The 120,138-nt window shown below is 38.3% G+C and overlaps 7 protein-coding genes across 8 annotated transcripts; 4 read left to right on the top strand and 3 right to left on the bottom strand.

Annotated features, from left to right (window-relative positions):
• The first annotated feature begins 4,910 nt into the window (after positions 1 to 4,910).
• LOC124646334 (ubiquitin-like-conjugating enzyme ATG3) lies at positions 4,911 to 12,663 on the top strand. 2 transcript variants are annotated; one of them, XR_006986323.1, is made up of 8 exons: positions 4,911 to 5,163; positions 6,001 to 6,189; positions 6,519 to 6,632; positions 7,074 to 7,235; positions 7,939 to 8,097; positions 9,977 to 10,104; positions 10,384 to 10,733; positions 10,775 to 12,663. XR_006986323.1 is itself a non-coding variant. In XM_047186458.1 (7 exons), exons 1-7 carry the CDS (start codon positions 5,092 to 5,094, stop codon positions 10,535 to 10,537), a joined length of 978 nt encoding a protein of 325 aa, XP_047042414.1. In that variant the 5' UTR covers positions 4,911 to 5,091; the 3' UTR covers positions 10,538 to 12,663. The 2 variants fall into 2 exon arrangements, 1 of the variants encoding a protein (XP_047042414.1); XM_047186458.1 differs by having other exon boundaries at positions 10,384 to 12,663.
• Positions 12,664 to 12,855: 192 nt separating this feature from the next.
• Positions 12,856 to 59,838, bottom strand: LOC124646333 (transmembrane protein KIAA1109). Its single transcript, XM_047186457.1, has 55 exons — positions 59,693 to 59,838; positions 59,345 to 59,574; positions 57,363 to 57,506; positions 51,965 to 57,082; positions 51,737 to 51,882; positions 51,141 to 51,652; positions 50,696 to 50,876; positions 50,403 to 50,564; positions 49,972 to 50,097; positions 49,522 to 49,621; positions 48,810 to 48,866; positions 47,003 to 47,095; positions 45,697 to 45,845; positions 44,955 to 45,135; positions 44,485 to 44,652; positions 43,996 to 44,207; positions 43,452 to 43,581; positions 42,975 to 43,205; positions 42,314 to 42,596; positions 41,948 to 42,082; positions 41,400 to 41,567; positions 40,718 to 40,895; positions 40,183 to 40,377; positions 39,559 to 39,705; positions 37,445 to 37,663; positions 37,009 to 37,131; positions 36,498 to 36,641; positions 36,126 to 36,225; positions 35,666 to 35,883; positions 35,242 to 35,346; positions 33,798 to 34,083; positions 33,444 to 33,560; positions 33,257 to 33,336; positions 32,650 to 32,873; positions 32,242 to 32,376; positions 31,773 to 31,912; positions 31,214 to 31,376; positions 30,652 to 30,816; positions 30,112 to 30,268; positions 29,327 to 29,564; positions 28,890 to 29,097; positions 28,267 to 28,526; positions 27,897 to 28,044; positions 27,740 to 27,819; positions 25,360 to 25,477; positions 24,673 to 24,830; positions 24,052 to 24,247; positions 23,394 to 23,590; positions 22,840 to 22,980; positions 22,289 to 22,447; positions 21,570 to 21,752; positions 21,055 to 21,246; positions 18,198 to 18,328; positions 16,107 to 16,255; positions 12,856 to 15,747 (listed from the first exon to the last, which is right to left on the bottom strand). Coding segments are annotated over exons 1-55 (14,166 nt in total). The 5' UTR covers positions 59,695 to 59,838; the 3' UTR covers positions 12,856 to 15,563.
• A 397-nt stretch (positions 59,839 to 60,235) lies between these two features.
• On the top strand, positions 60,236 to 86,750 carry LOC124645755 (cilia- and flagella-associated protein 43). Its single transcript, XM_047185630.1, has 31 exons — positions 60,236 to 60,300; positions 65,455 to 65,618; positions 65,709 to 65,807; positions 65,950 to 66,112; positions 66,615 to 66,825; positions 66,944 to 67,072; positions 67,261 to 67,454; positions 67,660 to 67,762; positions 67,837 to 68,088; positions 68,302 to 68,437; positions 68,660 to 68,823; positions 68,999 to 69,152; positions 73,421 to 73,636; positions 74,036 to 74,247; positions 74,423 to 74,569; positions 74,875 to 75,059; positions 75,590 to 75,806; positions 76,293 to 76,413; positions 76,564 to 76,682; positions 76,991 to 77,158; positions 77,400 to 77,573; positions 77,938 to 78,065; positions 78,671 to 78,865; positions 79,276 to 79,401; positions 79,786 to 79,891; positions 80,311 to 80,469; positions 80,851 to 80,964; positions 84,356 to 84,499; positions 85,193 to 85,345; positions 85,659 to 85,795; positions 86,065 to 86,750. The coding sequence occupies exons 1-31, from the start codon at positions 60,236 to 60,238 to the stop codon at positions 86,201 to 86,203; spliced, it is 4,794 nt and encodes a 1,597-aa protein (XP_047041586.1). The 3' UTR covers positions 86,204 to 86,750.
• A 139-nt stretch (positions 86,751 to 86,889) lies between these two features.
• Positions 86,890 to 96,123, bottom strand: LOC124646332. The gene is made up of 6 exons (XM_047186456.1): positions 95,566 to 96,123; positions 95,368 to 95,482; positions 95,206 to 95,291; positions 89,566 to 89,701; positions 89,077 to 89,201; positions 86,890 to 88,582 (listed from the first exon to the last, which is right to left on the bottom strand). Exons 1-6 carry the CDS (start codon positions 95,575 to 95,577, stop codon positions 88,451 to 88,453), a joined length of 606 nt encoding a protein of 201 aa, XP_047042412.1. The 5' UTR covers positions 95,578 to 96,123; the 3' UTR covers positions 86,890 to 88,450.
• A 158-nt stretch (positions 96,124 to 96,281) lies between these two features.
• LOC124645758 (phospholipase A2 group XV-like) lies at positions 96,282 to 104,727 on the top strand. The gene is made up of 6 exons (XM_047185633.1): positions 96,282 to 96,728; positions 97,464 to 97,838; positions 98,876 to 99,103; positions 100,928 to 101,099; positions 101,545 to 101,667; positions 102,099 to 104,727. Exons 1-6 carry the CDS (start codon positions 96,641 to 96,643, stop codon positions 102,325 to 102,327), a joined length of 1,215 nt encoding a protein of 404 aa, XP_047041589.1. The 5' UTR covers positions 96,282 to 96,640; the 3' UTR covers positions 102,328 to 104,727.
• On the bottom strand, positions 104,640 to 118,680 carry LOC124645757 (TBC1 domain family member 20). The gene is made up of 9 exons (XM_047185632.1): positions 118,462 to 118,680; positions 118,160 to 118,288; positions 117,534 to 117,640; positions 117,049 to 117,186; positions 112,840 to 113,042; positions 112,213 to 112,429; positions 111,719 to 111,828; positions 111,156 to 111,356; positions 104,640 to 104,802 (listed from the first exon to the last, which is right to left on the bottom strand). The coding sequence occupies exons 1-9, from the start codon at positions 118,610 to 118,612 to the stop codon at positions 104,775 to 104,777; spliced, it is 1,284 nt and encodes a 427-aa protein (XP_047041588.1). The 5' UTR covers positions 118,613 to 118,680; the 3' UTR covers positions 104,640 to 104,774.
• Positions 118,681 to 119,237: 557 nt separating this feature from the next.
• LOC124645754 lies at positions 119,238 to 120,035 on the top strand. The gene has a single exon (XM_047185629.1). It carries the CDS (start codon positions 119,238 to 119,240, stop codon positions 120,018 to 120,020), a length of 783 nt encoding a protein of 260 aa, XP_047041585.1. The 3' UTR covers positions 120,021 to 120,035.
• Positions 120,036 to 120,138: the final 103 nt, after the last annotated feature.

Here is a 120,138-nt window from a genome sequence, read left to right as displayed (position 1 = left end):
GTAGTTTTCGGTGTGAACCCCATAGTTTAGCTCGCCAATATTTCGCGTAGTTTGTATAGTTTCCTTCGTTCGCCTAGCCCGCCCGCCCGCTAGCTGGCGGTGTGGCCTGCGCTTCCCTCTTAAATGCTTTTTTAAAATCTATTTCTTCTAATACATAGTATTATACATAGTATAGATGGTAGGTTTGACCTTCTCGACTTTATGCCGGTTTTAATAGGTATCCCGTTCCGCAGCCCGCGGAAAAAAAGATACCCATGTCCCCCCTAGTCTTTTTATTTAGATTTTATATAAGTATTTTGTATGTATTATTTATTATATAATGTGTATGTATTATGTAGTTGATGTGTTTGTTTGCGTTGTTCTTATCCTTCTTCTTCCTCTTCTAGGCTGTGATGATGACGAATGTTCGGTGTTAGATGGTGGCTGTGTGTTCTGTTCCTGGATGGCTGGTCCCGCTTGCGTGCTTGGTGATGGATGCGTGTTTTGTGTGTCTGGTGTTTGTGTGTCAGTGTGTGAGTGTTGTTCTTCTGCTGTTCGTACGAATACTGTGTCTCCTAATACTTTGCTGAGTATGATAGATGAATGTATGGCTGCTTGTTTTTGGAGTATGTGAATGTTAATTGATGCGTCTAATTGGTCTATGTATTTTTTTATGCTTTTTGCAACGATGCCCGTTACGCCTACTACTATCGGAATGACAGCCGTTTATACATAGTATTAAATTGTAACAGTATTTATATATTTCATAAAGATATGATATGTAAATTTATTACTTGTGTTATAAGTTGGTAAATTCATTAATACTATGTATTTTGTTGCAGGCTCAATATCTTCCACCAGACAAGCTGAACTTATTCTTTGCTTTAATTTATATGTTTTTTTTGTTTGTTTCATATATTTTCCCCATGTGTCGTCACTCTCTCACGCGAGTATCTGGCAGAAATTGGCGAAATCCATTGACATATAACCATAGACATAATATTAGTAAACAGGACTGCGCATATAAACCCAAAAAACGAGCCGAGTGAAACAGTTAGTACGGAGGCTGTCTGTCCCTTTCTAATAGGGTGACTATGAGATTAAGCTATGTGAGACAAATCCGAATTTGCTAAGATTATTAAACACAGGTTAGTATTGAAGTTTTAACTTACGCAGTTTGTGACCTTAAGATACTAATAAAGGCTTTTAATAATTAGCGGAAATTAGCAGTATAAAAGCAGGAAGATTCGAAGTGAAGACTGTTTTTTTTGTATTTCTACTTCATATATAGACTGCTGAGCCATTTATGTCGCCTTTCTTCATTTTTTGGGAAGCTATAACAATAGTACAACAGTTTTAAAATCCATCACCCATATTTTGACTCGTTACAAGAATTCATGGGCACCCTAGTTGTTTGGTTTACGAAAATGTTATTATTAGCTAACCTGTGGAACGATATATTGCAACCACCATAGGATTCACTTTTGCAAGTAGAAACGCAACACTTTTTCACCATTTTAATAGTTTAAATTGATTTAATACAAAAAAATATAAACAAAATTTTAAATGCTGATTACGCGCCAAGAATGTTCAGGGTTACCGCTAGAAAATAAAAAAAAGCAAAATAAAAATTTATGTTGTTTATGTTTTAATAATAAATACGAATAAATTAATGCGATTGTTATTTATTTGTTGACTTACAATTGTTAAAATAAGATAAAAATATAAGTGATTCAATTGTTTTTGGGAAGACAAAACTTTTGATCACAACATTTTTTTATGCTGGCAAGGTGTTAGAAAGAGACAAACAGCCTCCGTTCGAACTATCCCTCTCGGCTCGGATTTGCCTCTGTGTATTATGCAACCAATTTAGTACCTTATTGCGTTAGAATAGAGTTCATTTTCGTAAATATATATTTTGAGCGTGCGCAATCTTGTTTAGTAATATTATATCTATGCATATAACTATAGGGACAGGAAATGTCACGAAAAAAACGTGCACACCTACTGTCAGTCTGCAGTAGTAACTAAAATGGCTGCCATTACTAGGGTTGTACCACTACCGGATTCAATAAATATCGATATTGTATTCTAGTTAGAAGTACGTACGAGTCTTACTGGGTGCATAAAAATAACCGAGTATAAATAATTTCTTCGTCATAGAACTAACTATCACATTAACTTCACTGATACTAATAACCTCAACAACATCAACCAAATGGGAGGAGTCATTTCAGTAGGGTGATGGTGACTTTTGAAAAAAAAAAACACAGGCAAAGTAATTATTAATTATTTATTATTTCAAATAGCCCTATGAAAGTTCTTTCACGTCAGACTAGTTGCAGGGTGCCAAAGATTCGGTCTTATGAAGAAGAATCCGCAAGAAACGCCATAAGTAGATACTCTCTTAAAAAAAATACAATAATTTACAATCGTTTTCAAGCTATTCATGAGAAAGTTATATAATGCAAATGGAGCTAATTATGTATTAATCGATTGTACAAAACAATTTTGTGCCGGCGGCCATATTGGATTTACAATGTTATTGATATTACTATATTGTATTGTCATCGGAATTAAAGGTGTATACAAAAGTTCAGATTAATCGGTTGACAGGAAGAGGGTGAATTTTGAATTACTAAATTTGACCCAAGAATAAATAATAAACCAAACGGGGTGAGCAAAGTTATTCATTTCTAAACAATATAAGCTTATTAAAAAACTGTCTATGAGACAGTTTTTCAATTCTTCTACAACCGTAGTATCTAAATCTTATATCTAAAAATGTTTTAATTATTGACTTGATTAAAAGGAACTTGTGGTTAGTACTGTGATTGGGATCACAGTCAAAAAAAGTATTAATTTCATAAAATTCACACATAAATTTAAAAATGTATAAATAATAGACTTCAGGTTTAATTTTACAATCTAAATGAGTTTTCACGAGTTTCTCTGTTTTTTTAATTATATTTATGACGCTACAAGAGGCATATTTCAGCCCTCCTCTTGTTTTTACATAAATGAGGCTATTGATGTCTTCCTCCCCAATTAATAATGAAACACAAACGTCACATTTAATGCTACGCATTAACTTTTTAACGACGTATCCAGATATATATTCGATGACTTTATCAGAGTACGTCTCAGCTGTGGTATTTAAAATGTATTGCATATACGTATCGTACAAATCGCTATGATCCTCTGGGATATCTATGAAATTCTTTCTATCACTCAATTCATTTATAGCTAAAACCGGATTTTTACTAGAGCAATTTAGTACAGTAATTTGCTCTCTATTTCGTCTGAAATAAACTGGTTTTATATTTTCATAGGATAATGGTAATGGGAACACATCAGTTGATGTGGCAGTATCATTATGCTTTCTGATGTTAGTAATATCATGTAAAACCAACGACTCCTGGGGGCCTTCTTTGGGTGTCTGAAAAAAAGAATATTCCTTTAATAACGATGGAACGGAGAGATATACTGTACTAATAATGTAATTACATAGGATTTGTCTAACAAAAAAAAAAAAAAACTATCTTAAGACTTACCAAAAATAATGTGGGAACAGAGTTGTCACGTAATCTTAAGATATCCAGTGTTCTATTAAAACAACTATCTTCAAAGTGAAGCGAACAGACATACCAATATTTATGTCTGGGATTAATATTTTCCTCACCAATAGCTTCTAACCATTTTGTCCTTAAATCATTTCGTATAGGAAACCTGCAAAAAATGTTTTTTAATTAAAGAACATCAAAACTTGAACTTATCTATACTTTGATTATTTGTTTGGATTGAATAGGCTCCGAAACAAGTTGACCGATTTGAAAGCTACACTTTACCCGGTGGGCATAGGCTATTACTGTTCGGGTACGGGAATTAGATCTGTCGGAACGCGAGTAATACCGCGATGAAAAGATAGTACTTAAGTAAATAACAAAATAGAGATGTTCTATTCAACATAATACACAACTCTGAGGGCTCAGTGTCTTAGGAACAGTAACTTCTGTTGTTAAAATTAGTAAAAGCTGAATTATAAAAGTGGATATTATATCGATACAGTTATGACAACTACAGCACTATGCCAATATGACATGTTATTGTAAACAACATTTATTTCTAAATATAGCTTTTTATACAGAAATAAACTTAAATATAAGTACTTTCACCATCAATTCATGTTTCCGTAACATATTTTTTATCCAATGTGAATTAGTTTATGTAGAATCTAGCAAAAACTGGTTACTAACCTGTGTAAAGACAATCCTGCTTGATTTTTGTGCTTACTTGCACCACACTTCACGATACAACACGTAGGCATACTCGTTGATAAATTCACTCTTGAAATAGTAAAGTCTTAATAGTAAACACGTAAAATACACACATAAAATAGCAAAAATAAGTCACGAAGAGCACCTATTTGACAGCACAACTACCATGACATATGTACCAGATATGGCACGCACCTTTTTTTTTTTTTTTTTTTTTTTTTTTTTTTTTTTTTTTTTTTTTATCGACGTAAAATCATCAAATGACCCCTCCCGCTGTGGGTTAGCAGCGGTGAGGGAGTGTCAGACTTTTACTGACTAAAATCGTCGTGTTCCGTCATAGGCCTTGTATGTACCAGGGCCGCGGTATCTCTTTCGAACAACCCGCAGCCCCGGCAGGCCTTGGCCCTGCTGGGCCCCGCTGGGGTTATGGCACGCACCTACAAACAGGAGGATATCAAAAGTAAATGTCACCATTTTACGCAACCACAAAAATATTGTTGTCCCTGTTTTCAAATATAATTATCTGCTTAGAAAGAGTGAGACAGAACTATGTTGCATAGTTTGTTTCATATTTCGCCCATATTTATATAACTATAGATACGTCAATAACAACACGGCGTCTCCTTATAATTCTAAGCTCGATGGCGAAATCAGATTGCCATGTAAAAAAAAGTTACATGTCAAATTGGAATGTCATTGTCAATGTCAAACGAAATTGAATTCAGCTGTACTGCGAAGGGTTGTTCTTTTGTGTGAATTGTGATAACTTTTGTTGATAAAGTACTGCAGATTCCCAATTTTCCACATTGCTGGTGCTCTGCTTGAGTGTGGTAAAATGCAGAGTGTTATTAACTCGGTGAAGGGCACCGCACTTGGAGTCGCAGGCTACTTGACGCCGGTGTTGAAGGTAGGTGCACCACTTCACAGTAATTAGTTATCGTATCACTGTTTACAGTCAGCCGACACCGTGTTCGACATAATTTATGTGATTGATATACTTATATATCCATTGTTCATCATGTTTCCTTAATAACTCTTGCTGCTTTGTTTTTGAAGCTTAAATTGAAAAGGTAGAAGTTATTTAATAAAATTATTGATTCAGTCCAATTGCTCAAAGTATATTCACAAAAAAATATATATATAAGTGATAAGAGAGATCAGGTACTTATTCTGGTAATTCACATCAAAATTTAAGAGCAGACGTATGCATTATTAAATTAATCAAATATTGTTTAAAATTGATTTTTATTCAATATATATTTAGTTCAAGCCAAATGAAAATAGCAGTAGAACTTAAGATGACCCTAGCAGTAAGGTGATTCTGAAATGCCCTTATTCATATTAGATTAACTAAATTTTAGATGAGATAAGATATTAAAATTCTAACAATTAAACATGATTCATTTAATGGAGTTAATTAAAATTCTACCAATATAAAAATAATTCACTGTTGTAGCAAAAAGATACTCTCTGTAAATTCCAAAATGACCTTCCTTTGTTAATTAACGTAGCAGAATAATAATGAACTATTGAATAAATTATTTTGAATGTATCATCTGTTAAGTAAACACAGTCATATCTCTGTTGAATTAACATAAACAGCTTTACATACACAATAAAGTTATATTGCAATAGGGAATATTAAATAATATACCAACAAGTTATAAGTAACTCATCATTTTATATTTACACAATTGATAAAAGAAACAACTCTCAATCTTTGCTAAATCAATTCCTTTCCTAGGAGTCAAAATTCCAAGAGACAGGAGTGCTAACTCCCGAGGAGTTTGTGGCTGCGGGAGACCACTTGGTGCACCACTGTCCAACCTGGCAGTGGGCTAAGGGTGAAGACGCTAAGATCCGGCCGTACCTGCCTGGTGATAAGCAGTTCCTTATCACTAGGAATGTGCCCTGCTATAGGAGGTGTAAACAGGTATCAAGTTACAGATTTTCTGGAGGAACCAATTTCTTTTGTTTATTTATCTATGTGCATGATATGCATAGCGTATGTAAGAAGAAAAAAAAAGTCTTAAATGATCTTTTAATGTTGTTTGTATGACTATTGTCTAAAGTTGTAGTCAACAAACTTGTTACATATAAGTGTTACTTGGAATTATATGCTTGAAAAGATATGCTGTAATCTAAAATTATTATCAATCTGAAGAACATGTAACCACAACTTATTAATAAACAAGTAAATAATAACTATTTATCTATACGGATATGATGTACTGTAGCTTTAACCTATCAATTTGATTGCAGATAGAATACTGTGAGGACAAAGAGAAAGTGATAGAGAATGAAAATGATGAAGACGGCGGCTGGGTGGACACACACCACTATGACAATGCTGGATCACCCACTGTTGAAGAGAAGGTATGACAAACAATCACTGATACATTCTTTATAGATAAGTTAGGTAGGGTATATGGTCGTATGTTAAGCAAAAAAAGCATATATAAATATTTGAGTCAAGGTCAGATTAGTTTACAATTAGTAAAAGAATTTTTGGAACTGGTCCAGTAGTTTAAGAAAAACATCACCTAGTTTATTAGTTTGAAGAAGTTACTGCCTATCTGTATTTACCTGTTGACTGTTGTTCTCAACTTCAGCCAATATTTTAATTTATTTGTAAAATGACTTGCAGTGCTTAAAAACTATGTACTTAAGGAGGTAAACTGTTACCAAAAGATCTTGGCATAGATTGTAACAGGACTTGCATTTGACTTTCTGTCATCTACTTCTTTCTTTTATTAAGTTTTTATTTAGCTGTGCAGTAAATAAAAAGAAATATTGTCTTTACCAAACCTTACCCAGGTATGCGAGATGACACTGGACGCGGCTGACACGGGCGACAGCGATGGCGAGGGCGCGGCGGGTGATCGCGATGATGATGATGACGATGAAGATGATGAGGACGGAGAGGCCGAAGACATGGAGCAGTTCCAGGAGTCGGGGCTGCTGGATGAGGTGGATCCGGTAAGTAATAACGTCTATCTTTGGGAAATAGTAAAATAATTTCTGTTTCGACTACCATCTGTTACAAAAGTGAGATGTTGGGTCCTTGTATGAAGTGACTCCTCGCTGGACGATACAATGCGCAAATCGCAAACACATTCTTCCGCCGAGAGCTCAAGACAAAAAGTTCAGCTTATTTGTCTAGATTTAACTGCTGAACAGCAACTTTTAATAATATACTTGACATGGCTATTTACTCCACGCAATAGCTTGTCAGTTAACATTAAACCGCTCATAAATATCGAACAGGTTGAGTATCAACAAACACAATATATGAGTGACCCTGTTATCTGGTCGCCATGGCCACTATCAGTCACGTTCACATTACATTTCGTATGTCGCGATATGTAATCAAAGCTCATACAATGTAGACTTACCTTGATCCACGTTATTTATAGTTTATCAATACTTTCTACCTACAGTAACGCTTTTGGTTTAAGATTTTCTCTCGCTGTTTTGTTTGACACACACATACACATATTATACTTAAAAACAAACCATTCACTTGACACTTTGTTATAATTTCTTACTTGTTTGGTACGCATTTCAAGGGATGTTTCGCACGAAGACAAAAATTAGCCTATAAGCCATGAAATTGTTATCAAATGATAGCTTTACCAAATACGACTTAGATTTTAACATTATATAACATAACCCCCTCCAGTCCACAGACCTAGCGCCGCGCAAAGAACCCAAAGCGAAGTCGGACAAGAAGTCGAAGTCGGACGGCGACGAGATCATCCGCACGCGGACTTACGACCTACACATCACGTACGACAAATACTACCAGACGCCGCGACTCTGGCTTATCGGATACGACGAGGTGAGGACCTAGCAGACATAGTTCATAGGGAATTCAGAATGTTTTTAATATTTTTTGTCAAAGAAAATTACGGAACAGTCACCATTTCATAAAATCTATCCCAAAGTGTGTAATAAGTGTTTTGCTTGTAAGTTTACAAACAATTTGTTCACCAGCTCAATGGATTTACTGAAAAACTCCGCATCACGTATCCACGTATCCGCATTTGGTAAACAACCACGCATTCCTAAATTTTGGTTTAATTTACACATTTACGACCTTAGCAAAAATAAAACCTATGAATGAATAATCCTCTAGGAAAATTACGGAATCCTTCATTAATCCTGTAAACAAAAACTCGTAATTAGTTGCTAATTACACTAGTTTACAAATTTTTATTTTTTCCATATACCCCTCACAAAATCTATACCAGTACTCTTCGCCACCTTTGTACATTATAAAAGTAACAACATAAAAATTCTATCACGTCACATTTTTTTTCTGCCCTCAAATATTTGTTTTTAGGAATCATTCTTAACTACCGATCTTTGGTGTTGCATTACTTGTTTAGTTTAAGAGATATTTTTTGTTTAATTCAAATAAAATGTCTCCTAGACACTGTAAATAAAGTTGTGATCGCTTTTGTAATGTTTGTGGACAATATATTTATAAAAAAGAAAACACATATGACAGAATCGTTGAAAATTGCATATCTTCTTTATTTCGGATTTCCTGTGGCCATTCAAGAAAAAACTGGGCTCACTATGTGTTTTGTGAGAGCTGTAGAATCACTTTACTGTGATGGTCATAAGGAGAAAACGTACACCTGCCATTTGGTACACAAATGTTGTGCAGGGAACCAACTAATCACGAAAATTACTGTTACTTTTGTGTTACTAAGACTTCGGGTTTTAAAAGGAAAACTAAGTCGGGTATTGTACATGCATATGTCACTTAAAGAGGGGGTGTTTAGCGTCCCACAAGTACGCAAAATCATAAGTGATTTTAAGTTTGATACTCTTTTATCTACGACTGAAAGAGTTGCTTGGAATTCATTCAAAACTGTTGTTAGAGACTTTTTCAGCATTAATAAAAGTGAGTTAGTGATTCATTACAAAATTATCATAAGATGGGTGTTAACATGTCAATAGATTCCTTTTCTACATTCCCACTTGGATTTTTTTCCGGAAAACTTAGGAAGCATGAGCGACGCACAAAGAGAGCATTTTTACCAGAATTTAAAGGCTTTTGAAGATCGTTATCAAGGCTATTGGGACGAAAATATGATGGGAGACTACTCCTGGTCTATATTAAGAGAAACCGATTCCGAAACCTACAAAAAGAAGTCCAAAATTAATAATTTTTAGTTGTTTATGGTCCGTTTTTTCGTGTTGTTTAAATTAAATATAATTCCAAATGTGGACGTGATAGATTTTTTAAAATATTTTTTCCTAGACTACCTATAGATAGATAAATAAAATTCAACAACTTTCAGCTGGGGTATAAAAACCGTGTAAACTAGTGTTAATGGTTCAGTTACGTGTATTGCGTAGCAAATATCAGTATTTACCGCTTACTAATGAGATAATTTCATTGTTATTTATTGCGACCTTCACTGAATATTACTTTGAATACCATGAATTAATAACAAAATATTATTATTTTCAATATCCAGGTACAACTTTTTCCATTTATACATTCCCATTAATGATGCCCGTAAAATTATTTTTTATTTAAGATTAAGTTAACTTATTTGATTAAAACATTAGATCGGCCGTGATAATAAATAATTGAACCTTCTCTGTGTGAGAATAAACCTCTGGTTCAACGTAATGACCTGAATGTATACCTAGTTATCGAATTAATATTAAATGGTTTGTTTGTTATATGGTATCCCTAGGATCGCACCCTACTGAGCGTGGAGCAGATGTACGAAGACGTGTCTCAGGACCACGCCAAGAAGACCGTCACCATGGAGTCGCACCCGCACCTGTCTGGGCCCAGCATGGCGTCTGTACACCCTTGTCGGTAAGTCTTGTGAACAACCAAGAATTACAGGAGTCCACTATATGTAAACAAGAAAAAGTTATACATAAACAGCAGAATTGCGAACCTACTCTTTGGAAATTAGCTTAAAACGCTTTTTGAATTTATATTTTCCATAGTTCCAGCGTCCGAAACTATAAGAAGTAGTTTCATAGTCCAGAAATCAGATTAGTAACTCCATTCCCTAATCTTGTAAACATCTATCTTGACAAATCGGACGAGCCTAATACCTTCAACTAAATTCATTTGTTACAATTCCAGTCATGCAGAAGTAATGAAGAAGATAATAGAGACGGTGACAGAGAGCGGCGGCGAGATGGGCGTGCACTCCTACCTCATCGTGTTCCTGAAGTTCGTGCAGACCGTCATCCCCACCATCGAGTACGACTTCACGCAGAACTTTGCCATCAACTAGTCGGAGAAGCGCCACACACGCGCCGGCACGCAGTGCTCTACCCGCGACCTGCCCGCACACATCGCACCTGACACATCCTGGCGACGTCACATGCTTGGCGACCTTTCATATTTTACTCACATATTCTAGCGACCGTGTGTCGGCGTCCGGCTGTATCCTAGCAACGTTGTGTCGATGACGTATTTACTTTCTTTCTGTAGAAAGAAAGAAAGAAAGAAAATCCATTTATAATCCCATGTAGGACTCATAAGGATTGGATAAGGATTTGCGAATTACGCAATAAGGCGCTTGGCGTGTCAATGGATTGAACAAAAAGTTGGACAAAACAATGATGGTTTCAGTTTAAATTTTAATAGTCTGCCACATGAGTTGCCATGCTTTATATGAGAGTCGGTGGTTTGGTTTCGTATGTAGAGTGCCTTAGCAATATTTTTGGATACAATAGAATTTGCTTATAGCAGACAAAAGTTAGAAATGAACGTTCCAGTTGTCTTTTAAGGAATAGAGACGTCTTCATTAATGGAATTATGTAAACCTCATCCAATCAAAACTACAGCGCTAAATGCGAATTCTATTGTTATAAAAATAACTGGTCTGAAAACATGAGACAATTTAGCAACAAAAATAATTAGCAGACTACTTTGCGTGTACAATAATTAAAACTAAAAAAAAAACTCCTTTTACATCGATATTAAGCTATGAATAGGAAACAAAATACTGCCGCGTCTTTATAATATTATATTATCGTACGATATCGTAGTGTAGGCCCGTACGATTTAGTCGATACTTTGCTATTCGATATATCGATGTCGTAAATTATTGTGATTATAAAATTTACAAATTGGAGATGTTTTTAATCATAGCTATATTTGTACAATATAATTGAATGGAGTTTATTTTTAACCGAAAATTAATATTTTATCTGAGCCAGTGCAATAACAGTGAATGATTGTATCAATAGCTTTAATTGCCGCATTTGTTTGTTTACAAATATTTTTAAGTAACTTGCCTGTGGCCTTGCCTGTACTTTATCATGCATTCATGTTCTCTTCATTGGCTTTATGATCATGTCACTTCAACATCTATGATAAAATATGTGTGTGCTATATTTTAAGGAAATGACATGGCCATGTATGAAGTATCAAAACTTTCACCACATTCGTCTTCTTAAAGCAATACTTTGTAGTAATACACCATATCATAAAAATATAGTGTAAATCTTCCAATAGTTTCACCTTTCACGACAAATACCCATAGTTAGAAGTTTAACACACCTGATAATGAATTTTATAAATAAATGCCTTATGAAGCGAAGTCGACAAATTCCCAATACATTTAAAAACTGGCACAAATCAAATAGTTTGTACAAACAGTTGATTGTTGGGAACATTCCTATGTTAGCGCCATAGTTTAGAGATAATTAATACTAATCATATATGAATTAGTTAGCGAGTATTGCCAGAATCAATTACCTCTGGATAAGTGCCCGTTAAGCTTATATTGCAAATAATCTAGTTGTAGTAAGACAGGCGCTTCCTGTTTGTTATCATTCGTAGCTTTTATACCGACTGACAAATGTATTGTTTATGATAATGCACCTTCTGATAATAATTTGGAACGATGTAATTAGTTTGAAATTGTTTCGTATAAGCTTATTGGAAATGCTTTCATATCACAAATGCACATCAGAATGTATTGAAATTTTTTAAATTATACTTTCTTCATCAAGTTTCTATGAATGACAGGAGAAACTTAGGGCCGAGACACACCGGAAAGGCAGCTGACAAGACACGCGTTGCTCGCGACCATATCAAGTTTTTAAAACGATATACTGGACTGCTAGCCGCTGCCATTCCGGAGTGACGCGGCCCTTAGAATAAAAATGCGCCCGTCGATCATACACGCTGTCATTCTTGGAGGCTAATGTATACACCCAAACGTTATTAATTTATTTAGAACAACCATTTTCAGACATTATTTTAAGTTATGTTATTCAAATTTTCGTATAACTTTTGTGTAATATTATTTTATAGTTACATACTTGTATGGTTAGGTAAATAATTGTTATTTTACATGTAAATGCACTATTCGGTTTATTTTTTATATAATATAACATATTTTGCCTATTAAACTGGTTTTATTCCTGAACGCTTCATAATTTTGCTACAGGGCATGCATATGAAAGAGGCCGTCACGGTACCAAGTTATTACATACGCTCCATGAATAAATTTTTTCACTGACGATTTTTTAAGTCTATTTCACCAACTGTATCTCCAAGGGAAATTTCGTACAGCAAAAAGGAAATCAAATCACATAATTAAATTCTATATAATAATAATTTATTGATATCTATCACATACATTATGTACAAATCACCATGCTTTAATAAAATATAATCAGTACTATGCAACGAAGCCCTTCGAACCTAACCGCTACCGCTATTATACAAAATAATACAACTTCTTCCGCAAATTAACTTACTTTGTATTACAATCCCAGTAAATCATAGCATTTAGAACCCCTTATATAATGTGAAATATTCAATTTGTAGCTTATTTGTGAACCATTTCTTTATTTTAATAGTAATAAAATATTGGATGATAATAAAATTCAAACTTAAATTGTATAAACAGCATAATTAATATTATACATCTTCATAATTTAATTAAAATCCTGCAAAATGGGATAACAATATTTTACAGCTTCAGTCCGATTGTCTAATGATTCTCAAAATCCCATTTTACAGTTTTCAAATAAAACTGGTTATAGGAGTAGGAATAATAACATCTCAGAAGAATATAAATATAAACTTAATAAAAAAGTTCACATAATAATAAAAGTGACAGTTAACGTCAATAATTGAATAAAATATCCTGAGAGTTGGTCCAGATAGACGATCATCGCGAGAGATACATTGAAAACTACATAAAGGAAAATTGTTACAGGGACGGAGTATAGCATTCATTTTGGTCAGATTCCGCTGGATGACATACCCTTGATTTTTATAAACAGAAACAAATAATTTATAGTGACAGCTTAGAAGAGGTAAGTCGATAGCATTGACTCGGTGAGCTCGGAGTATCATTATTGTAAGAGAAAATAAGAAAACAATATTGAGCCAAAATAAGTTGTATCACGGATCACTAGCAAGCCTACACGTCTTCTGGACAAGCTCTCAGCTGCAAACATCCCCACCCAACAAAACAAAGGCAATATACACGATCCACATAACTTACAAACTAACTGCATTCACAATAATCACAGAATAATCCCACCTTACACGACATAATAACTAAAACTGTGATGGAACATTTTGGTCGCTGAATAAAATACTAAATTATAACAGTAGGTACTAAAAGTTCGAACTACAAGATTCGCTGGTAGGCAATTTCCTACCTTATAGCGTAAGGCGTAAAGTTGAAAACTGCTTAGCGAATTCTATTGGAACAGCTAAAAGGTGCGAGGATTCACTCCAGAAATAAATATGTTTAAGTTGGATGAACACTATTTCTGCATAAGCATCGTATTGTAAGAAAAAACAATCTTGCTATCTTAGCAGACTTATTTTTTATTGATTTCCCTGTATATAAAAATGACATAATTATAAATATCGAAAACAAAATTTCGTGTTGATTTCTTAGATCTCCGCATGTAAGGGGATTTTTTTTATTACCTACTTAATCCTTATTGGGGTTCATTTTTAAAGGGAGAGTTGAAGAAATAACTTTATACAAGCAAAAAAACTGGCCAAGTAAGTAAAGTGATAAGAACCAAAACATATTTGTTTTTCTTATAAAATAATTTGCTAATATTTACAAGTATGAAGTGTGTAAGCCAATGAAATGCGCTGTTTTGGTGTATGTTAATAAATTCACATTAAATTGTACTTTCTCATAAAATTGGAATATAATTTGTATTTCCAAAGTTATTAGTGAAGGGAATGCTAGAGACGTTACTGGTTAATATCATACTTTATATGGAGTATATATTTTAATAATGAATTTCAATTTCCTAGCTAAAATCTGTGGGTCTAAGTTTTGAAGTCAAACATTTACTAGGCAGCACAAAATCTCAAAATACAATAATATCATTTATATTTTGATTATGTACACATATACACAATTTCACATATAAAACTGTATATGCACATACATGTTTCAACGTTAATATTAAAAAATAATCTCATACTCATCCATTCTCGTTGAAAATTGAGTTTTTAAACTCCTTTTCGCAATTATCTACTATACATCGAAGAATAATATACTCTTTGTTTAGAATTCAACTAGATTTACATGTATACGTGTAGTAAAAACTTGTAATTGTCTACATAATCTACAGATACACACCAAAGGCCATCTTTGTTTCAATATAACTATTACATTTCATTTTCGATCCCTCAACCACAGCATTTTTCATTAATCAATTTTCAACCTTATCGTCTGATTATACAGTCCATTGTAAGTTTAGGAATGTTTAGATTGTCGAATTATAAAAAGGATTCCTTGGACAGAATTATAACAATTTTAATGTCACAATATTTTCGATAGCGCTAGGCAATTCAACCTAAAGCACTTTATAATAACAAATTCAATTCGTTCAATATGTCGCTCGATCGTCGCTAGATATCAGTGTTCTAAACCACGTGTTACAATTCCGGATTATGTCGTTTCCATTCATTTACATATTCTTAAAATATTGATGTCGAAAGTAAGTCACCTGTTGTTGTGAAGTGCACCGTATTTTTATAGACTCTAGGACCAATATCGCCTGAGCGGCACGGGGGCAACTAGCTGTAGTACATAGCACTGCAGTCATTTGTTTCGATCAATAATGTAGTTAACACCTCATCTGTTGTTGTATGTAGAAAAATGTGCCGTATTTCTACAGCTGTAAGGTTCAATATCGCTTGTGCGGCACGATAGAAAGTAGACGTAGAACATAATCATCTGTTGCAGTCATTTGTTTGTAATAACCTTACCTGTTGTTGTAAAGTGCGCCGTATTGCTACAGCGGTAAGGTCTAATATCACTTGTGCGGCACGATGGCCACAAGTCTAAGGAGCACTAGAGACAGGAGCTTGTCGAGGGGATCCAGGGTTCCTCGCTGCAGCCACTTGGGGATGGTGGTGCGAGCGTGGCTGAAGCCGAGCTTCTGGAGGATGTAGTCCACGCCGTATGGCTCGATGGACTTGCCTGCCCAGGATAGCAGTCTGTGGAGGAAAGGTTTGTGTTATAAAATTGATTCGATTGGGGACATTCATTTGTTACTTTTTTTTCTCTTTGATGATCTCAATAAATAATAGAAATTGGGTTTCTTGTACCAAGTACCTTGCTTCATTGTAGATTAGTTGTTACTTTGATTGAAGAAATATGTTTGACGTTTTGACAATTTTTGTAAAGAAAATCTAACATATTTATTCCTCAGATAGCAGTTAATGATTGAATAATCGGCCCTAATCCGAATAAATACTCGAGGAGTATAATTTTTTATAATGTCAGTACCGTGGCGTTGGTGGTTTCAAGCTAAAAGTTGTCATAGAAATTATAAAGGACTAGTATCAACATTTACCTGACAGTAGGCTCGAGATGCCATGTAACACATCGATAGTCGCGGTAGTCCTGCGCGACGCCCTCGGGCCGCGGCGCGGTGCTGGCGCGAGTGGCCGACGTGCTCGCGCCGCCCGTGTCCGCCCAGCCTGCCCGGGAAGCGCCCGGCATCTGTAACGAACACACATGTTTCAAATTAAAAAAAAACACATCGTCACAAAGTCAACAAGTCAGCAAGTTCGTCTTGAAAAATAACGGAGACTAGAAGACTTTTTTGATTTATGTGTTATTTCTTTATGACGTACACAGTAAGGTGAGAGCCGTTAAAATTAACGACACATAAAAAGAACAAACTCGGTAAAATAATATACAGCACCAAATAAAAACTGGTCAGTAATCTAAAAAACCGGCCAAATGCAAGTCGGACTCGCGCACGAAGGGTTCCATACCATCATTTATAAAACGGACAAAATAATCACGTTTGTTGTATGGAATTCCCCCAAAATATTTATTTAATTCTAGTTTTAAGTTTTAGTTAACAAAAATACATCATCTGTGAAAATTTCAGCTCTCTAACTATCACGGTTCATGAGATACAGCCTGATGAAAGACGGACGGACGGACAAAGGAGCGAAAACAATAGAGTCCCGTTGTACCCTTTGGGTACGGAACCCTAAAAATATGCAAAAGCATTAAAATGAAACAGCCTAATCAAAATTTGGAGTAAGATAATAAAAAAAATAGGAAGACACAAGACAATGAGACAGCCAAATTTTAAACCTCTAATTTTGCAACTATTTATCAACAATAAAAAGAAAAAAAAGGCTTATTATTTTCCGGGTGACTAATAACTTAAAAGTCGACAAATGTTTGCAACAAATAAAATAAATTGCCAGCGATTAAATATTTTCGCGACTATTATAATATGTAAGGTTCAAAATTAAGGATGTTATAAAAACTAAAAACTAGCAGCTGCGTTTGGGTAGCAAATAAACTATACCAGTCAATTGAAATATTAGGTGAGGAGCTATTTATAATGACTTGGCGACTAATAATGTTAGTTGGGTGGCAAAGATAATATGTTACCAACTATTTCGTGCCGACTAAAAACCCAGTTTCAGGCTTCCCTTTGTGGATAGCTCTAAATATTAAAAGGAGTACAATAAAAAGGAATAAGAGTTAATTATTAATATTGTGTATCATAATTTCATGAAAACGGCGGAAGGTGCGGTGGTATTATTTCACTTGGCGCACTATGAAGATGTGATTATTGTATTATTTAGAATTTAATTTGGATTCATTTTATTTAGCATATTGCCATTTATAACCTTCAATTAAAAAAACATTGTATTAAAAATTGAAGTTAGTGACGAAAACGAATCGCTGCAAAACCGACTCCACATAGGTCTTGTCTGCCCTAGAGCCCGGTAGGTACGGTGCCTAAGGGTACCTAGAGTGCAATTCAAAACCGCGTAGGCGCGGAGGAGCGAGGCGGCCTGCGAGCTGAGGCGCAGGTAGTTTTAACGCTCGCCGCCGCGGCTGAGGCCGAAGCTGCGGTGGTGAGCGTGAAAACCATCTGCGACGATAAGCTCGCATGGGACCGCCGGAGCCACGCAGCGCCGGAGCCGTGACAGAAGTCATGCTTGCTGCATGTTGCTTGCTTACTTCCATGCTATTCACCTATAATTTTGAAAATCACAGCCGCAAAATATTTTTTCTTCATGCCATTTTAGACTTTATTTAAAGCTATTAAAAAGTCGCACAATATATTTATAATATGAACTAGTTTATATTTATTCTTCATCCAAACAATTTTAAATAGAACCTGATTTGTATTATTTATGAATGCCCATTTTCTATTTTATTGTCATCATTAAGTTTTCGCTTAGATATTAATTCAGTTACCAAAAGAAAAACTTGATGCTAGTTTAAATTAAAACGGACCTCATAACTGATATATTAATAACCTTTGACTTATTATGATACTCCTTATTAGCTGCCAACCCATTATAAACGGTACACACTCTATTATTTTTTTAAACCTATATTCGTTTTACTTAGTCGCCGCGTTAAATACATGCCAAAAAAAATGCTGAAGTGAAAAGGAACTTACCACTCTATCCTTCTCCTTGATATACGAAGAAATAAGATCATGTAGGAACAAGAAGGCTTCAGCGTCCACTGAGACGAATATATGATCTTCAAACTCCGTTATGAAACTGCATTCAACCACCGGCTTTTCATCTGTGTAACAATTTTATTAATATATACTAAATATATAATATAATCACTCAAAGTTTGCGCAAAATTGCGCTTGATTATTTGCGCAAAATTAATTTCGGCACCAACATTCACCGGAATGTTAGTTTAGTAATGCATGAAAATGCTCCTAGATTTACAAAAGCCATTAGATCAAAGGACATTGTTCAATTTTGGCCTAAGAACCGATGTGAATATAAATTATACTATAATTTTTATTTATTTTTATATTGTTTGAAACATATTTTAGTATTCCACGGACACTTCAAATAAATAAATTCCAAATAAAAAGTAGGGTCACAATTATTGATGCCTTATAAAATGTTTCCGTCAGCCAGTGCTACCAGTTTCGGAAGTTTTCGGGATTTCGGTAAATACGGATCGAATTGAGAACCTACTTTCCGAAGTCGGTTATTAAAATTAGTTGGTAACACTTTATTCATTTAAATACCTAAACTGACTAGCTAGAAAAAAGCTAGTATTCTGTATAATGTTTTAAGATGGTTTTGAGCGAATCGCGAATTTCTAGCTTGGCATTCGAGTAGGATTATAGTTTTCGTAATTGGCAACACTGGTGTACTTCAGTCAGTTTGCTAGAAGTCAGTTTGATTGGTTTGATTGCTTTGCGACTATCGTTTCTTTTGTGATTTTCTATGCGTTTCATGGTTTTATTCTAACAACTTTGGCTTGATTACGGACTCCGATTAGATTGCGTACTTGGTAGACTCGGCTTTGTGTAAAGAACTGGATTTTACTAGCATTTTCGGATATTGCTCTGTCTGTGATCGAATTTAGTTATATTATAATTACAACAATGGATGCAGAATATAGTATATTGTATAAATTGTGGATCTGCTGGAGGTTCTTTGGTATTAGAAAACGAAGATATACTTCGTTGCATACAACAATGGACTGTTCCCCGTATGGTAAGTGGTCTACGAAAGTGTTTTTCTAATTTTGATAAGACTGTTACTACCTACTTATGTTTTCATAAGCACACGATTTCTCGGTTTTCAAATCAATTGCCACAATTGCAAGTTACTTGATATTTACTAATGATTTTTTGTATTTATTATTACAGGTTGAAGCTCATGACCTTATATGTACGACGTGTTGGTCTGAAGCAGTCGAGCATAATAAGATGCAATGCACTGTTGGACGCAATTGTGTACTTTGTAAGAAGCTCCTACCATCAGGCATACTGTTGCAATTGTATCGTTGGGCGTAGAACAGTGGGCTGTTGTGCCCACATAATGACTATTATCTGGTATTTAAGCTGGGCGAGATACCAAAGCTCAGTTCTTAGATATATTATTGAGAAATATTGATGATTAAAAACCTTTAATTGAATATAAATATTGTTTTTATTGCACATCCTCGAAAACCTCTTTCATTGTTATTGGTAAACCTTACTTTAACTGTTAAATTATTTTGTGTGGTAATGACATTTTTAGTATGGTCTGTGCCTTCTTGGTAATAGACCGCGGGTTCGATTCCCGCCTTATGGCATGTAGATAGCTAGGTAACTGTCTAATATAAAAGTAGTAACAATCATTTAAATAAATAATTCTCCATCGTAATAATATCGATATTTTATGAATTGTGGTGAATGGAACTCTTCCATTTTGGAAACTTATGCGTTTTATCACAAATCCAAAGTGGATTCACTATATATTAAGAAACGTAACGTTGAAAGCAAAAGCGTTTAGGTAGTTGTTTTTCATAAAAATTCTAAGCATTTATGAAAACTAGTCACACGCCCCGTCTTCGCACGGTGGCAATGTAAAACCTTGGTGTAAACCTTCCTCTTGACCTACTCTATCTATTAAAAAAAATCGCACCCAAATCCATTGCGTAGTTTTAAAGATCTAAAGCATTCAAAGGGACAGACAGAAAATGCAACTTTATAAAATGATCATTGTCAAAGAATTATCTTAAACTTGACTATTTACTATCTCTTTTCCTAGTATCTAGTAGAGTAGTCTTTTCCTAGATCTAGAAGAGAACATATAGAGCTGTACATAGTATTGTTGATTTTTTGTATAGTGTAGTTTGATAATACTACTCTGATATTTCACGCAAGCTTGGTTATTTTTTATTTATAACCTCAAAATATTAACTTTTTTCGTAATTATTTTAGTTTCCTGAAGTGTCCGTTCGTGAAAACTTATTTCATAGGATTCCATATAATTTTAAGAGTTTATAGAAGTCACTTTCCATTCGAACGGTTCTTAGGCAGAACATGTATGGAGCCGGAACAATGTCCTTTAATGGCTAGCTTATAGTCGTCGACGTCCACCAACACGGTGGACAGACAACCTTATGAAGGATGCAGGTCGCTTCCAACGCTTCTAACCTGGGGAGATCTAAGGGGGAGGCCTATGTTCAGCAGTGGACGTCTTAGATGGTCGAGATAGACAGACGCCTTTCAAACTCTTTTAAGTTTTTTTGTTAACTTTGCCGAATTCAGCATTCTTTATTTTTCGATCCGATGGCAATTAAGCTTAATCTTTTCCTTCTCGTCTCAATCCATCCTAAGGTTGTCTGGAAGAGATCGCTCTTAGCGATAAGACCGCCCATTATGTCACCTACCTTAACTAGATTAAGATCAAAAATTTAAAATTGGTGTACCTAATAAAGTATATCTATCTATCTATCTATCTATCTTATTATATTAGAATATTTAATTGTAGCTTTTGTCTAGCACAGACCAGTATCAGTGGGTGGCGCATGTGCTTGCAGGTGATGCGTGCGCAGATGCAGCTGCAGCGAGGGCAGCGCGAAGATCACCTCGCGCACGTGCTTGTCTGCCGCACCGGCCTTGCGCTCCGTGCTGTTCGTACTGCCCGCTCCTGAGCTGTTGGTGTTTGTCTCGCGCTCCAGGGATGGGAACAGTTCGATTGCTGTGGGAGAGAATAGGGTCATTGACGGTGATGTCATTGTATTGTATATAGGTGAACAGTTACATAATAACGGTACAGTTATAGTGTATGATGTATCGTCGTCGTCGTTACAGCTTTATAATGTTTACAGCTGGATTTTCTCCCGGCTGTGCGATGTGCCCATTCTACGCTAGGCATGCGTGTTGGTCAGGTATATATTGTGTCATTATTTAATTGATAAATATGTTATGTAAATAAGTTGTAATGGAAAGATCAAACACTAATAATATTCAAAAATATTTTTGATGTTGTAATACAAAATATTTTTACAACAAACTGCATACCATCAATCTCGCTATTAGCGAAGGCGTATTGGAACCACTCCCTCAACGTCTTGAACTGCGGCGGGAAGAGCAGCGCCCGCGTCATGCGGCAGACCGTCGCCTGCGACACGTGCGCGCGGGCGCCGCTGCCCGTCGAGCCCAGGCTCGCCGTCAGGCTCTGCACCACGTGCACCTCCATGCTGCCTGCAGGATCGAAAACGAGGGGCTTAGAGCCAATAATATGAAGGCAAAACCATAAACCAAGCCAGGAACTAAAGGCCTTGGTGTCTATGTAATGGGGACAGCACCATAAGCTTCTCCAAGAAAACGTCCTTAGTGTCAATGTTCTAGAGGTTAAGGTTGTCCGACAACGAAAAAATAACATCGAAACAACGCGAGGTCTTATGGTCAATATAATGCAATCATATTCTCACGCAAATGTACGCTTTCTTGTCCATCTCGTACAGTGACACACTAACATCAATAAGCATATACAAAGATATTTACTGACGTAACTATACGACGTAATATAATAGAATAATAAATTACTAATACGACATTATGTTCGTCCCGACTTAATAATAATAATTGTTGTTCTTGATAATAAAGATTAGCACATTAAATTCGTATCGATATATCGAATTCGGTAACCTAACTTGAGTATCGTCCCGATTTTTATTACTTATGTAATATTCTTGTAATTTTTATATGTCCTCTTACAAAAATATAATACAACATACCCTCTTCACTAGCGACCTGTTGAGCTTCAGTCGCGAAGCTAATACAAGGGTCCTTCAGACTGAACAGTGCCCAAGACTTGGACTTGAAGCTGTTGCCATGGAAACACGCCAGCGAGATGTTACTGCCATGTAGCTCCATTGTACCGCCGAGAACTGTACCTGTATAGAAATAAGGGTGGTTGTAGCTTGACAAAGTATGCATTGTATTTTGTAACGAATAGTAGGACTATTTTGCATGACTCACTGTCACTGAACGATGAGTGATGTCACTTCAGATCTTTGCAATTTTTATCAATTCAGAAAAACATATCTTACCGGAAAGTTACATGTCGCCTGCATGGTGATGGTAATTTTTTAAATGTTAAAATTTTTACAAAATATTGCTAGCGTGTCAAAATATTTTCAGCTTGATGTAATGTTGCCGTCGCTTCTGTGTTACTCGAAAAGCATCATGCGATAGTGTTGCTGATGTGATGTGACAGAATTTTACCATTATTCCTTTGCTCCGAAATTACTTATAGAGTCGTCATTAATTTTATCGAGAAGTATACCATTAGCTGGCAGCGGCGTGGGCAGCGTGGACAGCTGCATGCCGGACACGAGGTACAGCACCTCCTGCCAGTGCCGGTGGTGGCGCAGCTCCGGAGCCGGTGCTGAGCCAGCTTCACCTGCCGCCGCTGCTGCTGGTGGCGCTGATGAGGATACAGCATAACATAGAGAGGTGAATTCGGCACAAGTGACATAAAAGTCAAAGTTATTTACTGCAAACATTTCGCCAGTCGGCATGCTATTTAGAAATTAATATCAATCAACCTAGGTGTTCAAAAATAGGTAATAAAATATTTTTTATTGGAATCAATCTTTTCGCTATAAAATACTGGCAATTTTGGATGCTGCACATTTAATCAGACAATTTCTAGAGAATAGTTTTGGTATGAATGTGAAACAAAGTTACACGTAGACCTTGTAAGACTCGGGTGGAAAGCGATTTCTACAGGACTTTTAACAATGTCATTTTGTATAATTTTGTTTTTGGCGTTGGAACCTATACAGTCATTCATTATTGGAAATTACATAAATTGTGCACTATATTTCTAATACTTACGTTCCCGTCGATCACGTCTCGAATTGGTATAATTGGGATGCAGCGAGCTGAACACTCGCTTGCTAGACTTGAACTGCTGCGTGAAGAACTCTTCGAGCTTCAACTGCATCTTCAGCAGGTCTGGAGTCGTACTCCTGGACATCAGGATCTGGAGCTGATGCCAGCTTAGTGTCCCATGCGTCAGGATTATCGCGGGCCTGGTAAGGGAATACAAGGTTAACAAATGTGGGTGTGTTTAGCGCAGTTTTTGCGCAATCAGTGTATCTGATCTTACCCGTCCTCCTCTTCTTGACAGCTAGTGAGAGATCGTGCATATTAGTTACGCAGTGATTAGTAAGTAAGCGCACGATGCGCATAGTTGCGCATCGCGTTTGTCATAGCAGTTTGGGAGCAAGATTTTGAATTTTTTCGTCAGTACTGCGTAGCCAATTTTTGTAGAGTGCTTATAGAATATACAAAAGTAAATAGTTTTGTTATCACAACTTTCAGATACCAACCGGCGCCACCACTCCGCGTCCTTTTCAACTGCTCGCTGCATGTTTATTTTCTCATATCTTCAAGCATGCTTACCTAGGACTGGGGCCATGATTACAGGGGTTTCTGTGTACCAGGCGTTTACGTGTAGTGCAGGCTCTGTGGGTGGGGTACTATCACATACCGTGAGGTGGGTCGATGCGGGTGATGCGGCGGCTGGCGACACCGGGCCAGCCACTCGTCGCGCAGAGCAGCCTGTAGGCGGGACACTCGCGCCATCAGGACTGGAGTACCCATGTACTCTAGTCTTAGCTCCAGTGCAGCTAGTCGGACGCCGCACACGTGCCCGGGGTTGCAGCCTGCTTCTTCTTCGATGTGCACTGTATTACGAAGGTACATATCCGCATTAAAGGAGCGTGAGAGACAAGAACCTATCGCGCAACGAACCCAAGAGGTACGCGGCCCAAGAGGTAAGATGTGCGGAGATGCCATAATACAGGTAGGTCAGGCGCCTTCTTCTAGGTCAAATACGTACGGTGGGCATGACCAAAACGACCAGTTACTAGTAAACTAAAGTGGCGTTTGGGTTCTATGAGACATCTGTCAACGATTTTTGGTATTACAAAAAATGGTCGGGTCCAAAATGGTGTAGGTATAAGAGTCATAACAGTGACATTCTTCGTACCCCGCACACCCGCATTTTGGCGAGCATATGATAAGAAAGTATTCTTAGGTGATCTTCCGTTATGGCACCTCCGCTAGTCATTTTGTTCTCCATGGATAGACCTGATTCAACACTACGTACCGTAAGTGTCGATGGAGGAGAGCGCGATGGCGCCGCCGACGATGCCGCCGCGCGCGTCCAGCTCCGAGCCCGCCAGCGCCACGCCCAGCAGCATGTTGCGGTGCCCCGTGCTGCCGATCGACAGCCGCCCCGAGCAGTTGAAGTCGCGGCTCTGCCAACTGTGACAAACCAATGATTGATGAAGCTACGCGTGCTACGCCGTAGCGCGTAGTAGTTGATACTGTTGCTACGATTCCCTAATTTCTGTGACGATTCTCGTCAAACCTTTAGTCTGTACGGAATTTTAGAGGGTTAGATTTTGCGTCACGCCTCATATAGGCCACCTATATTTTAGATCTAGGTATTTTTTTTTTATATGTACGTCTAGAGCCTGAAGTGCGGCTACAGCCATGGCCTAGCAAGCTCATTAAGGTCACTACCATGGTTCACGCGGGTGTCCCCACGAATGTTTTTTTTTGTCATATATTATTTATTTCGATATGTTTTTTTTTTTTCAGAGACGCCTATTTACCAGTTTTCTGTTTTCAAAAGGCTGGTTTTCGTTATCAGATTTCCGCCGCTGAGCTACTATAGACATCTCTGCCGTAAGTGTACTCTACATTCAAAGAAAAATATCGAAGTTAACCCTGTATGTAATTATTTCGAGTAGTTAAATTATACATAATTTACATTACACAAACTAATTACCTGACATTGCCCATAACGTTGCCCATGTTCATGTGCACGTTGAGCTTGGTGAAGTTGACGGCGAACAGCACTAGCGTCTCCCATGCAGCACCCATCGCCGGCGCAGCTGCTTTACTCTCTATGTAAACGAAATTAGATAATAATCATTATTTATGTAATGATAAAGACAAATATTAATCATGCGCATTATGTGAATATAAATGGTTTTTATATTTATATTTAAAAATGGGAAATTATAAGTCTAGCCACAAAATTATTTATTGGACACATGATTAAACTTCTAATTTTATAACCAAGCAACGGGGAAATGACATAGCCTCTAATAAACTAATTCGTCTTTTTTACAACGCCAACTACAAGAGAGCTTCAATAAAAGATCATCAATTATTGTAACTTGTCCTTCTTATTTATACATTGTCATCTAATTTACTAACTCGGCCTCATTTTTCCAAAAACGAGCCAAGAAAAACGAGATCAACGTTTTTCTTGGCTCGTTTTTTTTTTGATGGTAGAATTTAATTTGGATTCATTTTATTTAGCATATCGCCATTTATAACCTTCAATTAAAAAACATTGTATTAAAAATTTAAGTTATAGTTCGGCCATTCAGAGAATGCGTTCCTGACACGTCGCGATTGAACTGACGACGTAACTTTGCAATGGCGTTGCAGTTACGATAAAAATATTTTTGCTGGTTGTTTACCGTTTTAACAATTGAGGAGCATTAAAACAACATTATTATATCAATAATCAATGAATGTTATAATTTTGTGCCAAACTGAGTGTCAAATAACTTGGTAAACAATATTTTTCTAAATCTATACTGCGCTATTACAAGGTTATGTCAGCGGTTTATATTTTGTAGTGCTGTGCTAAAAATAACAGGCAAGTATCGTAATCTGTTCTTATACAGTTATAATATAAAATAATACGTTTTGATTTTCTTTTTAAGAATTGGAAAATAATGGACTATAAGACTTAATTATAACGTTTATGAAATATAAAAATAAAACTATGACCAAACCGCATTTTTATACTTAGATTAAAAATGGTAACCCCAAATGGCGTTATGGGCCGCCATTTTGTGACGCTAAAACAGTCGTCCGTTGTCGTTTCGTGCGCATAGACCACGTTTTTCAAGTGTTTTCGATCTTTTTTTATTTGATTACCCGGCTTTTGTTAGACCGAGATATCAGGATTGATTCTGTTATTGATAATAATATAATTATACATGTAGGCGAAGATGATGATGAAGACACCACCTCCTCAAGCAAATCGGAGTCTGATTAATATTCTGTTCGCACATTCAATTCAATGTACTTGTAACAAAGAATAAATAAAACAATTTTATTATATGAATATTACCTTTTTTTGGTTTCCACTTAAATAACTAAAATATAAAACAAATGATTCCGCCAATTTAAAACGAAAATAATCTTAAAATAATGCGGCGGTTCATTTTGAAGGAACGGTAACGAACTCAGTGTTATGTTGTGCCCATCACTAGTCGTGACTAACTGATAGGTGTCAGGAACGCATTCTCTGAACGGCCGAAGTATAGTGACGAAAACGAATCGCTGCAAAACCGACTCCACGTAGTCTTGTCTGCCCTACCCCTAGAGTGCAATTCAAAACCGCGTAGGCGCGGAGGGGCGAGGCCGGCGGTCCCATGCGAGCTTATCTTCGCAGAAACCATCTGCGAAGATAAGCTCGCATGGGACCGCCGGAGCCCCGCAGCGCCGGAGCCGTGATAGAAGCCATGCTTGCTGCATGTTGCATGCTTACTTCCTTGCTGGGTCAATTATATGGGATATGTTATATTTTAAACAAAAAACTCAGTAGGTACGAGTTAAAAAATTAGAAGGTAAAAAAAAAATTTTATGATGTCATTTAATAGTATTTAAGAAGTTTACTCTTAAAATGCATGCTACAAATTTAGATGCAAAAAAATAACCATCATGCTGAGTTGTATTTAGAGTGGAAGATAACTCGTGACTAAGATAGTATTATTTAGATGCTCGACGCTTTATTAATTGTGGCTGACTTAGTAATTTAGAAGGCAACTTACATTTTTGGGGGCGAATAATGATATTAAAAAGAAGCCTGTTTAATTAGCACCCTTTAAAAAATATTATTTTATTTTATAATATAAATTCTAAAAATGAGCATTAACAAAATTTGCGCAAACTTAGCGCACTTATGCGCAAAAAAGTATTTTGCGCAAATTATGAGCAAAAGATTATAGTTTCAGCAAATTTTTGCGCAATCATTTGTATTAGTTAATATTGCATTTACCGCAATCGTTCGTATTAGTTAATGCATTTTTCATTTGCTGCATTTGGCGCAGTCGTTTGTGTAAGTTAATATTGAAGTACTGTACCTTTAGGTTTTTGATGATCAACAGTCTTAGTTTTCTCTCTCTGAGGCAATACGGGTGACACTGGAGCGTTGCTTGATGTTCTGAACAGAAATTATCTATATAAGAAAGAATATCACCAAACCACATAATTATTCTAATCTTTAACATTTGTACTTACCCATGATCGCGGGTGTCGTGCAGACTAAGGTCTCCGAGGAACATGCGTCTTACAATAGTTCTTCTGTACCATGCCTTAGGGAAGGCTAGGATCTCGCCCAATCGGCGCATGTCATATTTGAACCACGCTGAGCCTACGTCCACGATTGCTGTTGAAAGATAAACGTAAACCGTTTGATAAAACAAATATGTGTTGGTATGAAGTTTATTCTACAACTTTTTTTCATTTGTTTTAAAAGAAGTGCAGAAATGACTGTTAAGTTATGGCATTTTTTTTGTATCATTAACTGTGTCATCGCTTAAAAACGTTTCTAATTAAGATAGATTAGTTTCTCTATGAATCAAGTGTGAACAAAATATTGAAAACTCACTCGAAAACCTGACAGTAGCCTTCGACTGGTCCTGGTCGGTCTGAAAGTCCAACTTCCTGGACCTAGACAGGTGGAACTTGACGAACTCGACGTTAATGCTCAAGGAGTCTTTCCTCTCGGTGTCGGAGAGGGGTGACCACTGCGCTTCCTTGAGGCTTGACTTCTTGCCGCCGTATGGATGGAACATGTTCACTGAGAAGTCGGCCAGACAGCCGGTGACGCTTAACCCGCCCATGGCTACTGCTGGTTCTGCCATTTCCCTGTGAAGTTGTTTCAAATGTTAAAGAGGGTAAGAAGGTTTAGAGGGAGCACTGGATTTGTACAGAATATTTCCAAATATATTGGGGTCAACCTCCAGTATAACAAGATGTAATTTAATATCACAGTTTGGATAGTGTGATCGTCTATTTGTCTTTTAGCAAGTAAGTTACCGTAGTAACTGATAACTCCTAGTTTATCGACCTCGCAGGACCTCGCAGTCGCAGGTGACCTAAGAAGGTCTATACTCACTCGTCACTGGCCCGCTTGGAGCTGAAGACGATCTGCAGGCTGGGCAGCTGCAGCAGGCACTCGACGCGCGAGGCGGGCAGGCAGCTGAAGCGGAAGGTGCTGGCTATACTCACTCGTCACTGGCCCGCTTGGAGCTGAAGACGATCTGCAGGCTGGGCAGCTGCAGCAGGCACTCGACGCGCGAGGCGGGCAGGCAGCTGAAGCGGAAGGTGCTGGGCTGCATGTGGAAGTGCACGATGACGTCCACGGGGAACGACGCGTACACGTACTGCCCGTACGACGCCCCCTCCACCGAGCGGGAACGGGAACCGCTCTCCGCCTCTGTACCACAATATCGAACCAGTTAAAACCAGTTACGTCTCCCTCAAACATTCAAATTGCAGGATAGACTGTCTTTTATTTGCAAAGCCGATCTCAAGAACGCAAGAATTTCAAAAGCACAAAAACAAATGACGAACAATATGTTCTAGTCCTCATAAAGTTAGAAATAATCTGGATATGGTAAAATTAATTCTGATCATGGAGAAAAGCGAGTTAAACACAAACTTACCAGGCGTAGGTGTTGAGAAAGAAGCCTTAGTCGGAATAGGTTCCAACGTCTGCTCTAAGAACTCCAGTATATGCGGGCTGATGATAGTCTCCTCAGGAATGCTCTGCAGCGTGATCCAGGCGAAGAGTGCGGCTTTTTTCACCCCCACTTTACGTGCCCCCACGTTGAGGGAGGGAAGTGGGGGGACCGTTTGTGGGGAAGTTGCCTCTTCGGGTAGTGTTTTTGATTCGTAATGCACCTGTTTAAAATGAAGTAACGTTCAAGTGTCTATAGAAATAGGATTTTGTAAATAACATAAACTTGATCAAGCTTTAAATTTCTTATGTATCATTTATTTTAAACTGATAGTTAATTTTCAAATATTTTGTTCATAAGCTTAAATGTTTTTCACTTTAATATTTCACCAGTTTTAATTATAAATATATTTTAGGTTTTGGTATTATTTTGTAATGCAGTTGGAGTACCAATAAATAAATGATTATATCTGAACTCAAAAACATAAGACAGCTCCCAAAACGTCCCACCTTGCATTACTTCCTATGTATTTTTGTTGGAAAGAAGAAGTTGCGTTACAAACTTCCCAGCAACATGCCCAAATAATGAAAGAACATAATAAGGGCTCAATCCGTCAGTTACATAAGGCTCCATTAAAGATAAAGCTTCATTAAATCTATTGCTGACACCTTTTATCTTGTTGACAAAGAAAGAGCCCGCAATAAATTTAAAGAAGCTTTAACTTTAACGGACGGAATGTTCGTATAATTCTAGCACTACAATCTACGTACCTTAAGATCCAACCCGGGCACGCGGAACACAGTAAGGTCCAGCGTGGGCTGGTGGCGGGGATGCGGCTGCTTGCGGCGGGCCGCGGTGGGCGAGCCGCCCGCGCCCGAGCCCTCCGCCAGCCCGCCCGACGCCGACCGGCCCACGCGCATGCGCCCACTGCACACACGAAAACATGTTATAGGCTCCGTTCAGACAGACCGGCTCGGGGACGAGAGCAAATTCTTAAGAACTTAGTATTTGTAGTAAGGTTTATTTTTACATGTGCACTGCTTTTGTCATTATCAATGCTCGAAGACGCTTGGTATGAAATAATAAGAAGAGCTGACCGGCTCCGATCGCGTACTTTTTCTCGGTCTTGCAGACGTTTAGCTCCGATTACAAACATTCTCTTTCAGCCAATCGGAGCCATCGGAACTATAGCTACTTATCAGTGAAAGAATTTTGAAAATCCGACAAGCGGTTCCAAAGATTACCCCCTACATACAAACTTAAAAATTTTATACCTTTTTATAATATTAATATATAGACAAATAACTCACATCTTAATGCTATCATCCTCCTTGCTAGGCTCCTTAGTGTGCAGCACACACTTGCCACTGTTGATGTACACTTTGACGTCCAGCTCGAAGTCGATGTTCGGTTCCGCTGTCTTAGCTTTACTTGTCTTGTTCTCGGAGCTTGGGCCTTCCGATTGTGGTACGCTGCTGTTAAACAAAGAAAGCAATAAATGATCAGTCAACGGCGCACTTGTGATATAAAAGTAGTGGTTTCAATTTTACGGAATTAGTTGTGTTTCTAAAATATTTATAGTAGAAAAAGGCAAATCTATCGATGGAAACATTTCTAACAATTTGGGCAAGAGAGTCGACAATGTATATTTTGTTAACATTAATGTCGATTTATATATATTCTGTATTAAAAGTTTCAAGCAATACAAACAGGTTGCACTCAGTAAATTATCATATTAAAGGTTTGGCAAGTTATTATGTCGAATTAGGTTAAGTTATATCTGTAATGGCAAAGTAAACATAATAAATATTTTATTTCTAGTTTTTTGCCCCGTCCCAATGGCGTGATGTCTTGCTCCACCGATCCTCTCACCTGTGTTCATGTTTCCTCCTGAGCTCGACCCCCTCGAGTTCATCGGGCCAGTGGTCGGGGTGCGCGGGCAGCGAGCTCTGGCGCTGCACGCTGGGGGTGGCCAGCGGCCGGGACCCGCCTGTACCGGGGCGGGGGCCGCGGAGAGACGCCGAGCGGGATGGTCCTGGGAGAAGGTACAATCCTTACTAATGTTATAACTTTATTATAAGCAGCTTTGACATATAAAATACTGAGCAAATAAAAAAGCTATATAAGGCTAGGCAACCACTCTACACATAATGTTATATTATAAACTTGAGGTTGTTCAAAAGTTTGCAATGAAACTTTGACAACAATGACAGATTTTAAGAAATTGATTTCACAAAATTTCAGAGAGACAATCCACTAAACGATCATTACATCATCATTACACGATCACACCTTTAATTCATATAACAAACTCAAAAAAACTCGTTTATTTCTTTGACAACATGCAGAATAAACTCTCATACGCGTTTAAAAATCTAGAATTTCACCTATCTTACTTCACTTTATGAATCTATTCAATATCAAATCATACCAGTAAGCGGTTCACTCTCCATGGAGCTCCAGCTGCCGCCCTCGATGATGTCGGCGAGGCGGTTGTCCTCGTCGCCCAGCAGTAGCGTCTCGCCGGAGTCGCCTACACCTGGAGACATGGCCAGGTTCGGCTCCCCGGCACTGGAATAATAGATAATGTCATTAAAATTGTAAAGACAAGTACATATAATTATAAGGTGTGTTTGTATCTTGGGTTGGGGTTTATTTAAGAAATAATATGTTTTTAAAATATATTATTTTTGACTCAAATAAGTTTGTGCCATAATAGTGCTAAATTACTGGACCGTCTTATGTTAATGCAGCATAACTTCAAGTTCTACTTAAAAGTGTTAGTGTTGCAGACATTTAGACAGGCACGCAAGTGTGACAAAGATATAATGATTATTGATGTTTAGCATTTCAGTATTTGGACGTTAGACTACATAATGCTTGTCAACGATTATATTTACCCTTCAAAGTCTTTCCTCTCTTGCGGTGGTGAAGGCACTACGAATGATTTGCTTCTGTTAGATCCCAGTCCTAACTTGCCCTTCGTGATAGAGCTGGCTCGTACACTTTGACGACGCAACTTCTGAATCATATCCCTGGGAACAAACACAAACATGTTTTAATTGCTATACATTTTATACATATGAAGATCAAATTAACCTCTGCAAAATTATCCCAATCAACATTGAACCTTATACTTAAGAGATAAAGTTGAAAATCTATTACACACATTTGACAAATCATAGTGGCTTGACGTCTGTAATTTGGGGAAAAAACATGACAGTTAACTTCAATTCATATCGCCACAACAAAGTCTAGGTTTTTTTTTTAATTACACAGTCTGCATACTAATATTTCAATTTCCTTACCTCCTAAAATCCTTAAAGACCAGAGCCTCTAAATCATGCAGCCTCTTCATCTCGTACTCTATGGTAGTATGACTGGCTCCCAGAGTGCGGAGGTCGTTGATGATCTTGGCCTGCTCGTTCATCTCCTTCTCGATGAGCTTGGAGCGCTTCTTGGCGTCGATGCTGGTGTCGAACACGAAGGCGGGCAGGTGGTCCGTGTACTTGCGACGGAGGATTATGCTCTCCTGGTAGTCAATAAAAAATAATTATTGAAGTTAATAGGAAAATTGACTTTATGTTAATGGGTATAAATAAGGTTGATGTTACTGAAAATGTTAGTTTTTGAACCATACGTATATCGCACCAAGAATTTTGAAAATTGTGAGATTGTGTGTGTATATTTGTTACTTCGGCACGCAAAAACGGCTGAACGGATTTTGATGAAACTTGGCAGTATGCAGCTCATATACCAGATCTACATTAAACTTTTGTATATGGGTGTAGAAGCAGTTCCCTCAGGAAATGAGGGAAACCACTGGAAAACCTATTATAAAAGATGTAGGTAAGGTGACAAATCTAGAGAGCAGAGAGAGCATTTTTTCCTTTATAGCTTGTTGAAGATTCGTACCTGTGAGTCTTTGCTGTTGTCAGCCTCATCATCTAAGTCACTTTCGTAGTCCATTTTCAGTGGATCTTCTTCCTCATATCCTGGGATCAAAATAAGAGTAATTATAGCAACATAGGTTATTATGCATATATGTATTATACACATTAGTTTATCATCGTGTTTCTACGTTAGAATATATCTTATTTACCTGTTAACATGGTGAGCGTGTGTCCGAGTGCGGACAGTTGTTTCCCCACGTTTACGTCCAAGTGTATGTCAACGCCCTCCATTTGCCATGATACGTTTAGGAACCATTTAGCGTTTTCTGAAATGTAATGCAATGCTTTACTAACATTTGTATTAAATTGTATAGCTTTAAAATATATATATTTTTTACTTTAATGACACTCAACTTTATCTCATATAGTTCTATATGTTTCAAAAAAGAAATTTCTTATTCGCTCGTGTAGAGTCTTGGATGAATTTTGTCACATTTATATACGTATACTTGCGTATATTTGTTACTAATTATTTCCCATTGAAATGGTTACAAAATACTTACCATTATGCTTAGCGGCGGTAGTCCGACTGCAGACCTCATAGGTCCCCTCGGACACACAGCAGACATTGAGGCTGGGCTCATCAGGCCTCGGCTTCCAGTCGTCGAGCGAGGCCTCGAAGTCGTCGGCGAAGCGCAGGCACAGCCCCACGAAGCGGCCCTTGGAGACCAGCGCCCCGGAGGAGCAGGCGCCGATGTTGGTGGCGTCCAGCGTCACCACCACCGCGCCGCGCGCCTCGCCCTCGCCGCACCACGCGCCCCACGCGCCGCGCCCCAGCCCCCAGCGCGCCTGTGGGGACAACGGATTTAACCTTACATTTAACACTCTATGTAATTTATCCTTTCGAAATTTACATAAAAATATCATTATATTATTATTATTACATTACAACTGTTTACAAATCTGTATATAAATATTTTTGTAATAATTTTTTTTACTGCATTATCATGCATTAACTGCAATGAGGCACCGATTTGCGGGTAAAAAGGAACGATGACGACTGATAAAATCGTCTCGGTATTTTGTACGTTGAGATTATCTCTTAAGATTGGCTTCCACCACTATAAAGATGAACTTCCAAGCCAATCTCATATTAAAACGAAACTCATTAGAAAAGCACACAATACGCTATCGTTCTTCTGCCCACTATCTGTGTTCACGAACCAGTTGCAATCGACCCCTACGATTGTGCATTGCTATAAGTGGTACCCGCAGCGGTCTTCAGGAACGACGGTTCCCACGCAAGCGGTTTCTGACAATCTGGTCGCTAATCCTTATTAGGATCCCTGAACAGCAATGAAGCCACCTCAACAGCAGTCACGGGTAACATCAAGGCGGTTATGGAGTTCTTCGAACTGTGATTCAAGAATGCATCGGTGTTAAATGTATGTATTATCTCCACGGCGCTTAGCCACGCTACCAGTGCCTCGGGAAAACGTGTTCAAACTAAGAACACTCCGAGTTATATTCAGAGATACGGCCACAGTACGTTGTCAGGAACCAGCTTATATCATTTCCACAGCTCAAATGACATCGCCGCTCCAAAATGATGATTTGAATTAGCGCAACTCTCTCCTTGCTTCTGACTGTATCAGTTAGACGCAAGAAGAGAGTAGCACTTATAATATCTTCAAATATTGGCATCTATTGCCTACTCGAATTTGATTAACTGTTCCTGTTTTAAATTATAACATTAACCACAACGCATCTATATAAATAAGATTTATGACAAAGCCGCATCATAATCTCTAGAAATCTGCAAATAAGTGCTTAATCGGATGTGTGTATACTAACTTTTTACAGTTCTTTGGTATGGGATCTCTTAGTCATAGAAACATTTTTGGTATTTTAATGTTAACCCTATAGCAAGCGTCAATGTAATCAAAATGCTAAAGTAACTAAAACATCAAATTTTAATAAATATAATTGGGTACAGAAGCAACTCACCATAGGCGGTTGGTTTAGCGGCAAACATATTCCAATATCATCCACATTCAATTGTAAGAACAACGTGCTTAGATGTGGCGTTGTGATTTGTGACGTCAGTTGTACCTGTCAAACATTATATTACAATTACAAATACACATCAGGGTACATATTAAGTCATAGCAAAGTCGACCATATCACAATGAAAATAAAGTTCAATTTCATATGTTCTACACCGCTATACCAACTCAAAGACCAGCGTAGCCGTCAAAACCGTCAAGTCATACCAAAATCAACCATATACCAATAACATTAAAGTTCAATATTCTACACCACTATGGGTTCTTAAAGACCTACTGCCAAGCTGTCAAAAGCAGCAAGCTCAACGTTAAGTCAGACCAAAATCAACCATATACCAATGAAACTAAAGTTCAATTTCAAATACCTTCTCAAAGACTTGCTGCGTAGCCGTCAAGACTTCCTTGTTCAAATTAAGTCTCTTTTCATTCCAATACTCGTATGCGTTCTTGTAGTTAAGCCATACGAGTATAGCTTTATCGACTGCGACAGGTTGTATGTATATGAGAGGCCGCTTCAGGGTAATTAGTACCACCTCCTTGTCGTCCCCACATACCATCTCGTCTTGGAATGCGTTGCGCATAGCTATAGATGAAATAGACCAGTAATTTATATATAAGAAAGGTGTTTGCGCAAAAATTGCGCTAATTATGCGCAAAAAAATACAAAACTCATGTGTTTGCATGTCATTTAAAATTATTGTGTATAATTTATGTACCAAAATGGTACATTGGCGGACTATTTGAAAAAGGCATTCACTACCAGTCAACCATCGGGTTAAAAGGAGATAACAATTATTATGTATTAATAAGATGTGATGAACTTACATATTCTAGTGTTGAAGAAAGCGTACTGCTGGAATTCAGGCTCTGCTTCTTCAAACATAGCGTTTCTGATCAGCTGGCCTAAGCTGAGGTTTACATCCACCTGCACAATTTCGAGTCAGTGAAAAAAATGTTTTATCATATGGTACCTATATTGATAATAGAGCAATGTGAAAACTTTTTCAGGTATCAAGGTATAACATTGTGTAATTCAAACTTTACATATATGAATAGGTGTGTAAAAAAGAACGAATTAGTCTATTTTCTCCACCACCCAACTACAGATTTAATCGATTATGTAACTTATTCATGTATGTAAATTGTCCGAAATAAAGGTTATTTTACTTCTATATTAATTTAAAATTGATTTGTTACCTGTGCCCTAGCGAAGAGTCTGACTTCATGCGGCTCGGTGGGCTGCTGTACGTTCTGCACGCGGTTGGATATCTCGAACTCCACGGCGCCCGTCTCTAGTCGGACCGCTGAATTGCTAGGTGTTGTCGCTGTCAGTTGGATACGCTGGAAGAAGTTCATGAGTATAACATTATTATAGCCTATATGATATCTATATGGGATAATTCCAAAAATTCTCCGTTTAAAGCGGATAATAAAATATTATCGATCTAGTTTGGAGTTCCAAAACCGTGTTAATGTTCGTGGTGCAGATATTTTATGTAGATGTACAGGCACATAGCCTTTGAGTGACTCGGACTCGGATAAGTCACTACTCAGCATTCCCGAGCTTACGCAAGCAACAAAGTCAATGCATTAGAAACAACTATAACAGTTTCATACGTAAATAGAATTATGATTTCATTTTTTATATTATTGAAATGTCCACCTATTATTATAAGTAACTAAACATTAGGAAGTGTTATCAGTCTACCTTGATTCTAATAGTAAGTGAGAAGAGTATCCTGCTGAGCGCGGAGGTGGAGGCCTCCTCCTCGTTCCACAGCGGCACTGGCTTCTCACCGCCGTACACTTTCTGTACTACCTCGTTCACTTCCTAAAATGTCAACGTTCGTGTAATTCTTTACGACAAAAAAATAATGATAATGGCTGAATATATTGTTGAAAATCACTGTTTTATCAAATCTATCAAACATTCATTTGTTCTGTGTAATTTGTGAAACAACTTCACAATATCCATATTAGAAACATTTGGATTGAGACCTCCTTATTGAGCAGTTGGTTAAAAACTCACAGGATCTCAAAACCCAGCCTGTAATAACGCTTCCTGTTATGTAATAGCTCCGTGTCATTTTACCACTCAACCTGCTTAGATAATATAAATATACAACTTCTATTCTACCACATACCTTCATAAACACCTTCTGCACAAACACGAGATGGTTCAGCAGATCAGTAGATAACGTATGTTCGAAGAGTCCTATATCAGCACTAGCGGCAACATATCGTCCGGCGCGGAGTAACGCTCCCTCGCGTCTGGCAGCACCACGCTGTTCTAGTACCCTGCCTGCTACATGCACTCCTGGTAACCAGACTGCTGCTGATGCTGGGATGTTGGCTTCGGAGACCTGGGGGAGAAGGTGGTTGTGTAGTAATGCAGGGAGAGTGGAGATGGCATTGTTGTCTTGGCCTCTTTGGTGTGTTAGTGACTTGAGCAAGGCTTTTGATTGTGTGCATCATAACGCATAAGATCAGTCTGGTACATAGTACGATAACTATATCAAAAATGGATGTCGACTTTTCAGTCTCGTTAAATGCCTAGTACAATATAAGAAGTATTTTTGTGAATGGCATAAAAAATAACAAGATTCAAGTTTATCATGGGAGTTCCACAGGGTTGAATCCTAAGACCATTCTTGTTAACACAACACGCCTATAGTTCGGCCGCTCAGAGAATGCGTTTCTGACACATCGCGATTGAACTGACGACGTAACTTTGTAATGGCGTTGCAGTACGATAAAAATATTTTTGCTGGTTGTTTATCGTTTTAACAATTGTTGAGCATTAAAACAACATTATTATATCAATAATAATCAATGAATGTTGTAATTTTGTGCCAAATTGAGTGTCAAATAACTTGGTAAACAATATTTTTCTAAATCTATACTGCGCTATTACAAGGTTATGTCAGCGCTTTATATTTGTAGTGCTGTGCTAAAAATAACAGGCAAGTATCGTAATCTGTTCTGGTTGATGGTTCTTATACAGTTATACTTATAATATAAAATAATACTTTTTGTTTTTCTTTTTAAGAATTTGAAAATAATGGACTATAGGATAACTTTTATGAAATATAAAAATAAAAGTATGATCAAACTGAACGCGCGAAAGAAAGTAGCATTTTTATATTTAGGTTGAAATTGGTAACCCCAAATGGCATCATGGGCCGTCATTTTGTGACGCTAAATAGTCGTTTGTTGTCGTTTCGTGCGCTAAGACTAAGTGCCCTGCCTCATTAGGACGCCAATGACGACGTCGCCGGCTACGTATCCAAGCAGTTAGTATTGAAATGTATGGAACGTCGCAACGTCGCCAAATTGGAGGCGTGGCCACGAGCTACAGTTCCCTATGTGGCTTCTGGCTACCGTGGCAACTTGGCGACGCGACGTGGCCACAGTAGCCACTATAATGTACACGGTAAAGCGCACCTCCCTCACACAGTCGCCAATGTGGTCGCCAATTAGCTTGCAATTTCTTGAGCGACGACGTAAACAATTGACTGTCGAGACGCCATGGCCACTCGACTTGGCGACATTTGGATGCCAGAAGTAGCCAGACCTGTGCCGCTTGCGACGTCGCCATGGCGTCCCAGTGAGGTAGAGCTCTAAAAACCTGATTTTGGAAGGTTTTGACCGAGATATCAGGATTGATTCTGTTATTGATAATACCTAATATAATTATACACGTAGGCGAAGATGATGATGAAGACACCACCTCCTCAAGCGAATCGGAGTCTGATTAATATTCTGTACGCACATTCAATTCAATGTACTTACTTTATTGCATAGAAATACAGATTGTAACTTTGTAACAAAGAATAAATAAAACGATTTTATTATATGAATATTACCTTTTTTTGGTTTCCACTTAAATAACTAAAATATAAATTTTAAATGATTCCGCCAATTTAAAACGAAAATAATCTTAAAATAATGCGGCGGTTTATTTTGGGGGAACGGTAACGAACTCAGTGTTATGTTGTGCCCATCACTAGTCCTGACTAACTGATAGGTGTCAGGAACGCATTCTCTGAACGGCCGAACTATAATGAGTGAACATTCGAAGTGATGAATAAATAGGTTTCTAGTGATCTTTCCAAAGCAAGATGTAAATTTAGCATGAGAATTCCACAGGGTTGAATCCTAGGGCCTTTCTTTCTAACGCAACGCATACATTACCACATCTTCAAAGTGATGTATTTTTGACGTAAAATAATATTTTAATTGTGACGTTTATATGTACCTGCAACTTGGTAACGAAGCTGAGCGAGTGTTGCTGTAATTCCACAGTGAATTGCGCCTTGTTGCCCGTCACGCCGGAACTCTGAACTTGTTCCATCTTGTACTGCGCTTGTAGTGACGGCAGGAGAGCTGCTGTTATGCTCAGGCTCTGAAAAAATATTAATTTTAATCTGAGGTCTTCTTTACCCAGTGATGTTACAAGTAACTTTCTAGCCAGCAATTTTCACACAATCCACCTATCATTATCATCATATATAAACCTTATCTATATTCTATCTACATATATAAAAATAGATGTGACTTTTCGTTGTAATTTTATAACCCATGAACGGTCTCAACTATAGAAACTTATGGCCTTACTACAAAAACTTTAAACACTGTTTTACACTTGTCTAATAAAATTTTGGTTGCAAAATGAACCATATGTCAACGTCATAATTTGTCATTTTTTTAGACAAGGCATAAACTGACGTTCAAAAGTTTTTGTGGTAAGATGGCAAATGTTTAGGCTTTGTTTGGACTATTTAGTAGATGATTTAGTTTGGACAGAATCTGTCGTAGGACGTACCAGACCGCCAGTTTAAATACTTAAAGGTATGATACAATTGTGTAATGTTTTTATTACCTGCAGCAATATAGAGAAGTGTAGATGCAGCGGGTTGAGCAGCGCGTGTGCGGGGGGCGGGCGCGGCGGACGCGGAGGTCGAGGCGCGGGGGCGGGGGATCCCTCTGACGACGACCCGGACCCCCCCGCCCCGCCAGCCGGCCCGCCTGGACCCGCACGGGATAGACGGGATGATGTGCGGGTCACACCTAATTCCTAGATACAAAGAGAGAGTAGTTTGAAATGAATGATGAAGGATCGGCCTAGTCCTTTCCAAATTTTGCTAACAATGCTTTACCTATATGAAATTTCTGACTAGAAATTGAAACTTGCTAGTCATCACTAACATCACACCTATATTTCCCGAATAGGTAAAAAATCACAAATACAGATTTACTATTTAAAGAAACACAAATATTCAATTCAATACATTCACAGTACAAAAATTGCCATAGTGTTTGTAAATTTATTTTATCTGCAAATCGATGATTTCTTTTCTATTTCTACCATGTTCTATTCTATTCTATGTAGTTGTACATTTATGAGTAAAACTTACCTGCAATGTACTGGACAGCTGTCGACTGGACCGTGTCATGACACCGTGTAACGCCACGGGATGTTGAGGCAGGTCCACTCTAACTCCGCCCACACTGAGGAGGGCGGTGGCACCCTGTCGCCCCGCCTCCCAGCCGTAGAGGGCTTGGGATTTGCCTACGCTTACGCGGACTACCGTCCTGAAAGTTGTAAACGAGCATTTTAAACATACGTATAAGAACCATTTTCAATCCGAGTCGGTAAAACTATGATACAAATCCGTCTCAGAATTACAAGCTAGATATCTAAATGGATAAGTAGCATCTGTTATAGACATCCACCCTCCGAGCCCTTTTCCTAACTATGTTGGGGTCGGCTTCCAGTCTAACCAGATGTAGCTGAGTACTAGTGATTTTACAAGGAACGACGTACTGCTCTATTTGACCCCCTTAACCCAGTTACTCTGAAAGAGGCATGTCAAGTAATTTATACCAATAAGTATAAACACTTCAGAAGACAGTCTTTAGACCAAACCGTGAAGGCCTGCGAGATTGTTAGAAAAAGTTACCGCGGCCCTGGTACATGATGGGTTCCAGAAGGAACTGGATGGGTCCCACGGCGAGATCATTTGATGACATCCCACGGACGCTGACAGGAACCTGGTCGGGGAACACCATACAACTAAATAATAACATTTAACGTACTGATGGTTAGGCGCCAGCCCCTCGAGCAGCACGATCATGGTGCGGCCGAGGTTGCCGCTCAGCGACCACTGCCGCGACCGCGACGCCGACAGCGACGCCTGCAGCGACGTGATCTCCGCCTCCAGCTTCAGCCCCGACAGCGACGCCAGGAGACGGGTGCGGTGGATCCTGGGGACAGGTGGTGTATGTGTCAAAAATGCAAGCTTATACGATCAGCTCCAAAAGTCCCTATACACATCCACAGTTCCAAAACTGTTGTGCACTACTTTTAGAGACTGCACACAGAACGGTAAAGTTACGGTCGAGTCAACAGCTACATGTGGTTCAATTTAAAATCTTTTTTTTTTTAAGAATCGGGGGGCGCGATCCCGTCGCCGTGTATCCCTACAAGCTAGTACGTTAGGCACTAGTCGTGGTACTAGCTTGTAGTGTACGTGAGCAACATACGATTAATTTACTAAAAAAATTACGGCAGTAAAACGTGTGTGAACAAGAGGCGTAATACCTAGAGGCGTAATGCTTAAAGGAAGCCAAATAAAAACAGTTACCTGGCAACACCAACGACCACCATGCCCATGTTAGCAGCGCTAGACGACGAGTTACTGGTGTTCTGCTCGCGAGAGCTCGGCCGCGCGGGCCGGCTGTGACGGTAGTGTTCCGGAATGTCTGTCGTTACGGAAAACCTGTGGGGATGATACATTTTTAAGACAAAGCTTTAAACAAAATAGTTTTTGCAATCTAATTTATTGGTAATATTTTTATTATTAAAATCTCCATTCAATAGTAAAACTGTTCGTTCAACAATTAAATTTCTTATACAGTCTGTGATTGGAGTTATTCTGTAAAATAAATAGTCTAGTTGTCCAACTAAATAAGTTTCAGTTCACATTATTTTTATGTATAGAATGTATTACCTGTGCGTGATAGTCTCAGCATCAGGCATGTTGGCATACAAATCGAGCAGCAAATACACTGTCCGCCAACATCTCGGGGCCAGCTTGCCATCCGCCGCGTCAGCTGACGGCGAGCTCAGCGACGCGTGCGGCCCGGGCCCCACCGGGGAGCCCAGCGACGCGTGCGGCCCCGGGCCCGGCGGGGTGCCGGCTGTGACGTGGGGCCCGGCACCGCGGCCCGCGCCTGCTCCAACCCCCGCTGCGTACATAGGTGTGTGTGCGCCCTCGTTTAGAGAGCTGTAGCCTAGAGTAAAGGATGCACGTTTTCATATTTTGTTTATGCGAGCACGTCATAGAAATAACGGGGATATACGAATTTCAAGAAAATTATTCTGTCGTAGTTGACAGTGAGTGTTCTTTTTCTGCTTTAAGGATTGTTCGAAAGAGTTACCGCGGCCCGGGCACATAAAGGGTTGAAGAAGGGACATGATGGGTTTTGGTCCATTATATATATAAAAAAGATGCAATAGGGATCGACAAGATAGTAAATGACAAAGACAAATAATTAAATTCGCCAGTTTTTAACAGTATTTTGACAATGTATTTTTTACTACAGTATTTACAGAACAGTATGCAGTGGCATGTAAGTGGTAAAACCAACATAATCTACAGCAATACTTACCGAGCTTCCCCTTAACACTTTTCCCGGTAGATCTCAACTTCTGCGCGAACGACTGTGGTCTTGGTCTGGTCGGCTGACTGAGCTTCTGCTGACTCAATGACTGCGGTACTGACACCCCTAGCTCGGGGGTCAGGGTGGGTGCCATGAGGTCCCATTTGGGCTCTAGGGTCGCGTACTGAACTTCCTTCTCTAGGGAGGTCACGCTTACTAGGTTTTCTCTGAAGTCTGATACTAGAGAGATAGAAGCTGATTAGTTATTTTCTGAATATTACATCTAATATATCTTAAAATTTATCTAACGGAAAAGTCGAAAAAGGTTTTCAGTTACTAGTGTCCAACTTGGAAGGGGCAACTTATTATTTGAACTAAGTTGTACTATTATTGAATAGTTTCTTCTACTAAAACCAGTATAATAATAATTACTGTAGGTAAATAGAAATCAATGTATGAGCTGAAATAAAGCCAATAGTTCCTTACCTGAAGACGAAGTATGTTTGTTCTGTCGGTGCGAGATCTTGGTCTGCGTGCGCAGTTCTATCTGCGTGTCCTTCACGTTCTGGTACATGTTGCTGATCTGATGCAGCAGACGGAGAAGCGGCATGTTCACCTGGGTAAAAACATTGCAGGTTTATTTAACTGATTGAAATATACAGAAGGATATATTCTTCTCTGTGTGAGAGGATGCCTGTACAAGTTGGACAATAAAAAGGCTGATGATGATGGTTAAAATATGCCATCAACCGTTCTATAATATAGGTATTAAATGTTCGCACAAAGAAAGGAGAGACTCTGATCTATTGGAACGAATTTCACCAACAAACCAAAATTTAGTTTTTCTATTGAACCAAAGTATCAAGACTGGTCAAAATAACTGCTGATCATGCTTATAAAACACTTACCATTAACTTATTTGCAGCTGAACTAAAACGCGCTCAAACTAACAACACATAGACATACATAACATAACATTAATAGAGTAAATGTGCTGGGAAGCTTAAACTTGTAATTTTTATAAACTAACCTGCTGCGAAATGAACCGTATACTGATATTGAAGTTGAGCATGGTACTAATATGCTTCTTGAGCTGTCCCCTCGATATGTACAGCACGTTCTGTCGCTGTATGAGGTCGTCCACTGCCATGTCCGCCACTTTCTTCAAGTCCACGTCTATGGACACCTTCTCACATAGAAAGGCCGGGGTTTCTGATGGAATTGTCGCGTGGGTTTGGCTGCCTTGGGGGATAGAAAGAGGTGTGAGCATTGTGTGAGGTTTGACTAGTTAGTGAGTTAAGTTGTTCTGGTTTAACCTGAACCTTCAAATTTTTGAACACTTCGTTGCACATTTTTGAGATAATACACACCATTGAAACGTGTTCCGAGAGCCACATTACGCCTTAAAACCACTCAATTATAGATCACATTTTGTGTGTCCCTTTTTCATTTAATAAAAAACCTGATATAACATTATTTCTACAACAATTTATCTCTTTTACAACACCAGACAACTCACTCTTCCCCTTCGCCTGTCGACTGGCCCTAGCGGCCAGGTCGCTGACGACGATGTCGATGCGGAACATGTCCATCCACGCGACGAGAGACAGTTTGGAGCCGAGCGAGTCCAGTGCTGGCGGCCCGCTGTTGCCGCCCTCGCCTGACCCGCTCTTGTTTTTCGATTCTCCTGGATTATGGCAATACAATAATGTACAATGTACTGTTTTGGTGGCCTGGATATTTAAAAAGGCTAGAAAATGACATAAAAGTATTTTATTTATTGTGCTGGTAAGTAAACTTTTTAGATATAAGTGCTGACGCCAACAGCAAATAGGCAATACTTCAGGCGCCAATTAGGCTGCCTTTGCTCTTATTTTCATGTTTGGTGGTTTTACATCCAGATCTCCGCCCATATTATCATCATTAAAAGGTACCTATATATATTAGGAACAATTGAATATCAACAATAACAGCAAAACAATAACATACCCTGTGTAACCTGATGCGGCGACACTCCCAACGCAGCCAAGAAGGGCTGGAACACTAGATGAGCATCCAGCAGCATCAGCGATCCCTGCAGCGGGTACAGACTGCAGGCAGGCATGGCGGCGGCCACGGCGCGCGGGTTCATCTTCGAAGGGGGGATTATTGGCTTCTTGCTCTTTGCCTCCTGGTTAGTGCGAGACCCGTGCTGTACTTCACCGTATGGTATGGCATTGCGAGTTATGTGATCACCCCAAAATATGCCGTGTGGTGTGTCATGCGATGGTATAAAATGTAAAATGTATGTGGGCGATCTTAATGACAGTTTTAGAAAGTGTCATTTGAACCTTTTTAGAAGTATTATTGACGTGATTGTGAAAATGACACAAAAGTATAATGAAAACTGACATTGAGAGACACTTAGTGAAAGCTGACTTTGGGGGTCGTGATCATGGATCATGCATGAGACATTTAGGGAAGTATATTTTTGAATTGATTGAATTCAAAGGCCCACTTGCACAAGTACTCACTAAACAAATTAAACGTTAAATTTCATATAAAAGAATCTTGTAGTTACTATCAATTAAATGTTACATCATTTTGATATCTCAATAATTTTAAATTGGCCGTTTTGAATCTATTTTAACAATATTAATCTATGGGACAGACCTATGTGTTTAGTGAATAGATACGCAACATGTATTTACTATCAAGTTTCCGATTTGAGCATGCATCAACGAAGACTTACCACTTTGATAGGCTCCTGTTTAGCCATCCATTGGTACAGGTCTTCTCTAGCGCGATCGTTCTTGATGTTCTCATCGCTACCGTGTGGGGAGTACAGGGATGGGTTGGACCCCACTGTCGGCAGGTCCTCCTTCAGGGTCCCGTAATCTACTGAGGAGTGGGGGTTGAGAAGTCAACTTGATGAATAACATTTACAGAGAGACATGATTTCTTGGCTAAATTGTAAGGAGGTATCGTTGCTTTCACAATCTAAATTTGACATTATGCACGATGATATAGGGACGAAATTAGCAGAAATGGACTCTCTAGCTATGATTTATTCAAAAATTCACTCACCGATACAAAATAGTCCTGACTTTTAACTCGCGCCTGTATACTTAAGTTACACTTATTGACATTAGCACAATGTACTACTCACTAGCGATGGCGTCGTCATGGAACACGGGCTTCCTGGTGGAGAATGGCAGCGAGGGGAACACCAGGCTCGCGCGGCTGCTCTGTGCACATGTCGCACTGTCGGGACATTAGCACAATGTACTACTCACTAGCGATGGCGTCGTCATGGAACACGGGCTTCCTGGTGGAGAATGGCAGCGAGGGGAACACCAGGCTCGCGCGGCTGCTCTGTGCACATGTCGCACTGTCGGGACATTAGCACAATGTACTACTCACTAGCGATGGCGTCGTCATGGAACACGGGCTTCCTGGTGGAGAATGGCAGCGAGGGGAACACCAGGCTCGCGCGGCTGCTCTGTGCACATGTCGCACTGTCGGGACATTAGCACAATGTACTACTCACTAGCGATGGCGTCGTCATGGAACACGGGCTTCCTGGTGGAGAATGGCAGCGAGGGGAACACCAGGCTCGCGCGGCTGCTCTGTGCACATGTCGCACTGTCGGGACATTAGCACAATGTACTACTCACTAGCGATGGCGTCGTCATGGAACACGGGCTTCCTGGTGGAGAATGGCAGCGAGGGGAACACCAGGCTCGCGCGGCTGCTCTGTGCACATGTCGCACTGTCGGGACATTAGCACAATGTACTACTCACTAGCGATGGCGTCGTCATGGAACACGGGCTTCCTGGTGGAGAATGGCAGCGAGGGGAACACCAGGCTCGCGCGGCTGCTCTGTGCACATGTCGCACTGTCGGGACATTAGCACAATGTACTACTCACTAGCGATGGCGTCGTCATGGAACACGGGCTTCCTGGTGGAGAATGGCAGCGAGGGGAACACCAGGCTCGCGCGGCTGCTCTGTGCACATGTCGCACTGTCGGGACATTAGCACAATGTACTACTCACTAGCGATGGCGTCGTCATGGAACACGGGCTTCCTGGTGGAGAATGGCAGCGAGGGGAACACCAGGCTCGCGCGGCTGCTCTGTGCACCGCGCACTGTCGGGACATTAGCACAATGTACATGTAGGGGGTTAACTATAAGAGGGGTTGGAGGGTTGTGCTCTATGGTGTGTGAAGACAGATGACAATGTAAGACATTCAACTGGCTGATTGATTTAAGAATTATAGTCACTGTAAAATCAATATATTTAATTGTAGTGACATCCAAATTAAATGAACGATACTAAAACTAGTGTATCGTGACAAATTACTAATAATTTACATTATTTCTTGCTGACTTTAGACAATTTGGATGGATCAAATCTTAATGGGAAAACATTAATCAGGCACATTTTGCCTTAAGAATCTCCTGATTCTTAACCATATTAAATGTTTCGATGATTATTCTGGCAGTAACGAATAGCTTAAAGATAGATAGATAGTTTACAACTCGTTGCAGGAATACAAGAAGAGGTGCATTTTTGTATGTATAGCGATAACATTAACATAGCATTAGAACCAGACAATTATACATTCGTATATAGCTTAGAAATATGTATATAGCTTTATATTATAGCTGATTAATCAGCGGTTATAAGTAATATTTATAAATGGTTAACATGAAAGCGAAGCGACGGCCAATGCTCTCATAATTAATTAAAATAAGCACAGGATTCATTGATGAGGTATTGACAGTTAAGTATTGAATATAGGAAAATGTCTGACACATACATAAACAAACAAAACTAGATCAGGCAAGGGTAACACCACTACCAAAAACTTCGGAAAAAAACGAAAAATGAATGAAAGAGAAAACACTGTATGGTCATTTTATGAAGAGATTATGACGGAAATATCAATGAAGGATTGGCGATGAAAGTTAGCAAGGTTTAACATCATTTGAATATAAGGATATATAGTGACATATTCAGTAGTTATATGTAGGTATATGATCAGTCCATGCCGTCGTGAACAGACAAGACAAACATAACAGAAAACGCATAACACACGCTGTGAGACCGTTTGTTATGGAAATCGTTTATAATAGTGATGAAACGATTGTAAATTATAGATTATCCGCTTTTGTAATATTGATAAAAAAATATGCATTAGTGACTCGATATGACGACATGGTTTGTGCCAACAAGACTTTCTGCTTAAGATGATATCAATGCTATGGTAATGTAGAAAATAAATAATCGTTTCATCACTATCATTCTCACAATAAAAGAAAACTTTTAAAATTTTGTACAGTATAGGCCGAATTATAGAAAACAGGAACACTACAATTTTATATGCTCAAAGAGGTCAATCTGAGGGAGCATAACAAACAACCTCAAACTTTGGGGACCTGTGCACCTTAGAAAAAAAAAATGTTTAGATGTCTTTGATTGATGGCACATCAAAATATAACGTCATGTGTTACACCAAAATGCAGTGCAACACCGAAATCCAGTGCATTGTTAGTGCGATGCGTTTTCGCATCAAAACGCTCTTATACTCAATGTGACTTCAGAACCTTTGCACTTATGCAAAATCGTCCGAAATTTGAGTCTATAGAAAATAATTATTTCGCCTTTATGTAGACTAAGTGGATAGAATACTAATAATACTAATTGGCCAGTAAACTAACGCCGTATATTTGCAATACCGCAAATCAGACCCAAACTACCAAATATAGCAGAACTTTGAATTTCAACTCTATTTCCAAAGACATAAGGTTCACAAATCCCCTATGAGCAGCACAACACAAAGTGTCAGGTGTACGAACCGGAGGGCGGCGTGGATGGGAACGAGTGCGGTCGCGGGCTAGCCGCCGCGCCGGACGCTTCACCCACAAACGTATATCGTGTTAATTATGTAGTATAATAAATTATAAAAATAATTGTAAGGTTTGAAAATAGTTTTATAGATTTTTTGTGGTCAATGATGTTCCATCTTTTCTTTGAAGAATTCCAATACAAATGTTATACAAAATAGTTTTAATGTCACTACCAATATTCGCTCACTTTATAGCAGTTTTTCGACTATTTGTTCTTATTCGGTTTTGGTTAGTGCATTATTTGATTTTAACTTAGTTCTACCAAATAACAAAAATAATTTTGTGTAATCTATAAAACTAATTTCATTAAATATTCCAAAATAATATATCAGTTAAAAGCCAAATGCGAGATACTGTGAGTTTAGCAGTACTGATATTATTTATATTTGGCTTTATTGTGGCATAATTGTATTGATATATACTGTATAATACAATTCAATAATAATTTCGATAAATAAGCAAAATGATAACTTTTATACAATACTTAAAATCAAATCAGGTCTTACTTCAAAAATCTGACAAATAATTCACTTATATTGTAAAGTCATAAATGCAATATTTCAGTTCTTTGAAATATAACCCAAATGTTATCGCTTTAAAGTCCAATTTACTTTGAATGTAAAACTGTGTCATGTTGTATAAAGATACAAAAGGTACTCACCAGGCAGGTTGACTTTATCCACGTCCATATTGAGTAGTAGACAGTTCTCGTCTAATGCTTCTGTCTCCAAAGGATACTCTTGCCATCCTTCTACTGAATCCTATATAAAGTAAATGAAAATAAGCATATACTAATGACAGCATTTCGAGGTAGTCCTTGTGTGTCATATTGTACAGTTACTAAACAACTAAAATTTAAAATACTGCTGTATTGATACTCAGGTTCACTTTTTATTTGCCTAGTTCATAGTTCCAATATCCTCTCAAAAATTTACGTGGGCCTTTTTTAGCTAGAATGGCTTAATGAATGCCGTTTGTTAATCATAGAATCTGAATATAAATCTCCATATTTTTTATTGTTATTGTATCCACCATATTCTAAAATAAATATATTTCATTTCATTGAATTCCGGACACTGTTTGAGGCTACCATTATTTAACACAGACTTACCTCCAAAAGATCAGGTAACGCGAAGGTAACATTCAGCGGCTTCATAACCTTGCTCTTGTAGTTATGTTCCAGCAGTAATGGGGTGTATAGGATGTTCTTCCATTGACGGCTCAGCACTATCACACCCTGGAATAGAACACTCTTGTCAAATCACCGATCATAAAAGTTGTGAAAAAAACATAATAAAAAAACTTTTTGGATTAAAATTACATTGCTCAAATAGACTATAGGGTGCATTCACCCTTACGGTCCACAAGGCAAAACCAAGAATCAATGCTGACCAGTGGGCCGAAACCTAACTTACTTTCTTCGGCAATGGGATCATTATTTAAATCGATCATATCAACCTTTTTCCTTGGCATCACTTCATAACATTGCTATAGTTTTGCTGATTAGAAACATCTGTTATTTGTCTGTAGGATATAACTGACCTGTCTCAAGGTAGACAGCGACGGCAGATGTCGTTCAGCCAAGTCAGCCTGTACCGCCGCGGCGTCAGCTTGCAGTGCATACCGCAGTAACACTGCACATAGTTGTAGTGAAGGCTCCTCGCGAAGCTGCTTAGCCATCGGCGTGTGGCGCCCGTAGCGACTCTGTTGGAAAGGAGTTGTGGATTTAATTTGAATATTGGGAGATGTTTAACAGGCAATAGACTGGTTAAAAGTATATTAGATTTGTGCTTAGGAGGTTCAAATCACAGTCGTTTCAAGACCCATATTCTCACCTTGGGCAATGTATGATGCGGCGCTAAATCTAACGCAGCAGCCATGAGACTAGCCGCCGTAGCAGTGAGGCGCCTCGCGTACGCGCGGTACAGCGCCACCACGCGAATGCCGAGGCGGTTGCACGGGTTCATCCACGCGTTGATGGCGGGAGACGCCGTGCTTAGGAGGTTCCAGTCCAATCTGGAAATGGTAGTAAGAATAAATAAACTGATGGGAATGTAATAGGTTTGATCACCTCTAATGTCGAACAAAAATCACGTAATATAATATGCACCTAAGTTTCGTTTTGTCACAGTTAAGTTTTGTTAGTGCAAGTGAGCTAAGATTTAAAAAAAAGTGTCTAGAATTTGCTACACGATTCATCTCATAAACAGTACGTATAACTGTATCCATAAAAATAAATGACAAGCTTTTAAAATAATGAATATCCGAAGTCTTCTTTACCTGGTATAATCAATCTTCTTAGTAATAGGAGTCCTTGGAGGAGCAGCGAAGTTAAACCACACTACTTTGAGGTCTATTGCGCAGGAGGACGTGTTCCCATTGTCCTTGAGAGGCACCACAGTGGTCGTACTGTCATTGTTCGACGGCTCTTCAGGCCCAGGAGTCGAAGGTTCAGGCGGAGGGGGCACGGGAGGAGGCTGAGCACTCCCTAGATTCGGAGTACTAGGTTTGGAACTAGAGTCCCTCTTTCTAAACAAGTCTTCGATACCCGAAGTCCTGCTTTTGGTACTCCTGTCTTTCTCAGGTTTGGTCTCTTCAGCAGACTTGACAGATTCTCTGCAGCTCTCGTTGTCAGGTCTAAGGGGTTTCTTCTCTTCGGTCTGTGTCTGCGGTTTGTGTGATTGTGAATGTTTGGACACTTTTATTGAGATGCCTTCGAGTCCACATTCAAACATGATGAAGCCGATGGGGGTATCCTTTTGGGCTTCTGTCGCTGTGCCGTTTTGGCAGCACTGGAAAAAACAGACATATAAAAATCAACCTTATCACTGACGACACAGGATTTAAATTACAGTAAGCTTCTTGTTTCCACTTACCATGGATTCACATCCTTTAGCACAAGAGTCGACACGAATGAACTTGAAGGACACTTTGGAATGTTGACACGGTATGCCCGTGATTGTGACGTCTTTCAGTTGAGAGGACTCGTTGCGAATGCGCCGGAGTTGACCATGGACTTTGCCTACAAACACGAAAAAATCATCAATATAAAAAACTTTGGGGTACATAATTATTACGAGAAATTAAAGGGTTCTGTTACTTACCGACATTCAAAGTGATAGTAGTATCTTCACACTGCTGCTGCGAAGCTTCAATATATACAGGCTCCCCTCTCTCAGGGCCACGTCTCTTTCCAGACGTCTGCGCAGATATCAACGCACGTGGGCCCTTCATTATGCCAAACGACTTCTTACTCCCCAAAGCTCTTAACGTAGGTCTGTAGTATAACTGCACGGACTCCAAATTCTTCCTCGTGCTCACGTACTTGGCAATGATATTCTCCACCGATACTCCGAATAAAGATACGCATGTTAAGTCCTGAATATTGTCTAAAGCTGAGAATGATATCATGTCCTCAACTACTGAAGACTGAATGAAGATCATGTTGACTTTGGGAATGGTGACCGTCGCTTGCAACGATTCACAAATGCTCTCTTCGTATACATTCGAATGGGGTATCGTTGCAAGTTTACACTTGTCGTCCTTATCCGTCACTAGGTTGGACTGGCTTCTGTCTTGCATCTGTGGCAGCCAGTTCTGAACATACTGCTTTTGTTTCAACACATTTGCACTTGACACCGATGAGATACAAAGCAGACGCAAGTGATTTATCACTGTTATCGGATGTATATTTGCTAATACCGGAGTAAGGGACTCGACGAATTTCTGAGTACTTTCTAGTACTAGTGGGGTTAGCATTATATCGATTTCTCCTCGAAGTTTGACGAATAATCCGCTTTTCGAGTCACTCGTAGTCGTTACAGTTGATGCGGTACTCTTCTCGGTGGTATTCTCTTGGCTATCTTGCACGGTCTGCTGAACATCCCACCAGCCTTGCGGGTAGGGATGAGCTTTCACTTGAGAGTTAAAATGTGGAGGCAAATTAGAATAAGGTCCATGCTGATTCTGATTATTATGATCTTTCTTCGATACTAATCTTAGTATGTTAATTTTTCCAACTGGTTCGAAGCTTGGCAGGTACTTTTGTCCGACGTAAACTAAGGTGCCGTCATCAGCTCTCTTAAATAGTGGTAATGTGAAGACATCGCTGCCGCTTGGCAGGGAGCAGCAGGTCCAGTTCGGACATTTGTACTGTGGTAAGTTATGCATATAACTCGCCATTAGTAACGGTGAGTCTACTATGGGTTTATTAGTCTGCATGTGTAGATTCACCAGCGTCATATCTTCTTGCGAAGAGATAGCAGAAATGAATGAGGTTGATGACACAGAACCGCTTTCAGAATCTGGTTGTACGCCAGTGCTCAAATTACTTATCGTATCAGGAATGTCTACCGCCTCAGACTTGGGCGCTGAATTGGTCCATTTCTCGTTCGTTATATCGTTGATACCAAAGGAGCTTTTATCTCTAGGGTTACTATGGCGACTGCCGAAGGAATGCTTCAAACTAGATGACCGGCTTGGGAACATGTCCTCGTCAGCCGAGAAAAAAGCTTCGGAATGGTTTTCGCTTGTAATAGACATGGTTCTTTGTACCTCGGCGGGAAGGGTGTCTTCTGGTGGTACTTGAGAGTTCAATGAATAATGCGATTCTGACACGGCAACGCTTCTCACAGGCACTTTAGGTACAACAAACGACTCTGTATCAGTTGGAGCCGGTTTCTTACCCGTAACATTAGCATTATCTTTGGCGCCGCAACTAAGCGCCAATTTGGAATCAGAAACACTGCTTTCCATCTGAGGAACGTTCAATATACTCTTGTTGAGTTTAGAGTCACTATCAATTTTAGTGCTTCCTAAAGGCACGGATGAATCCACTAAGCGCGCGTAAGGAACATCGCTTTTCGTACTAGAAACCAGAAGGTTGTTACTTCCTTTGCTCATACTTGTGTAAGAGAATCTTCTTGTGAGGCTTCGACGCTCTGCACTTTGCGGGGACTTGTTTAAGTTTTGTGGTAAAGGCGATGGTATTAAAGTGGCCACATTAGTTGGCTGCAGGCACACATTCAGACTGTTGTATGGCGGCGTATGGAATACAAGTTGCCCCTGATGTAACAGACTCTGTCCGTACCCGTACTCGCCCGGCGTCGTTTCTATTATATTAAACATAGCCACATTGATTCCCTCATTCAAGTCGTTCGGGTTAGGTTTCAAGAAATTAGGACCGTTTCTGTTAGAACCGAAGAACGCACATCCTCCGGTACAACCACACTGCGAACTCTTTCCTTCAACTGGCCACAAGAACCAAAGTCGTTTCGTCTTATCGTCGTGAAGTTTCAAGAACTTTTGTTGAACTAAATGTAGGTTTTTAGGCGTTTGGGGCAGTGATGAGGCAGCTTCGATAAGTAGAGGGCCTAAGGCCACTGAGCCGACCCCTACCCAGTTATCACTTTCAGGCGGCTTATTCTGGCTATTGTTACTACCATTTGAGTGGTGATGAGTATTTGCTTGCATGTTAGTTTGAGTGTAGAGAGCTAATTTTATATTTGGCAGTAAACCAGTCACGCCCGTTCCGAATCCAGAACCGTGTAAATTGCAAAAGCTTAGTCTGACTGGAGAGATCCACGTCTGTAGCGTAGTGTTGGAATCTGCGATGTAAATGTCGATGAGATCAATCGCGACTCGAATCATCTTGTATTTGATTTCATTTGCTGTCGGACATCTGTATTTTAGTGTGAGGTCTGTTTCTGCACACATAACATTGTTTAATCCATGATGACACTGTCTAGCAGGGTTGGGAGGCACTAATTCGTTTTCGCTATCACATATGAGTAGCAGGAAAGTTTCTAATGATGATATGATTTGGTACAGTTGGGGCAGTGTGAGGCGGCCCGTCAGCTGACCTAGCTGAAGTTCCATCATCCAGGCGTACTCCACAGTATCCTCTTCAACCGTCCTGTTGGTGTCGCTGAAGAAGCCGTTACCTCGCAGTTGGAAGGATGAGAGCATCAAGTGACCTTGATACAAGGCTCCCGAGTTGGTGGGGTTCGACCGAGACAAGTTATTTGCAGATACTAATATTGATGGACTAAGCAGTAGTTGCAATTTGGTCTCTCTGAAGCTTTTGTCCATTTCAAAGCCAAATCGTTCGATTAGTATGACTGGACAAGGCGGTTCACTTTCACTACAATTTTTAACTAAGTGCGCTTGTATATCGTGAATTATAATGGACACTGTCACGTCCAAAGGTCTGTAATGTCGAGGGTCGAAAGGGCCCTTACTTGAATCGGTGGAGTCGTCTATTGATATCTCAGTATGTTGGTTCACACTGCTCTTATCGTTTAGTTTTGTATTATCACTGGACCAATAAAAAGTTTCCATGTTTGGGGTTTTTTGCATGTCAGTAAATGTTTGGTCTTCACCAAAGATATTTTCTAGTAAATTCATAAAGCTTGTAATGATAGTTCCATAAGCCAGTAGGATAGAGGGTCCCACTTCGAGTTCCACGCTGACCTTATCAGGTGGTAACGTCGTTCTGTCGAATTTATTTCCATCTAATGTCCAGTTAATTTGAGGTTGTTTTCTCATTCTCGGTATTCTCATCGGTGATAAGAGAATTTCTTCTTTTTCCGGTGTAGTGATATCTGCCTGAGGTTCGGGGCCCAAAGGAGGTATGGGATGATAATTATATCTGACGCTGAGCGCCACAATAGGGACGGACCAGCAGTCCACCCAACCCTGTGACTTGACGCATTTTCTTCTCCATTTGGAAGCTTTTAGTCTGCAAGGAACTAGCTTCATATTCTTATCGAGAGATAAAAGAAGTAGCTTTGATGTGTTCACCTCGGGCAAGTATAGACTCATGTCCACTGCCTCGCCTTGAACCCAGATCTTAAGTGGAATAAAATCTGGCAAGAAATCAACGAAGGGCAAATCGAATGAGACGTCGAGTAGATCGCCACAGAACGCGACGTGGTTGTTTTCTTGATTAGTAGAACTACAGTCTATCCAGTTGTATTGGTTGCTTACCGTCACTACTTCACATTCTTTCAGTAGCAACGATATCTTCCAGGTATAAGGTACAAAGTGTAAGATGTCTGGGCGAGCTTTTGTCGACCAGTCGTTAATGAGATCTTGAAAGAAGTCTATGTGTGTATAGACGAGGTGTGTGGTGGCTTTACAACCTGTCAGACTTAACTGCCAACATTGATGGTGGTTCCATACAAGAGGGTAGTGGCATTTGACAGTGTACTCTAATGTTTCACTCTCAGCTAAGCTTCTATACTGTAGACTTGTGGTAGCTTCCAAGTGTAACAATTGTCCGGTTATTTTGGTCGTGTACCCGTCCTGTAACACGATCCATGGCAATGTTACTTCTAGGTATGAACCAGCACCAATGTTTATATGCACCGCGTTAGTTTCCTTATTCTTCGTAAATAGAATATCAATTGTGGCCTCATTTAAAGTTGACAATCTTATATCAAAGGACTGCGTTTGTCTGATATCTCCAGGCTTTGGCTGAGGCGTTACTTCTAAATTTTTATAATTCGGTGGGAAGAAGAATTTGAATAGATGATCTCTCTGTCTATCCGCCCAAGGCCCATAGCTGAAGTCTGTTCCCTTTCCACATTTGATATCCACGCCCCAGATCGGAGGAGCTGACTCTACAATATCTCCATTAGCTAACTGCAGTAAGACAGGTTGTTCTGGCACTAAGCCTGGCTCGTCCATATAGAAGTAAACTTCGATGTAATTGGAGCTCATAACCACGAAGCCCTCTCCCATATACCGCGGTGGTTCGTCAACCATCGACGTGTAATTAGGACTAGGCGCGAGCATTACTTTGCAATTTTCTGCTTTCGCTTTGACAAAGTGCATTAGGTGGTCTAAACTGGAGGCAGGGGGCTTTGTACTGTACACTAAGTGGGACTCCTCAACGCTTATAGACAACGTGGTTGGGACTAATCTATTACCGAAAACTACTCTCCCTGAACAGATATCGATTTTGATTACGGGTATGAGGTCACGCCACGTGCGAGCCATGGCGGCCTCGGACCTCACGGTCTCCTGCGCTCGTCTTCGCTTCTCGTTGGCGTCATTCATAGCCTTATCGCGGTCGGTATAGTCGTCGTCATTCTGTTGTTTGATAACAGGCTCGAGACCGAATATTTTCTCAAGTTCGTTGTACAAGTCACAGCGGTTATAGAAATGTAGCTCGAAGCCGTTTAGCATTATTGACAGCCGCGTGTCCGAGTGCGACAAGTCTGCGGAGTTAATGACACGTAATATTAATTAGCATTTGTGTTGACATTGAACATTTTCCTGTAGGGCAAGGACGAATCATTAGCATTAACAACAACGCATGTATTTGCGCGTGTAATAGCAAAGACATTTAACATTATCAATTTCTGTTAATCCTATTTAGTTGGATATGATCCTAATTAGATGAAACCTTCTAAAATGTCTGTTAGCAAATGGTAAGAATTTCAAGAATCAAATGATTACAGAGCTAGTTAGTGGAACAATTAAAAACTATAAAAATACCTTCGGAAACATCCTTAGGCACATAGGAGCGCCACCACCTAAATATCAAGTAGCCGTCCTGTATCCGCAGACTGTAGTCATAGTTGATGTATACTATGTCCCGGAACATTATCTTACCAGACAGGGCGTTGAGGGTGAACGACCCTGAAATAAACCACATAAACATACCTTAATACCTTAACAAAATCAATATGTTTGTTAAACAATCTATTTTATTGCCATTACAATAGGATTTTGTTCTGGCTCTGCTTATGTACACGAAAATCACATAGGTAAAAGGTTTTGTATTAAGTTTACAATCTAATACTTTTCGGCCTAATTTGAATACATAAATTATCTATAATATAAAAATGAATCGCAAAATGTGTTGGTAAGCGCATAACTCAACAACGCCTGGACCAATTTGGCTAATTCTTTTTTTGTTGTGTTTGTTATTGTCAGGAGAAGGTCCTTATGAAAAAAAAATAGGGTAAAGTAGAGAAGTCAGCTGACGGGAGCGAAGCCGCGGGCAAAAGCTAGTTAATAATATTGATCAAAATATGTCAAAATTAGAGAAACATGAATAATTTTTCAACAATTCAACAGTGCGATACAAACATACTTTTAACATGATACATACTTTCTCATTTATAAATTACAATTTGAATAGTAAATTATATTTCATGGTCACTTTCTAACTGCATCCTTTTTATCATAATTGTGTGAGTCATTGAATAATCAACATTAATAATGTTCTCCATTTTGTATTATGTTTTGATAACATTACGCAAGTTTTGCTGTTAAACAAGGCAAACTGACAGACAAACAGATGGGTGTGATTCATATGTTTTGTATCGATTATTTTATTTCTTTAATCACTACATAGTATAAAAAAAAGTCGCTTTTTCTGTCTCTTTGTCCCTTTGTGCGCTTAAATTTTTAAAACTACGCAACTGATTTTCATGCAGTTTTTTTAAATAGATAGAGTGATTAAAGCGGAAGGTTTATATGTATAATAACCTATTAAATAGTAGGGAAATACTGTTATCCCGTGCGAAGCGGGAGCGGGTCGCTAGTATTATATACTAGCTTTAATATTATATACTAGCGGGCCCAGAAAACACTGGACGCATCTAGATATCTACCAGTCTATCACAGATACATGAAAAATATACAACTTAATACATGCTTATTTTTGCATAACAGATAAAATTTTGTTTTACTTAAATGTTATAGAAGAAAAAAAATTAATGTAGATTATTCTGTCTGGCTAATTTGCACACATCTGATCAATTTTAAAATGGAAATTGTAATGCGAATTGAGAATTTAGTGATTTCTTTGTTTGTATTAGTTTATTCGCAAATAAGCTTTGGTATTTATAATAATTTTGTAACTACTTCCTTATTGTAATATGACTACTATAAATAGTTGACATATTTCTATTTTCTATCCTAGGTTTTTTTTAGTTTATCTAAGAATTCTATTCACAGGCATGATTAATTATAATTTATGTTTATGTAAATAAACACTGAACAGGCCCTGTAAATACAAGGCAATATATGTACACATTTACAGTAGGTTCACATTATTAACTGAAGTGAAATCATACTTTTTGGATTACTATTTTAATTTCCTTTTTAATAGCTATGTAGTGTAGTAAGGTCTATTGTCATTATTTTGATTACTCATTACTTGTTGCCTGTTTCATTATCTGTAACTGATAATCTTGTATGTTATCTATGTTTTGTCCCTTTCTTATGCACTAAGTGTACCAATAGCTAAAAATAATCAAAGGAATTTAACAACAACATATTTATAAAGTGATTGAATGTTATCACCCACTTATTGATTATTATGGAAAAACTATAAGTCATGTTTTTTTATTAAATTGTCAACCACACAGTATGAGTTATTGAGAGCATGTGTGGGTTGCCTGGCCTAGAAATCAAATATAGTTTGATCATGAACATGAACTAGGTGCACAAATAAATGGGTCACTCACCTATTTTGAAATTGTCATCTTGAAAATAGAACTTGTTGATGAGCCTGGTCAGGATGTAGCCCAGCACACGGCTGTTGTAGTACGTTATATAAACGATCCATAGTATCGCGGATATTAGCGACACTAGCAGGAGGGCAAAGTTTCTATCTATTGTTAAATCCGCGAAGTCTATTGACGACGAATTCCATCTTTGCGCCACCGGATCATCCATAGACCCGGTGAAATTCTCCCTGAACACAATCATAACACGGAAAAATCATCAAACAATAATAAAACCTTCATAAATAACTCTAAATAAGAAAATAAACATCACTCAATTACAAAGCTACGCAAATCGCCATAACTTACATGATGGTGGTTTAATTACTACACTGACACTTTTTACATTTTATACAATTAAACTGCCCTAGAAAATCATACACTATACACATTTCTAATACTATTTTTCTGTCTTTCTTATCAAAATCATAAATCACTGCCCATCCGTGGTTCAGAACTTTGACAGCTCTCCGATCCGACGATTACGTTTCGTTTCACTTTTGCTTCAGAATCTGAGTCTGTTCATGCAGAATTTATGAAATATGAATTTTATTGTTCTTTTTAAGTTTTGTTAATTAGTTTAATTTTAAAATTTACTTCAAGTAGTGCACTATTTTAATTGGAATCAATAAAAAAATTAATCATTTATTACTTACCTTCTTTGCCATTGCAGCGGTAAATACAAAAAAAAAATATGTCGCTAGGAAACGAAAGCTGTTACTGTTATTAAAATTTAGTTAGCATCGTGCACCATCAATGCACCATCACAAACAATTTATTTGTTGTTGAGAGCAGATCACAATCGTGCTTAAAAATTAAATTCAAATAAATTCAATCAAAAGATCATCCAAAATGACATCACAAATGATACAAGAAGAAAACGAGGAAGATGTTAGTGAATACGACCCAAACGTGAGGTAATTCTACATATAATCAAAGTTCTACATTATAATATTGTTATCCGTGCCTATCCTTACTAACATAAAACATGCGAAAGTATATTCTTTGAGTTGAGATTGAGACCAAGTAGGTACAGTCGCTTTCACGCGTAACGGCTGAATCGACATAAATTAAACATAGATAGGTTCTGGAGAATCAGTCGGCAGTCGCTCCTTGTAAAGCACTGGGGGCCGATTCTCCTAAGTTAATACCACGGAGGACTAAAGACTAGCGGAGGTGCCCTAACGTAAAATCTCCTAACAAAGCAGCGCGCCAAAATTCGGGTGAGCGGGGGACGAGGAACGTTACTGTCTCCACCCGTGCTCTACCCTTATACGCCTTTTAAGGGAAGCCGCCCATTTTTTGTAAATCCATCTAGCGTGGAATAGGATAATTACAATCTAACCCTAAACTAACATCGACCACTAGTGACATACTAAAAAGTAAAGTAAATACTCAAACTTATTAATTCTTTAAAAATAGTAATTGAATTGGAAAGTTTGAACAAGCATTCATTTGAAATGAACGAAGAAAAAGAGAGAGATAAAAAAGATAGAAAAATTGTACTTATGTAAGTATTATTTTTCGAAAAAATTGCCCCACAACAATTTCTTTACACCCTCAAAAATGAAATAGGTAGGTATAATTCTACTAGGAATCAAGAAATGGAGACTCGATTAAAAATCATTTTTATTCACCACCGGTCTAAAATACCCCCATTGTGTAATTTAAGTATCAACTTATGTCATTGTGTTAGTTCGTCTACTAGCCACTATGGCGTCACAAGCACGAAAATTTGTTCTATTTTTTCTAGAACCGTGCTGATGATGACTGTTGTTATTTTCAATGTTTCCATGTTATGAAATTCACCAAGAAAAATGGGAATTAAAATTATAGGGTCAGTGTTTATCAGAGTTTTCACAACTATATCATAACGGCGCATCCACTAAATAGCAGACTTTATGTGTGTGTAGCATGTTGCTCTGAGTAAAGGTACATTCAAAAAGTATGTACGGGAAGAGAGATATACCTATGTAAAACAAAACATTGCTGATGATGAATATAAATAAATCTACACCAATTTTCGTCTCATCTTATATAACACAGTACCTACCTATAATTTTTAACTGAAAAATATTCCTTCTACATAGACAGGAAAATCCTTGTTCATCCACCCTAACATAGAAATTCATATTCACATAAATCGAGAAATCTTCTTACAAAAGTACTTTTTACCTTTATGTTTTTTCTTAGATAAAACAAAAAAAATACATACAGTTATGATTTTAAATACGACCTTTTAAAAGAATGGGTGAGTGAATTTTCTATGCCTAGTAGCATTTAATTTTGTAACGGGTCTCTTTGTCTTGATGAGCACAATTTTACTTCAAATATTAAGTCGACTACTTACCGAAAGATGGTGTTTTTATAATTTTAAATTTTCATGGTATCATATATTTTGGTTTGTAAATAAAAAAGCTATAAAAAAGCTTGTACGATGCAAGGAAAAATTAAGCTATTTTTAAGGCAAAAAATTGATACCAATAATATACATTGATAAAAGATTGATACGAAAATAATACAAATTCACTTAGAAGTTCTAGAAATGCAGCTATTCGACGACAGATGTCTCTAGCAAAAAATATGTTTTAAAGCTAAAATATTACCTACACGTGAAATGTTATCCTATCGGTATGTTTGACTTTGGATCCTGAGCAATTTCTACAATTAATGATAGCGCATTTCATCGTTTTAATCGAGTAACAAATAAAATCTGTTGAAATTATTGTAATAATACAACTATGACAAGATGTCAGTTTGATGTGAAGGACGGTATATGGGCGGTGTCCAGCCACGCCTGCCGTGACGTAGTCGTGACGTATTTGACCTACCTGAAGGCGCGTGACCTACCTGCTTTAGGGCATCTCCGCTAGTCTTTTGTCCTCCGTGGTTAATACTGTCAAAATCGAATAGAAATCGAATCGCAATATGATCGCAATAGCAGTTTTAACCATATCGGGCATTCTGCTACTAATAAAAGACCAATCGTATTCGATTGACATTTGATTGGTGTGCGATTGGTCTGCTATTTTGGTAATTTTGGTATATACGGTAGTTTGCTGTACAATCATTTTGCAATCGTAAATCATTTGCAGACAAAATGATTTATATTGAATGACAGAAAAGGATAAAAACGTTTATTTCAAAGAAAAAATTGCGGAACATACGCTTCAATCGTAATCGAGTCGGGATCGGATCTCAGTCGAATCGAGTCGAACGTGAATCGTATGTTGCTTAAGTAAAATTAGGAGAATCGGGCCCCTGGTACTCAGCTACATCCGGTTAGACTGGAAGCCGACCCCAACATCACTTTGGATTTGTTTGGGAAAAAGGCTCGGAGGATGAATAAAGGTGAAATCTAATAATGCCTTCCACGGCCGATTTCGATCACGGTGGCCGTTCTCATATATGTATAAGGAGATCAACCAGCTCAGTACATATTATAGTGCACGAGCATTGGCGCAGCCACAATTGCACTCACTATTACTTCACTCTCATAGCCCGACGGGACGGCAATCCGTCACGACAGGAAAGAGATCGGGCGCAGGACCATGCCTTCAAAAAAGTATTTGATTAATTTAGAATATTGAACCTAAATATATGTACTTATATAATTTAGGTAGTTATCTGTTTCTTTGTACCATACTATTATGGGCAACGAAAATTACTCAATCATCAAGAACGTAATGGAACGTACAAGACGATTGAACGCTCAACATAATTGGCCAGTTAAGCCCTCCGTCATGAGTCATCCTTTTAGGGCGATAAAAAAACAAACGCAATTAGAATCAATTACATGTTTGTTCTTGATATTCAAGACTTTATACTTAGAGGCTGCAACATGAGTTCATGTAGTGAATCACTCTTTCAACAAAGAAGGAAGATGTTCCTATGTATAGTTGGGACCTACAAAATTAGTTCAAGTTATTCAGTTGTTTTTTTTTTGCTGCAGTGGTTATTACGGCAATACTTATGACACAACTTATTATGTGGTCTACTAAAAAATATAGTACTTATTTACCTACTTATGTACTATACACATTATTTTGCGGTCAGGAAACTTAATTAAATAAATATTATGACTTAACAGCTGGTACCTACCTACCTCGGCACTTGCATATCGACGTTTTCCTTCTAAGTTACAGAAACTGAAAGAACTCAGTAACACTAGTATGGGTAATGACTACCTACCACGGAGGAGAAAAGACTAGCGGAGATGCCCTAACGAAAAATCTCCTAACAAAGCAGCGCGCCAAAATTCGGGTGAGCGGGGGACGAGGAACGTTACTGGCTCCACCCGTGCTCCACCCTTATACGCCTTTTATGGGAAGCCACCCATTTTTTGTAAATCCATCTAGCGTGGAATAGGATGATTAAAATCTAACCCTAAACTAACATCGACCACTAGTGACATACTCAAAAGTAAAGTAAATACTCAAAATTAATAATTCTTTTAAAATAGTAATTCAATTAGAAAGTTTAAAGAAGCATTCATTTGAAATGAACGAAGAAAAAGAGAGAGATAAAAAAGTTAGAAAATTAATTGTTATATAAGTATTATTTTGTGCAGAGAACTTGCCCCACAACAATTTATTTACTCCTCCAGAAATGAAATAGGTATCTAGGAACCATTAAACGGAGACTCGATGAAAAATCATTTTTATTCACCACGGGTCTAAAATACCCCCATGGTGTAATTTAAGTATCAACTTATGGCATTGTGTTAGTTCGTCTACTAGCCACTATGGCATCACAAGCACGAAAATTCGTTCTATTTGTTCTAGAACATGTCTAAAACCGTGCTGCGATGACTGTTGTTATTTTCGATGTTGCCACATTACGAAATTCACCAAGAAAAATGGGAATTAAAATTATAGGGACAGTGTTTATCAAATTAGAGTTTTCACAACTATATCATAACGGCGCATCCACTAAGCGGCTGACATTATGTGTGTCCGATGTTGCTCTGAGTAAAGGTACATTCAAAAAGTATGTACGGCAAGAGAGATATACCTATGTAAAACATTGCTGATCTATTCTAATATTATAAAGAGGAAAACTTTGTTTGTTTGTTTGGTTGTAATGGATAAACTCAAAAACTACTGGACCGATTTTAAATATTCTTTCACCATTAGAAAGCTATATTATCTGCAAGTAACATAGGCTATATTTTATCCCGGTGCGGGCAGTAGCTCCCACGGTACGCGGGTGAAACCGCGGGGAAAACGGCTAGTGATGAATATAAATAAATCTACATAGTTAGAGTTATGATTAATTTTAAGATAATTGCAGCTTTTTTAAATAAGACCCTTTTTAAGAATGGGTGATTGCATTTTCGATGTCTGGTAGCACTTAATTTTGTAACGGGTCTCTCTGTCTTGATGAACACAATTTTACTTCAAATATACGTAAGTCGACTACTTACCGAAAGATGGTGTTTTTATAATATTAAATTTTCATGATAATATATCATATGTTTTGGTTTGTAAATAATCTATAAAAAAACTTGTAGGATGCAAGGGAAAATGAAGCTGCTTTTTAAGGCAAAAATTGGTACCAATAATATACATTGATACAAGATTGATACGAAAATAATACAAATTCACTTAGAGGTTCTAGAAATGCAGCTATTCGACGACAGATGTCTCTAGCAAAAAATATGTTTTAAAGCTAAAATATTACTTACACGTGAAATGTTGTCCTATGGTATGTTTGAGTTTGGATCCTGAGCAATTTCTACAATTAATGATAGCGCATTTCATCGTTTTAATCGAGTAACAAATAAAATCTGTTGAAATTGTGGTAAAAATACAACCATGACAAGATGTCAGTTTGATGTAAAGGACGATATATGGGCGGTGGCCAGCCACGCCTGCCGTGACGTAGTCGTGACGTATTTGACCTACCTGAAGGCGCGTGACCTACCTGCGTTAGGGCATCTCCGCTAGTCTTTTCTCCTTCGTGCTACCTACTAACTTTTGCGCATTTTTTGTTAAGCCTACCACTCACCTTATCATCCCCTACCGTTATGCTGAAATAACCATTCTAAACTCTAATTGTTTCTTCTTCAGATGGGTCAACCCTCACCGTCTAGATCTGATGACGTTTATTGGCAAGGACGTGTTCGTTGTCGCACACGACATTTACATTATATTCTTCAACTACAGAATGAATACTGAAATTGTTTATGTTGCTAACGACCAGGCTAAAGGCGATGGCGTTGACGCTTTGGCTGGTACGTAAACAAATATAATAACATAGCAAAATAAACTTTAGAATCACTCCAGAGATAAGGGATCGCCATTTTACTTTTTCCATTTTCCAGGTCATCGATCCTTAATGTTCGCCTTCGCAGAGAAGTCGAAGAACCCCAGAATACTTATAATGACGTATCCTAAATTCTTTCTATTGGCCGAACTGAGAGGTAAACAAAAGTTGATCTTACTTAAACCTAACAGAAAATTATGTAGGTGGGTTTTCGTCATTCATAATCTACCTTTTCTTTTGATATTCTCTAAAGCCTAATCTGTCATCAACCTAAGTAATCCAGCTCCACGATATTTCAGACCCGGATGCAAAAAGATACAAGGCAGTTTGCATGATGGAGAGTGACCTGATCGCTGGGTTCAGCGGCTTCCCAAACTACGTGCTCAGCATCTGGTGTTGGCGTACCAACAATCGTCTCATCAGCGTGGAGACCGGCCCCGTACGGCGCAATCAGATCTACATGTGAGCCACTTCAGTAATTTTTAATCATTTTTGTTATTTTTAGGGTTCCATACCCAAAGGTAAAAAACGGGACCCTATTGTTTTCGCTCCTCTGTCCGTCCATCCGTCCGTCCGTCCGTCCGTCCGTCCGTCTGTCACCAGGATGTATCTCATGAACCGTGATAGTTGGAGAGTTGAAATTTTCACAGATGATGCATTTCTGTTGCCGCTACAACAACAAATACTGAAAACCAGAATAACATAAATATTTTGGGCTCCCATACAACAAACGTGATTTTTTGCTCATTTTAAATAATGGTACGGAACCCTTCGTGCGCGCGTCCGACTCGCACTTGACCGGTTTTTATTTTTATAATTGCTTCTTCTTTCATTTAAGAGCTTTCATGTTGATGGTAAAGTTTTCTGCCGTATCTGTCTGAATCAGTTGCTATCTTCAATTGTTTTTTATTTCGCTGCTTACGTCCTTTGCTACTTTAACTCCATAGACTATGATACCACCCAGGGCTAGCCGCACGCATATGCTGCTATGCCAGTGCTGGGGCGCCGGCCTCATCGTGTGGGAAGTAGCGCGCTGCTACAAGAAGTGCTTCCTGATGAAGAGGGCCAAAGAGGAGGTGCAAGAGTGGGAGGCCACGGAGCCGGTCCTCGTCGACATCTGCTGGAGTCTCGAAGGGCAGCTTTATGCTATTGATGCTAGGGCTAATTTGTATAATGTAAGACTCTGAAGTTTGCACTACAAGGTTTCCACAGATTTTATTGATTCAGAAAATACAATTAAATCTATAGGTAGTCTACCTGATGAACTTCACTGATTTAAGATACATCCCACAGATGGGTTCAGACGGTATAGCCATGATCAGAACACTGGAGTGGTCAGAGAAATTGGAAGGGGAACGAAAGACCAGTATCTGTTCCTTCCTCAATGGTTTACTCATTTACGGACCTGATAATAACTTGCGGGTGAGTTGACAAACAACATTCATACTTCAGTCTGTTTAAAACTGAGAAGATATATTTTTGGGTTTATATTTAACGAAGAAAAATCGAAATTAGAATGGATGCTTATAAATGTGTTGGTAATTTACAACTTTTTAAATAATCCGGTTTGTCATCTATAAACTTATTTGCATCCCCATCCCACCATGCAGTTCTTACGCAAACAAAAAGACGGGAAGACATGGAAGGCGGAATGGACGTTCGTTCCGGAAGAGGACGTGGAGCGCCTGGTCAGCAACTCATTCTGTGACATGGCCACCATGTGGACACATAACGGCTTCGTCTATAAGATCATGGCGGATTCTGAAGACAAGATCGAAGTGGTTTTGTTCACCGTCAAACAAAGGTACCTACATTTTTTTATGTCTAAAAGCTTTAGGTCTGAGAAACGGCAACATCAAAATAACTCGGTTTTAACATTTTTCAAAATAACAGAGCGTAATGGTTAACATATTCCAATATATTATTTATTTCAAAAAAGTCCGATTCCCATACTTAAATTATAAGTGAGCAGACCTGCAAGTAGGTACGATGTATTTAATATGTTACAGGAATATTACTAAGGTCCAGCTGCTAGCGCCTGATGCCAAATACGCCGCATTGATGAACGATTCCGGAATATTATGCATCTTCAAGACCTACGATCAGAAATATGTGAGAACCGCCTTTGTATAGATTCATTTGGAGTTCCAATTCTCATCTCTTAGATAAATTTTTGGATATTTTAGGTCTTCATGAAAATAATTAAGGGTGTCGACGTATCATTTCAAGCGAGTCCAGTAGAACCATTGTTAGCAATCTTCGGTGACCTACAAGGCAACTTCGGTATAGTTCTGCGGACTTTTGACCTTGAGAAGGGTCTGAAGAAACAGTCCCATATGAGTCTGACGCATCAGATAGTGTCGCTGGTGGCGTTTTCTCCCGACGGAAGATTTTTAGTCGCCGCCGCTATGTCGGCTGGACATATCTTTATTTTTAAGGTGAGATTTTGTAGCTACGCTTTACACTTTGTCCTATGTCCCTAATGTAGATTGTTACTGCTGGACTAAACCCTATAATTATTGTTGTTTCTTAAAAAAACTACTTAAGATGCACTAATTTTAGCCATTAGTCTAGAAGATTCTCAGATCTATATAACATAATTTAGGACCCCTAGGTGCTCTCACCATATCGAACCTCTTAACACTATCTAGATATCCGAAGACTACAAACTGAACTTGATGCGCTACACGGAGCTGGGCCGAGGTTTGGCAGACTGTTTCCTCATGAAGGTCGGAAACGACATGCGCTGCTTCAGTCTCGTACTCTTCTCCGAGAAATATAGCATTGGTAAACATTGAATTTGCTTTTTGAACCTTTCATCTTTATTAAGAAGGTTGAGATCATTATATCTGAGTTTGCTTAATTAGACACTGAGATTGCAATAAATAGATTCATTGCTGATCTTTTCCTAGAGCTATTTTTATATATACTAAAGAATGATTAATTTTTAAATCAGTAGCCTTATCAGCTGCAATGTTAGAAGTATTTATAACCAACGTCTTCTACCAGGGGAGCGCATAATCTGCGTGAACGCTGAAACGGGCAAGGACAACAAGTTTGCTGGCAAGATGCAGGGTCCGTACTCCCGGCTGCTGCCGCTCAGCACCAAGGACACTATGCTCGCCATCCCGCATCTCAGCAAGCAGATGCACGTGCTCAAGCTGTCTGGAGACGTGAGGACATGCTACTTTCAATACTCCCTACTGATAATTTTCTGTAGTTTAACCTCTTATCTTTGTATCTCCAAAATCGACATAGTTTGCTTCCCACGGGAATTTATCTATCGTTCATATCCTCATAAGGTGAGTCGGAAATTTCACCTACACTAAAACTTAAATTGCTTTTCAGAAAGGCATGACTGTATCCGTAAAGATGGGTCCCATCATCGACTCTGGTCACGATATCAAGCAGTTCGATGGCTACCGGAGCGCGAACGCGCTGCTGACCTTCGGTTACGATGGCACCGTCATACTAAGGCCGCCGAATGCCCCTGATTCATATGGTAAGTTTTGTTGAAAAGCTTTCCAAGAATCTTACCGCGGCAAACCATGCAGCAGCTTTTTTAATTTGAACGGCGACTTGTGACGTCGCACATTTCTTTGCTGTACTCCCCCTGCCTATTTACTCCCTTATGTATACATTATTTACCCCTCACACACACATAGCACCCCCTTATATACCTAGTCTCCCCATGTATTCGCTTATATCATTCCAATTACTCTCGTAATAAATCTATGTGAATTTCCAACCATATCGCATGGATCTGCAAATAATACTTTTAAAGGACTCCGTCCATGCCTTTTAGGTATATTGCAAGTAGCCTAAAAAATCAAAAATCAAAATCAAAATCAAAACTCATTTATTCAAACTTGGCTGCAAAACAGCACTTTTCGAACGTCAGAAAAAAAATTACATAAGACAGCCCCCAAAACGCCCACCCTTCACCACTTCCTATGTGTTTTTGCTGGGAAGAAGAAGTGGCGCAACAAACTCCCCAGCAACACATGTCTGTCTGTAGGTTAAAAGAACCTTTCAACAAAGTACAGTGAGTGTTGCAGTATGCAATACGCAATATTGTCATAAAATAAAATTACATTTAAAAATGATTTATAAAATCCACCACATGCTAGCTAGCACTCACCCTACGTAACTTGTCTACCTCAAACCTATAGCCTCCAATATTTATAATAGTTTATGAGGGAGTGCCCACCTTCATGTGATATTCTATTGCAACCCTATGTAATGTACAACATGGGTAAGTAATGAATCTAGTAAATTGGACCGCTCAGCCAGTAAAAAAAAAAAAGAAGTATAAGAAAAGAGTCTACAAAATTATATAATACTACTTATAGTATAGTCAGTAAGACGACCTGGCACCACAAGCAGCACCCGTTCACGAGCATAACCCGAGGATCAGCCATCGCCCCCCTCGCACATCTTTGAGGGAGGGAAGCAACCCGACCGCCGACGCTACCGCAAGCAGTGCCGTCTAAGGGAGCATGACGTACTCACCGCTACACAACTCAATATCAGGATCAATTATCGCTAAGTAGTGGTCCTTACTTACTGTAATCCAAAGGAAAAAAAAAATATATAAATAGATGATTTAAATAAAACATAATAAATACAGTAAATGTATCCTGTCAATAATGTAAAACCAAGTAAGGTCAATAATAAAAATATAAAATTGTAAAAAAAATGAATAATAATAATTGATTGTAAAATAAGATGTCATTCACAAAAAAAAGACAATTATAATATAGCTGTCTTGCGTTCAACATGGTGACCAACTATTTTTATCATTCAAATAATCGTTAATTGTATAATATGCCTTTTGATTTTATAGAATAGCCTTAATTTGTTCTTTGAATTTATTAAACGGATGTTCTAATAAAGACAGAGGAAGTTTATTATAGAAACGAATACCTAGACCCAGAAACGAACCATGTACTTTATGAAGCCGGTGAAAGGGTACACACAGTTTATGCTTATTTCTTGTATTAATTTATTTATTCCTTTATTTCAGGCAACTAGGGCCCATAAAAATACACATATATCGTACATTACAATACTTATAAACTAATACATAAAAATTCACCATATCAATATATTTAAACAATACTATATCTATAAAAACTTAAACATACTATAAATACATAACAAATATTCTTAAAACTAATGCACACGATGTGTCGGCGTCGTGTTACGCTGACTGGTGTCACGTAGCCGGCCACGAAACCGGCGGTACAGAACACCCTTCGGCCAAAAATCTTCCTTGAGGACCTTCTCGAGACCTTGTGTCGGAACACGCACCACGAACGAGTTAAAATTTGTGTTGTGACGCGGTTCCAACCTCACGACCCTCAAGGTCCAGCTGGTCTTCACGCGCAGATATTCCACGACCTCCTCAACCTTCGTGGAATGGTGCAGCCTGGACACGTACAGCTGCGTCGTCGGAATTGCTGGACGCAGCAGCATATTGGGTCCCGCCAGCGCAGTACCGCACTGGTTCCGACAAGGAGGTTTCTTTTTATTCCTCTTCTCGACCTTGACGAAACCATTCTTGTCGCACGTGTCGACCTTGGGACCCTGCCTTCTCAAAACCTGGTTTGGTTTCGATCGGCTCTTCTTACCCCCTTTTGTGGTTTCCGCTATTTTAACCTGCGAGTTTTGTGGCTCAACAGGCTTCTTAGCGGCTACAATTGCTGCGTAGGCTCGTTTGGGGGTTGACGAACCTACACGAGTCATCGTCTCTACCGATGTCGAGGCAGGGACGGCGGCGGCACACGTTGCAACGCATGCATTCTCGGCAGTAGGTGACGCATTCGAGCCCGCCGACTCGAAACTGCAGATGGAGGCATTTTGCGCCCCGCGACGCGTGTTCACATTTCTGTCGCCGTCGGTAGGTGACCTACTTGCAGAAATTGCATTGCGCAATGCTACTAATTCTGCCCGTAGATCACTGATGGTGTTGTTGGACACCTCCAGCTGATGCTGCATCTCGGCCTGGCTTTGCTTCAGGAGTGTAATGTCCTTCAGCAGCCTGGTGACATCTACGTGGTCGAACGTGACGGGAGGAAGCTTGTGCAGGTCCTAATGTGTAATGGGTTAATGCTATGGACTTCACTTTTTTTGGTATATAAATGTAAGTTCTGTCTAATATACAGTATATTGGCAAAGATGAATTGTGATGCCACAGTAAGAACACCAATTTCTTTAAACAGCTCTCTGAGGGAAGTTCTGGTACCTAATTGGTATATCGCACGTATAGCACGTTTTTGTAGAATAAATATATTCTCTATATCAGCGGCTTTGCCCCACAACAGAATACCGTAGGACATAACGCTGTGAAAATTACTGAAATACACCAATCGAGCTGTGTCGACGTCTGTGAACTGTCTGACTTTCTTGACGGCGTAGGCGGCAGAACTAAGCCTTCCCGCGAGGCTAGAAATATGTGAACCCCATTGAAGATTTGTATCTACTGTTATACCCAGAAACACGGTAGATGCAACGGTTTGAAGAACCTCGTTGTTTAGGATAACATTAGGACCTAGGTTTTTTACATTAGGCATAGTGAACTTAATGCATTTTGTTTTTTTAGCATTAAGTACTAAATTGTTTGTGGTAAACCAGTGCGTAATTAATGAGAGTGCACTGTTTACCTCTTCAAATTGCTCTCTATTTCTGTCAACTTTGAAAATGAGAGACGTATCATCAGCAAATAATACAACGTCGCAGATATTATTGAGGTGGTAAGGCAGATCATTGATGTATACTAAGAATAAGAATGGACCTAATATAGAACCTTGTGGCACGCCTAGCTGAACTGGAAGGCCTGATGATTTAGAACCATTTACATCTACACATTGCAATCTATGTTGTAAATACGATTCTATTATGCCGAGAGCTCCGTTTTGGACTCCGTAAAACCGTAATTTGCGTAAAAGTGTATCATGATGGACGCAATCAAAAGCTTTGGAAAGGTCGCAAAAGACTCCAATAGCATTTTGAGAATTTTCCCATACGTTATAAATATGTTTTAAAAGTGCAACACCAGCATCTGTGGTAGAATGACCTTTGGTAAAGCCATATTGTTCTGTATGAAGGAGGCTATTTAAATTGAAATATCGTAGTAACTGCTTGAGTATTAACTTTTCAAAAATTTTACTAAAGGCAGGCAGGATAGAAATAGGTCTAAAATTACTAATGTCCGACTTATTGCCTGATTTAAATAGAGGTATGACTTTACTGTGTTTCATGAGGTCAGGAAAAACACCAGTGTCAATGCACTTGTTGAATATGATAGCAAGGTAAGGAGCAATGACGTCAATTATATTACCTAATAGTTTGATGGAAATGTCCCAAAAATCACCCGTATTTTTTAATTTAAGAGTTTTAAAAACATTAATTACATCCATTGGAGTAACGTGCTCAAAACTAAACAAAGAATTACACTGAGGCACACTAGCACGCATAAGCTGTTCAGCGTCAGTTGAAGATGAATTTAAGGAGCGAGTCGTGGCTACAGGTATATCCGCAAATAAATATATATATCCGCATATAAATCTACCCTTACCTAAGTTTAACCATAAAAAAATACTGTTTTGATGTTCTGTTCCGATTTTTTTTTGAGTTCGTTGTTAACATTGTCATTGAAAACAGCCTGAATATAATAGGACTGGCCACAAACGGCGAGATGGAAGGCTATGGGGGAGGCCTTTGCCCAGCAGTGGGACAGCATGCGCTAATAACATAAATGTTGTGTAGACGTGAAGCTGACAGTGACGCACCGCTACTGCGGCGGTATCAAATCCGCCGTAACGGACGCGGAGGGACGCATGGTGCTGCACGTGAGCGCGGGCGGCACCATGGCGCTGACGCCGCTGCACCGCCGACGCCACACCGACATGCCGCACACGCCGCCCCCACCTGTCGTCTACGACTATCGGAACAAACCCATCAATATTATATATCCTACTGATAGTGAGTGCTCCTATGTGTCAACGAAACTTAAAAACTTGTGAGATCAATTTATTTTTTTCCAGAAGTTAGATATGAGGAGTTTTTTTATTTCCCTTCATCTAAACAAAAAAAACTGGTGGTCCAGAATCATTAACAGAACATATCTGCATCATCAGTAAAAACAAAATTCAAAACACGACAAAATAAAAATATACGTATCTATAAAACTTATTTAACTATAAGCTGACAAAATTAATTCTTGTATTATTAAGACAACATTAATATTCACTTTGATTTAGCAATATTTCAATTTTAAACTTCAACCACTAGAAAAAATCTTCTAGGTACAATAAGCTGAAATTACATGAGATCCTCCTTCCTGAAAGAATAGCCTTTCTTATCTATTTCAATGTCTTACAGAGAACTACCTGGATGTACAAGAAGATAAGAAAGTACACGAAGAATCTATGGATTATAAACGTCAACGGGACGAAGTTCTCAAAGTGTTCGATTCTTTGCAACACAAGCTGGTCACCCTTTTGGAAGAGAATCTGAACGAGCGACCGCTGCATCAGCTCTCTCTGTCTGAGTTCAACTTGCATCAGGAAGCGAAGAAAGAGAGACTCAAAGCGGTAAGTTATGAAGCCCTTCCAACGACCAATTTCAATTTAATCCTAACATGTTTCGAAAATAACTAGGTACTAGAACACTGGAACACAATTTTTATGCATCATGTCCTTCTGTCGTACCACTTCACAGGCTCTCAAGTTGATAACTGCATATGATTTTTAACTATTCTACACATAGGCCGAGAAGGAACGTGAAGAGATCCGTCTGATGACAGAAGCCCGCATCCGCGCACAAGACAAAGTGACGGCGTGGATCAAGAAGACGTGCTGGGATACCATGCTGAAGCCGAGGGTCAAGCTCTTCGCTATATTCAGTCATTATCATGTAAGTAATGTGTATGCTTATATGTCATTTAGAAATATGATAAAAAAGTCGCTATTTAACACCCAAAAAGCAGAACCAAGGGTGGTGGAACACCATGTTACTACAACTTTGACCAAACCATAAGCAGCTGTCTATTTGCAAAGACAATGGAGGCAATTTGACGGCTGGTGAATGTTTAGTTTATTATATATACAGTAGGTATGTAGGTACCTATCCCCAAATTGTTACATTCATTCCACAATTAAGGGATACTACAATATCCTTAACATTAGAAACAAGTGCTAGATTTCTAACTACGCTACCAGGTGGAGAGTTTCGCAATCCTACCGTCACAACGCGATGCGTGGCCCGAACTCAAGCAGATCGAGGCACTGCGAACCATAGAGATGGAGAACGATCACGACCTGTTCCGACCCTGGGTGGAACACTCCCTGGATGATGCAACGTTACCCGCGCAATCTGCGGTCATCTCTGCTGCCAGTGTTGGCGGGTGAGACACTGTATAGATCTCTATAATTTAGTTTAGTATTTGTAGTGGCAAGCTTTGCAAAATCATTCAAGGCGTCCACATAAAATGCGGAGGTAATATAATGGAAATTATAACAAATTTTTAAAATAAATTTCCGTTGAAGTGAAGATGTTACAGTAAAAAAAAAAAAACTAATTGTCCCGTCTTAGCTGCAACGTTCACGAAAGATTTTCTTGTTTAGCCTTTTGGCTTGACCATTTAGTTTGGAACTGAGGTCCAAAGGGACGACTGAACCGCGAGCGGCAGCTAGTTGTTTACTACTACTACTACTACTACGCTAGTGTTCTAGCATCCTGCCCCGACTTCGCACGGGATAATTCGAATTAATTTGTATTTCCCCACTATTTAATGGATGTTATTATACATATACCTACACCTTCCTCTTCACTCACTTTATCTATTTAAAAAAAACCGCATCAAAATCTGTTGCGTAGTTTAGGGACAGAAAAAGAGACTTTACTTTATATTGTGTAGTGATGCTGTGTACACAGAAATCGCAGCAACCAGCAGCAAGAATCGGCGAACTCGTTCCGCGAGGCGCGGCGCAGCGTGGACAGCGCGGCGGACGTGGCGGTGGACGTGGCCGTGCAGCCGCACGTGCTCAGCGGCACCAACGCGCACCGCCTCGTGCCGCTGCCGCCCTACATGCTGCCGCAGACGCAGGCCTTCAGCTTCCTGCAGATGAACTGGCTCTACCACATCGTCAAGGTTACCATGTACTCTACAACCCCCCGTGCACTAGGCAGCCAGGCTACGGTAGCCAGTAAAACGTGTGGCGTTATATGGGAGCCCTCGCACTAGGCAGCCATAATTTCCTGGCTGAGGCAGCCAATACAACGCGCCTGATTGCATGGAAGCCAGAGCGGGTGTAGGCAAATGTATGTGGCTGCCGTCAGAGTCCGCGCACTAGTGTAGGCAGCCAGACCTAGTGTTCCCGAACTTTGATAAGATGACTTTCAATGATTGGCTGCGCAGCCTGCCTGGTCAGTGGGTCGTCTTAGGGGCGGAGGGCTGCTTAGTGCGCTAGGGCTCTAACTCTCCTACAATTCAATTGAATGGCTTCCGATAAGACATCGCAAGTAGAATTTTCCCGGGCAGAAAAAAATTAGAAAACGATTACCCATCCATGAGAAATACATTTACACGAGCTTTTCACATAAATTAGCATTATCCAACTATAATGTCGTTTTGCAGTTGAACACTCAAAACGTGCGGTTCTGGTTCAACAAGCAGTTTGACGAGCTGATGGTCCTGAAGAAGAGAGAGGTGAGCCTCGTCGCTGAGAGAAACTCGAGGCTACGCTTCATCATTGAAGGTTATTTAAACCTACTATTTTTTTACCTTAGGACCTAACCAAGGCATTTGTTTTTTTTCCGGAATACCAACCGATGTAGAAAAATATTTTACAGTATCTGAGTTGCATTTGAAACAGCATTGAACTTTAAATTCGACTGCAATCTTCCAGAGCTCAATAAGCTGTCTGATTTGCGAGGCAGCTTTCATCATCTCAAGATAGAAATCAAAGATCCAGAGTGGAGACAAGAGGAACACGTGGAGAAACTTATCAAAGTGGAACCTGAAGAGGTAACTAATATAATGCCTGGTTAGATTATTTATCAGTAAGTGTTTGTAAGTAAGTTTATGGAAATAAAAATATATAATTTATTTAAAATACCTTTAACCTTTAATGCCGCTTTCGGCAGGAGTGCATTGGCAGATATGATAACGTAAGGAAATACAACCAGAGTTAACCTGATAGCATAAGTTTGAAAATCTGAATTCTTAGCAAAATTATTCTATCGGGGGACTTTCATCAAGCATACAATTTTTTTTTTCAAACTGATTGAAGTATCCAAAGTTTACTGTTTTAAGTTAACTGTTTTCTTATGTAGTGTTCGATCGAGCCGTACATAAGCCCGAGCCAGATAGTGATAGTACCCCCAGACCCGGGGCCCAAGGACGACTTCCGCGAGAGAGCACTCATGGAGATGATGGACGGAGTGCTCGAGAAGCTGTGGCACGAGGAGATCAAGAAACCCATACCGATGCCGCAGTGCATGGTCAGTATGCAAGCCGTTTTTTTCGAGGTCCTTTTTCTATTGTCAGATGACTGATTTCGAGAGCAGAAATGCGGTCCTAATCCTTAACAGCCACTCCATCCTTTTTTGATAGTCCAACTTGTGACGAAAAGACTGTCTCTAATTTGCTTGTTTATAGAAAGGCTAAGAAACCGAGGTTAAGGAATCTGTGCATTGCCTTTATCCAATGTTTAATATTGATAGTATCATGTCCTTTACGCAGCTGGACAAAGAACCAGAGAACTTCAACGAAGACGATCTCCGTTTAGTTTTCGACTACGAAGCGAAAGTCGCGTTCCGCAACGAAGAGCGCGACAAGTACCGCAAGATGTTACACGCCGAGTACGCCAAGCTCTCGCAAGTGCTCAACGAGGGCATCGTCAAGTTTAACCAGAAGGTAGAACTATTATGTCCAGTTTCACAGGTTTACTGATCTGTATGTATGTGTGTCTGTCTGATATCCTGATATGTAACTTCTTCAATAGATCAACTATAGCATTTGGTTTTATAAGTCTTCTCGGAAAATATAATCAATTGCAATATCTTATGGCAAACAGCAGCATTTTATGGCAAATTGCATTAACTGACCAATAAATCTTCCACTTTATCGGTAACCAGGAAACCCCGGGCCTTAATGTGCCCGGAACCAGTCGTTAGCTTTTAACTTGCGAAAATGGTTAAAATAAATACTATAAAGTCTAACTCTTCGCTTACTACTGTCTTGAGTCTGAAAGTCTTCACCAGCTCATTACTTTCAATAGGTGAGAGAGACGTGGTTAACAAAACTGAAAGTGGACTCTGTGATTGGTCAAGAAAATCTCAATCTAATGCGCCTACGCAGAACCAACCTGGACAGGATTGAAATGGCTGAGAAAATAGAGTCTATGAGGTATCTGCAACACACATTTTCTAATACATATTGTAAATTTTTATAAGCATATTTAATTATATTTTAGGTCTGTTCCAATTGGTCTGTAATATAATCTTACCTTTGGTCTGTGGTTTTCATCATCTGCTTAGCCTTTTTCCGTCCATGTTATGTCCGGTTTTCAGTCTAACAGGAGGCGGCTGAATACCAGCGCCATACAAGGAGCGACTGTCTATCTGACCTCCTCAACCCAGTTTTCCTTTGGTAGGAACCCTCTTCAGAACTAAATAAATACATAGACGCCTACTCAATGTTCTTTTATATATGTTTTTATTTTTGTAAATAGATTTTAGAAGATAAGCAGGTTAAGGCTATATATACATATATAGGGCCTTACTACAAAAACTTTAAACCCTGTTTTACACGTGTCTAATAAAATTGTGGCTGCAAAATGAACCATATGTCAACGTTATAATTTGTCATTTTTTTAGACAAGGCATAAACTGACGTTTAAATGTTTTTGTGGTAAGACGGATAGTGTTCATATTTGAATGAAAATAAATGTATTTTATAAATATAAAAAAATGCAATTAGGGTTTACAAAGTAGGTATCTTCATCTGACCAGGGAGGATATAGCTCACTTCGAGCGCGAGGTGGAAGAGCTGAATGTGGAACTGCAAGCCATACAGGAGCAAAGTACTGACTGCCAGGCCGCGTACGAGGTGCTCGTGGCTAAGGACAAGACCATGGAGAAGACCTTCAAGAACCACTTCCCTGATCTATCGCCGATCATTATAGAACAGGCCTACAAGTTCTTCAAGTAAGTTTCGGTGTGCCTATTTACCAGAATACATGTTTTTTAATATCTACACCATGTTGAGGCCACATACTGCTGAAGTTTGTTTTTAACGGACTTCTCAGAGTAACATTTCTGTCAAGTACCGTTGTCGCTCTTAAATTGGCTTCAGTCATTTCACGTAAGTCAATCCCGTGCATCCCGTGCATCGGAGAGCACGCAAATGTCGGTCCTGCTTGTGATCTCATCTCCGGTCGCAATCCGACATTGCCGTCCCATCGCAAGCAGAGAGTGAAGGAATAGTGAGTGCACCTGTGTGAGCGCAAATGCTTGTGCACTATAATATGTCCTGCGCAGTTAGCCGATCTCCTTATATGAGAACAGCCGCCGTAGCCGATAATCGGATAGGAGGACATCATGTTTCTTGTGTGCAGGAAGCGTCCGAAGTGGCACCAGCGCGCGACGCTGACGCCGGTGGTGCTGTACGAGCTGGCGCATGCCGTCGCATCCGGCGTCCGCCCGCTGCTGCTGCATCCTGACTGCGTCGACTTCCTCAAGGGGTACCACATCACACATCACCATATAATATACTTAGAGACCCATCCCATCTTTACAAATATCTTCGCAAAACCCGATTTTTCGGTTTTGCAATTTTTCTCTTCTTCATTCTTCCTCTTCCTAGGTTCGCAATTATTTGGGACGATGATGATTGTACTTTTCGCTTCCAATCCTCTTGGTCACCCGCCTTATGTACTTATTTAAATTCCTTATCTATGTCATCATTCAATCTTTTCTTTGGTCTATCGAGTCGAAAATTTACAAAAGATAGTCCCCAAAACGCCCACCCTTCATCGTTTGTCATCATTCGTCATCTATCACCCCTTCTGCATGATTATCTTGCAAGTTTCGTTTGTCATACACATTAAAGTTATACTTTAATAAAGGATGGAGCAATTGGAGCAGATCAGCAACATGCCAACAGTAATGGACGAACACATATGGACCACCATGAACAAGTTAAGAAGGTTCAAGACTGAGAACGAACTTAGGGTACGTAGTTTGTAATAGTAAAACTAAATGCACCATAACATGAAACCACTGCAGATTGAATTAAAATGAATGATCCTCACCAAACAAATACTTATGTTAATCTGTCTTGGTATCTATAAAAGCTTGTGATGTGGAAGAATTAAAGTAAGTATCATGTTTAAAGTTTATAGCGAGTGTATATCTCCGTATGCATTCTCTTCCCTAGATTGACCGATGGTTATTTTCTACTTTAGAATAAGAGATGACAGTGATGGCGGATTTCTGAACGTTTGTGATTTTGAATAAAGTTTCATTTGTATTAAAGTTTATGTCGTCTAACTACGACTATCACTAACGATATCCATCCCGACTACAAGTTTTGGAGCAGGGGATTGGGGCAGGAGGATGATGAATCTGCTAATGGACCTAGTGTCCCGTAGATTCGAGCATTGGTCCAAGAGATGACGTACGTGGACAGCGCTCAGAATGTGTGGAGCAAGGCCATCCAGGCGCGGCGCAGCTACCTCGCCACCTGCCACGCCAAGATCCTGCTGCACCGGGAGAACGTCGAGCTCGACGCCAGGAACAAAACTATACAGGTATTTTACTACTTATTATATCACTACATAGTATAAAACAAAGTCGCTTTTTCTGTTCCTATGTATGTTCCGTTGTCCTTTTATACACTTAAATCTTCAAAACTACGTAACCGATTCTCATGAGGTTTTTTGAACAAAACAGACACAAAAACAGAGTGATTGAACAAAAAGGTTTATTGGTATAATAACATCCATCATCCCTTTAATAGCGGGAACTACTGTTATCCTTTGCGAAGCCGGGACGGGTCGCTAGGTCGCTAGTGTTTCTATATGAATATTATATTTTTTTGTGTCTGTTTGAAAGTGTCATAATCAACGCTATCTTCTATGAGGAGATAGGAAGGTACCTCTCATTATGTACTGCTTTATGTACTGTTTTAGTTGGTGCTGCCAGCGGGACAGGTGGAGATTGTGACCACTGGTCACATGGAAGACTTTGACGACGCAACACTCATCCCTAAAGAGGATATCGAAAAGATTAACAACCTCATACTGGTAACGCCTTTCATATGTCGGATAGGCGGCGAAACACATCAGAATAGCACTATCGTCCGACATCAGTTAGGGTTATCAAGCAAAGAGATAACTCAAAGAAACTCAAAACTCAAACAAACTCAAAACTCAAACGTTTATTCAAATTAGTCAGAACAAAAGACAGCCCCCAAAACGCCCGCCCTTCGCCACTTCCTATGTGTTTTGGCTTGGGGAGAAGAAGTGGCGGAACAAACTCCCCAGCAACACATGTCTGTCTGTTAGGCGGGCCTACACGAGAAGCCGGCGGCGGCGCCTTCGCGACCTTGACAACGAAGACCGCCTCTATGCAGCCTACATAGAGGCTAAGTCGACACTGACGGCGCGAATGGGCACAGCCCAGGATCGCGCGAGGGCGGAAATGTTTGAAGGTTTGGACATTAACCCCTTTGGGAGGCCGTACAAGGCTGCATGCAACAAACTGCGCCCGTACGGTCCCCCCGTTGCCGAAACCCTCGAGCCGTCTTTGCTGGATGGGGTGGTCCAGTCCCTGTTTCCGGGCAGGGACAACTTCACCCCACCAGTGATGAGCGCCCCGCGGGGTGCGGCTCTGTCGTCGGCCGAGGAGGTCCCGCTGGTTACGGAGAACGAGATAGAAAGGGCAGCTTTCTGCCTCAGGGGGAAAAAGACGGCCCCAGGTCCAGACGGCGTCCCCGCAAAGGTGATGGCCATCGCCACCTCCCAGATGGAAGAAAGGCTTCGGGACCTCTTCAGTGCGTGCCTCACGTCTGAGAGGTTCCCGAAGCCATGGAAGGAGGGCCAATTGTGCCTTCTTCGTAAGGAAGGGCGGCCGGCGGACTCCCCATCGGCATACCGACCCATCGTTTTACTGGATGAAGTCGGTAAAATGTTCGAGAGGGTCCTCGCCGCCCGAATCAACAGGCACCTGAGTACAATCGGCCCAGATCTAGCGGACGCCCAGTTCGGTTTTCGAGCTGAGCGTTCGACAGTTGATGCACTATCTCGACTCAAGGATCAGGTGAAGGAGGCGATGGATGCGGGGGATGGACTGTTGGCTGTGTCATTCGACATAGCCAACGCCTTCAACTCTATTCCCCACTCTACCATACTGGAGGCCCTCCGCTTCCATGGGGTGCCTCCGTATTTGCGGGGACTTTTGGCGGACTACCTGAGGGACCGCACTGTCCTCCTTGTGGACAAGAAGGGACAGCTCCGACGTTACGGCGTCGAGTCCGGTGTCCCACAGGGCTCTGTTCTGGGGCCACTCCTGTGGAACATCGGATTCGACTGGCTCTTGCGGGAAAACCTCCCCCGTGGCACGTCTGTCATCTGCTATGCAGACGACACCCTTCTGACTGCCCGGGGGAGAAATTTTGCAGAGGCGGCCAGCTTGGCCTCGGCGGGCGGTTCACTAGTGGTGGACAGAATCTCCCGCTTAGGGCTGACGGTGGCGCTGCAAAAGACCGAAGCCGTGTTTTTCCACGGGCCTCGGCAACACCAACCGCCCGACGCTCATATCCATGTGGAGGGAGTCCGCATTGGGGTGCAGCCCCAGATGAAATATCTGGGCATAGTCCTCGACAGCAGGTGGCACTTCAGCGCCCACTTCAGCGGGTTGTCGACGCGCTTAATGAAGACCGCGGGCGCCCTCTCATGGCTTCTCCCGAACAACGGGAGGCCCGGCGACCAATGCCGTCGTCTATACGCCGGCATACTTAAGAGTATGGCCTTGTACGGGGCCCCAATCTGGGCAGACTCACTGTGCAGACGGAGAAACGCCGCTGCCATCCGAAGGCCACAGAGGGTCATTGCGCAGCGGGTGGCGAGGGCGTACCGTACAGTGAGCTTTGCGGCGGCGTGCGTTCTGGCGGGAACCCCTCCATGGGAGCTCGAGGCTTGGGTGCTCGCCAGAGTGTACGACTGGAAGGCGGCACAAAGGGCTCTAGACCGGCACCCGGACCCAATAGAACGGGAAGAAGTTCGGGAGGAAGCGAGGGAGGTAATAACTGGGCACTGGGCCGAGGACCTTGCCTCGGCAACGTTCGGTCGCCGGACGTTGGATGCCATCGGGCCTGTCCTGAACGGATGGCTCGATCGGCGGCACGGGTGCCTCTCGATGCGTCTGGTGCAGGTGCTGTCCGGGCATGGCTGCTTCGGATCGTACCTGCACCGGATTGGGAGGGAGGAGACTCCACAGTGCCACCACTGTGAAGCCGAGGTGGATACGGCAGAGCACACAATCGAGGTGTGCCCATCGTGGACTGACCCCCGCCGCACCCTGGTGGCAGTAGTCGGGGACGACCTCTCGCTCCCCAGCGTGATTGCTGCCATGCTGCGAAGTGAGGAGGCATGGGAAGCGGTGGCCTCCTTCTGTGAGGACGTCATGTCACAGAAGGAGTCGGCGGAGCGCGTGCGGGAGAGCGACCCTCTCGCGGCGCCGCACCGCAGACGAAGAAGGGGTGGAAGACGGCGAACACAAGGTCCGTCCCCATCCGCCCCGGGGGGTGATCAGCGGGCGACAGGCACGGGGGTGCCACCGCCTGCACCACAAGGACCGCCCCTTGTGCTCCGGCCATCATAGGGACCCCCTCCCCACTGGGGGGAGGCATGAGGGGCCTGCCGTAAGGCGGGCAATCGCCGGTGGGGGACTGGATGCCATAGATTCCCAGACCCCCTCCACTCAGGCGAGGTCGGAGTGCCGCTGGGCCTTTTTAGCGGGTATACCGGGAACGTCTTTACCGGGGAGTCCCACATACCCCTCTCCCGTCCCCCGACGGGAAGGGGATGCGTAATAGCATTTTTAGCCCAGCGACAACAAAAAAAAAAAAAAAAAAAAAAAAAAAAGGTTAGAAGAACCTTACCATACGATAGACGTTACAATAATCTCTGCACTTTACAATATCTACAACGGTACTACAACACTACGTAATAACGCTAGGTACACTAGACGTGACGTAGGGCAGTTTCGAGATGTGTGCCGCACGACGACTCAACGAAGACTGAGCTCCGCGGACGCCACGCCGACCACCACGACTCTGCCAAGCGCGCCAAATTGTTGTTTCACCGGAAACGCCACCAGAGGGCGCGCTTGCGTGACGTTTAGTGTCCGTACTAATGACAGTCTCCGACACATATATATTTTTTAAGTTTGCTATTTCTGACCAACTTCCCAAAAAGTATTGTTTTTGAAATTTGTTCAGGAAGTTTTGTTACTACTTAATACAATTCAGAAGCTGTATAGATATGCAATTTCCTCACATAGTCTTTGATCACAATCTTACATTGACTGTCGAGAACTCGTCTTTTAAAACTGTGACATTACTTTTTGGTCGTGAAGATCAAGTAGCCTGATACTATGTAATAATCACTACGCTCTTTGATTTCCTATGAACAGAAAGTGGGCGCCATGAAGCTTCGCATGATGCGCAAACAGATGGATTTCCGCAAGGGTATCCTGTCCAAGGAATGGGAGCACGCGCAGATGAAGATGAAGCTGCGACACATGCAGCAGGAACTCTATTCCTACCAGAGGCTCAGGGTAACTAACTATTACTGTAGGAACTTACAACCAGGCACGTCACGAAGGAACAAGCCAGCCCTTTGAAGAGTTTATTGGCATCTGTCTCTCCGATATAGCTGAAAATTCAAATGTATTCAAATTTATTACATATAATGGCGTCCACGGCCGATTTCGGCCACGGCGGCTGTTCTCATTTAAGGAGATCAGCCAGCTGCGCAGGACATATTATAGTGCACGAGCATTTGCGCAGACACAGGTGCACTCCCTATTCCTTCACTCTCATAGCCCGATGGGACGGCAATCCGACACGACCGGAGAGAGATCAGGCGCAGGACCGACATTTACGTGCTCTCCGATGCACGGGTGAATCAATCACCAACTTCCAGACTACAGGCTGCTTTGTGAAAGTCTAAGAAAACCCACAAAGCGATTTCGGCCCGACCCGGGAATCGAACCCGAGACCTCGAGCACAGCAGTCGCGCTTGCGACCACTAGACCAACGAGGCAGTCAAATTACATATAGTTAGATGAGGGAGTACATAGGGGAGTCTTTTTATAATTGAGTTTATAGAGAGAGTACTTAAGGGGAATTAATTAAGCAGTATATAAGAAGGAACATAAAAGAGTCCGACGTAGTACATATGGGTAGTACATAAGCCGGTGAAGTATATCGGAGATTAACTTCCAAACAAAATGCGCTCATTCTGTTAGATCCCGAAAGAGTTGCAGCTGTACCTGAAGAACAAGGAGCTGGGCTACACGGACGAGCAGGACTACGTGCGCATGGAGAAGGAGAACGAGGCCTCCAAGGTGGCCGTCAACAAGATCCTCAACGAGCAGATACACCGCGCTGGAGAACTTGAGGTACCAGACATACAACGACAAACGTTACCAATGTAGCTGGCAGGTAAAGCAGTGTAAATGAACATCTAGAAATGTCTTTTTTTTGACAAATTACTGAACTTAAAGAGATCTGAAACTGCGTTTACGGAGGTGAATGCCCATAAAATACTTTCTTACGTTAGCCGTATTTCTGTTACTATTACATGCGAAAAAGTGTTATTCATAAAGGTCGCGATCACCGCTGAAATTGAAACAAAGTAATCGACATTATGTAGTCCATTTTGAACAGCTAGCCGATGAAAGATATTTCTAACTGATCTTCCGTAATTTTCAGCTAAAACTGTTAGGCATAGAAGCAGCAGCCGCCAAGGTAGAGAAGTTGATAACGAAGCTCAACGTGCAGGTGTCGGAGAAGAGACTCAACGAGGACGCGCTCGAGCCCATTCGGATCCGACGAGTTTTTAAGAAGAGGTAACACGCGGATCATATCCAAATGGCCTCGATAAATGGGTTCCTGATATTAGCACGTTCAAACAAACAAACAAACTCTTAAGCATAAGCTTCTTCTTCATAAGTATGGATTTTTTTTAAGGAACAGACCCCTGAATAGATACAAAAGTGAGGTAAAGAGCGGTCATTGTGACGATACCATTTGAAACCTTGAATTTAGCAATTCCTTTTAATTCAGTTGAAGATGATTGTTCAGACAGATAATAATCAGCCTTTTCCCCCATTCACAGGATGGAGACGCTGGTGATGCGCAGTCGTCTGATCCGCGACGTGCAAGCGAACCACTCCACCATCGTCATGCTGCAGACTGAACTCGAACTGCTGCGGCTCAAGACCTACCCTACGCTTGCTAGCTTCCGCACATATTGAGCCTCTTGTACTATTGCACCTGTTCACCCATTGAAACTATAGCTAGGTACGTCAAAACTGTTCTTAGACTAGTGTTCAACCATACTGTCATTTAGCCGCTGAATGTGAGCGAACGTAACGCAATTTATTGTATTTCCATACATATTCACTTTTACATTCGCAACTAACCGAACCGACGATATGTTATGCATAATATGCATATACGCTGACATTCGTTGAATGACAATCTGTTTGGCTTGAACACAGCCTTATATTTGGGACTTAACAGTAGTGCGCTAAAGATATTTCTAAAGGCATTGACTGGTGTGTTAGAATATTCTCGCAATTTTGTGGAATTAAATAAAATCCAAAGAGATGGCAGAATTTGTGCTGCATTTTTTGTTATATTTGCATGTGTGTTTTGTATTATGTTATTTTTTATTAGTTTGTTAATTATGAATATGTACTGTTAATTCTACTCACCTAGATGTACCTATTTTTAATTATTAATGTATTTACTATTTATATGTTACTTAATAAAATTATTTAAATAAAAATCAAAATCTTATTTGGGAACTCTACTTATTTATTTAATACTTTATGTACAATGGCGGACTCAACGCTTAAGGAGTTCTCTACCAGTTGACTTTCATTGAAGTTCGTCGTAATTTTAAAGGGTAGGTAATTCTTAAAATTAAACTAGAAAGTGATTACAAAAACCTTTTATTTTCCATAAACAAATCTACGGTTAGTGATAAAATACATTCAATTATTAATAGTTCGATACAGCTCAACATTCATAGAAAACTTAAGAAATTCGCCTAGTTGTGGTGCACACACATTTGCTATTTTTCTGATAAATGGAGATTTTCAATGAATTTGTCAGTTCATAGCAGTAGGCAGCAAAGCCTGTATGCGCACACGCAATAACGAAGTCTAGTACAGTCGGTAGCACAAACGATGCAACGTTCTATTGAGCTAGCTGCCAGAGAAGATACGCCAAAGATAGAGGATAAGAAGTTTTTTGTCTGTATTGAGCTTTTAATTCTTTCGAGGGTTTGTCGGCGACTGTACTTTTTGATATCCCATAAAAAAGTTATAATTAGGCCACAATTTCGTTTTCAAAAATTATCACACAATTTTCCATCACAATTTCGCCAATATCATTAAGTTAAAATAAAAATCGTTCTTTTTTAGTTTTAACAATTTTGAAAACTGTTTTGCAATTCTTACATACAATTAATTTGTAGAAAATATATTTTCAGATGTGAAATTGTATCAAACTGCGAATGGAAATACAAGGAATTTTGAAACGCTTGAAATGTTTCAAGATATAGATAAGTTGTGATCAATCATATTTGATGGCATGTTTTTGTCCTATAATTTTTTTCTTGAAACATTTCAAACGTTTTGTTTACAGCTACAACTGTGCGCGTTAAACTATGTAATACGGTAGAAATTCTAATACACGGTACATTATACTTAATACTGCTAGAGATATGTAAGATCAGGGAGGGGTAGGTAATTGGAAGATACTAAATGTCAAAGATCCTATATGTATGAAAAATCCTTTCTTCTACTCATCGAGAAATCCGGTATAATATAGGTACCTACTCGGATTTTGAAACAGAAAATCCTGTTATTACAATTTTCTGACTGTCTATTCCATGTATGTTTTATTGATCTGCGATCCATCAAAGTTCTAAAAATGGAAACTTGCAGGTTTTGAGCGACTTCAGTAATGGTCTACTAGTCTACTGAGACCGTGGTCTTTTGGCTAAAAGTCCTAGTGTAAAACTTGTGCGCTAATGTGATGTTCCCGTTTAGATTAAATAAATGCGCTAGGTGGGCAGTAAAGTCATTATTATAAGCCCTTTTTGATCCCTTCAGGATTGGTAAGGTTTTGGTCTAGCTAGATTACAGGCTTGTCATTATTGTACAATTTCTTTAAGTCTTTTTTGTCCTAAATGCAACTGATTTCAAAATAAATATTTTTTGCATCGGTTTTTCGGCTATTTAGGCCGCGCCGTATTAAATTTTAACTGAAATTATTTTGCTATTAATTTTCATAATAAAATTGTCCTAATCATGTTGTATATTTGTCTATAACAAGTAATATTTCGTTAAATTTTCTTAAACATAACTTCAAGGATTTCAGTAAAATTTCTTAATTAAGTACCAGTCCATCAATTCGATGACTAAAATATCGAGACTCAAATCAATACATTTGCCTATTCGTTCTGTTCGTCTGTTTGTCCGCTGTACCTCCTAAAGTGCTGTTCTCTGGTCGTAGACAATGACGGCGTCTGCGTCAAAGAACTGGCTGTGTGATTTGCTGAGCGCGATGATAGCCGCGTGTTCATTGCGCATGCGGTTCTTGTATTTCTTGCTTAAATTCACCTGGAATATCAATATTGTCATTTAAAATCTAAACTTAAGTATCTAGCTGATATAGGACATATGCATTTTCTAATATATCCCAAGATTCTCGGAGTTCATCTCAATTTCTTTTTATTACATAATCCAGTTTACATCCCCAAAATAATTAGGTACAGTGATGCTGGTGGTAGATTTTTCAGGAATTAACTATGTATTTGTAAAATAATTAATAAGTAGTAGTTTGTATAATTGTACACAGTCGAAGTACAAATTTTTATAGTTCGGCCATTCAGAGAATGCGTTCCTGACACGTCGCGATTGAACTGACGACGTAACTTTGCAATGGCGTTGCAGTTACGATAAAAATATTTTTGCTGGTTGTTTACCGTTTTAACAATTGAGGAGCATTAAAACAACATTATTATATCAATAATCAATGAATGTAGTTACGTCGTCAGTTCAATCGCGACGTGTCAGGAACGCATTCTCTGAATGGCCGAACTATAGTATGTTACCTTAGCATAAAGTTGTTGCAGGTCGTCTTCCGTGGACAGTGGTCGTGGTTTGGGTCGGAGGAAGGCGGGCAGTGACCTCGTCTTCAGAGCGTCTATGTTTGCCGCGTTGTCTATTTCATCTAACACTGGAACAAATAACATATTTTTGTTTTGTATTGTTATAAATACCAATGAGGCAATTTGCTATACTAATTATTAAAAAAAAAATAAGGGCTGAACCTCTTATTGACATTGGAATGAAAAACACTTTGCTGCATACTAGCTGGATCGTGGTATACTAACAGTTTCCCGCAGTACCACCCACATCAGAAATACTACCTACTGCACCGAGATAAAAAGTACATTTATCAGGTTCTGGGAACTACATATTATGTATTGGTAGTGTGAAGGCCCGACAGTCAAACTTTCGCATCTATGATATTAGGAATGTAAAAAAACTAAATAAAGTCAACCAAAGAGCTAGCAAGAAAAAGTATGAAGTATACTTACTGCTGCTCGAAGCGTACTGCACGCACTGTTCCCGTGCGTCGGGCACGCGGTTGACGTACCCGTGCGCCGCGCGGCCGCCGCGACACGCCGCGTCGCCCGCGTAACTTACCGGCCGCGTGTGACGCTGGATCTGCACCTGTCAGTTTATATAGCCTGTATTCATTTATTTTCAATATACCTTTATTTTTATTTTTTTTTTCCAATGGCAAAAATCATCAAATGATCCCTCCCACTGTGGGTTAGCAGCGATGAGGGAGTGTCAAACTTTTACTGACAAAAAATCCATTGAGTTCCTTTGTAAGCCTTTTATGTACCAGGGCTGCGATAACTCTTTCGAACAATCCCACAGCCCCGGCAGGCTTTGGCCCTGCTGGGCACTTAATATACTCCCTTATGTATAAAAGCCAGCAGGTCAATTACGTAAAGATAAAGATAAAGATAAAGATATATTTATTTTGCAAATATGGGTACAAAAGTAAATGGTGTTATAAAAATAAATAAGTTCTGCCATATTTTGCCATTCGGCGTGCAAACATTTACAAATTGTTGACGTTACAACTAAACAATTAAATTATACAAATCAGTAGCATTAAGTAAAAACTAGATGAAAATTCTTAACAATATAAATAAAATAAAACAATGAAACAAATTAACAGTATTCAATTAATGTGTAGACTTATTACCGACTAATTTAATGTCTTTGTCAGACAGAAATTCACTTATATTATAGTATGCTTTGGTAACTAAATATTGCTTTAACTTATTTTTAAATAATTTAATAGGCAATTCTTTCCATGACTTAGGTATATTATTATAAATGATCGGAGCCATGCAGAAGACACTTTTGCGCATTAAAGTAGTCTTAGCGGTCTGGAGACATAGTCGGCTATTGTCGCGTCTGTTTCGTGGAACAGTATCGGCAAGTCGTTTAAAACGGCTCGGGTTCGACTTTACAAACACAGCCACTTCTAATATATACAAACAGGGTAACGTTAAGATTTTGTATTTCTTAAAATAAGGTTCGCAGCTATCGGTGGTTTGAAGCTTAAACATTGCCCTTACACATCTTTTTTGTGCCTTGAAAACTGTTTCCTTCTCGGTCGCATTGCCCCAAAATATTATGCCATAACGTAAGTGGCTTTCAACTATGCCGTAATAAGCAGTAAGTAGTGCATCTGTATATATAATTGACGACAAAGTGTATAGTGCGTATGCCGATTTGCTAAGTTTCTTGCATAAAATCTCTATATGAGCTTTCCAATTAAGTTTCATATCTATCTCAAGCCCTAGGAATTTAGTATTTTCAACTGCCTCTATAATATTACTATCGTATTGTACATTTACGTTTTTATTAGGTATCCGTTGTCTAAAATGTATCAATTTAGTTTTACTTAAGTTAATTTTTAAGTTGTTTGTATCTAACCAGTTTACAACGGATTTTAATGCATTATTTATATCATATTCATACGTCTCTAAATTATTACACGGTATAGTAACGGTGCTATCATCTGCAAATAATGTCAATTGTTGTTCTATAAATTTTGGGAAGTCATTGATATAGAGTATAAATAAAAACGGTCCGAGTACGCTTCCCTGCGGTACACCATATGTAACTTCGCGTTCTGTCGATCGAAATACATCTTCATGTTTATTGAATTTATTAAATTGGTTTACTTCAGTTATCTGTTTTCTATGTTTTAGGTACGAATCTATTAAATTAAGGACATTACCTCTAATGCCGTATGCTTCTAGTTTCCTTAAAAGAGTAGGATAATGAACATAATCGAAAGCCTGTGTCATATCACAAAACAAACCACACACAGGTCTTGTCATATCTACATTACTTATGACATTGTAATAAAAATCAAATATGGCCATATTAATAGTCTTGTGCATTCTAAATCCCTTCTGTTCGTCACATAAAATGTTATGTTTTTCGACATATTTATAAAGCTCACTATATATGTATTTTTCAAATATTTTAGATATTACGGGTATAAGTGAGATCGGGCGGTAACATTTCATCAACTCTCTGTTCTCTTTTTTGAAAAGCGGCTTAATGATCGATGTTTTTAAGGCATCTGGGTAGATACCAGCACTAATACACAAGTTTATTATATAACTAAGGTGACTACAAATTTCCATAGATACATACTTAAGTATTTTTGTAGCAATACCATCATAGCCCACACTATTCGTGTTATTCAATGACATTATAATTTTATGTATGTCCAACGGAACACTGGGTGCTAAGAACATGGATGACGTATTTGTGTTTATTTTACAGCATTCAGGTTTGTCATTGGCAGCAAGTTTTGCTTGAATTTTATCTACAAAATAGTTATTGAAAGCTTCTGCTATGTCCTTAGGATGTGATATGATGCTGCTATCAGTCTTAATTTTATTGATAGTATGTTTAGGTAGATTATATTTTGCAGTATTTATGATTTGCCAAGTCGTTTTTGACTTATTTTTTGATATTTTTATATTGTGGTTATTTTGTGCCTTTTGTGTCAAATTTATAATTTTTTTATGTAGTTTAGAGTAGGCAGTAAAACAACTTTTATTACTTGTATTTGGGTTCAATCTCATCTGCCACAATAGTTTTCTTTTCTTTAGACTACATAGTTTAATTCCTTTAGATAGCCACTTTGGTTTTTTTATAATATTTACTTTAATTAATTTTGTTGGGAAACACAAATCGTATATAAGTTTAAAAGTATCGATAAATGCATTGTACGCCACGTTTGGGTCCTCCGTGTTATAAATTTCAGAAAAAGAAAGATTTTTTATGTAGCTTCGGAACTTCTCTACGTTTTCCTGGCTATAATCTCTCACGGTCTTATACCAGTAGTTTATGGTACACATTGTTTGAACCGGGCAGTGAAGTAGCTGTGCCGTATGGTCGGACAACGCAAACTCAAATACATTGGTTTTACAAGACTTACTAAAATTATGCGCAAAATTGTCTAAACATGACATACTGGCCATACGGGTCGGCTCATTTAAAGCTAATTTCAAATTAAATTGCATTAAAAGACATTCAAATGCACTAGTATGACTATTACGTTTGAGAATATCTATATTGAAATCACCCGCAATTACAATGTTCTTATAACGACTACGTGATATTTCTCGTAAAAGAGATTCAAACTTATCGAAACAATAGTTGAGATTATTTACGTTAGGAACTCTATAAATACATACTACAATAATTTTATAATAAGTAAGCTCTATAGCACAGCATTCGAAAATCCCTGACGAAGATAAATTAGAAATTGTATCCAGTTCCTTCCATTGAATACCATTTCTTACTAAGATGCAAGCTCCACCCCTTTTTTGTCCTTGTCTACAATAATGAGCAGCTAGACAGTAGTTAGGCACATATAATTGATTTTGATAACCCTCCATAATAAAATGTTCTGTTATACATAACACATCAACATTTATCTTTTTTTCACATAACTCATTTAAGCATACAGTCAGAACACTAGATTTATTTATTAAGCCTGCAATATTTTGGTGCATTATTTTAAGATATTTATTGGAGAAAAAACAGATTATCTTCCTGATCTTTAGTGTATTTTACAGAAGGATTTGATGACTTACCATTATCCTCCTCAAGAAACGACATTAATTCGTCCTCTATAAATTCCTGTATCATTAAGTTAATATTTACAAATATATTCGCCATGCCCCGGTTGTTCACAGATCCACTTTTTTTCCAAAACATATTATAATCATAAGACAAATAATAGTTGGAATCAAACAAGTATGCGTAGTAATGAGTGCATGCATCTAAATATAAAAGATTGTTAAAGTTTTCTATTCTTCTGTTATACATTGTAGAATATCCATTCAATTTAAATGTAGGGGAACATAATATAATATTCGTGTGTTTTATTTTTGAGAGTGTTTCACGTATAGCAACTATTAGGTCAACGTAGTTGTTAGTTTGGCGAAAATCCTCTTCGCCAATGAAGATCAGGCAATAATCATTCCGTGTGTATGTGGTTAACTTTTGCTCTAGGTTGTTAATGAGCATTTTAATGCCACAGTTAGGTGTTAAGTAATGGCAAATTTGATAATTTTCTAAAGTGCTTTGTGCGATTTTAAGTATTTTGTTCTTGTAATTAGTACTTAAAATACAAATTTTTCGGATAATGCTATTGTTCTTATTTTCCTGTTCTTGACAAACTGCTGTTCTCCTATTTGAAGAGTTGAGCGTATGTTGCTGGTTACTCTTGGACGCCTGTGTGTTTTTATGTTCAGCTTTCGTGGTACAGGGATCAGATTCAGCAATATCTACGAGGTATTCCTTCTCATCGTCGGACTTCAAGTGAAGATCACTACAACTGCTGTTCAATTTAGTATTATTTGACTGCCTGCGCCTATGTTTCTTAAGCGTGCTTTTTGGTTTTGGATTAAGCGGCGAACTTGTGCAGATTATTTTTAGTTCATTAATAGTACGTTCTTGTTCGGTTAATTTCTTTTTTAAAATGCTATTTTCTGTATTCATGTTTTCTATCTCTGAATGTGCTATTTCTAATTGTTCCTTTAAGTATTTAATTTCTTCCTTATAGCTGTCAATGTCTTCACTGTTTATTTGTCTTGAGGAAAGATCTGGCAGACTATTAGACAGGTATTCCGAATTCGACGATATAAATGACAAATTCAAAGATTCATTTATTGTTCTTTGTTTACGCTGGGTTACGTTTTCACTATCCATTTTGTTTGACTTATATTTTGCTAACAACAATTTTAAAGAATCACAAAAAGACAAGCTGGTTGTGGGACGCGAACTCACGCCACGCAGATGCGCAGCGCTCGTCGTACGAACTCAGCTACTTGTGCTTCTAGTTGGCGTGTTGAAATTAGTATTCACTTTCTTCGTGAAATATTTTTGAATTTTATAAGTTCGTTAATGACTCGTTGATTTTCAAATTTCTGCACAACACTTTTGTTTGTTAATTACACCGAAATATTGCTATACATTAATATTTTAGCACTGGTTTTGTCTTAGTTGCACTTAAATTTAGTTTTTACACTAGAATAACTGCCCAGTCTTATTGATAATGTTTAGTTTTATATACACGTTAACCGTTTATGTTTGTTATTGTTTATTTCACTAGTTGCGCTTTAATTTAGAAGATAACACTTGTACACAATATTTATACTCCATCACACTGTTTTAATACTGTTTTGTGTTTTAATTTGAACTAATTATAATTTTAATTAATTTTAAATGTAGAGAGTTGTACAGAGTTGTGTTTACAAAGACAGCGCCATCTGTCTTCTACCTGTCGTACCCGAAGCTGTTAACATAGACCTGTTAAGGTCAGACAGAGGAAGGTCAATGTACTCTCGTCTGTACCTAGTCGCCTTATTTACTTGCCTCATGTACACGCCTTATACACTCCTTGTTTTCCCAGGCAAGTTATCAACAACAAAGCAGTTTTGAAAATTAAGATTTTGGAAGAAAGACTTTTGAAGCTGTCTGTACTTAAAAGTGGGTAAATGTAAGAAGAGTAAATAGGGATAGCACATAAGGGAGTATCTCAAAAGAAGAAATAAGTATCTATGCCCACAATGCGAACTGCGGTATATTCACCACTGGATTCAATAGGTTGAAGCACTTACCTCAGCATGTTTCATCCTATAATTTTCCTGACTAGTATATGCATGATTTTCTTTGATAGCATAATTTTCCTTAAGGTATTGCTCATCTGAAAAACCAATATAACGACAGTTAATATCCATCATTAGAAGAATATATAAAAAAAATACATCCTCAGTAGTTACCAAACGATTTCTGATGACGCGGCATTAGGCGGCAGTAACAAATTATAACTAACAAAATAACAACTCCGCAAATTCCTCCTATAAGCCAAGATAACCAAACAATTATAACACGACCCTGTAATCAAACATTTTGGATTAAAGCATTCTCATTCATCATTTATTGATTAATGTGCAGTGGTGCACCCAATACCAACATACCTGCAGAAACATTTCAGTTATTAACACGAAAGCGAAAGACGCTTGTTTTTGTTCCCTTAATGTAACGTTTTCCTAACATTTTAAATACTTATTTAATACAAATCCTAAGCTATAGAATAAAATTAAAGACAAATTATGTACATACTACTACGATGAAGTGGAAATGTCCATTTTTGAATAGTTGAAATATTCGCGCCTGCGCTTTGAAGATTTTCTTTTTTGATCAGAAATTTCATAATAATTTCGAAGCATTTTAGGCAATACACAAAAGTTAAATAAAACGTAGTTGTGTTATTTTTCATTTGCAATTCCTCCAAAAGCTATTGAAATACAAAAAAAAGCTACCTTCATGGCTTTAAATCATATTATGAAAATATGGATGTAAAAAAAGGCATTTTATTAAACATAAACACTTCTGAACGAATTTGAAAAGCGGAAAATTTTGCGTTTCATTCTACGTGCAAGATATTGCAATATTGTCAGACTTTTTAAGGCTCGTGTCTATATCTGTTAATAATCAAAAATACTATAGTTTTAATAACCTTATACAGGACTTTTCAAAATGTTTACTCATAAATGCAATTTTAGCTTAATTCAGTCACAAATAACTTTTAATGAATTTTATGATTTATATACGAAACGGAACGTTTACTTCAAAGTTGTTTGTTTGTCTGTCAGTCAGAGAACGATTTGACATTATCATTTATCACCAATGTTCCCTGAATACAGAATCGCCAAATAATTGCGGTCCCCTGTATGACTTGTAATTGTAATGATTTTTCCTCCCGGATCACAATAATGTTATTGACATAAACACTGACCGACTGACTGATTGCATGGTTCTTAACCTTTGTTATCAGTCGTACGTTTACCCCCGCCAATTTCAAGTTATCATAGCTGATCGTTCGATCCAGCAGCAGCTTGCTACGTCACTGCACACCTCGAAACTGTATTGCGGCAATACAGACAATAGTTAAAAACATCGCGGTTGCGGTCGGACGTGTCTCGCGTAGTGCGTGAAACTACAAATAACTGTTTACGCTACGTTAGGTTTTATTTAAAGATCCAGTGGGAAATGACGAGTATTAAATTAAGTTTTCTCATTTTGTTCACTTATGGTCTACTGGCAAGGAACTCGCTGGGTCTATCGCCTGTTATACTGAGTAAGTTGTTGTTTTTACATATATTCTAGAATATTCATGTGATTTAGTGAATTGACTACTAGATTTCCTATGTTACATTATAGGCCTAATGACCTACTGTTTCTTTTACCTTTATTACATAAGAAATTATGTATCATAATTTAATAAATGGTACAAAGTATCTTCTAGTAAACTAATATATCAAATTGTTATTTTACTAAAGATATATTGTATCAGTTGACTAAGGTTTATGTATTATTTATATTATATTGATCAAACGTGATGACTTGCATGTAAATAAGGAATAACTATGTACATGCAATAAATGCAGCGCAAGCTTTGTATTCATTTAACTGAGGTTAAAGATCATGAATGATTTTACAACTGTACTTACAATATGTTCAGCACTTATTTATTTATGCCACTTGTAAAAATATTACTTTTATTTAAGACAAACTTGCAACTTCAAACTTTTGTACAACCACATAAAACATTATCACCACATAAAACAATACATCTCTAACCTTTAATCTAAATAATACAAGGAACTTTATATGACGTAAAAATAAACTTATTTATACAACTAAAAACAATTACAAAATGGCATCAAAAAACTCCTCATCGCTGCCCACCGGGAGTGTACCCAAGATGCTGGCAGCATTGCCACGTTGGATGGCAATGCTTAATTTTTGACCAAAATAAAACCCAGCCTTTGGGTCACTTGAAGTACTTATTATTTACTTATTTATTTACCAGTTCCTGGCGATGGTGGCAGTCAACTCGAAGCCCGGCTTAACAAAACAAGTGTAGTTCACTATATCTGTGCCAAAACATCTCCCGACTACTTCAACATATGGCTGAACCTTGAACTCCTCGTGCCATTTGTCATTGACTGCTGGGTAGACAACTTGAAGTTAGAATATGACAATGTTACTCGTACAACAAAATGTCCTGATGGGGTTGATATCCGGATACCGGGATGGGGTAACCCGGAGCCTGTGGAATGGTTAGACCCGTCACACCAGAGTTCTGGAGCTTACTTCAATACAATAGCAGATTCACTGGTCAAGATAGGTTACAAGAGAAATGTATCTATCCTCGGTGCTCCATATGACTTCAGAAAGGCTCCAAGTAAGTTTTATTTATTATGTAATTATAAGAATGATAAGGCTATTTTCAGAAATAGTCATATGAGAAAAATGGTAAACATATTAAACATGATGTATTTAATTTCTTGTGATAAATAATTAACATTACACAAATTAATTAACACAATTATATGGTACACTATTATAGTGTGAGTTTAAAAACAGTAAAGATAACAAAATCACCTACATTCCTCACTAGTTTATAGCTTATGAAATAATAAATTAAAATATTTATAAGAATATGTACTAAAAGCTTACTTTGCTAGCAGTCATGAAATATTTCATAGCTAGTTTGAATGAATGTTACAAATTCCAGACAATGGTTGGGTATTTACATAGTCCGATGATTAGTCAGGTGTTCAATTACATTCATACCTACTTACCCATTTACATGGTAGCAGAAATGGCATAGTTCCTTTGTGGTTACTGTTTGTAGAACTTCAGGTGAATTTTATATTGTCATTGTCTTTATTTTGGGTGTTGTTATTTGAAACTTATCTATTTAAAGAAAAATCTAGCATTTGGATCTGGAACATATTTGCCCAGCATATCTGTTAGGCTTCAAGTATCAGCAAAATAGTTGATATGAAAGAGTTCAGCCACCCTTTTATTGATAAAAGTAATAAATAACTAAGACCCATAAAACAACAGTCTGTAAGCCTCTTTGTCGCTTTCTAATCAACTATTGATAAAATTAAGACGTAACTTTTACCTATTCAATTCAAATCCGACAAATCTCTTCAATTACCTAACTTACCAATCCAGTGACGCACTGACTATGTAGCATGATTAGCAATTGTTACGGGCCCTGACGTTGGGATCCTGCACAACCGAACTGACAGTGTTTTCACCTCTTGATAGCCTAGTAACTATAGTAAGTAAGAAGTTTACTACTTAAAGAGACCCATGCTAAAATGTGCTACGCTCTCATTAGTCACCACTCTTATGTCTGGACTCAGAACCAGAGTACAGATTACGTAATAGTCACTATCATATTCTCAAGCAAGGCCTTCCTTACAGATGAGAACGCGAAATTCTTCACGGATCTCAAAGCCCTAGTCGAGAACACATACGAAGTGAACAACAAGTCCTCAGTAACGTTGCTGGTGCACAGCATGGGAGGGCTGATGGCGATGCACTTCCTGAGGCTGCAGCCTCAAGCCTGGAAGGACCAGTATATAAGGAGGCTCATCTCGCTGTCCACGCCCTGGGGCGGGTCTATGAAGGCTGTTAAAGTTTTTGCTATAGGTAAGTTTTTTTTTAAGATAAGTCCTTGTACAATTTGTGATTCCCATGTTAGTTGTAGGAACAATAATATTACTTCCATTATACTCTGCGCATACAAGGAAATTAAAGAGAGTTTTAAATGAAAATTCGGGGTACATAATGTACGTTGTTTCCTTCTCTTCCTTATCTTATTATTCGCTTACTTTTGAGTGAGTTACAAAAATCCACGCTTAATTTCCCTCAAACATTCACATTTCGCTGTTTATGTTTCTCATATCTTACTCATTGTTTGTAAACACTCGATAAAATAAATAACCTATGTAACAACATTAATTTGAATTTAATGCTAGTGTTTAATGAGGGTCCAAAGACCCAGTTTTATGTTGTCGGATTAAAAGATTCCTTCCTCGATACATGGGCTATCTAACACTGCAATATTTTTTCAAATCGGCCCTGAGTAGTTCGGGGGATGAGCGCTTTCAAACAAATTCATTGGGTTTATACTATAAACATTAATAAGATAATTATAACAAACAGTATAATTAGCAACCAAGGCCATAAAATCTTAAAAAGCTTCACCTTGGAAAAAATAAATAAAGACTGGAAGCATGTGCAAATAATGCGTAGTATCAGTGATAAGTGCGACAAGCCTCCAACATTGATGCCTATTTATCAATTGTAAACACCGATATGTATCGCCCTTGACCTGCTTACTGTGACGTCATCGACTGCAAACATGCGGAAATAGCATTTATTTATATGTTCGCAATTTTATATATGGACTAGCTGTTGTCTGCGGTTATATCCGCATCCCAATCCTGAGAGAACTACTTCCGGCACCCGGACAAAAAGTAGCCTATGTCTTTTCTCATGCTTTGGACGATCTGTTACTTCTATCATCATAAAAGATTAAAACTAAAGTATTGTAGGTATTAAAAAGTAAGGGTGCATCAAGCTTATTCAATCATAGCAGTTTTACTCTTACCTTACCATATTTATTTTTAAACTGCGTGATTAATCCTTGTGTAAGATATTATCAAGTAACAGATATCGGAGTACAATGACCAATAAGTGGTTTTGTAATATATACCTGTACCTACTTGTATTACTAAAGTAAATAACAATAGGCGACCTCAGCTTCTCACGAATGAGTCAGGTTTTCAAGACTTGTCAATATTTCTGCACGACAGTGTAATTTGTAGTAAGCGTAGTACTGAACAATGCGAGTTGTAAACTGTGTTGTTTGCAAAATATTGTGCATCAGACATTTGTGAGTCAACGGAAGTTCTGATCAGTATTTGTTGCCAGGCATATTGTCCCCACGGTGTGAATATGTGAAGCGACCCGAATGACCACTGATTTCTGTCACCGAGTGTAATTGTACTAACTAAACTGTCGTTTGTGGAATTACCAATGCTGAGTAATTGGTCGATTAATCACCATGTTAGAAAATAATTAAGATTGTAGGAATGTAATGCTAAAGTACGTTATTATACCTATAGATAGTAAGTTGAATAACATGTAGATAATAGATTAGATACTAATTATGGGAAAAAACTTCTAAAGAATGTTGATGGAATATTACTGAGAATTTCCAAAGTGTTGGGGTTTTCTTTACAGTGGAGAACAACGTATATTTTATTACAATTAATTATATGTTTGTATCGTTGTAGGTGTCAATGTCTAAGTACTTTTAATACAATTGAATTACAAAAAACATTGCGTGGTAGTCTGAAATCTAGACGCTGTTATAAACATGTTTTATTTCCTTCACCTGTCTGTAAAATTTCTTAGATATTAGTATGCTTCCTTTGCTGCTGTTATTTTATTAATATTGGTTGCTAGGCGACGATCTGGGCAGCTTGATGCTGCGCGAGAGCATAATGCGCGCGCAGCAGATCACGTGCCCGTCGCTGGCGTGGCTGCTGCCCTCGCCGCTCTTCTGGAAGCCTTCAGAGGTGCTCGTGCAGACCGACAAGTATAATTATACTATTAACGACTTCCAGAAGTTGTTCACGTGAGTATTTAAAAAAAACTATAATATCTGCATGTACGAAAAGTAAATAGTAATTACAATCAGCTGAACTGAGATTGTCTTCTACCTACGTAACCCTCTGTCCCAGACCTTGTACCTAAATTAGGAGTTGGTAATGAAAATGTTTTATGACTTCCGCAAATCCATATCTTACACGATATATTATTCTAGGTAGTTGAATATACCAAAAATGGCATCAATGTTAAACTAGCTATTTTTGCGGTTTCACTCACGTCTCAAAGTAACTACATCGCTCTTCTGGATAAAAAGTAGGTATAGCATGCCCTGGCTGTAGACTATTGTGAACCTACTTCAATTCATTTAAATCGTTTCAGTAATTTTGGCGTCACAGCCACACAGACAGACTTTATAATGCTTGCTATAGGATCTCTCAATAAAATCACATCATCTTTTCGTAAATCCCCAGTGACATGGAGCTGCCGGACGCGTGGGAGATGCGCAAGGACACGGAGAAGTACACGAAGGACTTCGGCGCGCCCGGCGTCGAGGTGCACTGCATATACGGGTACAACATCACCACTGTTGAGAGGTTCGTCTTTATAACAAACAAGTTTTTTATTATAAAACCCTCCGTAAAATCTTTCCGAATTTCACATTATTTTGTTATCTTTACGAGGCTGTAGGCATCAGTCCACTGACCATTTATATGACTCTCCGTAAAAGTCTTTCGTTCCTAAACTACTTTTTGTTATTTTTGCTTGACTAAAAAAAAAACAAGCAACAGAATTGAGAACCTCTTCCCTTTTGGAAAGTTGCTTAAACATAGCTCCCAGCTATAGAAAATTGTTTCAGCGGTTTTAGCCATTATTAAGAGTGGTGTGACACCAGCAATAGTCTCTCAAGTATCTGGCTATTACCCTTTCAGAATTTGCATAACTCGTTTGCATATCATAACACAATAGACTTCACAACCAAATATTCCTCCAAACAACAAACTTCATACTATTATTTCACCCCCAGACTAGTATACAAGCCAGGCACCTGGCTCGACGGTTACCCAACCCTGTCAATGGGTGACGGCGACGGCACCGTCAACCTGCGCTCGCTCCACGCGTGCGAGCACTGGCGCAAGCGCAGCTTCCGTAACGGCAACCCGGTCAAGTCCCTCCCGCTGCCCGGAGCCGAACATCTCAAGATATTGCACGATAAACGAGTGTTAGATTATATTGAGCTCGTTATGAAGAATTGAATGTAAGTTTTTATTTATGTTGTTTACAACGGATTTATACTGAGTCTGATGTGTGAAGGGTTTGAATCGCAGTGGATGGTTTCTAAAAAAACTACTTTTAAGTATGTGTTACAAAAACGCTGCCGTCAGTCGTAGTGAATAATTTCGAAAAAAAAACTGCGGTTTTCATGTAACTTTAGCGCTCTGAAATTAGCTATTAAACGCTTTGCGCTTGCGCAGTAGTATCTGGTTCATACAGTTTGACTAGCGTGGAGTCACTGGTAACCAACTTTAGATCGGAAAAGTTATTTGACAAGATAAACAAAAAACTTGATTCTCGAATTTGAAAGTCGTACTTCCTAAGATAAGCGTGTCCAACCAAACAAAATAAGCAGCTGGGTAAACTTAGTACAGATGTTATGTAAATCAGTTTTAAAGTTGTTTTGTTTACAATGAATTTACGTACGTAAGTGCTTGTGACTCAGAGTGAGAATTCCAATGTATTTAGGATATTATTTTTGATGAATAAGCGGGTGCTTAAGATATGTGTGTATGACAATTAGTTAAGGACTTCAGTAGAGTTTTCAATACATACTATGATGAGGAGGGAAAAAGGGGACGGTTGAATCTTGTTAGATATTAGTCATTATGTCTTCTATAAACACCAATTTAAAAGATATTAGTTAATAGTAAGTTTTAATAAGAGGAATGATGATTTTAATTAACATTAAAAGTAATGAGTATGAGTAAATACTTACTGAGTCTTGATAAGCTCTACAGTGTCTTCGTAAACAGATAATTATTATTAATGCGATTCCACTCTTTTATTTTATACTGATAAAAGTTGTTATGTTAACATTATTTTATTTTTGTACATAGGGATCTGTTTTGTAAATAAAGTATAAGAGAAAGTCTAATAGGTACAGTCAGCATATATTAGTAGACTTAAAAATAATAGTTACATGTATCTAACTGTAATAAATAAAATACTTGCATTCCTTGCCAGTTACCTGTAATGCTTTAAAAAGAGTCAAATATTTACATAAATCTACATTCTAATATTAAAACAAAATCATAGTCTTGGCAGAAAATATATTATTACATCTAAGCTCTCTCAAAACTTAACATTTAAGTAGAAAATGGAACCTTATCACTTTAGTAATAAGATTTATAATTGTTTAAGGGTTTATTTTTACGAATACTCGTATAGATTCACTAGCCTGTATATATTTAGGTGACAAGCCAAGCTTCACGGCTGTGATACTTCTTACGTGTTGTATTTATTTTGACATTATTTTGTATTCGTACCATGACAAAAATGTGTTTTTTTTATGTATTTTTTTAGTATTTTGTTTCTGTGTAAAGTCAATTTGTAATTTAGGGCTACTTTTGGATTAATCAGATAACTTAAATCTTTGTAAAAAAATAATAGTTTGACAGCAAAATGGTTCAGTGTATAGATAATAGTCAGACTACTGACCCCTTAGAAAGATAAATAAAATATATTGAAATATGTTGAAAGGAAAAACTATGTCAGTATATGATTTGTTTATTAAGTTTAAACCTACAATACATAAAATATCGACCTGCTAACAAAAAATAAATGCGAAAGGGACTCGTATTTATTTTTATCTTTACTTCAAAACCGTTGATAACATACACGAGTACGAGAAATACTCATAAATTCTTGTAAAATACTCTTTCTGAGATAATAACATTGTTCAAATATAAACCAAAGTATCTCAAACGTTTGTTTTTAAAGATAAAGATAATTCGAGAAATTCTAATCAACCATTCGTAAAGTTGTGTTTACGAATTGTTTGATTCATATTATTATTGATTTTAAAACATATACAATGTATATGTATGTACGATATTAATCGATGAATTGTTTTATTTTTACTTTTGTAAGAGTACACGGATTTAAATGTCGAATATATTTGTAACGAGTTTGTAAACGAATATTTTTTTTTACCAAAAACTACTCATTATCTCAATATTTATATGTATTGAAAGTCTAATCTACCCTAGTTATCCCCGAATTAAGTAACACGATGTGCTAATTTACAATTTCTACATTTCTCTTAAGCTGTGGAATAACAAATAAATATTTATATATATTAGCTTTAAGTAGTTAATTCTCCATTCATTTCCATCTAACAAAGAATATGAGCTCGCAGCCGCATCAAATAACTTATTAAGTAACAAACTGTAAAAGATTTAGTTTTCTTTTACTAACTTAAAAATCTATAAAAACATTTCTTGAAGATTGCGAGCATATCATCAACCCATATTTACAATAAGGTATTTTATTTAAATAATTAGCAAAAAACTTAGTGAAAAGATATAAATATATTACAATGTATTGGCTGAAAATACAATGTGAGATTGTTAAAAGAAATAAACAGAAACCCGGATAAATATGCTTATTTTATTTTGTACCTCATTCCTGTACGCGTTACATACAGTCATAATTCCAAGCCGTTCTCGCGCCTTCTGTAATGTTGGAAAACAAAGCATTTTCAAAGGACAAATATTAATGAAAAATAATATACAAAGTGTTACGTTAAATGCGTAAAACCTAAAAATAGCAGCAACAAGAGGAATAATGAGCAGAATCAATTAGACCACTTTCGAATAGAGGTAACATTTTTTTAAAATCCCAGTATGAAAAGGTCTAGTACGAAAATTACAAAATAGTATGAGCTGTTTAGCTCATAAACCCTTTAAAAAATCATGTCTTCCTTTCACAATTTGTTTATGGAATTCAAAACAATTTGGGTATCTAAGGCTTTACGCATGTAACGTTGTAGAGAAGAAAATTGAAAATCAGGTAGAAAATAGTCAGAGTAAGTCAGTTAGAAAAGAGTTTTCCCCCCTGTTTCGAGATAATGCGTGCTGTCTGATGGACACTCAAAGATGCCCTTTGAGCGTTTAGCTCTTTCTGTACATTTGCTGTGATACCAACTCCCATTTACCCTGTGCATGCATTGTTAGTAAAGTGAAGTAGGGAGGTATCTGTGTGCAAAATAGTTGTGATAGGTATGTATTTACAACTATGGAATGGTCTAATAATTCGAAGTATACGAATAAAACACAGGAATCAGTAATAAACATGTATTTAACTTCGCATTTCATCAATCAGCCGTATAGACCACTCTGTAACCATGCTAGTGGTGAGCCACACTCGTGAAACGATTTTATCGATATCGATAAATGTATTTTTTTCGCTGCACGGGTACGGCCCGCCATTTCCTACAGCGGTATACAAAAAGAAATTTCGATGCACTAAATAAATACACCTTACATAGCCCCGTTGTAAAGCTATTTACATAATACTAGGGTGAAGCGGCTGACTAGTTACCAAAGGCTTAAAAAAGTACCCACCCGATTTTTGGAAAGAAATTATTTAAATATGTGTTTAACATGGTTGGTAATTAAGTAAACATTTTTGGCCTTACTACAAAAACTTAAACACATGATTTACACTTGTCTAAAAAAAATTGTGGCTGCAAAATGAACCATATATCAACGTCATAATTTGACAGTTTTTTAGACAAGACTTAAACTGACGTTTAAAAGTTTTTGTGGTAAGACGGTACATATTTGAAAACTAATTTAAATAATATGACGTATGATAAACTAGTACAGTCAGCCGCCAAAATCTAAAACTAAATTCAATAACAGCCAATTCCATTCAAATTGAATTCATTTTTAGAGTGACAAAATGGGGAACAATTTAGACTCGCATCATGAGAAACACCTAACCTATCATTCAGATTCAATCAATCTCACTTCTTTCATTAAAACGTTAACAAACACTGCAAACAATATGAACAACAAAACATAATTATACTGGATGTTATATACATATAAATATTTACATGAGCTGACGTTTAGGAGAAATAGTTTAGGTTCACGTTCTCTAATATAAGACCGACTCAATAACTTGCCGAACCTCCTTTTGCTCAAGATATAGGCCTCATAAATTAACTATGGTATAATATAGCTTTACTTGTTTTACCTGGAGATGGCGCATTATTTAGAGAAGGCTTTATGCTCCTGAGAGCGTCAAGCTAAAAGATTCCTCCAAAACGACCATAAAAGAAACTAAACTTAATCATTATAGTACAGTCATTAACAAAATATTTATCACACTGCAATAGAATGTTCACAGTGTAATAAAAATTTCGTCTTCAATGTTGACATTATTATTTTAAAAGTTCATCACATTTTTTTTAGTTTTTACAATATTATATTTTTTCTCCTTCCATAACCTTAACAAACATTAAGTGTTTCAGTTCTAGAGTGCATACAATAACAGTTATTAATAGTAAATGCTTATATTCCTCTGAAGTTCACGACGGATCGTGAGGACATACCAACTAGCGAGGAATGAACGAACGTTAACCTAATTACACTAAAATTAAGGGAATATCACATTTCTAAACAAAATGTACACACAAACAATTTTAAATCAATCCAATATACAAACAATTTTTTGACTTTTGTGCCTCAACGAATGCTAAAACTGGAACCTTATAGAGAAATAAAGGAAAATAATTTATTAAAGACTCCATTTTCAACCAATAAATATACAAACATGAAACTTTTAATAAGTACAATAAATAGAAAAGACTACATTGTGAGGCATGGATGACTAAATTCCAAATTTTTACAATTAACCAAATTATTAAAATCTTTAGACCACACAACTTACATTTACTATTACATCTAAAGTTTAAATATTTGTTCGATTCCTACATTAATATCATTTCATAGTTCCTACGCCGTACGGGGTCTAGGAGACCTCTTATAACCCGCAGTTATAGTATTTTTAGTGCGCACTTTCTAACCTGCGTTTAAAGCGTATGTTATTGATGGCGACTGTACAAAATACTTGTACAATAGCTTGGAGTTAAAATTGTATAAAACTCTATAAAATGGCGTCCCTAATGTGAAGCTGTATAAAAAGTGTTTACATAGTGTTCTTGTACAATTAGTCGCTGAATATTATTTATTTTATGTGTGCTTTATTTTATTGTGAAGAATAAAGCAAATTTTTGTAGAAAAAGTTGAGTTAAAACTGACAATCTTATATGTATTAACTGTCGCGAGTAGTGATTTAAACCAGACTTAAAACCACTTTGGTCAAATTGCTGACTTGACCACTGGGCGGCAAATTCACGGCTTGTTTGGTTATCGTTATAGTTACATAGTGCTGCTCACCTTATACAGGGTTATTGGTAAAACACTAACAACCTCTCAGGACCATATTACTAATATCATAAACTAAAACTTTTGTTCTATGACTTTTGATAATTCTCAGATTTTAGTTCATCAAATTTTCACACAAAAATTAAAATATTTCAATTGTACGCTCTAGAATTTACGAAGTGTATGCGAAGCAAAAGAAAGCGCTAGTTACAAAAGACATCGGAGGGGAGCGGGGCTCGGGTGGCGGGGGAGCGTTTGAACTTGACCTATTTACGAGCGGCCGTCAGTCATTTTTATGCGCCCGTGTCGCGTCATACGTGTCCTTGTAGCAAATTTTATCTCTACAGCAAAATAGAGTTGAAATGTTTTAGATGGAACAATGAAATCTTGTAGGTTTGTTTTTGGCAAATGTATTATGTTTTATAAAAAGTCATAGAACAAAAGTTGTAGTTTTTGATGTTAGTAATACAGTCCTGCAAGGTTGTTAGTGTGTTACCAATAACCCTGTATATTTTTCGATGATACTTACTTCTGCTACTATTTGTACAAGAACACCAATATAAAGAGGCACTATACAACATTTAAAAGTACCGCCAATTTAAAACTCCTATACATTATCAACAATAACGTCTACCTATCTATGTATTAGTTAAAGTATTCTGCAATACATACGCACGCTTGCACACATGTAAGGCAATGTTGTTATAAGTTATCTATTTAAGTCTTATTGCTACCAAACCGTACTACTATTAACACGTTTGGTTAAATGTTTATCAATGAACCTTTTTCTTTATAAACTTTATTTTCAACCACTTTTGTTCTTATGAGACCATTTTCCATTTAAAACACTTGGAAGCTTGTCACCATAGATGTCATAGTCTATTGCTATAGTCGGTTTTTTAAATCTCGTAGACTAAATTGACACTTGCAAAATGTCAAACTTACAAATAATGTTGCTAGCTTTTTTGTACAGTGTTGTACTTACGATACCGGTTTGTTGAATCGTAACTTTTTATCTATAATAGACGAATTTAAGATTCATTCAAAGTTTTATATTTAAATTCACGTACGTACACACGGCTGCACGACGTGCTACAAACTGCCAGGGATATCTGACCACGCAAGTTCATGCGTAATCATCAAGAATAAGCCCATTATTTCAGGATGACTTACTGTAAAAAAACGATACTTGATTTTATTAACGCTAAGTTTCGGTCGTGCCACATCACTATTTAAGAATTTGCAATACGACCACACTCGTAATGTCAGTTTAGTCTACGAGATTAAAAAACTGACTTTAGCAATTTTTACCTCAGTTACAAAATTTACGATTTATTTTTACGAGTATTATTAGCTATTTTGCACACAGATACGAACATTTAGCCAAACGGGCTAATATTACTTAACAAATATAGAAAACTTGGGGACAGAAGCATTTCTAAGTATAAATAAATATTTCAAGCGTTGATGTGAAGGATGGAAGAAGCAAAGCGATATTAAGAATTAAAAGAAGACGAGGAATAGATAACTTCAATTTATGAAATCGGAAAATAGAGAAACAACAATTTTAGAAGTGTTCTCTGTCCCCAAATATTCTATACCAAATATAGGTCTGTTTCAAAATTACCTCAATGTATCTTTGTATTTTTCTGTGATACTAAGCCATTTTTTACCATGAGGCTCTTTATATTTTAGAACGTTCCTTTTAACCTGACACACATATTTTTAAGGTCTCTATAGCTCCTTTTTGGTGGAGTTTGGGCCAAAATCATGAAATTCAATTTTTCACAGGTATATAAAAACTAGCTTTAGCCCTACAATATCAGATGGATTCCAAGATAATTGAGAAACAGACCATCCCCACATATTTCTACCGCACGTTAAACATTAGCAAACCCGCCGATTGTATCTGTCCCTTACACCGTACACATTAGAGCATATTTTGCTCTAACATCAGTTTGTCCGCCGTCTTTAAGCCAATAAGCGTGACACCCACACTGCCCAACTACTACCATGGTTTATGGAAAAACACACTATTGACTTATGAAAATATTTTTTGTAATATGTCTGTAATTTTGTTGAATTAATTTGGACGAATTTAGGTACTTCGAAAACAATATATTAAAATCTTTTTTTTTAAGAGTCAGAAAGTCACTAGAGTGATTACAAATTTCAACAATATAAAAAATGACATGTGTCGATGGTAAAGCATAATGTATGTGTCCATACATAATTCTTGTAACATTCTTTGCAAAATTTTCGGTAACAACAAACAAAAATAAAATGTTTCATGTAAAATGACTATAAGCCATGAAGTTATTATGCTCTGAACTAAATAATGTTCTTACAAATCTGTTCAACAGTAAAAATTCTCATAAAAAAATCACTATTATTCAAACACACACAAATTATCTAACTTTATCGATAAAATGTTTGCACACTGCACATCACTAAACATAGGTATATCATAGCCCAACATTCGCGTTTTTCCATTACTTTAAGATGAGCTTTATTGTTCTAGAGATAAGGTTTATTTTGCAGTAACCGCATTACGCCAACATTTGTGCCAATATAAAGCATGTCTAGGGTCTACATAGCAATGTATGGTAATATTATTATGATGAATAGCAGTGTGAGATATCAGCAGTACGCTAGTTGTTGGAAATAGACCGAAATGAGATCAAAACAGAAACTTTATAACGAACATAATTGACATTTATACATGTTTTTATCTCACGAAAGCGGATGAGATGTACTTGTGTGTGTAAATGTACGTGCATTATTGCCTTTGTATGAGTGGGCGACTCGGCCACTACAGAGCGCTCCCGAGCTTACGCATACAAAGACAATGTGCATGTACATTTACACACACTAGTATAGATCATTCGCTTCCGTGAAATAAGACATTTGTAACAGGACATAATACCTAAACAACGCAAGATTTATAATATGTAGTAGAAAGTGCACATAAAAATATGATAACATAAATAATAATTATTTAGTTGTGATTAAAATTAATTTCAATTTAGAAATCAATAAATCCAACATAATATTGAATAGATCACAAAATTAATTTATATTTATTACATAAGGAATAAATTATTTTATAATCAACTTACTTGCACTGCTCACTAAATGTTTATTATTATTTTTAACAGTAATTATATTTAGTGAACACTTTTGCAAGTCTCAGTTTAGGCACCCAACATATTAGGCGAATAAATAGCTTATAATTTGATTTGAATTTATTAACAATCTTCTCTTTTTAGAGAAATCGTTTGAAAAGGATAGGACTGTAATCAATTCGTAGAAAGTAATCAATTCAATTTAATTAATGTGCACACGCCATTATACCATCGCAAATTATCAATTACAAACAAAAATTAAAGATAAAAATATCCATACAACATTTTTGCATCAACAATACAAAATCGAATCTTCACTTCTGTTTGTAACTGACAAACCCACAAAGTATACCACAGACCCTACACAAAAATCACGAAAAAACAGCCTAGCAATTAAAACCCCAATATAAAAAAAATAACACTTGACGGCCAAAAAATCGGGTCACATTCCAACAACGTACATACACTTAAAGGCGGAAGAAGACAAACTGATAAGCGTGGCGCTACCTGTTGAGCAGCAGGTCGGGGCGGTAGTACACGTAGATGCCCAGCAGCACCGTGGCCGTGGCCAGCACGTAGCGCGGCAGCGGCCAGCGCCGCAGCGCTGCCGGCACGTAGCCACGGAGACGGGAGGTGAGTGTGTTACGGTTCCGGGCCGCGATTTGACGGCGTTTTAGACGTTCTTCGTCTAGTTTGCGTTGTTCTTCTCTGTAAGGAGAGAGGAAATTGGTTATAAAATGGTGTTGAAAATTGGAACAAATACAACGTCCATAATCTCTCTCTGGTCATGTCGAGTTGTCGTCCCATGGGACTATGAAAGTGAAGGTATTGAGAGTGCACTGGTGTCTGCACAAATTAGTGTACACTATATGAAATCTGCTTGTATGAGTTCTCATACAAGGAGATGTCTGGCTGTTCAACCACCGTGGCCAAAAATCGGCACACATACCATTATTAAGTTTCACATATTTTTCAACAAACAAACAAGCAAGTCCACGACAATACCTCAATTATTCAAATCGATATAAAATCGACATCTAACAAAAATATCGAAAACAAAATGAACTCACTCTCTCCTCTCTAGCGCGGCGACTTCTGGTTCGAGATCAGTGGGGTCGTTGTTATCGTATAACTTCTCTGCAGTCACCAGGATGTCTTCGAAAGGTAAGTCGTCCGGTAACTAAAACATACAACAAAATTAATTTATATTTTTCAAATGTAGAAAATGTCGCTTACATTTAAACCAGCAAACATTTAAACGAAAGTTTATTTCGACTAGCGCAGTCTTTAATAGTATCGATAACACAGCCATAGTTTGCTACATCACTAGAGATGACGCCAGCAGCCAGGGATTATGAAACAAGTAACAATGACTTCCTTGTTTACCTACAGCTTTTGCCAAACAACGCTGTTGCTTGGTAGGTTTTTTCGTACATTTTGACGGTCAGGAAGACACTTGCAACATTAGTAGCCACCTTCGAACAGGCAAGGCTACCTCATGATAACTGTACCTACCTATTTTTTTTTTTGTACATAAACAAATGAAAGTTCGTATCCCACTCACCCTCGACAACAAGCAATGCAGCATCGCCATATCACATTCGCAGCTATGCACTTCATCTGCTCTATACAGCACTATGGCGGCCGTCACGTACACCGGGAACAGTGGGGGGGCGCAGAGGAAGTAGTCGTACAGACGCACCACGTCCGTGTACTTGTTCAGGCTGTGACCGAACCAGGTTAGGTACCAGGGTAGCGCGAACATCGTGCCTACTTGTGCTCTGGAAGAAACATACGTAGACGGTTAAGTTATGAGTGTTAGTAAAAAGTTGATTTATGAAAAGTTTTTCTACTTATGGCGAGTTTCAAAGCGCGAGAAAGACAGTGCCACATACTGGTCTCTTACTTCGAAAGTTAAATGTGGGTTGTTATGGTATGTTAGAGCCTACGTCCAGCAGAATTAAATGATGGTGTGACTCCAAATAATGTCCAAGTTAATTGATATAAATCACAGAATAGAAACGATTTCAACTAACACCATTCTAAAAGAGAATGTGATTTAATGTCATAAGGCAAGAATACTCAAGCTACCTTTTTTATACTTCTTATAGTAAATAGGCTGTAATCTTCTCTCATCTATCTAAAAATCTCATCATTTCCTAGCATTTTATTTCATCAAGTCATCACTCACTTGTCCAAACACTCAGCGAGCTTCCTATCAGCCCTGCTAATGACGGGCAGCATATAGTTGAGCAGGTGCTGCGTGGGCTGCATGGTGGTCTGCATGAAGGGCGCCAGCGGAGCCCCCGGCCCGTACGACAGCCGGCACAGCAGGGGGAACGAAGCCCTGTCTCCGCAGACTAAGAGAAGTGTGATTGCGACGTCGTGGTAGCCCTGGAAGATAGGAATTGTAGGGATAAAAAATGTGTAAATAAAATTAGTTGCAAAGTAAATTAAGGCATCCCTAAAAGTAAGTTTAATGTGGTCAAAGTTTGGTGTGTTCGTCTGTTTGCCCAGGAAGGGGCCAAAAACAATGGTTTGTATTTATTTATTCTTCGATTTGAATTCCATAGTAATGGTTATGGAGCAGGTAAGGCCGTGCCTATCGATATTTTCATTGACTCAAGGCTGCTATAGACTGTCAACTTCATGATGAAAAATACAATCCTACACTATTTTTATAAGTGACGTGAAATAGGTACCTTTAAACACGAAATAGCATACCAACGTGGAATTTCATTACATAATGTATTGAAATTTACAAGGGTAGCATATAAGCTTATATCTGCTTAGCCTTGTCATCGATTAATTTTATATCCACACGCCTCCCTGATTACCTCATCGCAAACTGAAATTAGCTCATTAGAAGTTTAAAATCTGCAAAAACGACGACCTCACGCAGTTTTTATGGATATTAAAAATATCGAAACTATTTGAAACGAACATTCTGCACTACTTTCTACATGTTTTGGCTGCAAGTCATTTAATTGACAGGCGTTTAATCTAGATTCCATATTTAGAAACGGTATTCAGTCTAGACTTTTTAGACGTTTATTGAATCGACCTAACAGCAGCTTTATTTAGTGACCCAATAATAGTTATTTGTTATACAAGAGTGCAAAGTTGCTTTTTAACCGCGGGCTCAATTTTGATGACCGAGCAAGCGAAGGATTCTAAAATTGAAACACGAGCGTAGCGAGTGTTTCAATAATTAGAATCCTGAGCGATAGCGAGGGAATCAAAAGAGCACAAGGTGAAAACTCTTTGCACTCGAGTGCAACACGTAACTTTTCATCCCACGTCATCGAGGAAATTTCTAAACTCAAAAAAAGAAAATGGCACGCACGCGCACACATGGCAAATTAAAAAGATGTACCAATTAAAATTAATTTATGCAAACACTCAGTTTAAAAATGTAATGAGGTTTAAAATCGACCTCAAAACAATCATCATCATTATCATCTCAGCCATAGGACGTCCACTGCTGAAAACTATGAAAAATAATAATTTCACCCCACTTCATCGAGGAAATTACTAAATGCAAAAAAACAAAATGGCGCGCACATATGAGTATGAAATTAAAGAGAAGTACCTATTAAAGTTCATTTATTTGAAAACTCAGTTTAAAATGAAACGAGGTTAAAAATCTATGTAAAACAATAATAAAAATTACTTAATTAATTGAATAATTATTTTTAACATTATTTTATTTGTTTTAATATGTATTTGTTTGAAAAGTCTTATCAAGATTGTCACAAATGGAGTATTGCACACGATGTTCTAAATTCAAATCACTTTACCGCTCTAGAGGATAAAAACGGCTTTTGCGCTCAGATATCAAAGGGTAAAAATACTCTTTCCGAGATGGTGGGATGAAAAGAATTTTACGGCAGTAAAATGAGTGTGAACAAGAGGCTTAACGGTCACTATTATTATTTTTTTTTATGATATGGAAAAAAAGTTATGCGTATTAAGAAATTGTCGCATCTTCTTTCTAGACACGCTGCTATGTAAATAGCCTTACAATGGGTACATTCCGTGCAATAGTTTTTATAATGATTGCTAGTTATTAAGAAAATGCCGTGTTTACACTTATCTACAGGAACTGGCGGCGGTGGTTAGATCACTGACCGAGAAAATAACAAAAGCGTAACATTATGGTATGCGCAATTTGTTTATGTCTTGAGCATTCAAGCCGCTTTTACAACTTCTTGGGTGGAAAAAGTAAATAAACCCTTCTATTTTATCTTGTAAAGAATTATTATAATTTAGCTAGTCTTGTCCTAGCAATATTTGGGTCCGGATGCTGCTGGGTACCAGTGGTTCACACAGAACAACTGCCTGTCTGACCCACTATACCTCAACCCAGTTACCCAGGCAACCCGATAGCTATTGGAACTCTTTACAATTACAATATAGTTATCCTATCTTTGTATTAGAGTACCTACCTATGTCCTGTAAGAGGGAAGGAGTTAAACCAGTTTGAATTTTCATATAATCTACCCTAGAACTAGAATTTCTAAATTCAAAATACAAACTAGACTCGAGTCACGTAAACAAGAGCGTAGCATGAAGTATTGTGTAACTGATAACGACAAGTGCAGTATCAAGGTTACAGCTGTCATCCGCTTTCTTCAGCTAATGTATGCATTGATGTGTTAACAACAGCACCCCCTTTTTCAGCACCCGGGTTAAAATCTCGTCAGACATTATTGAATTGTTGGGTTAAACATTTTTTTTTATATGTCATCGTGTCTAAGTCAATTAAATATATGTATGTCCATTTCTTTTTGTCCACAATAGGGAAATAAAGATTTGGTGTTTAGAAGACATTTCCCAGAAAGTCCTCGACTGGAAATCAGCGTCATTTTACGATGTCTAATAATTCTATACCATACTAAGATTATTTTCGTCTCTGACATAATCCAGATGAAATTGATTTTCGGGAAAACTATATTGAACAGCGATTGCGTGCCAAGTTCAAGGCAAATGGCAACATGTTTTTCGGAATTGGAATTTCGTGTTTATTGCGCAGGAAATTGGAGACAGGGACATCTGCCGTCTAGTATCTAGGTAATCTGTTCCCTCCAGTATTAAATAATTCATTGTATACGTAATATACTGGAGTATATGTAGTATTTATTTATCCAATTGAATTTGATATCATCGCATTCTAATTTCAACCGTATTTAAAGTAGAAAAAGTGCTATTTTTATTGCTATTTTTTGCAGATATTAATCAACCGGTTTGTATCGAAAATTACGAAGTGTACCTACATTATAATTAATGCAATTTCCATCGCTGCACCAACCACCCACTTGCACCATTTAGATATGTATACTTTTCATACACACTGGCAATGAGTCATATCAGTTATACAATATTTTAAGTAATTGGTTTAGGGAAATTGATATGCAGGTCACACTGGCAACCAACTTATTCTATTATGATGATTACTGACCAAATATAAGTTTCGACCCAAATTAGTATTGTGTATGAAGGTTCAATAACCGAATTGGACTCTAACTACGACTTAACTAAGGAAGTGTTCGCACCAAATTGCATATATATAAATATATTTTAGCGATAACACCGCTTATTGTCAGCTGAACTTAAAAAAAACATATATCTTTTTTTATGTACATAATAAAGAATACATATCTCTCTATACTATGGCTTTGTAAGTTTAGTGTGTTATGGAACGTAAAAAAAGCCTCTACAACGAATCTTTTAGTGTTTATCAATTTACTTCTGAAAATATGTAATAGTAAAATATGCAATAGTATAATAGTCTATGAACATGTAAATACTTTTTCTGCAGGTTTAAAATTTAAGTTTCGTGGTTAAAATGTTAGGCTACATTACGTGTCTGCACCCAAACCACAAACCACAAGACTGTCTCGTTATGGCCTAGTTTATCGAATATATTTGTATCTACATACATAAAATGTTTGATCAAAAGTGGCATTTTCCTGTTGATTGACCCCTCAAATTTAAATAGACTCGATGCTACTGTCATAGTGAACTATGTACCAAAGTATGTGTCAAAGCCATTTGGAACAAAGTTATTGAAATATAGGTTTTATTTAATAAACCCAGTTTTGTTGTGTAAATAATAAACAATAAAGAAACTCGTTTGGAATGTTAATTGGTGTGACTAACTACAGTATGGCAGTAGCTTTTATTAGTTTTATGTTTTAATTTAAATGAAAGTTGTTTACGATGAGAACTATTGAGGTTTGGTTCAATAATAAAATAATAATTCAATAAAAAACCTATTCTGTGTCTATCTAACGACAGGATAGATGACTCACTCAGATTTATTTCAGATCCAACTAATAGAATAAAACAGAATATTTTATGTTGATTTATAACCACCAGCCTTAAAATAAATTCTTACCTGATAGTACTTCAAATGCGGGTACTTCATAATCACCCGCAGTATGAGTACGGTGAGCTGATCTTGTAGCGCCACTCTCTGTTCATACGGAATGCCTGGGGGGAACCGCTTAAGTGAACGGTTCACGTCTAACACCACCTGACAAAGAAAAGTTTCTAATTAGATGTTTGTCACATTATTTACTACACTTTTACAAAATTTAATGTTATATTTTGTATCTTTACTAATATTATTACTGCAGATGTACCTACTTATAATGCTTACCTACCAAAATGAGTGAACCAATTGTATTGAATTGGGATAAATAGACAGTCTAGAGCCCGAGATTACAACAAGCAAATTTTTGCCCAGTTGCATGTGTTTCCTTGGACTTGAGCGAAACCGTATGAAACATTTTCAATTTTGTGTCAGCGAGAAATAATACAAATCGTTTTCCCCTTATTCTTAAAACATATTCTCAAAAACTATCAAATCAGTATCTGTACCTGGTTATATTCAATATGTGTGGACAATTCATCCAATGACGGGGGTTCTGTCATCTCTTCCTGTGTGACGCCAACAAGTAACGGCCAGATCTTCCTTCTGTAGTCATCTAAAAGGAAGTACAAAGGTCAATATACTGTTTGTTTTCCTTCAGAATACGAATAAACATCAAAATGATTTATTTACAAACATTTATTATCAGGAATGAGTAAGTTCTTAAGTTAAAAGTGTATTAAGGAAAATAAATACAAATGTGCATTAGCTTAAAACATTGCATATGGGCACATTATTTTACATTTTTTATGGATTCATTTTACTTATGATTTTTAATCTGCATGGGTAATGAAAAAAATCTATTTCATTTATAGTTTGTAAAGTAAGTATATAAAAAATATGAATTTCAATAGGTTACTCAACAAAAGTAATAATGACTTTCAGTATTCAAATGGGGCGCTTCAACAACATTCTTTTACAAAAGCTTCACAAAGTGTTTATTAAATGAAGCATTGTTTGTAACTTCAGTGCATTATCTCTAGCTATAAATATACGTAGTGCATGACGACAGCCGGGGGCATTGTTAACGGCGGCAACGTAAACAATTTCTTCATCTCTACTATATCATACTCACCACTGATTAATCCTGCTTTTCCCTTCGCGAAGTTCTGCCATTGTTCCAAGTTCACACAGTCCGGGTTCTCTAAACATTTCTCAATATATTTCTTCTTCTCCTTCACCTCAGCGTCCTCGTAGTCGGGTTCTAAACAAAATTATCTTTGACATTAAAATTATGCACCTGCGACTTTCACTCACATTTTCTAATAAAACGTTCAAGTTACATGAACTAAAATAGTAGTGATTTCATAGATTGTTACATCAGGAACACATACAAATAGGAAGTAATCAAATAGACCAAATAATTGTTTACAATACCTTCATCAAATTTTAACTCGGAAGGCGTTGAGATGTCATCAATATTTTTAGCGTTATTCAAGTCGAAAGATTGTTTTTTGGGCGTCGGTGAACAGTCGCCGTTAGAATTACACTTATCACCAATATCGGTGTCGGTATTATTAGATTCCATGGTAGAAAGTTAAAAATTAATCGAGCGAAAACATTACACCATCCTTCCCCATAGGGCGATGTGATGACATTTGAGAAAAATGTCAAGTTCGAAAACTCGTTCAGCAAACTCATTACTTCTAATTTTAACTATGGTAATTATTTTTAATTTTATAAATATTTTGTATAGTATTCATTGCTACATTATATCAAAACATATAAAATAAGTTTTACCTGTACTGTTTTAAAAGTATTATCTTTATCTATTTAGCAAAGTATAAAACATATCTTATCTAAGTTTATGAACGCAACCGTATATCGTTTCATTTCATGCAGCAATTGACGATACCAAATGATCTTCTTTTCAGAAACGGTTACTAATTATGGTTTATGGCGAATGTACTCATATATCTGTAAATAAATTATGACTCACTCCAGTAACTCCATCATCTGTATAAGATTTAATATGTGTATTGTAATGTGAAAGAAGAAAAGGTCTCCTGAGTATGATTTCATGTATAATACAATTTCTTTCTTTCGAGTAAAGTCAATTTTAGTAAGTTATTGTCAAAGTAGACCATCCTGATTGGATCAATAACATTATTAAAAATTTGTAAAATAATAAATGGCCAAAAATACTTTTCATTATGGACGTTCATACTGCTAATGAAAATATTAGAAAAATTGAAGACATCATAGATATACAAAAAGCAAATGGAAATTTCAATACACGGCAAGTGGCCTTCAACCTTCCTTCAGAGTCCGACAGCACGGTCTCTGCGAATTTAGCCAAAAGCTTAGAATCTGGCTTATCTAAATCAAAATCCGAGAGTGACAATAAGAAAAAATTTAAGAAACTTCGATCAAAACGGCATAAGAGTCCTTTACCGGACGTTATATCATGGCCGAGCGATTCCGATATAACTGTGCTCCGAATGAAATTGTGTTTAACCAGCAGTGACTTGAAAGAAAAAGTGGGCAACCTGATTCCTGGAGATGGACTTCACCAGCCCGATAGTTCTTCCATGGTCAATTTGGCGACATTGATCCGTCAGTCCCAAACACCATCTAAACACAGTTTCAATATTGAAGAATATCTTTTACCTCTTACGTCATGGGAAAGAGAACAAGACCAAGACGTGGAGGAAGAACCAGAGAAGGAAGAACCGATAGTTGAAGAAGAACAACCGAATGATATTGCTGCAAAGTTTAAACGCGATTTTGCTGTTTACGAAGCTAGGTGCAGTCATGATCATAATGAGAACTTGAGTTCTAAAGACAGTCAGTCAGGCTATTCGAAGATCACGAAAAAGTCCAAGTTGGCCAGGTTTCTGCGTCTTTACTTTTGTCCCTGTTGCACATGTCTTTACAGACTAGAGAAAATGCGAGACGAGCCCTCAGCTTATTTTACGAATCGCAAAGAAACGTAGGTAGGAGTCTACCTACTGATGGTGTTTTGAAAGGAATTTTGTAATGTTACTTTTACATAGCAAGTTTATGTTTTATGCAATTCGAATGATGTTGTTCATCAAGCTCAATGGTCTACTG

The sequence above is a fragment of the Helicoverpa zea genome, chromosome 3 (assembly GCF_022581195.2).
Source record: "Helicoverpa zea isolate HzStark_Cry1AcR chromosome 3, ilHelZeax1.1, whole genome shotgun sequence".
NCBI lineage: Eukaryota > Metazoa > Arthropoda > Insecta > Lepidoptera > Noctuidae > Helicoverpa > Helicoverpa zea.
The sequence above is the reverse complement of the archived record's forward strand: the minus strand, read 5'-3'. Positions and strand labels throughout refer to the sequence as shown.

Excerpts from the sequence above, each read along its gene's own strand:
- LOC124645755 (XM_047185630.1), top strand. The coding sequence starts at position 60,236 with ATGACATCACAAATGATACAAGAAGAAAACGAGGAAGATGTTAGTGAA. Across the intron at positions 65,808-65,949 it reads TCTATTGGCCGAACTGAGAG|ACCCGGATGCAAAAAGATAC; the intron begins GTAAACAAAAGT and ends ACGATATTTCAG. Across the intron at positions 77,159-77,399 it reads TACCGATGCCGCAGTGCATG|CTGGACAAAGAACCAGAGAA; the intron begins GTCAGTATGCAA and ends TCCTTTACGCAG.
- LOC124646332 (XM_047186456.1), bottom strand. Across the intron at positions 89,702-95,205 it reads ATAGGATGAAACATGCTGAG|GTGCAGATCCAGCGTCACAC; the intron begins GTAAGTGCTTCA and ends ATAAACTGACAG. Across the intron at positions 88,583-89,076 it reads TGCAACAACTTTATGCTAAG|GTGAATTTAAGCAAGAAATA; the intron begins GTAACATACTAT and ends TTGATATTCCAG.
- LOC124645754 (XM_047185629.1), top strand. The coding sequence starts at position 119,238 with ATGGACGTTCATACTGCTAATGAAAATATTAGAAAAATTGAAGACATC.
- LOC124645757 (XM_047185632.1), bottom strand. The coding sequence starts at position 118,612 with ATGGAATCTAATAATACCGACACCGATATTGGTGATAAGTGTAATTCT. Across the intron at positions 111,357-111,718 it reads GCCGCGCTAGAGAGGAGAGA|AGAAGAACAACGCAAACTAG; the intron begins GTGAGTTCATTT and ends CTCTCCTTACAG. Across the intron at positions 104,803-111,155 it reads CCCGACCTGCTGCTCAACAG|AAGGCGCGAGAACGGCTTGG; the intron begins GTAGCGCCACGC and ends CCAACATTACAG.
- LOC124645758 (XM_047185633.1), top strand. The coding sequence starts at position 96,641 with ATGACGAGTATTAAATTAAGTTTTCTCATTTTGTTCACTTATGGTCTA. Across the intron at positions 97,839-98,875 it reads TGACTTCAGAAAGGCTCCAA|ATGAGAACGCGAAATTCTTC; the intron begins GTAAGTTTTATT and ends CCTTCCTTACAG. Across the intron at positions 99,104-100,927 it reads TGTTAAAGTTTTTGCTATAG|GCGACGATCTGGGCAGCTTG; the intron begins GTAAGTTTTTTT and ends ATTGGTTGCTAG.
- LOC124646333 (XM_047186457.1), bottom strand. Across the intron at positions 32,377-32,649 it reads GTCTTTAAGGATTTTAGGAG|GGATATGATTCAGAAGTTGC; the intron begins GTAAGGAAATTG and ends GTTTGTTCCCAG. Across the intron at positions 29,098-29,326 it reads TTTCTCAACACCTACGCCTG|AGGCGGAGAGCGGTTCCCGT; the intron begins GTAAGTTTGTGT and ends ATTGTGGTACAG.
- LOC124646334 (XM_047186458.1), top strand. The coding sequence starts at position 5,092 with ATGCAGAGTGTTATTAACTCGGTGAAGGGCACCGCACTTGGAGTCGCA. Across the intron at positions 6,633-7,073 it reads CACCCACTGTTGAAGAGAAG|GTATGCGAGATGACACTGGA; the intron begins GTATGACAAACA and ends AACCTTACCCAG. Across the intron at positions 10,105-10,383 it reads GCGTCTGTACACCCTTGTCG|TCATGCAGAAGTAATGAAGA; the intron begins GTAAGTCTTGTG and ends TTACAATTCCAG.